General features: G+C 40.4%; 4 protein-coding genes across 8 annotated transcripts; 2 read left to right on the forward strand and 2 right to left on the reverse strand.

Annotated features, from left to right (window-relative positions):
* Positions 1-12,376: 12,376 nt before the first annotated feature.
* On the reverse strand, positions 12,377-23,210 carry PDCD10 (programmed cell death 10). Of its 2 annotated transcripts, XM_027464161.3 has the most exons (9): positions 23,052-23,190; positions 21,501-21,575; positions 17,087-17,299; positions 16,243-16,296; positions 15,150-15,267; positions 14,476-14,602; positions 14,042-14,120; positions 13,624-13,706; positions 12,377-12,861 (listed from the first exon to the last, which is right to left on the reverse strand). In XM_027464161.3, exons 3-9 carry the CDS (start codon positions 17,180-17,182, stop codon positions 12,780-12,782), a joined length of 639 nt encoding a protein of 212 aa, XP_027319962.1. In that variant the 5' UTR covers positions 17,183-17,299; positions 21,501-21,575; positions 23,052-23,190; the 3' UTR covers positions 12,377-12,779. The 2 variants fall into 2 exon arrangements, with proteins under 2 accessions (XP_027319962.1, XP_027319961.1); XM_027464160.3 differs by lacking the exon at positions 21,501-21,575 and having other exon boundaries at positions 23,052-23,210.
* Positions 23,211-23,321: 111 nt separating this feature from the next.
* On the forward strand, positions 23,322-69,887 carry SERPINI1 (serpin family I member 1). Of its 2 annotated transcripts, none has more exons than XM_027464266.3 (9): positions 23,322-23,452; positions 46,990-47,257; positions 49,031-49,261; positions 51,831-52,025; positions 53,109-53,313; positions 58,930-59,027; positions 64,979-65,065; positions 66,310-66,399; positions 67,176-69,887. In XM_027464266.3, exons 2-9 carry the CDS (start codon positions 47,008-47,010, stop codon positions 67,250-67,252), a joined length of 1,233 nt encoding a protein of 410 aa, XP_027320067.2. In that variant the 5' UTR covers positions 23,322-23,452; positions 46,990-47,007; the 3' UTR covers positions 67,253-69,887. The 2 variants fall into 2 exon arrangements, with proteins under 2 accessions (XP_027320067.2, XP_027320068.2); XM_027464267.3 differs by having other exon boundaries at positions 23,334-23,387.
* Positions 69,888-82,180: 12,293 nt separating this feature from the next.
* On the forward strand, positions 82,181-112,319 carry LOC113844528 (uncharacterized). Its single transcript, XM_072042269.1, has 9 exons — positions 82,181-82,484; positions 87,154-87,304; positions 87,927-88,020; positions 89,045-89,163; positions 90,160-90,302; positions 90,973-91,170; positions 93,216-100,163; positions 100,316-100,412; positions 112,199-112,319. Exons 1-7 carry the CDS (start codon positions 82,459-82,461, stop codon positions 93,325-93,327), a joined length of 843 nt encoding a protein of 280 aa, XP_071898370.1. The 5' UTR covers positions 82,181-82,458; the 3' UTR covers positions 93,328-100,163; positions 100,316-100,412; positions 112,199-112,319.
* Positions 109,652-142,195, reverse strand: GOLIM4 (golgi integral membrane protein 4). 3 transcript variants are annotated; one of them, XM_072042268.1, is made up of 16 exons: positions 142,108-142,195; positions 127,759-127,833; positions 126,483-126,532; positions 125,682-125,735; positions 125,021-125,171; positions 123,605-123,687; positions 122,960-123,043; positions 119,925-120,092; positions 118,811-119,143; positions 117,340-117,578; positions 116,682-116,761; positions 116,104-116,213; positions 114,686-114,856; positions 113,882-113,950; positions 111,885-111,965; positions 109,652-111,536 (listed from the first exon to the last, which is right to left on the reverse strand). In XM_072042268.1, the coding sequence occupies exons 1-16, from the start codon at positions 142,178-142,180 to the stop codon at positions 111,384-111,386; spliced, it is 1,974 nt and encodes a 657-aa protein (XP_071898369.1). In that variant the 5' UTR covers positions 142,181-142,195; the 3' UTR covers positions 109,652-111,383. The 3 variants fall into 3 exon arrangements, with proteins under 3 accessions (XP_071898369.1, XP_005020836.2, XP_038039515.2); XM_005020779.5 differs by lacking the exon at positions 142,108-142,195 and adding an exon at positions 141,486-142,101; XM_038183587.2 differs by lacking the exons at positions 122,960-123,043; positions 142,108-142,195 and adding an exon at positions 141,486-141,727.
* Between the last annotated feature and the right edge of the window lie 1,984 nt (positions 142,196-144,179).

Consider the following 144,179-nt stretch of genomic DNA (forward strand, 5'->3'; position numbering starts at 1 on the left):
ACGTAAATAGAAAAAACTGTTTAGTGTGGTACAATGATTATAAATGTGAGTAATGGCTTGCAGCTAGGATGAGGGTAATTTATCCTGAATGTTAGAAAAAAGCTCTAACAGTGAGGCTGAATTCATGTTCTGTGCTGTCAAGGAAATGGACTAAATGACATGAGAGATCTTTTCTCCTGTAATTTCCATCATCTTATGATTCAGGGAGATATTTCCTGCCTACCTTTGCATTTCATTCAGGTCATGCATAGGTACAGTAATAGAACAAACCTCCTAGGCCAGTGGGTCCAAAGCTCTGAAGCTGCAAGCAACGTATTATTAAATCTTTTCAGAAATTTAATAATCTGACTAATGTAGTTTGGATAGTTTCTTGCTGCTTGATAGTTTATATTTTCTTTTTAGAGTTCCCACTGGACAGCTGAACTGAAACTAGCTCCCCTAATGATAATTGCCTACCTAAATCATTCAAGACCGATTTATAAATGTTCTTGTGCCAGTACTGTCCTTTCACCCAACTGTTGTGTTTTGGTTTTTGTTTGTTTGTTTGTTTTTTTACTCTTTTTATTACCTTAAAATGTACATGAATGCAATCATAGCTTCCCTCAGCCTTCAAAGACTTATCAGATAACCTCAGGCTTATTAAAATAAATAAATAAATAAATAAATGCCCATAAATGTGCCAGATTATGACAGCAACAAGGAGCAATGAGGAATGACTTTTAATATAATGAGAGATTTTTTGTTTTATTTTAAGCTGAAAAATTAAAAGCTATTACAGAATTTGTGCCGAAATGTTTTTTTATAGCTTGAGACAGAATTGATTCTTCTGGAAACATTCCTGACATTCAGGGAGGAGTTTAATTCCACAGTAAAAAGATGAAACAGACCCAACAACTTGCTAAAATCTACAACTGTGAGGGCAAGACTGAAATTCTTGCATTTTACTCAGCTCAAAAAAAAAAAGTAATTCCAACACTTTTCAGTTCCCTGGGGAATGCAGTGGTATTGCCTTCTTTGTGGGCCAGACACTCTGCTGAAACTATGAAAGGTGCAAATTAATTCCAATTCTAATGAGTTTTTTTGAGCTTTGGACACCTGAGACCACAAGCTTATTTCAGATGATCTATTGAATAGCTGTCAGATGGCAGTGATTTGTGGTTGCTGGGCTCAGCCTGATCTGGTGAACTTGGCTGGAAGCTGCTGTATCTTATCAGTAATCTCCTAGGCAATTATCCAAAGCACACATTTTACCTCAATTTCTTCAATTGTCCTTTATCAACAAAAAGTATGTACTTACTCCAGGCCGGGCGGCCTGGGGGAGAGCAGTGGAGAATGAAGTTAGGAATACAATCCCATGTCTATACGACAGATCCCTGTCTAGACTAGCAAGTACTCTTTCCTATTTGTTATCAAATAAAAATAGGAGAGAAAGAAGTGAAATTCAGCTTCATAATATTTATGTAGAAATATCAGAACTAAAGCTAAGGTCAATTTTATTAATATTTGTTATTACTATTTCTAGAAGTCCATATTTTACATTGATAGTCTAGACTACAAATTATATATTTAATGAATAGCATTTCACTCATAAGAATAAGGACCTCTGCTTCATGACAAGTAAACAGCCTATTTTCTAAGGTGCTCAGCAGTGCACACTAAATGCTTTGCAGGACAATAAGAGCAGAGACAGAATAACTGATGTTGTGGCTTGGTGACTTGAACCTGAAATCAAAAGGAAACAAAATCATTTTTCTCATTACGATGTATAAAAAATCCTCCGAACTGAATCATGGGTTTTCTCCTAATAGGAATGTTTTAATACATTTTTTTTTAAAGAAACCTAAAAAATAATTTTCTAAATGTCATTTTTTTAAAAGGATTAAAACTTTATTTTATTTCTCCTTCAGGTCCCTTTCCAGTTCAAACCACTCTATGGCTCTATGCTTTTTAATAATAATGTTCCTCCCCTTCTCCCCCCCCCCCTCCTTTTTTTTAATTTTGCTGAATGACAAAAAAAAAAAAAAAGTTTCAAACAATCCAAAGTGGCACGTTTTATTCAAAAAAATTTTGTGCTCTGAAGCTCACTGACCTATACAAGAGAACGGAGCTTCAGTACATCTATTCAGTAGATCACCACACACTCCAAGTCACAGCATCCTTCCTAGAAAGTCACAATTTATAAGACCTTTATAGAAAGATTAAATGGAATTGACATCATCTTATATCCCCAAAGTACATCATATACACATACAAAGTAAGTTGACATTGTCCAGGTGCTTCAACATTTATGCCAATAGGAGCACCAGCACTACCTGGCTGCCTGCAGGCAAATTAGATAGAAAGTGAGAAAAGCCCAAATATCCCCCGTCACACACACACACCAAAAATAAATAAAAAGAAATGACAGCATTTGAGTAGAAAAGTGAATTCCCAGCCCCAGCCAGTGACCAGCAAAAGCCTGTGATGAGTGCAGTGCAGATACCGCGTGGAAAGCACTCACCCAACAACCTTTAACCCTCTTGCCTGACGTGTAGATAAGCCTCAGATATTTATAGGCTTTATCTAATTTCCTGTCCCCAGAAGCTCTCGTGCTTGGTTACACAATGTCTTCCAGGAACTCGCTAAATTCCACCTTGATTCTTTTTCCTCCTAAGATGTTTGGAGGAACACAAATTCTTCCTCAAGTAAGGAGGAAGTGTTTTTTACACGCTTTTAGTAGCTAATAAAACTGCTGTCATCATGTAGCTGTAATTTGATCATACAATCATACCAGTTCTTAGCTTAGACTTTTTTTTTTATATATATATCTATTGCAAATATTTAAGTAGGAATTCATAATCTCTCTTCTGACCTTGCTAACATTTTGAACAAGCCCAGCCCTTAATCTCTGTTCACAAAAAGATTAATCAACTCCCTCGATCTTCCTAAATACACTTTTCTGGTTCCACTTCCACTGAAGGCAATCTCTTTGAGACATGTATGGTCGCCAGAGCCATACATGTACTTTTCCATCGTGCATCTAACCACAGTCCCTTACAGTTATAACACATTTCTCTGAGAAAAAATATCGGAGGTGCTTCCCCCACTGTTTCACAACAATAATCATGGGACCCTTTCTCAGGTCTTCCTCACGCTGGTGCCCGCAGTCCCTCCTCAAGCAAGATATCTGCCTAAGATGTTTTGTACTCAAGTAACTCGACCTAGATGTATTAGGATATGAACAAAATCTGCTTCTCTTTCAGCGCAGGACCCTCAAAATGTCACCTTCTAGTCTACAGATGGTCGGGCTGCTTAGAAATGACACACTGCAGTATGGAGTAAAAGAGCGTTTGGTAGTTACCACATGCATACTACATGAAGAAAGTATTAGAGCAACAATTTCCCAAGATGTTCACCGTTTCATTTTTTATTTTCAAAAGAGACAGTATACAAGCCTTTTTAAGCAAAAACATGGATAAGCAACTTGGCATATTCTAAGCGCATATTTAGCCACAACGGCTGTATGTGCCAAAATGTCCTCAGAATTGGGGTTATCTGTGTAACCTACAAGGACTCTTAATGTAAAAACATTTCCTTCTGTCCCTTCTGACACTGCCAGCTTCCTCTCACTTTCCACATTTTTCATCCCGTACTTCTTTACTTAACTTGACTCAATTTCAAAATGTAATTTTTTTTAATGAATACATACAGCAAGATCCGTGCCAGCTCCGGTGAATAGGTTCTGAGGCAGATGATCAGAAACATTGTTCTAACACAGCCAATTTGCCCTACTCTCTGCTATTTTCACCTTGTAATCAGCATGTAATGCTAAGCAAGGATTAAGAGGAGGTAGAGTGTATGACCAGACTACAACTTGAAGTCAAAGGTGAGCCTGTTCTCAACCACCGCCACCTTACATCAAGGGATTTTTATTATTTTTTAAATTTTATGTTATACTGCAAATGATATTACTTTTGCATGATTTTCTGTGACTTTCTGTCCTAACAGCCTTTGTTGCTTAAATCAAGCTGTAGGACTTTTTCCCCTTAGAGAGGCAGGTTGGGCTGTAAAGAAGTGACATAATTCAATAGGACAAAAAGCTGGGGCAAAGGAAACCTGGCTTCTGCGTACATTATACCAGGGATCTTTGGCAAAACTCCTTTCTTCCCGATTCTGTGAGTCACACTGTTTTAAACTCCAAGCTCTTTCACCCTTAATTCATCTTGCGTCTCTGCACAAAATGAACCATAACAGGACCCCATTCTGAGCTGACAACTTTTGGTATTACAATACAATAAATTATGCTATATTTCTAGAATAAGTTTGAAATAGAGACCACCTAGGAGTAATTTTTCATAAAGATTAAGAGCTCCTACTGTATTCTTAAAATAGAAAAGATACAAAAGAAATAGGGAAATAAGAGGTGACATTTTAGCTCAAGACATTTTTCAAACAACCTTTGGAAAAAAAGCGAAGCTTGGAAATTCTCGCTGCCACATAAATGAAACCCATTTAAGCACAGAGGGAACGTGGGTAAGACCATCTCTCCCATTCTCATTCCTCTCTCCCTGCCCAAAGGGTGCTGGCACCCTATAAAGCAGCCCCCCAGTGCTGTCTCAGAGACTGGTGTGTACCAGTGCTGCCTCCTGAAGCCAGGAAGGTGCACGGGCAGCAGTGAGGTGGCTGCAAGATGCCCAAAAAATGGCACATAGCAGCCCAAAGAACCATGGATCAGTTCCTCCTGGCACCTCTGCAGGTCCTGGTGAACACTCAGCTGGAGAAGGAGCAATGTAAGCTGCTGAAGTATCTTCAGTATTCCCTGGAGGAAACCAGGCAGCAGACTTTAATGAAAAAGGAAAGATTTTCATATTTCACACAACCATATTCTGCAAGCTGTGACCATTCTCCCCTAGTATTTGCTTCTCTGATATTCTCTGGCGCGCAGAAAATTATCCGAGCCCTTTAGCTGAAGGACACTAACTTCTCTATTTTACCTCAATTCTAAAATATTTAAAAGATACCATCTACGTTTTGAATTCTCCCATACTCTAAGTGATTTGCCCTTGCTCACATTAAAATGTTTCTCATTCCAAAGACTATACAGCACTCTAAAATTGTGACAGACTCATTGGCTTGCAAAGCTTTCCTTTATGCTTGGGAAATTTTATTATTATTACAGTAATGTAGCAAAGATCAGGGCCCAATTGTGCGTGCTCCTTAAATAATGTCCAGGGAACTGAGGCACAGAGAAATGAGGCACACTGGGCGAGGTCACACAAAGGGTAGGATCGCTGCAAGCGCGACCACCATTTGGAAGAAGCCCGTCCTTGTTCTGACAGTCTTTCCTGAGATGTCAACATCACAGCAGAAGTAGCGACAAAACAACTGGTCCACCACCTCTATGAAAAGACCTGATGTCAACCATACAGCACAAATAGGAAAAGGGATGAGGTGGGTGCATGCAAGAGCCCGGTACAGAAAGGAAATTTATCTTGAGTGGCCACAGGCTTGCTGGCAGGGCCAAGAACTTCGTTCCCTCTCCTCCCCAAGGCATTCAACACACTGGTTGCTTTTCAGAGGCCAAGAAGACAAACGCAACAACCAAGCTGTTCATTCAGTTCTACTACACATTCTCTGTATATTTTTCTGCAAATGTAGAAGTGACAAAAAGTTTGGCATGCAACGTGTACAAGTGGCTGAGGGAAGAGGTTTAAAATTTAGCCTTTATGAAATCGGAAACCCCACAAAGCTGCCAGCTCCAGCACTTTAATTGCAGGCACTTGATTCAGAGTGACAGACTCCAGAGATGAGCAGACATGACTGGTTTGCAGCTGGGCCATTCCCCTAGCGAAATCCATTTATTTTAGGCATTTTTGATGATGAACTTCTCCGGTTGTTCCTAAAGTTAGGCTCGAAGGACAGTGACGAATAGCCTGGAGAAAAAACGAAATTGGAGCTTGCAGGCTGAACACACAAAAGGAAACCCAAAGACTGCTGCTATGAAAATAAATGGCAGTATGTAGGTGTACCTTGAACAAATGAACCCCATCCGTTTCAAGCAGCCTCAAAGGCCACAGAAGAGACTGGAAAGAAGTAACAAGTGTGTGCAGAAAGGTATGACACTGAATATACCTGAGGGAGAACCTTGCACAGCACAGCCACAGAGCAGGGATGCCAGTGCCCTCCCCAGCCCTCCTGCCCTCAGCTCTACACCCAGATAAAGTTCAGTGTTTGCTCTAAACCCAACAGCTATGAGGCTGATTTGTGCCCTGTAGAAGTAAATAATGATTTTTGTGCTAAAATCAGTAAATATGTGCTCTCTGGGAGTCTGAAAGGTTTGCACCCTATTCTTAGATTCCAGAATTGAGATGATACATATACATGCACGTATGTACATGATGCAGAGGAAGAAGCAGTGGCTGCTCACCAAGCATTTCAGGAGTTGGGTGAACAAAAGCAACCTCAGCATGAGGGGGCCGCTGGTTTCCTCCCCCAGTGCAGACAGCAGAAGAGGGAGCATGTCCCGCGGGCCCGGCGTCCTTGCAGATGAAGCGCTGGCACAAGGTTACCCATCACACTTGACACCTCAGTAAATGAGAATTGGCCAAATGGCAGTTTTGATCTCTAATTATTCCAGTACGTCAGCCTCGCAGTTTAATTTGTGTCTAGCAAAGACATGATTACAACAGGGTTTTTTGCACCTCAGCTGTAATTGCCATATGCATTACTCCACTAATGCAACTTGTTTCCATATATTGGCAGAGAATTACAGCGGCATTATTGCATGTTCATGAGAAACAGCTCCAGCTAGTAAGAGGTCAACAGGCTGAACTTCACTTACTTTGGCATCATCAGCAGTTGTTATTGCTTTTATTTCACAATATACAAGCAATATTTTGCTTTCCTTCTGCTTGAAGGAAAAAAAAAACACTTAGCTTTTATGCCTCAATAATGCCAACGTTTTCTCTTTGGAAAGAACAGCTCAGTTCTCATTTGAGATGTTTCTGTGATAGAAAATATCTTCTTGCACAAGGCTTCACAGTTTGATCTTTAAATTTTTCATATTTAAAGTTTTGCAATGTGAAAAATGTAAGTAAAACTCAGCCCCAGTTTAATTTTCCTTTGACCCTTAGATCTTGATAGTTCATATCAAATAGGATTTTCTTCCCTACTTGCAGCAACCAAAGCTCCAGAAGAACTTTCCTTCGGGACTTTTCTTAAACTTGATTTTGACAAAGCTTCCTATAAACAAAAGCCTGCTCAGTAGCTCAGAGTGGAAACTTCAGCTTGTACTCTCTACTGCATTTTTACACCTTTATTTTTGCCTCCTGATAGCATTTGGGTGACTTGAGTGATGGCATCTCCAGAGAAAACAGGACCGTTATGCTAGAAGCACATAACAATTTCGAAAAGTTCCTCAAGCATCTGCCTTTCCAGTTGTGGCCCATCATCGCCTTTGCAGAAGATAATAAATACCTTTATTGCATGACATCCTTGACAGGAATTTCTGATGTTCCATAACGAACCACTTCAGAAAATTCTGTTTGTCACTCTCATTAAGCAGATGCAGAAAAGCACACAAAATTATTAATACCACATGGCTATGCAAACAGCAATGAAAAATGGTTACCACACTTTCTCGATAAGCAATGCAAAATCCTTCCAATTAACATTTTAATTAGAAAATTCACTTACCATGAAACGGTCCTGCATTTTCTTAAAGGTTATACTCAGTCTGCTTTCAAATTCATCCACAGCATTTTTCACTGTGGCTCTGTCTGAGATTAGATACCCAGCAGCTGAAAGGGAGTTTAAGTGAATTATACTTGTAGCTCATACTTGATTCTCTTTATTTTAAAACTTCAGGCACTCAGGCTTCTATTTCACCCATCACTTGTCCTTGAAGACTAATACAGCTTCAGGAAAAAAGCAATTACCCACTCTGAAAAGCCTGGTAGTTACAATTATGAAATAATAAAATGTCAAAGACAAATGCCTAATTTAGATATAGTGTTTTAAACTTCTTAGTTTAGTGAAATACTACAAAATATTCTCTCCAGTCATTACATCCATCTGGTACAATGATGTCTTTGACTGGCACAGAAAGCAAATTCACAAACATTTGGTGCGGCGCATCTGAGCACGCATTAGAAATCAGCAATTGCAAACCTATTTTGCTCACCTTGTCACCAATAATGCGTTGCTTAGTGCTTTAATTCCAGTTCGTTCTTGAAGACACTCAGTAAGCAGGAACACTCATGTCTCTAGGGAAAAAAGTTTAACATTTGCAGCAGCAGTTGCTGTGCATCCCTTGCTCTTGGTGCTCACAGGCGTCACAATCCCCGACAATCCCTAAATAAGCAAAGTTTCCTCCATGGCTACCTTTGGTTACTGGTTGAATAAGGAAGCACCCATGAATCTTTAATGGTGAGAAGAATTCTGGAAGAATAACAGTAGCAAAGTCTAAACAAAGATTTTAAACTGGTACTTTCCAACCAAAGCAATCTTTACACGATGCACATTTTCACAAACAGCAGACTCCAAAAACTGCAGATTCTCACTGCTCGTGCTTGCAGGTCAGGTCTTACTGATCTTAGCACAACTTGAGCTGCGATAAAAGCACTGCAAGGTGGCAGAAGGGAAGAGATTAAACCCTTTGTCCTGTTATCGTGTACTCTGATAGTGTCCAGGTATCGTTATCACAGTCCAAGATTTTTATGATGAGGGCAATGCAGGCACAAACAATCCTTGCACCTCAGGTTGGCAAGCTGCATTCCTCATCCTTGCAATGGGTATTAAGAAGAATCGTGTGCTTACAGGTTTTGAAAAAAAATGTGGAGACGAACAGTATGTGCAAAATTAGAGAAGAAAATCACACCTGAGCATCTAGGAGTCAGCCCCAGAGTAAATGAAGAGCTCTTCTCCCAGCACTGCCTGAGTCCTCGATGTGACTGTGCTGCCTACAGCCCCGGCAGCACACGTGCTCTGCCTCCTGCCCTGTTTGTAGCAGCTGTATCTGGGGGAAGGCGAAGGAGAAAAAGGCACAAAATGAGAATCTATGAAGAAGAGGCTTATGCCACCCAACCGTGTTGTACCTAGCGAGAACTGCTTTGCATTGTCTTAGAAATCAAGCACCATGCCTGCAGGTTCACAAACAAGCTGTGGAGCAGGAGACACAGAGCCACAAAGGGATGTCTCAAAATAAGCCAAGCCCTCCTTCTCCACCTCGTGAGGACAAGGTGTTTAATATCAGCCTGGAAGGGGCAAATTTAGCAGTGCTGACGCCTCCACTCTTTTTAGAGAAGGCTGAAAACTTGGAATGGTGTATTTTTAATGTGAAGCCCAAGATGGGATACAATCAGACCCTCGTAACACATTAAAAGGCTCAGTGAAGAAGGGGGAAAAGAACAATTGGTTGTGAACAAGGTTAGCGAATTCTTTATCATAAATTAAATTTATGATAGACATTAAGCTTCCATATTTGAAGGCTTCTTTCCCCCCCTTCCATACCATTCTGAAATGATACCTAACAAGAGGAATGAGGACAAGGAAGGTGGTTTAAAATAGAACTTGATAGATTTATGACCAACATTATACGGTAGGTACTTCTTAACTTCGGTAAGAAGCGAAGCTTGATGACCCAGGACCATCTTTTGAGCGCTATTTTTTAGCACTAAGTTTGCAACTCAGACGTGGTTCTGTTCCTGAAGTGCAGTCCCTACTAGTCTCCTCTGAAAGGAAAGCCTGCCCAGAACACAACAAGGGAAAACCAAAACCGTGGAGTGAAAAATGACAAAGTTAGCAAAGGCACTGAACCACTACATGAATTGGAAGAGCTTACGCAGCTCACAAGCAGAAACTGCCTGCAGAACTTGTTTCAGAAGGCGCTGGTTAGCGGTGCTGCAGGGAGACACAGCCAGGCAGTGCCTGGCACAGCAATATTCTCAGGGGGAACAGCCAGCACCTTCTCCTTCTCCACAGGTAAGTGATCATCAGCGCTGTGCCAAATGTGGTGGTTACTATCTCACACCTTAACTGATGTTTATTTTAGCTCCCCTTTAGCTCCTTCCTTTCAGAATGAAGTTACCTAAACCTGAGATTTGTGGCAGGCTTGTCTAGACAACCTTTCCCTTCCCCACCCATTTCTGAAAGCAGCACACATGGTCTTGGTGTAAAGTAAACAGACCAGATAACACTTGCAGAATAAACAAGGTGTGTTTTCCCTTGACATACAGTCAAAGACCTGAAAAGAACACTAGGAGGGAACACTTCAGCAGTAACCGAGTTAAGACTGCATGAAAAGATGACGGTTAATCAAGGCTGATATTACCTGACCAACTTACTGCCTGCACAAACTGGTGTTCTGGCCTCAACCACTTCTTCCATGACAGTTCACACCCACTACCTCATGTCAGCTCCAGACAAAGCTCTGATTGAAGCTGGGCACCTGACATATCTCACACTTTTAAGGAAAGAAAATTCAGCATTACAACAGCAAGCTGCTAACCAGAAATAAGTCCATGTTTTTCTTCATTTCTTTTTAGATAAAGGACTACCAAAACAAGTGATTAAGACAATGTTTCTTTGCATTATTAACAAATACACAAAGTTTTATTCTGTACGTTAACATTATCATATCAAGTATAACCCACATTCACAGCAGAAGTTTTCTGATACCAATTTGCAACACCAGCTACTGTATTATAAATGCATTAAGAGAAACTTATCTTTAGCTATTTGGGTAACTTGAAGATAAAGTGCAAAACCATAATAAAATTCAGATAAATATATGCCCCAGCTTGTATTCAGTGGAAGATAAAGCAAAGTTTTAAGACTACTAGATATGTATTCATTGCATACAGTAGAAGAGCGCGACCTGGTATCAATTTTCAAGTTTTCCTATCACCAGGCATGGATTACAATAATTTTCCACTACTGAAAAGGTAAAAAAAAAAAAAAAAAAAAAAAGTCATGATAAGTTTACAAACAAGACATGTTGGCCAGACTACCTGGAGCTTAGCCCTATACTAGGTAGCTTTATGCAATAAAGGATGAAGGTATAGGAAGAACTGATGGACAGAAACAGTTCATTTCCTGACAGCCTCTTTGATTTTACCATCAAGGAATCAAATAGCAGGACATAGCAAAATCCTTTTTTGAGTCCCAAGTCATAACATATATATTTTTAAACGATACCTGCAGAACAAGTACATACACTATCACCATTCAACTGGCAAAAGGACTGCGAATTGGTCCTCTCAATCTAAGACAAGAAAAAAACTTCAGGTCCAACTCAGAGTATAACCCAAGCTGATGTATTTCTCCTTACAGTCACTGGTACAGCTTCCCCAGTTCCAAACACTCTTTTCAAGTGAAATAAAGTTCCAAAAACTCTGCGTGACTTTCTTTTACCTAGCTATCCATCTAGTGCTACTTTGGAGGCAGCAGGTATGTATAGTTTTTCTTTTCTAGAGCATTTAAGCAGATAAATGAATTTGAAGACCCAGCTGGTGTACTCTGGATAAGGCACTCACCCCAGATGAGCAGTACAGCACCAGGCCAGTGCGTAAGAGAAGTCTGGCCATGTTTATTCATCATTTACACACAAAGAATAGTCCTATAGCATTGTGCTCTTTCAGTTTGAAGTGATCTTCCTGCAACAGCTTCTGCAGCTTTATAAGCTGCTCCATTCTTTCCTAAATTTACTAGTTTTGCCCATGTAAGTACTTATAGAATGAAATCCTAAAATTCTTCTAGATTCCTAGTATTTCAAAGTAAAATTGAGGTGCACCTCAAAGGGCATGCACGATATTTAGTAGAACTTGCAAAAAGCTACCATGAACTCACAGTGACAAATGTTCAATCTGTCCATCAGCAGTTGTCAACCATCTATAGAACATTTGTCAAGCTGGGTCTCGCATGATTTAAATCCCTGGAAAAAGTTGCTTTATGGCATGCATAGTAGAGGTATCACTAGTGCTTCTTGGAAGACTTCTATTTTCTCTCCTCCTCCCTCCCAAAAGGGTACCAGTTTAAATAAAAAGTTGTTCGTAGTTCACCCTTTACTGCACAAAACCCTGGAATAGCAGGAGTAAAAACCTGTTAGCCTACCACCAAAAGATTAAGTTGGATTTAGTCTCTACGAAAAAGCAAAACACACACCTCACTTCTTGGGTTCTTTATTACTTTGTCAGACATTTTGATAGGATTTTTCTGGTATTCTGGTCTAGTATTGGATCACAACCAAAATCTCAGTTTTAAGGAAAAACCCTCATTTCATACTGATTTGAACTGCCAGTGACTTTAAGCACCCGGTTTTATTTTTTCCATTTAATGTATGCTCTGCAGTTCTAAAAAGATCAGTTACGCTTTTTTGTTCACATACAAAAAGACAGTCTAACAGATGTAAACTATTTATTGAATATTTGCCACCAATATTGTTAAATACATAATCTTGCAGTTTTCCGCTTTCAAGTTAAAATGTCAGAAACAGAACACCAAATATTTACAATTCTTATAAGGAATGTTACATAATGACACATTAAGGCGTAAATTCTTTTGGCTTATAATTCTGAAAAGAATGATAATAGCAAAAAGTGATGCAAAAAATCTTCGTTGTGAGATTATGATTAAGCTACAATGTTTTACAAAAATATGGTGTAAGATGGCAATAATCCCATTCAAAATCCTGCATTAGGCCCCTAAAGAGGGGCTGATAATTTATACAGTCAACTTTAAAATTTACATATAAAGGTACCCTATTCACCATTGAAAAGTACAACTCTCAACATATACAGTTTTCAGGCCACAGTTTTGAAGGTCTGGAGTATCAAGTTGGTTTGATGAATTAGTCGGTTGGCACTTATGAACACATTTATTGCCCTGGTAGAAAAAACAAAGATATTAGTTGATACACTTTTCAACACTTTGTTCAATAAATACAGCATTAAATCAGGGTAACTAAACATATTGGCATCTAGGCAAATTGGAAACATACTGATGTCTTACCATATTGTGATGTACCTGAAGCTTACAGCTGGCAAACAGACTTAGTTGCACAGCTAATTCTAGAAAGACTATGTTTATTGGCAGGAACTTAAAAGACTTTGGCTCTCTATTTAGTTTTGTGGTTTTAACTACAAGAAGAGTGGAGCAACAATCAGTAAACGCCTGTTCTTTTCACTCCATCCCCTGATAATTTCAGAATTTGCAACTCTTTCCTCAAATACCTATTATTTCAACAATCTTTGTTACAAAAAAGTGTGGGGTCACTGAGGTTTTTAATCTCAGACGTGACACCTGTAAGCAAGACTATTTTGGTTAGTGCTGCTCCTTTCTGGTGGGAGCCGTGTAAACAAACATGTAGTTCAGACAGATGTAAGTTGCAAGGAACATGAGTCTTACCTGGGATTTCTTGCAATATTGATAATACCTAAGGCACTGTAAAGCTTATGCCCACAACACATGGCAAAGCATTTGCTTCACACAGGACTGAACAGAGCTGGTATCTTTCAGTATGTTTAGGGTAAGTGAACAACACATCAGCCCTTCTAACAAAAATCTTGTCTTATTTTCCCTAATTGTACCAGTTAGGCAAACAAAACCTTTCCATTACGTATAAATTTAGTACAAAGGTATACTTACTTTCCATCTTTAAAATAGGTTTTCAGAGTATCACTGAAACTTTTGGAGTATTTTACAAACTCTTTCTTTTGGTGCTCAAGTGCCTAAGAAAACAAAAACACCAAAAAGGTTATAAGATCACAGACTGCTGGATACAATGAGGGTCTTGACATTAAAGACGGAAGAAAACAAGCAAACAGTATGCAGATATAGGAATTTTAGGTTAAGGGTGGTGGTATATTTTTTTTTAAATTGCATTTACTTATTTTTAAGAAAGACATGCAGAGAAGTCACCCTCTTCTTAAAAAAATGCTAAGAATTAGCAAACAATCATGTTAAAACATTATGTCATTGACCAGTTATGCTCTCCTATTCATCCTTTGATCAAATGGTTTCCTCTTCAACTATTAAAAACGGTGTATAAAAAGTCTTCACATACCCTCCGGTTCTGGTATTGGTATTTCTTGAAGACATTATTTACTGTGTCAAGAAGTTCCTTTATTGCACTCGCAATGTCCCTGTTTGACAATGAAAAGAGTTGCAATATCAATAAGCTATGCTATTTAAATATTGGAATTTAAACCCCTCTCAACAGCCCTACATCCTATCTGATATTCCTTCCATTGAGATGAAAGAGCTAGACAAGTAACATGGCAACTCAACTTAACTTGTTGATTATTTTTAATTTCTGTGTATTAACATGAGGCTCTCATTAAGAATATTCAACTCTATTCACTCATTTATAACCACAGGTCAAGCTCTTTTCCAACAGCAACATTATGGCTAGCATCTCCCACAGCATTTCAGCATCCAGATATAAATGCAAAGTTTGATCCCCTCAAACTGCAGAAAAATACATAATACAGCACTTACTTGATTGTCTGAAGAAACCTCACTCTGTCATTGATCTCATCTGGAATCTTACTAAGAATTTGTTTAAGTGCTCGCGCCTTTTCATTCAGATCTTGGAATTCTGGTTCTGGTCTTTCAATCATATATTCTAACAAGAAGGACATATTGAAGAAAAAATAATGGCATTTTTCAATAAGTTCCTCGTGGCAGCTAAAAAAACTGCTTCACAAAATGCAGCAGTCTTGCCATGAAGGATTTGAAGGCTGACTGCACAAAAGATAGCCATGACCACAAACCCACAGTAAATACTCTGCATTAACAGAAACACAGCGCAGCAATAACCTTTCTAATTGCAAGTTGGAGATGTTATTTAAAAGAAATGCTGAACACGTTACACTAATTAAACGCAGTACTAAAAGAACTTTAAGCCTACTATACACTGCCCTTCTCTGACAGTGCAACACCTGCTTTTAATTTGAGGCAAACTGCAGAAGGTGAGCTACTTCTAAGAATTATTTTTCTCTTATTAGTCATGTATGTACCTCCAACAGATGTACTCAGAAAGACAACTGTTCCTACTATTCAGCATGGTAGAAGAAATCTATTAACAGAAAACTTCCTCTGAAAATGGGCGTAGAGAAATTTGGCACTGTAATTAAGAAAATGCTTATTCAACGTAAGAGACTTGGTATTACCTTCTACATCATCAGCAGCCATACGCAGGAGAGACTCTGTAAAGTTCACATCCACACTTTTTTTCTCCAGAATTTTCATAATAATGTCCTGCGTGAGACCTGGATTTTCTTTTTCAGCCTGCATTGAGAGAGGATTTATTCTTAAAGATGCAATCATAATACTGCAAGGACAAAAGCAGACTTCCAAGTAATTTGCTTCACATACCACAGCAATTTGCTAGAAAATTCTAAGAAGTACAATGGTTTTAAATTAGCATATTACATTGAAAACTGCTCTTCCATTTTTCTTTTCATACGTAGTTTTGTATAAGCAACTTTTCCAATAAACCCTTCCACTCCCTTCAATTTGAGTAAGAGATATTTTGTAAAGAAATTCTTTGTATTGTTGTATTCTTGTAAACACTTTGCTTTGAAACAAAGATATTGCACATAACAGAATTTAATTCACTTATTCACAGGTGCAACTCCCCCATCTTCCACATGGTATTTTTTTTAAGTGTGCCTCTTACAAAACACATATGCTCAAACATCTTTGAACTGCCTTTTCACAGAAAACTCCTTTTGACTGATGACATATCTAAATTAAGATATGCTAGATTCTAACACTGGACATATTCATAGTACCTGTGCTGCTATCAAAAAAATATTCTGTGTTGAGTATGAATGAGCATGTGTTTTTAGGTAGCACTCCCATTTCCTCCAATATCTCAGTTTGTTATTTGCATTCAGCACAGCCCCTTACCACCGGTTGTAAATAACATTTAACTTGGAAGAATTCTGACCGTGAGCTGTAGCTGTCTAGGTACACTTAAATTTAAAGTGGAGAAACAGCAAAGCATTGCTTAGTTACCTTTTATGCTACATACACAAGGTGAGATTCTGTTTAAAATTGCTCAATATACTTATTCAGATTCCAACTCATGTGTGTATTCAAACTCAGTCCATGGGATCATCCACCCGTATTTTCATTTAAGGCTACTGATTAAGAAAGATCCAATCTTCAAACATGACGACACAAGGAAGCAGTTATTTTGAACTTCACCATATCGTTTACCTTTTAAATGACCATTCCTCAACACAAGTAACTTCTCACCTTAATAAAGGCCGCTCTCAGTGTCTGAGCTGCTGATAGATTTACTCTTTCTAGCTGCAATAAAAGTTTAGACTGATTAGCAATTTGAACATTATCAGAACAAAACAAGTAAAGTATTCATGCCTTGCCTTACATAGCATGATAAAGGTGCTTAGCAGAAGAACTGAAACTGAGATACAAAGTATGAAGTTTGATCCAAACAAAGGACTTCCTCCCTAAATAACCAAACATGTCACTGGACATACTTTGCTTTTATTCAGCCTTCATCAGAAGTCTGACAGAAGACTTTAAGAACATCTTGACAGCCTCTGATACTTACAGAAAGATAAGTATCCAATTAAATTATAGCCATTAGCAGTTAAAATACAAATGCATCAAGCTGCTCACAGGTACATGTTAACATGCACCTTATTTCCTGTCACAGATTGCACTAGTTCCTAATGCTGTGCTAGGATCTGTGACCATTAGAGCTGAAACAGCTTCGCAAAAAGCCTCGCAAAAAGTTATGTGCACATTTACAGTGATGAAAGGAAAATAAGAACACTGAAATAATCATCTGAAAAGGAACTACAGTGTCAAGGAAAAAAAATCACATTACGTGGCATTTTTGCTAAAACCCTCTGTAAAAGCTAAGAAAAAAGACTAGGGCCAAGACAACTAGCAACCACTGACGAGCTTCGAATTGTGTTCATGGAAAGTGGAGTGAAAGAGTAAGAAAAGCATAGAAAGAAGGCTGTGTTAAACACTAGAATTTCTCCCCATCAAGCTAAGCTGGCTGTTACTGCCATCGGCTTTCCTGATATAAAAGGATTACTATGTTCTACAGCAAAAGCAGAGAGCTTACCTCGTTAAAGACAGGGTACATAACAGCATAGAGTGGCATGGAAACCATAGAAGTGGTCTCTGCTTCATTCTTCATCTCTTCCATTGTCATCCTCATTCAAAGAACCACTTCTCAAGAAAAATGCTATAGAAGCAAAAAACTCCTCATTCACTGAAACGTTTCTTCTTTTTCCTCGTTGTGCAGGAATATTTGAAGAACTTGAAATATATTGTCCTTATGTCATAGGGGGGAAAAAAAACAAAAGAACAATTATAGTTAGAATGACTAACAATTTCTAAAAAAATGAAAAGCACAGAACGTTATTTCCTGCCCAGAAAGCACGAATTATTTTATGACATCAGCTTAAGTAAATATAGAATTACTACTTCATGCAATTTTAAAGCCTTAATTCTAATTTATTAAGTGAGCAAATATCTTATAGTAACATACTACCAGAAAATCTTTACTGCAAGTTCTTACATAATTAATTTTCCTGAAAGTAATTTTATTTGATACATGATTAAAAAAAAATGGTGAATACTACGCCTTTGTTTTTATACAAGCAAGAGTCTTCAGTCATCTTTCCACTCAGGGTGTGTCCAGGACTATGTTAACTCAATGGAAAATTATTGTTCCAGTAACTGAACCTAGCTTTTGGAAGCTCTCCACCCAGTCTAGCTCATCATACACCCAACACAGAGTGATCATTGCTCAGACCCAGGAATTAAGTGGAAAAAAGGAAGGTAGCCCTGCACTTCATAAGCAATCTCTCCAACAGTCTGTGTTTTCTGTTCAACAAGTCAAGATTTTGAGAATATTTTATATAACACAATGGAGTTTAAAGACTTAACATCCAAAATAGAAATAAAGATGCACAAAAAAGATTATTATTATTTTTTAGATTTGCTCAGTATTTAATGTGCTAGAGGAGTTTTTCCATCCCCAAGAACCTTTAGACATCGGGCATTTGTATGTTCAAGTACTGGATTTTATTGATATTTTAGTGAGAAATGAATAAAGTAAAATCTTTAAAAAGAGCAGGAGCTACGAGAGTAATCGATATCACTTCCCAATAGCATCAACAGGTCAAAACATGCTAAGATGCCTCTTCGAGCTATGTTCCCCCTTTTGTTCTGCACTTGCTAGAAATCTTCTGCATTGAACTATTTAAGTAGAAAAACAGATGAACCTTTTGCCCAGGGCAAGCGTATAGTAGTATAGCTGTAATTATACCTAAGTGAAATTTGTTATTGACTACAGTAAGCAGAAGGAGGAACTTAGATGACTGCAAATATCACACCTGCCTCGCCCAAGCGTGGGATTGGGCAGTATGAACATACCCCAAAGTGATAAACCAAGGGAGGAACCGGTCACGTTACAGAAATAGCCGACAGTTAAGAAAATATTATTAGAAGTTAAACATAAATATAGCAACAAGCGACAGCTATTTATACAGGCCTGCTGACATGGATTGCAGATTGCAAAATCTCATCGCTATTTCTCTTGGTGTTTGAAACTTTCAGCGTGACGTACACGAGCAGAGTCCCTTAAGCCACAAAAAGGGCTTACCCTGACTTTAAATAAAAGGGGTCTGTGTAGAAACCTCAGCATGAGTAGAGCTGCAGAAGGTCAGGGCTCACCATTTTAACACCTACTGGTAGCTGTTCTATTCAAGAACTTGGAAGAATACAATCAAATATTTGCTATTTCTTAAAAAGTTGATTATCTTGAAAGAACTCGATCCAGAGTTACCCAAATTCATGCAAAATCTACTCACAGGGGGGACTCATCTGAACAAGTTTGCCTCCCCAGCAGAAGCCCAAGCTGCCCCATCTATTTATTACACTTATACTGCCTGCACCAAGGACTGTGGCATGTAAGGGGCAGGGTGGAGGGCGAGCTGCCTGTTTTGCAGTTTCCTTCTGTGTTTCTGGAAGTTCAGTAAAAATAAACACTCCAGGAAGATCCTACACAAAAGAGTGTCACTGAAGACAGCGTTCATAGGTTAATTGGCTGCAAGTTGTTTTTTTTTTTTATCTAAAGCACTGTGCTGTCAACATAAAAGTTTTTAAAAACAGGTAAGTGAACGTTGCTTTAGTCTACCCAAAAGATTTTTCATCATCAGGAGAAGGGCAAAGAAGGACAAAATAACCATTAGATATAATTACTTCGGTTTTATGGGTTATCAGTATCCACAAAGAAAATAAAATACCAACTGAAATGATAGATTTTTATGATGATGAAAGCCTCACCGCTGACTATTGTGAAGAACTCATTTTCTCCTGAAGAGCCATAAGCCACTGTTACTCATCCATGGTGCGGTTAAACACCCCATATAAAAACAATCAGGCACCATCTCCTACCTCCTTACCAGGCACCGACACTCTTCAAACAAAGTAAATAAATCCTGGCTGTGTACTAACACAACGGGTACAAGTGCTGTGACTGAAGACAAGGGCTGGCTTTAAATATGTTGTACACACCAAAAAAGTTAAGACTTGAAATCCTTCTGTTGCCACCATATGAAAATATACGTGGGATCTCAATCACACCGGCTGCTCCTCACTCCAGGATCTTTCCTCTGACTCATGCTAACCCCACATTCCAGCCGGTGCATCCGTTTGCTATCACTGCCCCACTCTCTCTTTGCAGCTAGGAATGACTCCACACCTTTTGGGGTAACTTGGATGTGCTGCAGTCTTGGTCAGCCCTGAATAGCAGGGTAAAGGCTTCCCCCAAAACGCATTTGCAGTACAGAGGCTGTATGGGCTCTAGTGCACCCATGACAAATACTTCCTAAGAGGTCCTGATTATGACCAAATCCCCGTGAAGACAGAAGTCAACTCTATCATTTAGGTGAATTATTAGATATTCTGGTAGCCTTCAAGATAGCTTGGCTAAAGCCACGGTTTAATACACATTATCATGAAGCAAACTCTGAGCTTTCAGCATTTCTTTGGTGTCTGACCAAAAGCAGCCATCTGCTTGGCTGCCAGGCTTTATGGCAACACCATCTCCTAAAAGCATTAAGTTCAGCTCACCAGAATCTCAGGTGGCTTTACTTGAGAGGAATTTACACTGGCTTCACCTGCCAACAGTTTTTTCTCCTTAGACACTCAAAAAAGCTGGAATATGATCCCATAAAGAGATGATCCACTAGAACAGCACAGCATAGCCATGTGGCTCAGAAAATCCTGGCAAATTCATATTAGGTGCAAGGAAAGTGCTATTCAGCTGGCAAATTTAACTGCTCTGATGGGGGAGACGAGAAGATAGAAGGAGATACAGCATGGGAAGAGACAGACTGCCAAATATAATTTGCATGTTAGCCTGATTTTTCTTTTTAAACAGTGATCCCACAGATTCAAATGTAGCCTGTTCCCCAGCATATGGAATTAGAAGTCATGCTTCACACTGCATCAGAAGAAATCAACCATCAGGGAGAATAAACAGAATAGATATAGTGAATTTAAAGGTGATTTCAACTTGAAAACAATGCTAAGATGCCACCTAGTACAGCCCTGTCTGCTTAGTGTTAAAACCAAACACATCAAGCTCTGTTCCCTGAGAAGAACTAGCACAGAGTTTGCTACTAGTTTTTCTGTGACACTTTCATTGTCAGTACAAATCTGACATTATAACCTTCACCATTTCGGCACTAAAATACTACCCCAGGTGTTCAGCAGTCACAGAGGGGACTGGAACTTTCTGACAAGGATCAAGTTTTTGAAGAGTTCTGTTATAGATCTATTTCTCCATTCCCATTCAGTGATGTTTTAAATCATTCAGCTGAACTATGTCGAGGGAAAAAAAGCTACATTAAGATAAACTTCCTGGAAACAAAAATGAATAAAAAAAGCAAAAAACACCAAATTTCCCCCAAATGTACAGCTACCGTGCTAAGTACCCCAGGTGAAAGCTTGCTTCTCTAACCTGTCACTTACTGACAGCCTTTTTGGTCAAGCACTAAAGATTAAGTAGGAGAAGAACAGATATACCTAGTAAGAAAACAACCAGTGAGCACAGCAATCTTCCCCAAACCCACCTCTGCTCACTGGCCAGCGTGAAGACAAGCAAGGGATCTATGAAAGAAAGGCATTTGTTTAGTATTAGCTTCTGGAAGAGTATTTCAAGAGAAGACAGCAGTGTCATGACTGCAACCTTTAAAGACTTTCAAAACAATGGAAACTCTGGCAGGATGTCAGTGGTCACTTATGTCATCAGGAGATCCACCTGCACCACCAGTGCTGTCTCTGCTCTGTTCTCCAGGCTCCATCTACATCAGATATAGAAAGTTTTAAGCACCTTTAAATGCTCTTTCTTTAAGAAAAGCACTAAAGAGGCAGCAATCTACCAGAACGATTAATTCAATGGCTGGCTTATAGGGCAGAACCAAGTCACAGCTCTGCCCCTGCTACAGAAAGGTTATCCTTACCGCCAAGAAGTTCTGTTCCACTCCTTGTGGTGAGGATTCAAGAAGACTGGATTAAAGGAAAAGCCTCCAGGACCCCTGAGTTACCAGAACAACATATTTAAGGTCAGGAAGAAAGGTTGAAGAAGAAAAAGAGCACTTAAAATGATGCCTATCTTGATTTTAAGGGCAAAGGTCTTCTTGGCCCTTACGTGTAAAACCAATGGGCACAGCAGAATGGAGCTTAGATATTTGCCTAACTACAGATGCAAATTTTACACAAGAGAAAAAATTACAGAGCGTGCTATTTTAACTATACACCTACCCCTTGCACAGCTTGGTGCCTTTAAGTTTCCCTTATTAATCAGTGAAGATGGCGAGAAACTTAGAAAAAGGCACTGGTATTGGTTCCCTGTTCTACTAAAACTTGGCAGTTTGAAGAGGTGGCCAAAGGAATATTATCAGAAGATAAGATTGGAGTTTTAAAAGCATCTTTAAATGCCTCTTGCTAGAAGAGACATGCACTCCTCTAACATCTCCATGCGCGTGTATCACAGCCACTAACGGCTGGGTTCACTCAGACAACGCATAACTGCTTATGCATTTTATTATTGTGAGGGCAATTTGTGTGACTAATTCACGTCACACGAACCGCAGCAAACACAAGATGCCTATTTTTAGGCTCACATCAACTCCAAAATAATTCAAGCCCACACTGAGATCAGGCTGACAATTAATTCACATTGTGAACTTCAGGATGGGAGTTGTTTAGTGCGCTCTAATACATAAGTGCTGGTTTTGTGTGCCTACAAGAGAAGCTACAGCACCTGGATCAGGCCCCAATCTCAGTAGTCACCCACTGAGAGCTGTAACACAGCACAAATGGAAGGGGACAGCGCTCTGCATGTGTATAACCACAACAGTGTTTTCTTGTTTCGTTTTCAAGTTGTTTTCCTCTTCCTTAGGAATCCAAAGGCAAAACCAACACAGTGGCTGCGTTACTCCACCAGGCACTACGAGATAAGACACCAACCCCCACACACACCACCACCTCCCAACGAGCACACAAAGCCCAGGGAGCAGCCCACCCCCCCATAGGGGTCCCCACGTCCCTGCCTGGCCCAGCCTCAGGTCAGGGCCCCCCCCCCAGGCCCCCACTAACGGGCGGTCCCCACAGAGCGCCGCCGCCCGTCCCTGAAGGGCCGCCCGCTGCTTCCACCCCGGGGAGGGCCCGGGACGGCCCTGCCAGCGCCCCTCGCCTCCTGGGGGGCAGGAGGCCGGGCTAGGAGCCCGAAGGGCCGGGCAGGACCCCCCAAATCCCCCCCGAGCCGCCGCGGGTCCCCCCCGGCCTCTCCCCGCCCGGCCAGGCCCGAGCCGCGCCCGCCGCCTTCCCTCAGCCCTCCGCCACCCCCCGATTCTGGAAGCAGCCTTACGCTCCTTGCGCGGCGCAGCCCCAGGGGCATAGCCAGGCCCTACGCAAACGCCCCAGTGACCCCCACCCGCCCGTTCTCCTTCTCTCCCTCCCTCCCCAGGCTCGGCCCGCCGCAGGGAGCAACCCCAGCCCCGGCCCCATACCTCGGGCGCCCCCCGCCCCGCCGGGCCCACGGAGCTCCCCGGGGGGGCTTCACCGCTGCCGCCGGAAGCGCCCGCAAGGAGGAAGCGCCCGCCGCGGTGAGCGCCCAGCAGGCGTTGTCCGGAACTACCGGGGCGGCCGCGGGGCCCCCTGGGAGTTGTAGTCCTCCGGCCCCAACCACCCGCCCCACAATGCCGCGCGGGCGGGGGGAGGGCGCGAGGAGGAGGCGGCGGCGAATGGGAGCGAGGGGCGGGGCGGGGAGGGGGGGGGGCGCTGGGCATAACCCGGCGCGGGAGGCGGCGGCAGCGGCAGTGCCCGCGGCAGGGCGCGGGCGGCGGGTGAGGGGCGGTGCTGCTGGGCGGGCTCGCGCCGGTACCCAGCGGGCGGGCAGGGCGGCGGGCTGGTGAGTGCCCCCCGAAGTGGGGTTGGGCTGAGGGGGCTCCTGTAGGGCTGGGGGAGGTGGGGGGAGCCGCCCGGGAGCGGCCGCTGTGGGGTTAGCGTGGGGTGGGGGCGCTGAGGGGAGCCCCTGCTGCTGCCCTCACGGTGCCCCCTGAGGGGCTCTGCCCGGCCCGGGGGCGCTGAGGGGCTCGGAAGGTGTCAGAGTTAACAACGAGCTCTGGGCTGGGCAGTGCGGCTCCGTTTTGGGTTGGTATCCGCGGTTTTGGTGCGTTGCCTTGTAACTTTTTAACAATTCTGTGTAGGGCGAGTACCTGTGAGCAGGGCTCCGGGTCCTGGAGCCAGCCCGCGGGTGTGGGGGGGGGAGCTCGGTGCACACCGAGCCGGGCTCCGACCTCTTGTAACGCTGGGATGCGAAGGGGAGAGATTTTGGCACCGTGCTCACCCCACGCGTGTTCCTGCTCCCTGTGGGGAGCCAGCACCGGGCTGCCGGTGCTCCGCTGCCCTCGCCGCCAGCCTGCCTGGTTTTGCTGGGGTCCGTGTGTGTCAGCTCCTGTGTCAGCCGCTCTGCCTGTCGTGCTGGTGGAGGATTGTTCAGAACTTCCATGGTTTGTGTGTGCTGTTCGTCGCCTGCTGCCTCCGGTTCCTGATGCCTCGCCTCACCGTTTCTGATGCGGTCAGTGCCTCAGCCCAGGAGGAGGTGATGCTGCCCTGCTCAGGGGAGGGAGACTTGCCAAAATGTCACAGCATCTGCCTGCCTGGGGTGCTTTCACTTCTCAGTGAAACTAGTATGCTTTAAAGCTACAAAGTTGCAGTCCTTCTGCTAACACCTGAAATATCCTATCTAACGTGTATTATTTATAGGATATAGTATATCCTATCTGATGGTACTTTATGATGTTCTTTTTCAGCACTGAGGTTTTAGACCAGTTTTATTCTTGGCTATTTTTGTCTTTTGTATTTTTCAGTACAGTTATAACTCTAACCTCAGTGAGGAGTGACTGTCAGGAAGGTGAGGGAAAAGGGGGAGAGAAAAGATTGTTGGCTTTGTACTTCAAGCTATGGATGCTCTACAGGACTGTACAGGGCAACTATGAGGCAGTACAGGGTGCAGGTTTGCATTGAAGCTAAGTTTGCTGTTTGCTTTATACACAAGCTGCAGAGTTTGTACTGATGCTGCAAGACTGCCCATCCTAGGTGTTAATGCTCTCATGCTGATTTTGGGCTTCTAAATTTGTTTTGACTCTGTTACACTGTTAGCCACTTCCCGTGAATGGTTTGGTCATGTGTGTGAAGGTATTCCTAAAGTTCTCTCATCTTCTTACCTCTTTTTGACGCTGTGCAGTACCCTGTGTGTCTGAACCCTCTAGCTACAGCAGTGCATCTCAATCAAGCTGCTTCCAAAACTGCCCCGGGATTAATGTACCTGTTACGTGACTTGGTTCCTACTGCAGTGTGGGGCTGTGGGGAGCTTCTGGTGCTTAATTTTAAGATCTGTCTCTTGTAACCTCTCTTCTTCTATAAGAAGGCATGCACACAGTCTGACAGGGTTCTAGGAGTGTGTCTGACCTCCTACACTGCTACACTTACTACGCTGCTGTAATTGCTCAGATGACACCTGCATCTACAGGATAAATGTTATATGCTTATCTGGAGCTTAATAAGGTTAGGATTCCTCACATCAAGTTCTAGCTACTTCTAGGTCTTTAGATTATTTTTCAACTACTGTACCTAACTTTTTTTTTCTCAAACTCAAATTTATTTTGTTGCTCATCTTCTATGAAGACACATCTGATGTGGTTGAGTACCTCTTAAAATAATTTCTGGCAAACCATGTTCTGAGCAGGCAAGACTTATTGTGTCTTTGTAAAACAGAGGCTGAATATGAATTGATACAAGATGCATTTGTTCTATGCTCTGTATTTAGGTTGTTGTCATCTCCATCATTCTGTTATTAAAATAATCTTACAAATCAAAAATGTAAACATATTTTTAAAAATGAATGCCTAGTTCTCTCTATTTGTATATATAGCTGTGTATCGTTGATACTGTGGGTATTAATGGTTACATGTCAGTGTAATGGACAGATGGTAGGGAAAGACATCTACATAGTCAACTGTGATTAGCGATAACTATTTTTGCTCATATACACTTAAGAACAGAGTAGTTAATTTAAATTTGGAAACATCTTTTAAAATTCTTGGGTTTAATTTGTATCTTGAATACTGTTAGTCTTCTGAACTGGATGTCAGAAGGTTAGTGGAATTTTGGTAATCAGACTACACTAAATATAAACTTAGAGATAATCTATGCATTCTGTTAATAAATGGAGCTATGCTACGTTGCCTCAGTAAGCTTTCATTTCTCCTATTAGTCTCATACGTGTGCTGTTGCTTGTTATTTCTTCAACTAAGCCCGAATTGTGAGCTGTCTAGTGACTTGTCCCTAAAAAACAGCCCTTCCTGGTAGGGAGGTTGCTGCCTGGCTTCCCTGGCAGGGCAGTAGTGGTGTTCTCTACTGCCTCTTCACGTCTTGAGTAATTCTGGACAGCATCTCATTTGGTGGCCTGAAATGTTTGATAAGGAGTTGTTTTTATGGGGTGTGATTAAAATATCAACTCTAAGGTCACATTCTGCTTTGTTTAATATACTTCAAAGCTAATGATTATGAAAACTGCAGAGTGTGGCTAATGTGATAAAAGCTGCGCGAGTTATCCACATCCCTTTTGGTCTTTCAGAGTCATTGCAAAGCAGCTTGTAGCTATGAGATGTAAAAAGAGGAAAATTTTATGTTGATACAAGCTAATGAGTTAAATATGTGCCTTGCTTTTAGGTTAATAAGATTTGACCTTCTGTGTTGTAGAGGATTTCTGGTTTAGCTTAGTGTTTAAATATTATGATGATTTTTTAGGAACATTTTCTTAAATCTTGAGACTATTCTTCCTGGAAGAATTAATAGTAAGTAATATTCCTGCCAGGAGGAGAAAGTTGAGCAATGTGGCTGTGCTCAGATGTAACCAAATCACTAGCCTCTTAATCAGAGGGCATCTTTCTGTTTATCTGGTTGTGCTTCAACCCTGCAGCTCTTCAGCATTACCATTGCATCTGCACTAATAATCACTTAATAATGTAAAGTGTATCTAATGTGCTGTGTATGTCTGAGAAATTTAAACTCACGATGACTTGATGGGTCTAATGGACATCTGGCTCCTGGGAAGATCTCCTGTCAAAATTGAAACCGCACTGTGTGTAGTGGGATTTCTGAACTAAGCAAACAGGAGTGCTGCTTAGCTCACAGTGATCCCTCTAAGCCTTGGAAGGACTTCAGTTCTTGTGCTTGTCTGCTTTCATATACTCTATGTAATAGGCTTATTTTTTCTTGTGTGGGAAGGGAGAGCTATCAATTGCTTTCTAACTTCTTCTAACAACGTATTTAAGACTGTCTTACTTCAGGAATTCTCACTGAATTCTGTGAATTTTGCTCAGACACCGCAGCAAGCACTTTAATTGCCTTTGCAGTAAAATATGCCCAGACTCTTGCTCACCAGTTGCATTTTGCATCCAGGACTTCTAAAGCACAGATGCCAGTCCAGCCCTTGGCTCTCCTGCAGAAGTTTGGAGTAAGCTAAAGACTTACAGACTTTTAAATGCTATTTTTAACTGACCTTGGCATGCCAGGGTAGTGTTAGGAGCATGGGTACTCTCATAAAGACAGCCTGTCTGAATTCCTCATGATCACTGAGCCACTGGAGACTGCGTCCCACCTTGACAATAGAGCAAAATGCCATTTTTCAGCAACTGCAATTTCTGTCTGAGGTAGCGTTTACTGCCCCAGTTTTTCCTGTGTACATATCAGTTATATAAGTTATAGCTAGAAAGAAAATAGGTTTAAAGATTTAAGATATCTCCTTAATTGGCACACTAAAATTGCCCTTTTGGAATGCTTTTCTTTGTACATTTAAATTAAAGCAGTTCTTGGAGCATTTAATGATTGGGTACTTCACATAGCAATTTAAGTTCACTGAAGCAACTCATGTTTTCTTTCTCAGATATCTATTTCAAAAAAAAAAAAAGGTATTTGCTCTAGTTTCTAAACAACTTAAAGATATTTAAACCTCTGACAACACAAACAGCTACTGTAATGCCAAGTCTTCAACCTGAGATCCTCTTGATGTAAAGGAAAGATGCCTGGGTCTCTACCCACAGAGTTGAGTACGTGTAAGCCTGCAGGTGAACGGTATCCTTTTCATCTGCAAAAAGAAATATGAGAAGTGGGAGGAAGATAAGAAAGCAGAGTTATTTTTACTGTAAATATATCAGTTTATTGACTTGTTAATTTCAGATTTATTCAGAAAGCAGGAGGAGGAAATAGTAATGTCTGCCAAAACCAAAGTCATTAGTGGGAGTCAAAAGATGTCTAATGATTCTTACAAGTATTAAAAAGGAATAAACTAGTATTTTATTAGACTGGATATGGACTTTTAAAACACTGTAGTAATTCTGTTTTGCCTCTAAAAGCATGTGCATTTACATATGGTGACTATAAGCCTCTACTGAAGTATTCCCAATAACTTTGCTGCAATAAAAACAGCTGCTGCCTGTAAAGTTTTTTTTTTTTTTAAAAAAAGCTGATTTTGTGCTTCTAAAATAAAGATTCAGATAATATTTGTCAAAGCTGACATTTGAGTCAAAGATCACAGAATAGCCTTTTAGTTTAATGCTTAATATGCCTCTCATTCCACGGTTTGATGTGAAAAATGAGATCTTGTTTCAGCAAGTTGTCCCGTGGCTCCCTGGCAGTGATTAGCCATTGCAGAATTCGTTCTGTTCCCCCATTTCTCTCTATCCAGAGAACTTATTACTGGAGGTATCCCAGTTGAGTTAAGAATAACAGGATGGTTGTGCATGAGAATCTGTGAAGGCAGTTGTAAAAGAACAACCAACCCATCTTGCACTTACGATATAAACAGGAGATGCAGAGCTTTGCTCAGCACTGCTTTGGTCTTTCACTGCTGTGATCTTGCTTGCATCCTGCAGTAATGTTGACTGGTTTTCTTTCAGAGTAAACAGGAGGAATTTGTTTGCTACCAGTCCAAACAGCAAATAATAGTCTTTGAAATATAACCCCCGATGAACTTTGTATGGGAGAAGTGTTTTAAAATGTGTTTTAGTCAGAAACAGGAGAGTGACTGATGAATAACTTCTCTACATACTCCCCCTGCCCCTCAACTGACAGGTGTGTAAAGAGCATCCCTAAATACCTATTGGAAATTCAGTGAGGCATGAGGTAACACTCCTAACAGAAGAATGATGTCTGAAGGAATAAGCAGCCTGAAACAACGCTCGTGGTGCTTTGCAGCTGTGGCTTTGCTTGTTCTTCCTCCTGGGGACAGGCTCTGAAGTCAGGTGCCATTCATGTCTGCATGCAGCTCCTCATTTCTGTCACCGGTGTGGCCACTGCATGCTGTAACCGTGCTTGTGCTCAGTCTCCTGTAGGAGAGCCTTTGATTAGTCCTCCACAACGTCTCCGAGGCACAGAAAATGTCATGGTAGCACAAATAACATGTGGATTTGGAAACGTTTGGAGTCTCCACTTGCACAGAAGCTACTCAGCATCATCTGTAGCTGGCAATTTCCATCTGCTCTCCCTGTAGTACATGTGTTGAAATACTGAAGGAAGCAGAATACTAGCTTTATGAGGAGATGCTGAGAAGAAAAACAAGCATCAGAAAAACAAGCAAGCAGAAATGTATTATGGAGGATACCGAGCAGCAGGGCAGACACAGAGGTTATCCAGGAGATTGAGTCAAACAAATTGACTCTAAGTAGATTATTTTGAGGGGATGAAATGCATGAATCAAAATGCCATTGGTAACTTTTCATGTGTGAAGGGAGGAAAATGTACATACAATATCATGATATCATTTACAGGTTTGATGGGGACTAATACCACATCTTCATATATGAAGTGACAGCAAAATACCAATTTTGAGAGGACAAGCCCACTCACAGAGAAAATAAATTCTTGATGTGATAAGAACGTATTTCCCAACAAGAACTCTATCATATTTTCCTATTTAAAAGGAAAAGCAATCAATATAAGTTCAAATCTGCACACAAGAATGTTGCAAGGAGCTAAGTCTATCTAAGATGGTATCATCTTTACCTGCAGTGAAAGCCCTGAAGAGGAAGATATATGTGTTATTTGTGTTCCCACTGTATGTCATGTCAGCGTTGGTAGAAATGAATTGAATTGATATTTACCATCCCTTCCTAAATGAGTTTCTTATTAATTGAAATAATCTTGTAACTATCCTACCCATGAGTTATTATTTAATTACTTATTACAATTGATAGCCTAGTTCTAAAGAAGAAGAAACTCCTTTGTCTGCTACTAAGATCTGAAAACAAGTAACTTAATCTATACTTAACCTGTATTTCTCCAGCGTAAAATGAAACCAGGCTTTTCTCAAAGTAAAATCCAATAATGATTGTCAGGCATCTGGGTATTAGCTTTAAAAAGGTATAGGTCAATTAGGATGGGTTTAATACCTTGAACAACCTTAATGTGTTATACATAAGCTGGGTAAGCAACTAGGTGGCCATGACTCATCAGGCATGGTTGTCTTTGCCTTCCTAGATCATCTTGCAATAGATCTTGAGATACTAGATCATTCATGTTACTTTATGACAAATGATACCATTTGTTCTTAGACTTTCCATTTTTAATTTGTGAGTCTTTCAGTACAGCAGTTGAATAATGCTGTCTGAAAGCTGAGTTGTAAGACCTAGGTATTGTTTGAATTGCAGGTGCTTTGCACTGTCCTGACCTGTTACATAAGCCTATTCATGACACTGGATAATGTTATGTATGTTCAAGGAAGTCATTAGAATACAGCATTCATTTAGAAAATGTTAAAGGTGATGATGCATCATTCACTTGTAGAAAAACTCAGTGTTGAGTGGAATCTTGTTCAATGGTGCGAAAATACTTGATACCATTCTGAAACAAATTGTTCCATCCTTGAAGTTCTGCAAGGCTGTGTGTACAGCAGCCACCATTAACATGAAATTCCCATCTTTCATGCTTAAATGGAGTAAATCTGAAGTCTGTTTGTTCAACTAAACAGCACTTTGGAACTACTTTACAGAGCTTAGTTGAAGCAATGTGCTCTATCCAGTTCACTTCAGTTGTGAATTATGGGGACTACTGGAGACTTTTTGTTCAACTGCCACTCGTTTTATTTTCTTACATTTTACCTGGTTGACTACATTAATGAAAAATGTTTCTGACTGTCTTCTAGCTTATACAAAACATAGTTAATTAAGACATGTTATACTTTGACTCTGGGGAGAAAGTATAATGTTCAGCTGGCCGACTTGCATGAATAATCCATCACTGTGAATCATTAATTTAGAAGACAAGCTATGGTAATTGACGTCTTTATGCAAGCCATGGAAATGCTTAGGGAAATCGCTTATTTTTCTTGTTGGTATATTTTTTTAATTTGGTTTAGAATGTTTCCTGGCCTGAGTAGTACTGGGCTGTAGCCTCTAAAGCAGAATCTAACCTTGGGCTAAGCTTGTGTGTGAATATTGGATGAACCACTGTTCTTGGAGGTTTCTAACAAAAGGGCCTGACATGGTGATGATACCAGGCAGCAGTAGCCTTATGTGATAAAAATACTTCTCAGAAATCATGTTAGATCTGGTCATGCGAACGGGGATTACAAGAACTAACATATACTGTGCTAGCTGGTATTTAGACCTTCCTATATCCTGGCATGGTGGAAGTGATTACCTGATGAGGTGACAACATGCTTCTGTGTGGAGGTAAGCACGTCGAAGACAGACATGTATATTTGGTTGGAAGACTTGAACCTGAGGATAATTATCACACAAATCAAAATTCTCATAAAAGTTAAATTCTGCTATAACCATTTTTGTGTGTCAAGAAAAGCTACAAATTGTTGGCTTCAAAGGAATCCCTTCCATTCCCTGATGGAAATGTTAGGGTTTTACTAGCCTACAGCTGTATGTACCAATTTGTGATCAGTTTCTGCCTTCAAAACAAGGAAGACGTGGCTAGGTCAGTATCACAGTGGGAGCCAGCAGCTTGATGGTATTTCAGTAATGGTTCAGAAGCACAATATTAGTAACCTATAACAAAAGTATTGGGCTATCTTGGTGAAAGCACCAAGCCGTAGAAGTTTTTGTATTACTGATTAAGGAGGCTTCAGTGTTTTTCTTTTATTGGCTGGTCTCTTACATAAAATGTCAATTTTAGATCTATGTGACTCCTGTATCATCAAATTCTATTTTTCATTACATAAACAGAATGCTGTGAACTGATAGGAGGCTTGAATGCATGCATACTTCCCAAATAGACCCTTTATTTTTCAGGGAGGTGGGCACAATAACATTTGTTTCTCTTCTAGAGCCTGTTTCTGTACTGTTTAGTAACAGCTATCTGATCCCTAAATGTGATGTTAGATTAGGTCTGAATATAGTCTATAATTCAGTACCATAACTGACCCATACTATTGTTGGTTTTTCCACCTATTTTGCTTTTAATCTTAATTCTAGGATTCTAACTTCAATTCCTTTTCTTATTCCCTCCTGCCTACATTTTAACTCTAACACCATGTATTCTCCCTTCACTGCCTTTTTTTAACTTAATACTTGTTTTCCAGAATGCTGTATTTTTATTGTAGCTTGTCTGCTAAGGTTGAAACTTTCAAAATCCAGAAGTGACTTGTTAGCTAAAGCCTTCTGCTTTTTAGTGGTTCATAGGCATGCTAGAAAATTCCATGTTGAATCTTTTTCTAAGCTCAATTATGCAAGTTTGAACAGTACAATTCTGGTTGTTCTTCAGTTAGCTACTCAAAATATAAAGGGTGGATGGGGAAGTAGGAGGGGGAGAAAAGGACCTGGTGTGTGGGAGTGGCTTGGGTGAAATAATTTTACTGCACCCTTCTGAGAGATTGTTACTGTTCTCTCAATAATTTGACTTTCCATTAAAAAAAAAAATACTTGTAATTAAGTGACTGGTAGTTCTGCTTTCATTTCCTTCAGAACAGTTTCCTTACTCCTGTTGTAAGGGAATGGTTGAAAATAAAAATCATGGTAAGTAGAGAAATTTTTTCACATACATCCTTGTATTCTTGCTGTGTGGGTTTTGGGGTCCAGATGAATAATCTAAGGACTTGAACTAGGAAATTTTGGAGAACTCTGAATACGAATTGAATTATGTAATTATATTAATGAATTACAAATAGATTCTTGCTATGATACTTCGCAAGTCACCCTCCAGCTAATAAAGTCCAATCTATTCAGACCTTCTAAAACTTTCCCTGGATATTATAGGGGAAAAAATTGTTGTCTTAGCTGCTTGTCTATGTGCAAATAGTTAATTGTTAGTAATTGTATTCTAAATATAGCTAACCAATAAGTTCACTATGTTATATTTAATAGAATAAATAAAAAAATTAAGTATCTTGTTAGTTAATTCTGGTATTCCAGAGTTCAGCTGTAACTGCAGACTGTTCCCACTCATGCGTGGCAGATTTGTCTGGACACTAGTTCTGCATAGATCAGCTGATAGGATCTTGAAATATGCAAAGTACTTTTTCTGTCTGGGCAAAACTACCTTTCAGTTGGCACAGTTCTGCCTGTGGGCTCAGTTCATCACTGATAACATCTCTTGGATATTGACAGTTGAATTGAGTCCATATTTATTAAATCTGTTGAAGAATGTACCAGATTATTTAGCTGAAATTAATTGCTGTTGCTCACTTAAAGTCCAGTGAAGCTCTGGTAGCTGGTCAGAATTTGTCCTTCTTTATGTTACTGGAAACAGGTGTGTCAAAGGCTGATTTTCTCAGAATTGCTTATCTGCTGATTAGGAATAGTCCTTTTTCCTGGAATATTTCTCTTATTTAGACAATTAGAGGCTTGCTTTCTCTTGTGCTTGGCTGCTCCTGTTCTCAGCTGCACTCTGGTGTGCTGCTCTCTGATCTCCAGCCCTGAGTGCTGACATTGTATGTAGGAACAAAAAGAGGCCATGTTCACAATAAGCTGGCATTTGAGCTAAATTCAACCATTTTGCCACTTTGGTTCAATTTCATAACATGTGAAGCAGCATATTGTTAATTGCTCAGTTATTTAGAAGTGATAACTGCATCTTCTGTAAAGCGAGATGAGCTCTGTCAATGTTTCTTCTGGACATACAGTGAGTGACTTGGTGCTGGGACAATAAATGCACAATTGGGCTCTGTCATTAACTTCTTCCCCTATGGATTGAGAAACCCAACACATTCAAATCGAGTAGCTCAATATTTTGTAATAGTTCAAAGAATTATTTTTTTTCATGCCTTTTAAATAGCAGTGAAGATGCGTAGTGAACAAAACTTGGTTCTTAATGGGTTTTATAAGCCAGCCATATAACTTGCAACATGGCCATAGTCCCTGTTTTCATATGAAACTCCGACCTGAGGTTGGAACCTTTCATGCTTGCCTTGCCAAAGAGTTGCATAAGCATTGAACCAAGAGTTTGCAATAGACCCTTCTTGGCTTTCACCTTCCATGGAATCATTTAGGCTGTAAAAGGCCCTGAAGTCAATGCGTATGAGGAGACGTATGTCAGTGTGAGAATGGTGGAAATGTATGCTTGTATATGAAGAACTTCAAAACTCACTCATCCAGTTCATCTGTCTTTCCAGTCAACCATTCCTTGACTCCTGACGTGCTTGCCTCACTTTCTTAAATTACTCTATGGGATGTTGGATAGATCTAGAGCCTCCCCCATATGGTCTGTTCCAGAGCTTCATTGTCTTTTGTGAACTATTCACTCAAACCTGGCATTTGGTTACTGCAATTTGGGGTTGTTCTTATCCCATTTACTGTGTGCATGGAGTCGGAATAGTGTTTTGATTGCTCTTTTCCACCTTCTTCCCTTTTTGATATCAAACAAGAAGATGTAATAAAACAACCCCAAACTGGCAGACTTTGAGCTTTTAAATCCACATTACTTTGATATTTGGCTACCTCAACTGGCATCATTGTTATTCCAATTACAGAAATAAGCACCTGCCTTATAGAATTCATAGCTGGGCTGGAGTCACAGCCAAGCTCAGGAGTAAATTACTTAGGCATAAAAAATTCTCCTGGTTTTTGAAAAGTACTATTTCAGAATACAAGGTAATATTTCACAGTAACCATCTAGCCCTCTGATTCATTAGCAACACCAGAAGGCATACACTGAGACATCTACGGTTTGATCAGGACAGCGTTAAAAGAAGTTAATAGTAAGCTTGCTTCGCCCAGGAGTGCAGAGCAATTGTTAGAGGGGTTGGTGAGCTGACAAATAGCAGGTTAATGTGGGTCCTGTCCTGTTCCCTTCCTGAAACAGTTCAGCAAAAAGGCAGTGATGAGACTTCAGCAAAACTGTGCAACCTGAGGACTTTGAGGTAGTTAATGGTCTAACTTTGTAATGTTGTGGCCTGAATCATAGAACCATTTAAGCTGGAAAAGACACAAGATCAAGTAAAAGCTTTATATAAGCATGTTAAATGAAAAGAACCATAAAGATGTTTAATAAGGCCACACTAAAGATATTTTTTTCTAATGCAGCCTCAGAGTGGGAGTTCAGATGGTGTTTGAGGTTAGGGATCAACTGTGACCATTCAGGCTTGCAATTAGAGCTCTGATAAACCTGTTTTCAAGTCTTGCTATACTTAGTTTTCTTAATCCATTATTTTACTAGGCCTTTCTTTGCCCCTCCTATTACATGGCAACAATTCCTGAAACCCAGTGAATCACGGGAGACAAATGTAAGGCTATTAATTTCTGGATAGAGACATAAGTCTTACCTAGCCAAGTGCGTGTTTGCCTGACATCATTAACGTATTTGGTAGCTACAGTAAACATGGAAATACTGCAACTCCGTGCGTAACAAAGATTGGCTTGTTTAAAGGCTAGCTTTTTAAATTTAGTGTTAGAAGAAAGCATGGGGTGAGTTTTTATTCTATTGTTAATATGGTAGGTCAGTGCAGACTGGGAGCTGGAAAAGGTGTCCTGTTCAAGGTTTGATGTTTGCACTTGGCTTCTCTATATTTTTATGGAAACAAGCACCAAGCTGATGTCTCAGCTGATTACCATTTACTTTTTAAGCCATGCAGAAGTGCCTGCCATTGAATGTCAAACAGGATTGGACTCTTGATGCTGATAAATTGCTTCCACCTGTATGCAGGCAGCTTACTGCTTAAAGCAAGTCTTTGAGCATGGTTCTTCATTTGGAGCTTTTATAGTCCTGTTTCCTTACTGAACAAAGGAGAAATAAGCTTGAAATTAACATCAGGTGGATAACTTCATATTGTAAGTAATGCTTCTGCTTTTAATTCCACTACCATGCCTGATTTTCTCCCTCCAATAGCCATAATTTAAAACATGTAGTGCATCAAGGTGATGAACTTCATATGATGGAGATGGCTGGAGTATAGAACCTACAAGGTGTGCTTCTTCAAGGGTTCAAGATGTGTTTCTTCAAGAGTTAACAGCTTCTTTGTATGATTGGAGGTGAGCTTTTGCCCATTTACACTTTAGGGTATACTTGGAACCACCAGAATAACTGTTCTGCAGTGAGTAACTAAAAAGTCTGCGTGCTCTGGGCAGTGCTTTGCAACAGCTGCACTAACTGCAGGAGGTCTGTATGAGGCAAGGTGTTCTTGCTGATTGTTGGCTAATGAGTCTGCTGCTGAGATGTATTGATTTGAAAATTAAAATATCTCTTGTGTGCTAATGGACCTGGGTGGCACAGAGTGGGGTCAAAATCCCTTGCTCTGAGGTACAGCTGTCCACCTCACCTATTTAATGTCTTCATTTAGACTTGACCAAATAACCTGTGGTGCGCTTGAAAATTGGAATCGTATATACAGTCACAAGAATTTGGGTTAGCCTGTTTATTTTTCAAAGCCAAGCTAATTAAGATGATTAACCTAATTTTTCGGAAGGGTGTGTGTCTTACCCACCAATGTAAAATACCAGACGCGCATGAATCATAGTCTCTAATACAAAATACGGGGCTAGCATTATATTCTATCAAAGGGCAGAATTAATATTAACTTGCCATAGGAAAGCTTAAAGGAAACACCTACGACTTACTGGAAAACAAGTAGTCATATTTTTGGTGAGGGGGACTGAGGTTCAACCCTGACTCTTCACTGAATGTAGGTGTTGGAAATGTGTCGGTTGCTTCTTGTAATGGATTGGAGCTCTCCAGTTATGAACTTTTACGATCTTAAATACGTAGATCTGGGTGAAACCTGCCCCGCATATGTTCATATTGCCCCAGGGAGACTGTATAGGTGTGAGCCAGTGAACAACACAAGTGTTCCACATTTGCTTTTGGTCATACGAGTTACTTCAGCATTTACTTTCAGATCTAACATGATACAGGCTTCTGTGTGGGAGAGTAAGCAAGATTAAAACAAATTCAGCTCCCTACATGTGGTCTTTAAGTGGCTTATCATGGAGAGGATACTTGGAGCAGCATCAGTTCTCATAAACACAAGCCAATGAGGCTTGCACAGTGATCTTCAAGGCCAAATTCCACCTTCCAGACACAGCTTGAATACTGGACTCTAAACTGAGCTGTTTTGCCCATGGTGAGCCAAAAGGGATTTATTGACAGCTGTAGGTCTCCAAGGCCAGGATAAACAAAACTGTTGGAACAAAAGTGTGAGTAGTTTCTTTGTATCTTTAAGTAAAATGAGACTTATTTTTTCCTATAACTGAAGAATTTGTATTTCTTTGGTACACATCATCTATTGGGGACAAGATGCCTACACAGGTATTTTTCCTCTATAGAAATCTTCCACAGAAAGCAGGGATTTTTTCTTCCATGGCTTTCATTCCACTTCCCACTTTGCAGTTTATCCTTTGGAAGTGCTGCTGTTCCAAATACCTTCTGAACAATTCAAATAACACATTGCTGAATTTGTTTCTTGACTTCATACCTTGCCTTTTCACCCAGTTTGAATAGTATGAGGTTACTATTTCATTTTTCTAAGGTGGCAACTTTGTGGATGCAGAGAAATGAGAGGGAGAAAGGAACTGAATGATGTGGAAGAAAATGTGAGGATTTTAGTCATAGTTCTGTCCACTCCTTGTCCAGGTACTGTAAGTTGAACAGTTGTCTGCATTGGTTTCTATAACCATGGTCCAGAGAGCTTCAAAGCTCCAGATGCTTTCCTTCTTTCCATGTTTGCAGATCAATACCTTGATGTATTTATCCCTCAAATAGAAGGGGATAAACTTGGAGGTTTGACGCTGAAGAAATCACAGAGATAAAACAGGAAAGTGAAACTTTTGAAAATATGTGGGAACAACTAGCACAGCAATGATGCTGAAGCTTGAGAGATACAAAATGGTATTGGCCTTAGGGTAGGAGGAAAGTTTTGTTTCTTGTTTTTGTTTTTAATTTTTCTGCAGGTCTTTATGTTTCTCTTTTCTTTGGGAAGTTCAGTGATCAGCACCCTTCACATCAAAAAGCCTAGTTTGGAGTTTCCTGTTGTACAAAGTCTGGGGTGGAACATCTTCTTGCTGCCTGAAGTTTGCATCGAGATGATTCTGGTTTTAGAAGTCTTTATTTTGTAACAGATGTTCTGATGTTAAATACTCCAAGTGGGGAATCTTGAATAGCATTAGTGTTAAATGTTGTTCATTGATTCAATTCTGCTGGTTCAGAAGTAAACACTAATACATTTTTTTCTTGTCATTGTCTCAGTTTTGGTGTGAGACCAGCTTTACAACTGTGTTCACTTTGGTTTTGTATCAATGGTGGCTCTGTGGTCAGGCCTGGCATGCTTGCCAAAACAGCTCTTTCAGCTGGTTTCCAAGCAGTCCTTTGCTTGGAAACCTTTTGGAGGTCTTGTGCAGCCTCTACCAGCAGGCTGCTGCTGGCCTGGCCTTGGTGGCATGCTCCTGAGCTGTTGTGGGCTGGCATTTAATGCCCTGCTGCTGCTGGCTGTCAGGGCCAGGGCTGTCCCGAGGGCCTGTCTGGTGTGTGCAGCTGCTTCCAGGAGGAATTGCAGCTGGCTGAAAGCTCACCCATGGCTGTGGCTGCTGTTGGCTTGTGCCTGGGAATGGACCACGAGGTGAAGCGATACCTGTGCACTGTAAATTATCGTTACAAAGATGATTTGCCACTTAATTAATTGGGTGTTAGCATCTACTTTAAGGCTAGGGTTAGCTGTTATATTTTTCTAAAGCAATCTGTGTGTCTTATTTGTGTGCCATGAGAAATTTAATTCTGATCTAAGTAGTGTAACAAGTGAATAATAACTCTCTTTGCAATAGTGACATTACCTAAATGTAAATGGAGCTCAATGTTGATTGCAAGTCTGAAGCCAATATTGTTTTGTAGATTAGAAAGCTGTTTTGTGTGTCTGACTTGCATTCAGTTCATGAAGTGATAGACTACTCCTTCTGAAATCCTGATACATTTTAATTAACCTTCTTCATTTTCTTGATTTAGTTGTATCCATAACCTGATCTTTTTTGTCTGAATTCCAGTTGAAGGAAGCCGAATCAAGCAGAAGTTAATGCTTCAATACATTGAACTTCTGAAATGGTCTCACAATGAGTATATGCCTTGTCTATTTAGCTATTTTGAGGTGATTTAAAGGCAATAGCTCTTTATTAAAATGCATTTAAGAATTTCATGAACTTTTCCTCGGTTGGTAAGCTTCTGAAATGGATTCAGAAAGTTTCCTCCAAAGAGAAACAATTTTAAGGTACTTTTGGTGTGATACTCACCGTTCCAATGACTTTATGGATATTGAAGGGCCCCTGTTCTGTTTATCCCTAATTAGCTGTGTCCTTCTGTCCTCCAACTCCTGAAGGTCTGATACTGGCTCTGAGAGCTTGTGTAATGCCAGATGCAGTGTGCAGTTTAATGCAGTATCTCAACTCCCATTCTGCATACAATGTTCCAAGTGCCATGCACTTTCTTGCAACTCCATATGTGTTTTCAAACTTGCAGCCTGTAGATGCTTTCACAAAATGTATTATTAATATTTTTTGGTTCTGCTGAAACTGTAATATCATAATGCATTACAGCAGTGTCTGTGACATAAGTGACAGCTTTCATCACTTATAAAACCACGCTCCAGTACATGCAGTAACATTGCCTTTAGACTTGAACTGCAGTGATTGCATCTGGCAGTTGCATATGGTGAAACTTAGCTACTGCCCTTTTAATTAAATTATAGTTGGGAGCTTGCTTCTGGGAGCTTGCTGATCAACTGAATTTCACAGTAAAATAACAGAAATGTGACTTATTGTAAGTAAGGGAATTTGCAGTACATGCAAGAGCAGGCAAGAAGCTGTTTTTGTATCTAAAATAATTCAGTGTGCCATCTCTACTGCCGACAGAAAATGACTACTACAGAATTCAGACCCTTCCTCTTCCTTCCTTTCCTAAACCACACAGTGGAAATCTGAGGGAGGAAAAACAACATTACTGTTTCATTTGGGATCCTTCCTAGATGGTTGCGTTATGAGTGGAGTAGTACATTGGTCTTGTCAAAAAAACTCCAGTAGAGCTTGTCAAAATCAGTACCTGGGTTTAAGACCCAGCTTCCCCTCCCAGGTCAGGCACTGATCACAGCAAAATGAGTCCTAAGGGGAGGCTCCAGCTGCTAGCTTCTCAGGATCCAAGGTAAAGCAGCCTGGCACTTACACAGACCCTTCTGTTTGTCTTAACTCCTGTTCATATGAGAAACCCATCCATATCACTTCCAAATGCTGGAAAATGCCCAAAACCTTAAACTCACTACATCAAGACTAACATGCGTGGGAGTGGTCTCATTCAGTGGTGTACAGGACTGACAGCCCTCCCTGAACATAAATAGAACATCTATTAAAAATCTATGCCTGATTAAGCTGTTTCTGTGGGACTTGACAGGTAGACCCTTTTGGACTGTCAAAAGCAGATCGATGCAGTATTTGTCTCCAGCTTTGAAGCTCTCCACACTCTGGCTTTGACTTTCTCAGAAGGGCTGCTTGCAGACACCCCCCCACCCCCGAACCTTTGGGATCCCCCACTTCTGTAGTAGCACATCAGCTCTCCTACTTGAGATTTTTTTTGTATTTTTTCTTATTTATAGTTTATTCCTTGTGGGACACGTTGAAGCTGTCACAGAAAAATGCTCTGCCAAAGAACTTGAATGTTTTTCTCCTAGACAGGAAAAACAAATATAGAGACTGTATATAGGTCCTTAAAATTGCAGGCCTCATAGCAGCAGTTCCTTGGAAGAAAAAAAAGACCACCCTAATTGTCTAGACTTGGATTTAGATGTTTGCTTTAGGCTATTCAAATTTAAGTATTTTGGACATAGCTTCTCAGCATCTTCTGCTATTTTTTAATTGGAGCTGAGGGATTATGCCTGAGGAAGCTCAATTAAGACAACTTTGGCTCGCATAATTGCCTCAGCAGGTTAGTGACTCAGTGCCAAGCTCCATGAAAGTTTAAAAACATTTGGGATTTAATGGTAGAAATTGTCAATATGAAAGTTTTCAGTATGTTTTCTTTTCAGATTTCCTAGAAGCTGCTGATATCATGGGGCCTTAAAACCAAGTCCTGAGGGGCTTGCCTAGCTGTGGGTTGGAAAGCAAGATTTTGGTATGGCCCAAACATTTCCTAGTTTTAGCTCCTGTATGCTAGTGGTTTAAATACCACAGTATTTGATACATTGTTATTGTGCTGCTTTCTAATGAAATTGACCTCCAGGTTTCCTGTTCCAGAAGGCAGCGATTCCATAATTGACAGATGGTGATAAAATCCCATAACTTTATTACTAATGTCTGTGCAGATTGAAATATGAATGTAATTGCACATCTCTGAAACAAACGGAATCAAACGAGCTTAATGATTCTACATCTGCCTGTAGAATCTCCATTTGACAAGGTCATATGCTCACATGAGCGAAGGATAAATGTTTGAGGTAAACATGTTCTGCGAGACAGGAATATAAAAACGTGTGCCCTGATGGGAAGTTGACTTGCCGGCTAAAGGTAATCCCTGTCGTAGCAAGTAGTTTGGCAGGTACTGTGTAAACATGATCATGTACTGCTTGCACTGTACATGATAGCTGTATCTTAATCTCTTATGGACTCCTAGTTACTCCCTGTTTCCTCGGGTACATCATCCTGCCTGGCTGTAAGCAATAATACCTCATGAATTTCATGTCTTATGTTCTGAAAATCAATACTACTTTTCCTCTCTTCAAGAAGGCTCGCGCCTGGTTCCATGTACAAGTATGCCCAAGTGGATTGTGCACACAGACTGTAAAGCAGTTGGTAGGATGTACACTTTGTATTTAGATGCTTGATTACAATCACATGCCCAAGCTCCTGAGTGGCTCTGTGCCTCCTGCTTGTCCTTCAGGGTAGCTGTGTGTGGCCCTCCGAAATGTGAGCTGCTCCAGGCATCTCCTCTGATCCACTGGTGTCCTCTGGTCTCTTTGGAGGGAGAGTTGTGGTGAGTTCCTAAATGACAATTGTAGTTATGCAGCCCTCTCTCCATGGTACTGTTTGTTGTGATTGCTAGCAAGAGATCAGCAGGAATAAAGAAGGGTTTCTCTGATTGTCCTGTTCACTAACTGGCAAAGCAGTAGGCTGAATTCACTCTGCACATCTTCTTCCATAATTTGTCACAGCCATTATACAATTTTGTTGGCCTTGGGGGGCAGAAGAAGGCACCCAGCTCCAACCTGAATGCAACTCTGGTGTTTTCTGCCCTCCAACCAGCGGGGCTTGCTCCTTAAGTAAATGCATCCATGCTTTACAAAACCCTTCTGCCAGACATGTCTGTTCCTACAGATGCCCTTCTTTACAGGAAAGAATGCAGCCAGTCCTGTCACCATACTTGCTTTTCTTTTACGCACTGCTCAGAAGGAATCAGCAGTTTTTCCCATTTCTGCTTCCCACACTTTCGGTGTTTAGCTTACATGTAGCCAAGAGTAATCTTTAAGGCAACTAATCTTAGTTTAGTCTGTGCTGAGGAACTGAGGCAATATATCACAGTTCTATTTTGTAAAGTCTCTAGGCTTCTAAAGCGGTAAAGGAGTTTCTTTATAAAACCCACAGTCTGAAGGTGTAAAAGACAAGCAAATGAGAACTTTTTTTTTCCAACCTGTCTGGCATGCACAAAGTACTAGAATTCGACCCTTAATTGAATTTTTGGCACCTTCCTACTGTGAGTTCAATTCTTCTCGCCGTTTCAAAATTCACGGTGCTTCGTTTCTGTGAACTCGGTTTGAGTTTGTCGGTATGATGTCTCAAAATATCCTGGCTTACAGAGGATGCTTGCCCCTTTTTGCATTTTTCTGAAAGCATATGTAATGATCTGAATAGTTCACAGCTTGTGGGTGTGAGGGGGCGATGTTGTTCTACTTCCTCTTAGTCATTCCAGCCTTATGCTTGGAGGAAGGCGAGAGCTATAGTTAATCAGCACTGTATTCTAGCCTATGCATGTTTTTCTTCAAATGTTATAAAATTGGTTTCCCTTCTGCCCATGTACAGGAGTACATCTGTGCTGGCTAAAGGACAAAGAACAGAAGTGCTGCCCTTCCACTGAGCTGGCAGTGATCTGTTGTGGGAATGTGGCAAGCTGAATTCCAGGAGCGATGAAACCTTTACACAAGCTTTTGGGGAATGAAACTAGCTTTCAATGCAAACACCTACTGAATAGTATGTGGCTGGAAGCTTTCTGATTATTTTAGGTAGCGTGAGAATTAATAAACAAAAAATCAGAAAGAGGAGTGTCTTTCATTAAGATGGGTCCAAGGAACTCTTAAAAACCTCCAAAGAGCAAAACCTAAAGAAGCCCCTAGGTGAAACAGACATGTCTCTGTACTCAGAGCAAACACCAGGAGGTACAAGTCATCAAATAACATCTCTACAACTGTGCAATAATGTTTTGTATGGAGCTGCAGGCATTTCTCAGTTTTTTGAGGCAATACTGTATCATTTAATGTTTTGTTACTGCCTTTTTACTGGGAACTGTTACAACCAAGAACAAAACGAATGCTCTGACAAACCTGTAGGAACAGATGATTTGATACACAATTGTTTCAAGAAGAGGCTACTGCAAGAAGGGTGTGGGCTGGTTCTTTGATCACCTTGTAGTAGGACAGTGGTATTCATGTATCAGTTGATTTAAGTTCTGCTTTATTTTAGCATCTGTCACTGGACCTCAGATGAGAAATTTGCATCTTTGGTCTCAGTATTTGTGTGCTTAAGGGATGAAAGCAACTCTATCAACTTTAATCATATAGGTAGCTAATAAATTCAAAATGTATGCAGTAACTTTTTAACCAGATGGCTTTGAATTTTTTAAACTGTTCAGTGTAGACTTCATCTCTTCAGCTGATGCAGTATTTAACTGATTTCATTGTTACGGACAGACTATGGCAGACTGCACTGCTGATAAACAGTCTGAAAAGGCTGCCTGAGAAGTCTGATACTCAAGAACTGTTTAACTTCCCAGCCATACGTTGCACAATGTTCAGCTTCGTTTCCTTTGCTTAAAGTATACTTGTGAGCAGGGTACAGGCATTTTTAAAATGCTCTGTAATTCCATACTGCTGTGGGAACAAGAGTGCCCTCATCCTACTGAAGAAAGATACTAAGAACATGCTGCACTGTAAGTGCTCAGCTGTTTGTTGGATCAAGACCTGCATAAAGAGGCATGCAAAAGCATAAAACCAAGTGTAATATAGCCGAAAGTAAGGTGGAATCAGAGAAGCAGTAACTTATGACTAGAATAATAATTAAGAGAGATTCCCAGGTGTCAGGAAAACAGTGTGCATGTGTACCAGCACAACAGCTGAACTAAAGAATTTACCCTGAATGTCTTGGATTAGACTGAGAACAAAACTTAAAGAAAATTTACAGATAATCATTTTCACTTTGGCTAGCACAAGGGTTATTCTACAGCCTTTTCCCCACTGATATCTCTCACAGATCTTTAGTTTGCTTTAAAACACCTTCCCTCATTTTGTACTTGTGCACTGAGAAAGCCCTTGCCTCGCAAATAGCCTGAGAGCGCTGCCACCAAAGGACCTGAGCACATCCTCTGGCTGTGCTTGCCTGCTGCAGTCCTCTAAGCCTGCCTAGCAATAGCATGTGTGGCAAGGAGCAGTGGTGGAGTGCTGGATAGCAGCCTCTGCAACTAAAAGGCTGGGGAAACCTACATTTTTAAAACTGAAAATGATCTTAGGTCTTCTTTAACCTTGTCAGCTTGGGCAGTTCAGTGCTATGGCCTTCATATAGGGTGGGAGGGGGAACCCATAGGTGTCTGTGTAATTACAACATCATTGAGCAACACGAGTTAGGTTAAATTAGGATGTGAGATTCCCCGATTTTACAGGCTAATTTAAAAGCCACAACGATGCTCTGTGTTCATCCTCAACGTAAAAGAGAAGCTGCTGCTTCACTGTTCTTGGAGTGTTTTTTTTGGCACACAAATTCATGTGCATGTCACACCTGGCAGGGCTTTTAGGATGAGACAAATACCCCCCGCAAAAAAAGAAAAAAAAAACATAAATCAAGTTGTCTACTTTAAAAAATCTTAATATCTTTGTCAGTAACTAATAAATAGATAGCTTTAAAAAAAACACTTCTATTAAAGTGTTATTAAAAAACTATTAAGGAAGTTGATATTCATACTATTTTGGACCACAGTTTTTCAAAGTGTTTGAGGTAAATGGTGGTTGTGCCTCAGACTGAAGCCTTTCCATTGGGAGGCAGGGGAACGTTAGTTTTATAGCGTGCTGAAATACAGCCACCAAGCACAGTATGGAGCGGGAGCTGTGGGCCTGTGACTTGCTCAGTGCCGTTCCTGAGAAGATTACGAGCCTTTGGTGGAGGTTTTTGATATCTTCTGAAGACTCAGAAAGATCCATCCGATAGCCAAGAGATGAAGTGAAGCCAGCAGAGGGGCAGGTTCATTAGGAATTGAGAAATGGAGCGTGTTTCACAGAAATATGTATGCAATCATCAGAAGAGAGAGGTGGGGAGAGGGAGGAACAGGCCTCTAGCTCGTGTCTCGCTGAGATCCTGCCCTTTTCCCCTGCAGCATGTCTGCTGCACTAGTTCATCTGTTTCATTTTCTCACTGAAAAAAAAAATAAAAGGCTGAGCCCCAGCAAGGGACAGGAAGAATCTTAAACAGCGGCCGCATGGGTTGCTGCCAAGGCGCGTACGTGCACCCTGTTGCTTCTTGTATTTTTTCAGCTATAAAATGTGAAGAATAGTGCTTAAATTATGTATCGTTTGGTGTTATGGAAGTTAATTATCTCATGCTACACAGTCCTCTGAAGATGAGATGAGCTATATAAATGTTGTACAAGGCTTACCAAGGGTCTCCATGTGAGGTGCACAGAAACTCTGGTAACTGGAGCCGGGAGAGCTGGGAAGCACGAGGCAGAGGCCCTGGGGCTGGCTGTGTGTGGACTTCACTCAGCAGAACAGCAACATCCAGCTGAATTTGTACCATGCTGACACAGAAACATGCAAACACTTCTTCTGGACCAGAGCTGTCTGCTCCATTGTGGTAGAAATGTCCTAAGTGTCTGAGGTTTGTAACTGAAATGCAGGCGGTGTCGGCTGGTGTGGCTGCCCCAGGCAGCGGTGGGTTCAGTGCTACGGCAGTGGGGAGCTAAAAGGGAAAAAGGAAGATGTGCAGTCTCCCATAAGGTGGAGTTTTGGCGGTGTCACTGGCTGCGTGACAAGTCAAACTGGGCTGGAATGAGAGCTGTTGTTTACTGAAGCTTTTTAGGAAAGCCTGGGTGGGGGTAGATCAGTCAAATGCTTTAGTACCAACCTGTTTTCCCGTTCACTTTCTTCTTACACACAGTAACTTTAGCTCTCCTCTACAGGTCTCTGAGCAGGGCTTCTCTCTTAGCTAGCTTACCTAGCCAACTCTTCATTATTTACCAGCAGGCTTTTTGGCTGCTTGCCGTGGGTTTTGCAACCAAGCAACATCAGGGTACACTGCCTTTGTCACCGGTGTCAGCGAGCTCTCCTGCGGTGCTTGAAGCAGTTCTACCAGTTCCAGGCTTAGAGCGGCTTAGATGAATAAGTTGCATCTTACCAGAAGGTCAAATGAAAGAATTGTGTTTCTAAGTCTCCTTGGTGGATGAAGTGCAGAAATATACACCGATGCCAAATCAGGATTGCTTAACAATACCCTGCTTTAAAGGGAAAAGTAGGAAAGGCATTGCTGTGCTTTGATGTCTTTTTCTGTAGAAGTTGCATGAGGTCACATAATGAAATAGGCTATTTGGGGGAAAAATAAATGATTCCTTCAGTTCAAAGGGTATATCTATCAGTATCTCCTCCAAATAACTACTGTCTACGTTTAACTAACATCAATAGATTTTTTCCAGATACCATTAAAACTGAAATACTGTTATATTTTCTGAGTGTTATGTATTGTTATTTATAAGATTAACTTATTTCCTCTATATTTCATCTTGCAGATCTTAAAATCTTACAACATGTATTTCCTTGGACTGTTGTCTTTGCTTGTTTTGCAAAGTAAAGCCTTCAAGACAAATTTTCCTGATGAAACTATTGCTGAGCTTTCTGTGAATGTTTACAATCAGCTGCGAGCTGCAAGAGAAGATGAGAATATTCTTTTCTCTCCTCTGAGCATTGCAATAGCCATGGGAATGGTAGAGCTTGGAGCCCATGGAACCACTTTGAAAGAAATTCGTCATTCATTGGGTTTTGACAGCTTAAAAAATGGTAAGGCCTTTTAATCATGTTTTCCAAGGGGCTTTTTGTCTTAAAGAAACAGATAATAATGCTTGAAAATGCTTGAACCACCATGAAAATGACCCAGTGTTGTTCATAGATTTTTAATAAGTAGCCTTCTTGACATCTTGTTTGGCCTGAATCTGCTGAGGTGTGCTTGAGTGGATTCCAAGTCAAGAGATGCCAATTTGCAATCGTGACTTGGGCACCTGGATTTTAGGTGACTGCAGTTAGCTATTACCTTTGTTACTTTCTTCAAAATAGGGATGTTTTTGTCTCTACAGTTGTGAAAAAACTTTATGGAAGTATCTTTTCTTTAGGGTTTGTAATGAAACCTGAAAAGGAAAGCAGTTGTTTTAAGTCACGTTGTTTAGAAGAAAGTATGAAAATGTTGGTAGTTTAACTGATGTCATTATGTCTTACTTTTACAAAACTGGCTTGGTTCTTATAGGTAGAAATGTAGATTTTACCATAAATTCTAGGTCTTTAATGCTCAGTTTGCACTGCATAATACATCATACAGGCTTGCAGGCTAAATTAGGAAATAGAAGCATTTTGCTTGTTTCAGCATGATACTCCACATGTTCCCCTCAGCCTTGATGATACACAAGATGCACTTCTAGCAGAGAACAATACTTCTGTGCCATCCTGTTTGTACTATGGGATAAGCAGTCATGCATCTGGATGTAGTGCTGTGAAATGCAAGCATGTTCAATGCAAACCACTGTATTATGACTGCAAATGGAGAAGATCATTGTTCTGAGAAGTGGTTTCTATGAATTTTGATGTTGGAATGACTGGTTTAAAACTGGAATTGAATGTCTCGTTCCTTGAACTTGTTGGACTTTAAGTCCTTAGCAAATGGATATTGGTGAAGGAATTCTGAATACAGTTTAGAAATGAATTATTTGGCAAGCTTTCTTGCACCATACCTCTCTGCAGATTGTCTTTCTGTGGAAGTAACGGTGAATATTCAGTTCTGCAGTTTCTCTAAATGTTGATTAAACTGTCCCCTAGCTGTAACTGAGGGAGTTATGCAACAGATTTGAGCCAGATCGTTCACCATTCTTGCATCAGTGCTATTCAGGGAAAGTACTCCAACAATTTGAGATTGGAACATATAATTGAATTCAAATTTTAAGCTAGAATTTTCAGCTTCAAGTAGGCAACACAACAGTAAAAGCCTTATGTTTTGAAGCAGACCACATTTTTTGAGTCCCATTGGCTTTTGGCTGCAGGAACAGGTAAATATCCTATGTTTTTTTTAAATCCATGTAGTACCCTGGGAAATTCTAAACCCAATCTTTGTTCAAGGAACCTTGTGGGGGTCCCTTAGCATCAGAACTTAATTTTCCTTACCAAGCTCCTAAACAGTTTTTAGGAAATAATGAAAATTCTGTTGGCTTTGGTGGTAAAGCACAAAAGTATGACTCATAAGAATAATTTTAAGTTACTCCTGTTGTTGAAAGGATTGCTTTTGGTAGCTTTGTCTGTAATGGAGTTCAAATGGATTGTTAATATTGCTAATTATAGGAAGTAGAAAGAATAAGCTCTAAACGTGTTCTGCCTTGCAGATTGTTTTTTCAGATCTGAAGGTGTGTTCAGGTTTCAGTCAATGAGGCTACGTGTGCTGATCACTACTGGATTTAGAAACAATTTTTTAAAAAAGGAATCTTTTCATAAAATGACTTTGAATTTGCAGCAGAAAAACATGCAATGACTTTTTCTAAAACCTTCTCACCGAACTTGTTTTTCTTTCCTCAGGTGATGAGTTTACCTTTTTGAAGGACCTTTCTGATATGGCAACTAGTGAAGAAAGTCATTATGTTCTGAATATTGCTAACTCTCTTTATGTGCAGAATGGATTTCACGTCAGTGACAAATTTTTGCAGTTGGTGAAAAAATACTTTAAAGCTGAAGTAGAGAATATAGATTTCAGCCAGAGTGCAGCTGTAGCTACCCACATCAATAAGTGGGTGGAGAATCACACAAATAGTAAGTCCACGTGATTTTTATATACTTCCTGCAGTAAGCATTTGTTGTGTTTCCAGAGTTACACAACATTGTTGAATTGTTACTTGGGTCTTAAACAAAACAGATAAAAGTCAAGATACCTCCTCCCATAAAATAAAATAAAATAAAAAAATACACTGGTACTAGTTCTTCATGCATTTATTTATTTTTTTTTCCTGTGCAGGGATCATCTGTAATATTTACTGAAGGAGAATGTTTCAATGGTAGTCATTTTAATACTGATTTTGGTATTAAGCTATAAAAAGTAGATAGGTGCTATCGCTAAATGCTTAAAACACCTCTACAGAGGGGTAATTGACCTATGCTTTGGATGTGTGGGAGGATCACACATGCTGAGAAACTCATACAGGTACAAGGTACAGAGAAATTGAATACTAATGAATGCTAAAGATAATTGTAATAAGTGCAAAATCAGACCCTGTAATTTAATCTTTTCCATGTGAGGGAACTAGATCGCATGTCGAAAGGGTATTTGATTGTAAGAATATTGTCACCAGAGTTTTACAACAAAACCGTGTAGCAGGGGAAAGGAGTAAGCATAAAATTACTGATGTAAATGTACCTATTAGATCTGTTTGGCGTGGTGCTTGTTCACATGTGGCATCCCAGAAATGTGACACTTTCTGAATGCATGTGCAGTCAAGGCACGAGGGTGAATTTAGTGCCCCCTTCTAGGGATCAAAGCATAATCTCTTTGCAGTTCATCTGGTGCCCTCTGAGGGATGGATGATATTTTGAGCAATTCAACAGAAATCCAGTTCTAACATCAGTTGTACCATTGTGAAACTGAAGGTACTGGAGCCTCCTTTAGGAACTAACACGCCATTGTATTGTAGGAGCATTTAAGAATCCATAATGCTGTATGGAAATTTACAGTACCAAAGTGGGAAAACACCTCGTATAATGCTTCTAAACCATTTTTGAAATGATCTAGTTTTTCCAAGTGAAAACAGAGCCTATTATATTTATAATAAATTCTGCCCTTTATCTTAAGCTGCAGAAATAGAGGGAATGTAAGTAATGCAGAAGCTTGCGCAGTGTTTTCAGAGAAGCATGGTGTCTGAGGGAAAAGTAAGACTCCTTTTATAAGAGCACCCAGATCTCATGCTTAATAGCTGCCACATCTGCTGACCAAGCTCATAACCATCATCCTGCAAGGAACTGTCGAGCTAACAAAGGCAGCTATAGGTTTCTCAGCATTAGGTTGCGATAGTAACAGTCCCTCAGCCTAATCTCTGAGCACTACATTTTATTTCTCTCCTGTCTGCCAGCTCTGACAGAAGGCTCATTTTCTCATTAGGTAAGGAGTATAAGACAGTCAGGTTTCCAGTTCCAGTATGTTTAGCATGATGGGAGGCTCAGAGCAGAAAACATAAATGAAGGTTTCTCTGGCCTGAAAAATTAACATATGTTTGTGTACTAACAAGATGTGGCTGAAAAGCACAAGAGGAAATGATGTACCAAATAAAACAGGAAAAACATGATGTATATTCCTTATTTTTTCCTTTTTTCCAACCATAAAGTATGGGTCATATCTCATTTTTAAGAATGTTCTAGGTAAAATGCAGTATTAACACCGAACCAAAACAAATACTGCCCTGTGGTACACAAATTTCACTCCAGTTGATAGGTGTCATATGCTCCAGAAAGCAGAATGCAATTTGTTTTAAACCATGGGTTAAGAAGTAATAATCAGACTGAGGAATGTGTTTATTTTAACACCTTACACTGCAATGTCAGTTAAAAATAGGAACAAGCAAGAAAGCCATCTGAAGTAGGCTGTAATTCTTCAAGAATAGTGACAAATGTGGTTGGTCAGTGCACCAAATTTAACAAACTCAAAATTGTTTTGCTGGAAAGCAAGCTGTTTAAGGTGAGTTAAGGCAGGTGAGACTATTCTCATGTAAATTGCTTATTTAGGAGTAGGAGCAAAGCAGCTGCCTTGCTCAGCTGACACACTCCCTTGCACAGAGCAGATGCCGGATGTCTTTCTCTTGTGTTTTTCAACAGTAAGTGTCAGTGGAACAAATGCTGAGAACTTTTTTGATGTTTAGTCCTTACTAATCAGTGGGATGTTACTTGATTAGAAACTGAGCACTTCAGAATTGGCCTAGGTGAAGTTCCAATAGGTATGTTTATGCACTTGAGGCACCCATTTTAAGTGCTTCTTTGGATTGGAACCCAAGTTTGTAGATGAGCAGACCTTAAGAGCATAATGTTGAACTATATTATAGCACCTGTGTAAATATTTTTGATCCCTTTTCTGCTTGATTTCATTGTGGGCTTATATTTAAGTACTGGTAAAGGAACAGTTGACTAACATGTACTAGATGGAAAGATTTATGCACCTACACTGTGATTTTAGGTTTACAAAACACTGACAGTTTAATTTGAGATTTAATGGAACATCTGAATTGGAAATTACATGTTAGCAAAGCTTTTTATTTTCTTTCTTTTTTTTCAAGCTGTCTTAAGTTTTGATTTAATGCTCAATTTGACATGCAGAGTGACAGTTGTTTTTTCTTCTTAGATATGATCAAAGATTTTGTGTCATCAAGAGATTTTGGTGCTCTAACTCATTTGGCTCTCATCAACGCAATCTACTTTAAAGGCAACTGGAAATCACAATTCAGACCTGAAAATACAAGAACTTTTTCTTTTACTAAAGATGATGAAAGCGAAGTGCAGATTCCAATGATGTACCAGCAGGGAGAGTTTTACTATGGTGAGTTGGAGATTTAGCAATTTAAATCCAGTAAGTCTTCCCTTAATAGCTTTGTTGCAGTAATACCTATTTGTACTGTTGACTGTTCATCCACCTAGAATTTTAAATGTGGTGTTTGCCCAGTGAAGGGATGCTTATTTGATGCTTTCATAATGTGTGTGCTTCTGTATTATACTGGATAGCAACATATATAATGACATCTTTTATTACTTTTTAGATATGTTTGGTGCCACGTGGGGAATTTCAGAATGTTTATCCATTATCTCTAAACTCTTTACAACTATGGAGCTATTCCTGCTTCTTGCTAAAGTATTCTTGTGCTGTGTTAAAAAACGAATGGACTGGACATTAGGAAAAATTCCTTGCCTATGAGGGTGGTCAAACACTGGAACAGGCTTCCTAGAGCGGAGGTTGATGCCTGAAGCCTGTCAGTGTTAATGAGTCATTTGTATAATGTCCTCATTAAAATGCTTTAACTTCTGGTTAGCCCTGAAGTGGTGATCAGGTAGTTGGACTCTGATGATCTTTGTAGGTATCTTCTAGCTGAACTATTCTGAATAAATATAAAGTCTTAGTTTAAGAATAACGCTTGTTCGTTAATGCTCTAACATGCTTAGGTAAAATAAGAGTTCTTTGAACAGCAGAGCTAATGATTGTTTTTAGCTTAAGCTTGAGCTCCAGATGGGTTCTAAAGCGTCTAGCATGGGCAGTATTTCACTCATTAATAAATTCTCTTCTGAATTTAAAAAAAAAAAAAAACAACTCTACCTGTTTCCATGGAACTCTTGGCAGCTTTAACAACTGTTAGAGCTCTCTGTTCAAATAATGGAAGATAAATAAGTTCAGAGGTATGATTACCTACAAACTGTGATTGCCTAAGTTTACCTTCTTTAAGGAAGTGGAAATAGGGCTCAAATCATATGATGGAGAAACCATTATAAATTTTATGTAGAATCGTGGGTCATCTTTAGCTCCAGTACTTAGTAAACATTGCCTAGTATTAACCTTCCATTTTTTCATTATCTCTGGTGAAGACAGAAGGAAATACTACTGATAGCATTTTTTTTGTGTGTTCTCTTGTAGGAGAGTTCAGTGATGGCTCCAATGAAGCAGGTGGTATCTATCAAGTTCTGGAAATACCGTACGAGGGAGATGAAATTAGTATGATGATCGTTCTTTCCAGACAAGAAGTTCCGCTGGTCACACTGGAACCCCTCGTCAAAGCCTCGTTGATTAACGAATGGGCTAACTCAGTGAAAAAGCAGAAAGTGGAAGTATATTTACCAAGGTGAGAATATGCTCTCATGTCAATAAAGGGGAAAGACTGCATTCATTTTGATTGGAGCAGTGGAAGAGGTAAAACCTGAACATCTTGAGCAAATCTGTAGTTATGTAGCAGCCGAATGAAGGCTGCTGTGACAAGAGAGCCTGAGGGCATTCAGGGTAGAGTGGTGGTAGTTTGAGCAACAAGTGAATGCTGCATTTGTGTCCCTTCCAGGTGTGTAAGCTCCTGAAAGGATTACTTCATCAGAAATGTATTCGTCCTGAATGATGGCTCCCTTTTTATTGCAGAGCTCATTATGTTAACCACTCCATTTAGACGGGAGCCATAGAAATATCGCTAGCCTCTATTAACAAAAGCTAAAATGTTTAATTTGGGTACTAATTAGATTACTGTTTGCTGCTAATTTAAAAAGTTCTAATGGTGTGTCTATGTAGACACAAACCCTGAATGTTGAGAGGTAATTCCAGTCAGTCAATTTTTGTCTTTTTTTATTTATAAGGGCTGATTTCTTTTTTCTTTAGAGCAGTAAAACTTGTTTATTTGTAGACATAAGTTATGTGTTCAGTGGTGTATTTACTCAAATATACCACTTCAGTTCTCTTTCCTAGAATTGTTTCATCTGCCTCTAATTGTTTTTTCCATGCTTACCTTATACTTGTTACTACTGTGTTGTTGGTTCATAATACTCCTTAAGTGATTCATAATGATTTAATTGAAGCGTTGATATAACAATATGGCACAAGCTTGGTGTGGATTACTCCTACATATTCAGCTTTCTGTGGTGCTGTGCAAAACAATACATGGAAGAAGAAAAATATAGTGAATTCTTTTAATCACTAAAATAGTTACTGTTTTCCTGTGATTTGGAGATTTGGCTTGGTCATATTTGACAAGTAAAGAGCAGGCCAAGAATTCCTGCTTTTTATCAACTTAGTAAAAACCATTCTCAAGGAGCTATCTGCAGCTGAGCACCATAAACCAAGTGCAGCCAGGATAAATTAGGTTGAGATGGACTGGTGCTGTTGGCATGCCCTGATTCCAGCTCAAGATAGAATTCTGCTTCTCTTTAAAGCCATTACGCTTGGAGTCACAGTGAGGGATCGGCAGCATTTTGGGGCTCTGTATCTTTGTCCTGCAGTAAGTGCTCCTTTTTTTTAGTAGTATTTCATTTGAAGAAGGCACAGCAGCAGAGATGCACCGCAGATTTTGTACAGGCTGAGCCTAATGCACAGTCTGGGTGTCTTGTGGTTGTTTTTCACCTGGAGTTTCATTTCCCAGGAGCTGTGAGCAGAGTCTCCAGGTTTCTCTGCAGCCAGGATCTCAGACATGAGTTGGAGGTTGAGGTTTTGTGTGGTCATATAACTTCCTTATTTATTCTGTGCCCAACAATTCTTTCCTCAGGCTAGTTTTCATGCCTGTCACTCATTTAAGAACCTCAAAGAACTTGGTAAATGTTTTCAAACTGAGGCTATACAGAGGTAAAACAGGTACAACCAGGTGCTGATTACCTTCAGTATTTTCTGATTATAAGATAGCTCTCATGAGCTTGAAACACCATGCGGTAGTACTGCAATTTCCTTATAAAAATTAAAGATTGATTGCATGTTCCCAAGGTGTTGGATTTCCATTAGGGGTTTGGAGGGTATCTGCAGGATTTTTATCAATGCTCTAAATAAAAACTTCATAAATATTTTATGCTCTGACTCAGGAAGGCATGTTATGAAATGTGGCCTGCAGGCTCTGTCCACTGAGAAACTGAAAGCAGCAGTGGAATAAAATTAAATTTTTATATCCTGGAAGATGCTATCCAATTATAAAGTGAACATTTTTTAAACTTATACACTTGTAATAGGGCCTGAACAACTAGCCAAAGCAGAGTTAATCACAACTTCCCAGTTTCTGTCTGCATTATCTGTGTGCAAATGAAATTGCATATTACGCCTCTTAATAGCAAACGAGAGATTTGTACAGAATTGTTAAATTATACTTTCTCATTTTCATTTTCAAATCATTGTTTCCAGCTTAACTCAGACTAAAGTGATCAACAATTTAATCCGTTTTTTTCCATAGAAGTGAAACAGACCATGAATCTAATTTACAAAACTAACAATTTATTTGAAGAACACAGGAGGAACTGCTACCTCGTGACAGTACCACAGTCTGCAGATCGCCTCCTAAAGACTGTCCTAGCACGCTTGGCTTTCCACAATGACCTTCCTGCTTTTGTGTTCATTGAAAGCATCTTAAAAATGCCTGAGATGGTGTTGAAATAAGTTTCTTTGTGTGATTTTTTTCTATTTCTATCAAAAAATCCAGCCATTATCCCTTTTTAACATGCTGTCTTGAGTTCCTTTCTTATGAGGCCATTCTTACCGTTCTTGGGATGCGATCACAGGAGGTGTAGAACTGCACTGCTGAAATAAATACACACTTAGCCAACGTCTGCAGCTTATCTTTAGCCCTGGACAGAAGGAATTTTCTTGAGAAAGAGCCATAACCTGCCTTGCTCTGCTTGGTTAGAACAGCAGCGTGGTAGGATTATTGTTGTTTGATGTCAGTCTATTAAATTATGCAAGCTCATTCTAGCACCTCAGGACAGCCTTGCTGAAATTCCAGCTGAAAAGTTGGAATTGATGTCAGCTAGCAGCTTGGTATTATAGGCCGCTTACTAAGCTGAAATAGTGGTTCAGATCCTGAGGGCCTCTTTTCCAAGCAAGAAATTGTTGATTTCTTGAAATGAAGCTATTCCTCTGCTTCTTGTTCTGCAGAATGCAAGGTATTAGAACAAAACTGAGAACCTGGAATTTCTTGCGCTTTCTCACTCAGAATTTATAGTAATTTTTGAAATTCTAGCCTCTGGGATGAATTGCATTAGACTGTAGTTCACTTCTGCTGTGTAACTAGAAAGTGTGCTCAGTCCCACATGATCCTGAACACCTAAGGACTTCAGTAAAAATTCAGCATTTCAGAAGGGCTGCACAGCCTCGTACAAGATGAAGCTGTCTTTTCTGCCTTGAAAGTCTATAAACTAGAAGAAAGCCTGAAACAGTAGTGCTTTATATAAACCTAAAGCTTCAGGTACACAACAAAGGAGACTGTCAATGACATAAATGTGTAATTGGAATCTAATGCTGATGTAAGTTTTAAATTTGAAAAACATGAAAATATTATCTTTCTCTGCTCAACTCTCCAGAGAGCTGCTTTAGTTTCTCAATCTAATACTGCTTCCAAAGCATCTTTCTGTCCTTCATTTCGTGTGGGAGTGACCCAAAGATAATGGAAATGAAGGAAAACATTTTTTTGATCAGCTTTTTGGACTGCATTTTACATATAGGAAAGGCTTCACAAAGGAACATTGGGGTGGGGAACTGAATTCCCATCTTCACTTCTCGTTATCTTGACTAATAGTGAATGGGCAGTCACTATCCCTTACCACTATTCCTGCTGAGTGCTTCCTAAGGAGGCCTGTGGGAGCTTGTAGCAATGTACGTGTGTGTTGGTGAGCCTTCTGGAACTGCTTAGCTCTGAAAGCTCTCCTTTTGACTCAATAGACCAGTCTGTCCATTTCTTTTCTAGCCCTATGGTGAAAATGTTTCTCGCTTTCCCTTCAGTGGCTGTGCTTTCTTACTTCCATTCAGTCTTTAATGCTCCCCGTTGCAACTTGACTTCTGATACCGAAGTACTGGAATTCACTTCTCATGCTATTTTCAGCATCAGAAACACCTGAAAGATTGTAGGAAAAAGGCCATCTGTTTTGTTACAGGGAACAGATACTGCAGATAACCGTGGACTGGTTCTCGTATCGTGTAGTTCAGCATTGCCGAAGTCTGGCCATACAGCAAATACCTGGCTTGGGAAATGAGGCTGGGTTGTAGATATTTGAAACGAAAACTGACATCACCGGCTATAAGAAATACGTGGAAATCTAAATATTATTAGAGCTTGTCTATAACTCATTTTAGTATCTGTGAGAAAATAGGGGAGATACTGTTTTTGAGTGGTGGCTCACTTAGATTGCTTTTTTGACCACATGAAACTTCTTAATTGTCACAATTCTGGGCAATCATTCATTAAAAAAAGCTTTCTATTTTTATTTACCTGTAAAAATGCTGCTGTGCTGATGCATTCCATGCCAGAACACCTGAGAAGCTTCCTCTTAGACATAAATCTTTTGGTCTCTTCTGATTCTTTTGAGAACTGCCAAAACAATAAAACCACAAGTATCAGTTCTATTTTATTCCAGGCACAGACTGGAATTCATCTGGACAGGTTACATGACCACATGCAGTGCAATCAGTGATTTGTCAGACCTGAACTCCCTCCGGATCTTACTTTAGCTTGCATAAAATCCTTCTCTGAGTAATGATTAACATTTATTCTATCGCGGATCATTATGAATGCACTTGGTGTAAGGAAGGAAGATCCACTTGACTCTTACTGAGTCATCTTTTGATGTCCAGGTTATTCTTTTTCAAGCTGCCAAGGCTTGTACATGCAGAGGTATCACTCATCCAGCTTTTCATCTGCTGTTCTCTGCTCAGATTTCTGGGTTATACTTTCTCCTGGAAAGAACATGTTTGCTGGAGAAACTAACAATACTGTATGTACCATATATTTTGCTGTACACTTGCTGTAACCAGTCATTGTCAACATAATTTAAATCTTTAATGCTGTCATTCTACAAAGAACTCACAACTCTGCTCAATTTGTCTCATGTGTCTGTAGACTTCTGGCACCTTCAGGGCAGGGCTGCCATTGTATTTTGACACATTTCATTGTTTCTGTAGCTGCCCAGTCTGTTTCTGCCCATATACAAACCTTGAGTCCGTTCATTTCATGAATACCAGGCATAAGTTTTTAGAATGTTTGAAAAATCTTTGCAAATGGAACAAGCTCTTGGTTGAAATCTTGCCCTCAGGATAAATCTCAATTTGTGCTGCCTGCCAGAATAGCAATGTAACCTAGAGCACAGGTTTGCAAGCTAACCCCCAAAGTCCCCAAAGTCTTGGCAGGTGATCATCACAAGTGCATTTGCACTAGCAATTATTTTTGTTTTGCATTCATATTCAAAACCCAATTAGAACTTTGCTACAGCAGTAGTTAGACGCAAAGTCAGCAATGCTTTTGTGTTCATGGTGTTCTATTAGTGTTCATAATTGTTGGTCTTTGCTTAATCTGACTAAATAAAAATGGAGCATCCTTTCCTATTCTGTCTTTGCCAACAGCTGCCTGTGAAATTTTTACAGTCCTTTGTCTTATTTATTCCATTCTACTGTGTCTACAATTAAATTCAGCTCTTACAGTAAACCTGTTGTGTAAGACGCGAGCGTTTTGCATTTAGCTGCTGCGTAATTTTGTTCTGAGGTTTTATGGTCAGGGACTGTATGTACCATCAGCATGTTTTTAACTGCTCCTGCATTAGAAAATATATTTGCTGTGAAAGTAAACTAACTTATTTGTAAGCATTTTTATACAAAGTGTCACTGCTACACAACTAATGCTGAATCTCCTGCTTTACATTATTTACCTCAGTACTTTAATCGTCGTTAGCTAGAAATTATCTCTAATTTAGGTACTGTTTCCATTCTGATTTTTGCAATTTTCTGTTATGTTCTCCAGGTTCACAGTAGAACAGGAAATTGATCTGAAAGATGTCTTGAAAGGTCTTGGAATTACAGAACTGTTCAGCCATAGCGCTGACCTCACTGCGATGTCGGGTAAGAGGTTCTTGTTTTGTCTTCCAAGATATATGAGGAAGTACTAAAATCATCCGCCTAAAGATAACATTCTATAGAGTTTATCGGTTGTTTTCTTTCTTAAATAAAAACTACAAAAAACCTGTTAGCAAGTTCTTGATCTCTTGGGATTTGGGGATGATGTATGAGTACTTTCACTGTAGGAGCCGCTGGGGCAGGGAAGCAATCCATCAAGGTGGGAAGGAGTATTTTGACCTGGGAAAGTTAATTCGGGGTGTTTTACAATTGAGTCTTACTAGAAATTTAGAGAGTTCAGTACTATGCAAGAAGCAGATCCATGTTAAAGCAATGTGTGGCTTCATGGCAGATGGGGTTCATGCACCACAGGGGTTGTCATCTTTCATCTCCAGAGGCTATTTGTTCATGGCAATAAGAGCTTTTAGTTCTTGTACAATTAGTCATCTCCCCAGACACCTTCTGTATAGGAGCAGCACAGGAAAGAAAATTCTGAGATAAACAAATGTTTGCTGCTTGTCTTCTTCATTATGTTGTCAAGACTATTTTCAGAAGTTGAAATATCCAATACATGTAAAAAAAAATAGTTGGACAGGATATTTTTATTCATTTAATACCTTCTAAAAGGTATGGAAGTGTTTAAAAAAAGGTAATTGAGTGATCTTCATATAAAGTTTCTTCCTTTGTTTGTAAGACAAGTAGCCACACGAGCGGTACATTTAGCATGGTCTGTCCAGACCTGAGGTGTGGCAGACCAGGTCGTTCTCTGTCTAGAAACATGCTACCAGTGTGGGATGATGATGATGGTTCTTGTAATTGATGCTTATAGACACCTCCCTGTATGTGTTCCTGCCCTATGGGTTGCTTTCTAATCAGCCAGACATTTGCTTAGCTGATGGGAAATAACTGCTGCTAATGGGCTGATCCTGGAAGCAAACACACTGGTGTGGCTCGTTCAAGGTGGTGCTAATGAAGGGGAACCTTCCTATAAAACTGGCAGAAAAATGCTTAACACTTTCATCTCCTTTTCACTTTTAAGTTTGAAATGCTGTTTATAGGCTGTCGTGTAGCCTATCCTGCTGTTTTGCTGCTTTGACTTTTCCTGCAAAATGATGGGAAAAGCTAGAGTTAGCTCTTGCGAAAGCAATTTGCATAAATGAATAATGCTTCTCTAAAATCAGTTTTCTGAAGAGAAATACTTCTGATTTCTCTGTTGCCCCAAAGAAAAGTAAGCTTTGCGATAACTTCTGGTCTGTGTATGGAAAAAAAATTTATTTGAGGAAAAGTACCAAGGAGAATAGAAAATGCACAGTGCAGGTTTAACTGCAAAGGCAGCTCGTGGCTCTTATTTCATTTAAAATATGCCTAAATATCAGTGAAATATCAACTGTAGCTGAGGTAAGCAGAAAGATTGGAACTTGCTCATGCTTTAATCCATGTGACTAATGGCTTGTTTAAAGTTTTATATTTTTTACAATTGTGCCATATAAAATCAAAATACCATGTTTTGCATAAGCGAATTAACTCCTCTACCATTTAAAGAGTAACTTCTTTATTAAATGTAGAGCAGTGTATGGAGAGAAATCATGAGTTTTACTGTAACATTCTTACCTGTCACTTAATAGAGCACATGCCACCAGGTAACAAAAAAGGTCTTTGATAAATTAAGAATAAGAATGTTTTTGAAATAATCCTTAATGAAAACTCTACTGTTCATGCTATAGAGATGAATTTTCAAGTAATTAAAATATGGACGATGCTCCCCACTTCTAATTTCCCCAATGTAAAATGGGGATGGGAAAGAAGGAAAGAAAATGATGAAGGGAAATGTTATAAGCTTGCTTTTGCAACTACCTGATTAATGTGTCAGCTAATAAGGAGGTTGAAGCCAGAAATTTACATGCAGTTCAGTGTCAGCCCTCTGGAAAACTTGCCACTTCATGAAACCTTAAACGAAAATATTTGAACAAAATGTTTGTCTCAACACTTTTTTAATTTGGGAAGAAAATGAGACTTTTTGAGAAATAGTTGCATTTAAAAATACTCTCCTCCCCCTCTCTTGTTGCTGTTGCCTTTGGATTGTTGTCAAGGAAAGCCTTCTGCAGTTTCAGCAGCCCTAATCCTGTAATCAGATCCAGGCACAGATTGTTGACTTCAGTGAAACTCTATGTGGGTTTAGTGGATATAAATCAAATTGCAGGATTAGACTGATTTTTCAATATTTATTTTACTTTTTACACTCAATCTGAAAAATGGAAATAGCTGAGTCAGTTTTACCTTACAGGATGTCTGGATTGTGAGCAACCAAGTAAAGTATTAATCTAGATGCACGCTGTAGATACAGCTCTTGCAGAAATTATTTGTCAATATACACAGGTGAGTAGGAGGACATTCAAATATCTAGTCTCATGTATTCTGACTCACTTTCAGTAAAAAAAATTCTTTAACAGATTTGATTTCAATCTCTGATTTTATCAGGCGTTCAAAATAACCAAACCTGGAATTCAGGAATAAACAAATCTGGAAACAGCTTCTTGTATTTGGGGCTTTATAACTTACACAGCATGTGATCTTGCAGCTTGAGTATCTTGGCACCTCTTGGGGCTTACACTTGAACTTGCAAAGTTCCCCTTCTCTTCCAAATGATTAAAATATTTTTCTGTTGTATAATGCCTTAAATTGCAAATGCTTTTAAACCTCAAGGTGTCGTGCACTGTGGGGACCAGTGAAGTGATTTTAATGACTTGCTCTCCCAATACAATGTAGTTGGAAGGGCACCATCCCAGTAAATGGTTCTTCAAAGTCTTGGCTGAGGAAGGTATCATTTTTCTGGGGCAACCTAAGCTGAAAAAGCCAATAAATATGCATGCTTAAAAATGAGACTTGCAGAGCAACCAGTTGGCAACTCTGAGTAGGAGTTTGCAAGCATATGGAGTGTAGTGACAAATGAAATGTGATGCTAACAGAGTCATGTACATTAGAAGTAAGCCTCCTACACATTAATGGGTATCTAGGCTAGGGTCCTGCAGAAGGCTTACCCTGATACCAAATCTGCACGGGTCTTTTCTGAGGTGATAGAGGTCAAATCACCTCTGTGAAAATCTGTATTCAAAGAAAGTGCTGGAGAAAAATGGCATGATAGTAGATACTCAGGTAAGCCCCACCTCTTCCACAGCTGAAATCATAAGGGAAAGATATAATGTTGTATATGATGAAGTACTGCAGGCAGTGACTTGACAATCGCAGAGTACAGCAAGGAAGGATGTCTGAATACCAGGTGACAACATTAGCCTCCCATATGGAAACAGATTCGCTTCAGGGAGAGATAAATGAGAGGGATGAGATGGTGGCAATATAAAGAAAATAGTCTAGAGAAGGTAAACTGGATGTGGAATTGCTATTTTCACCATCCAAGGACAAAGATATCTATTGGAGTGAAAGACAAGAAATTGAAACCAAATAAAGTACCTCTCTTGTGGAAAACTTAACCACGGAGATCTTTGGATATAGTTGAGGTCGTGAGGTTCATAGGATTAAAAAAAAAATAATCCTATTTTCAGGGCAATCAAAACTATTCATACTATGTTGATTAGACACCCTATACATCCTGTGGATTAGGAACTTGGTTTAGGTTATAAGGCATGTGCTGAGTAAGAGGATGTTTTTCTCTAAGGGGTAAATTACGCAGTAGCTTTTGTCTGAGACTTTTATCAGGTACTGAAGCAACAAAAAGACTATAGCTGGAGTAGTGCGCTAGATCAGGTGGAGATATCAGTCTCATCTTCCATGGAACTTGTATTCCTGTTAGCAATATATTACATTTCTATCCGCAGATTCAGAATACCCTTATAACTAGGCTTGTTTTTATAGCTGGTGGTAAATATTAGCGATGTTTGTGTTGGCTGAGTTAAGACCCTATTTTGTAACACTCAATAAGCTCATTAGATGGAGACCAATCTCGTAAGGTGCTAAGTGTTCTGCCTAGAAATATAGCTCAGAGTAACAGAAGTGCCATGCTATGTGGAGTCAAACCTACAGGACGAAAATGGGGAGTGTTGCTGTGAATATTACAGGCCACAGGAACAGGCTAAGTACTGTAATAAAAACCATGATTGAAATGGGTGATTAGGGTAAGTGTCAAAGTCTTTGTCTAATAAACGTAAATATTTATTTGGGTTGAAGATAAGCTCTGAAACAGCATTTTTCTCCGAAGGTTGCAGAGTTTGTTTTCTTCTGGTATGTGCTGTATATAAGCTTAAGTGCTGAATAGAGCACCAGAGTGGGCTCGAGCAAGGATAGCAAAATGCAGCTGCCTGGAATGAAGAAATGGGCAGAACTGACCAACACGCTTACCAGGAATCCTGTTAACTGACGTGTTCACAAAGTCAGTGCACACAATGCAAGATGTGCAATAGAAATCAGATTTACAGGGGTCTGTCACCCTCTTTTGCCTGGTCTATCTGGAAATGTTCTTGCACATCCAGGGCTTGTTCTAAAACGGTTTGGGGAAACTTTGGTCTCAATGCATTTGTAAGAATGGAAGCTTTAGAGGATGGCAATTAAGCACCTGATCCGAGTGCTCAGCTATTTTTACAGATAGCACTCAGGGCTTGGAAATGCTGTTGGTGTTGGGATGTAAGCACAGCTTTCAGGTGGTGTTTCCCTTAACAGAAATGAGTTAAGGAGAGTTACAGACACAAACGCTGGGGGGATTGTGCTTAGTTTTCAAGATAATTGGACACTGCATGTCCCACGTTTTACAGCAGCAATGGAAATTTTATCCTAGCTCTCAACATCTGAAGGCTTGGATCTGATGCCTAGAATTGCTAAATATTAGCAATCTAGTGTGTTTTACTAGATACAGTCTCAAAGGGGATCATCTGGGGCTTTTGGTGGTGAGTTTTAAGTTAAGCAGCTGAACTATGAGGTGTAGTTCACTCTTATGTATGTAGCAGAAGTGAGACTTGCCCAGGAGAGACATTTTAAACTATTGTCTCTTGTGGTTTTGGTTCGTGTTAGTATTACATCTGCCGGCTGTAGCTGTGCAAGCCAAAAAAAATGAATAACAATTAGAAGAAAATAGTCCCAGCCTTTCCCCTCTTACTCAGTCTTCAGCTCGAATTCTGGCATTGAAGGATCAGAAATGCAAAATGGCATCGCTGTCTCGCTGGGGTGGTTAGATTAGATTTTCATGGCTGTGTAACTCCCTGTTGAGAAAGCTTTTATTCCTTTCCTAACTGCCAGTTGTGCTCTGTCATTACTGTGCGTTTTATGCAGGTACAATAAATGTATATCTAATCCTCATTATGTCGTACTGATGAAACTTAGTCAAACTGATTAAATGGTGTAATGTATTGCTTCCTGCAAGGTGCTGACTATTTCAATAGGTCTGATCACTTAGACACCGAAGAAAAGTAATGAAACATCCACTGACTTAAGCAGGAGTAGACTTGGACCTGAATTAAAACACTGGGAAAGAAGGATGGAAAACAAGACTGAAAAAGTCAGTTTTCTGGTGATTTTTATTGCAGTAGATAAATTTAAAAGAAACTGAAGACTTGTAATGGCAAGAAAGAAAATACCTGTTTTTTTCCCCCAGACAAAGTCTTTCTCTATAATTATTTGTATTATAGCGTCATAAGCCCTTTCCCCAGTAATTACATTCAAAATCTTGAATGCAAGGATTGTCTTTTACTCTGATTTGTTGGTGCTCTAGGTAGTGCCATGCTATTCTAATACATATAGGGTAGAAGAGCACTAGAGTCTTGAACAAGGTAAAGGAGCCTGTTAAAGGTGATGGCAGAAGGTATTGTAATGCAAGTCCTACGTACAACGTTCTTATCGTTCCCTACTTGGTATAGAGGGTGGATAACAGTGCTAGGGTTTGGGGCTGTGTTTTTTCCTAAATGCTTCATTTTTATTGAGCTGCTTGAAATATATTTCTTTTTCCTCTCCAGATAACAAAGAACTTTACCTGGCAAAGGCATTTCACAAGGCTTTCCTAGAAGTTAATGAGGAAGGATCAGAAGCTGCTGCTGCCTCAGGTACCTGACTGAAAAGCAGAACGAATTCAAATGCTGAGTTATTCTGTGTTAATTAATATTTTAAAACTGACTTGCTGGAAAGCGAGGAAAGCTAAATAGCATGTAGCATGGAGGCAGAGCACAGCAACTATATTTCTCATCAGAAGAGAAATTTGGAAACAAGTGTTAGCGTTTTCTTATCATGGTGTGTTTCACAAAGTTTGGAGCATCCTGTGAAAAACCTTCAGTATTTTGCTTATGAGTGTTGGGGGTAGGGGAGACAGACTGCAGCTTGTATCTTCATGGAACTTGAGCATTCATAAACATTCATAAATTTTGATCTGCTAATTGAGAATGGTTGAAAGCATTTGATCTAGAGTAGTTAAGAGCTGAGAGTTGTTGCAATTGCATTTTAAGCTCATTTACAGAGAAGCAAGATGGGAAGTGATGAATGAAAAAAAAAAAAAAAGCTCTCCAGTATTACTCCTAGGAGGCCAGGTTGTTAGTTTACGTGAAAATAAGTTTCATTTCGTATCATTACCTGGTTTCTAATTGCCTCAACTCATACCTTTCTTTGAGGAAGAGAAAAATGACTGACTTGCTGATGAATATTAGAAACTGTTCTGGATTGTAACATTAATATGGATAGGGATTACTGTCATGCATGAGTCTTCATTGTCAGTGCAATGAAACTGTAAAAATAAATGAAACATTGGGAGATAATGCCCTGGAGAAATCCATGCATCACCAAATAAAAATAACGAAGAGCAAAATTCTGCACAACTCCCACTTAATTTTACCTTCAACCTTTGCATTGTTTAAAGGTTCAAGTGAAGCTAGAAGCTGCAAGATCAGCCCGTTTAGTTTTATTCTCTGTAGCTGTTAAGGGTTACCTTTTCCTATCAAAGGCAGGCTAGAAGCTGTTTAAAAGAGGTCAGGAGTGCTGTCTAACATAATGCATTTTCTTTCTACAAGTAAGCAGGTTTCATAATTTCTCTTAAGGTTCTGCATTTTAAATCATAAACTGTTCCCTCAGCCTGGGAAATTGTACCACTTCATTCCTAACATTTCTTAAAGCACAACTAGGCAAGCAATTATTCTGGAGGTCATTTTAATTTTTGGTTAGATTGCACAATTTCTTGGTGACATTCAGTGCTGGGGTTTGGTACTTCAGTGTCTGCTCATCAGCCTTACAAGTATCTTTCATGAAGAGCAGGAGAGAATGTGCAGTGATGCTTCAGTTGACTATGTCCTTTCTCCTTTAGGAATGATTGCAATTAGCAGAATGGCAGTGCTGTATCCCCAAGTCATAGTTGATCATCCCTTTTTCTTTTTGGTCAGGAACAGAAGAACAGGTGAGATTTTTTTCACTCTTCTACATCTTTCACCAGTGTATCACCAGGGTTACAAAAGCAAATAACATATTTTGATCAACAAATTGTCCTTGTATTACAAATTTTCCTCAATTTGTATTGGAATTCCTAACATTAAAAGATCGAGTCTATGTCCACTTCATGTCTCTCCAAATACAAAACTGAAATTTGAATCATGAAAAATACTCAGCTCAGTGATTAAAAGCCCCGGGGAATAAAAATTCACCATTTTTATCAGAATGCAGTGTTACTGCCCTGAATAACCATAATCACTGTATTCCGTAAGAGCTTCGCTGTGGGAAGAGCTGTGCTCCTAGTACTGAGTGTTTTACATAATGGACATATATTACAGCTATGAATAATTCTGTTGTGCTCTTGAAATATTCTGTGGCAGGCAAGAGATGAGAACAGCATTCACTAGCAAAATGGGCAACGATTAAGTTAATTCCTTAGTTTCATATTTGTAAGTTGTCTTAATGCTGTGGTTGTGGCTGGGTGTCAAAATGTTACTGTGCAGCAGCTGACTGTCAGATGGATCTGCGTTCAGTGCCTTACCTGCTCTGCAAGCAAGCCAGGGAACTCTGTAATGGTTACCCTGATTCTCAAGAACATCCAAAGTGTTTGTGATTGATTCCTGTTTTTAAAAATTGTGGACCAGACAGTCTAGAAGTCAGTATCAGTAAATCACCATCGTGTAACGTCAACATTTCCTTTTAGTTTTAACATCTTTCCTTCCCCTCTCTTTTTCCCTTTTCCAGGTACTGTGTTATTCATGGGGAGGGTAATGCACCCTGAAGCAATGAATACGAGTGGCCATGACTTTGAAGAGCTTTAACTACTGCCAGCTACCAAAATGAGGAAAAAAGCACATGAAGTTTGAAGCTAATGTATTTAAGGTTTGCTGTGTTTTCCCCCAAGATACTGTTTAAAATGCTTTCAGATCTGTGTGCAAGTCAAGTTTCCAGAGGAAAGTTCACAGTATTAAAATAATGGTTCTGTTTGTCATTGTGATTGCTGTGTCCTTAAAATAAAACTGTGTACATGTCAACAACTGTTTCTTGTTCTAGTGAATTGTAAAGCAACAAACTTGCAAATCCATAATTCCTAAATTTTTCACAGTCCAAAGACTGACTGGATCAATGATAAAGGAGCAGAATGTGTGTAGCTCTGAATAATCAAATGGCAAACCTTGATGATAACTTACAGTTGAAGAACTACATCTGGAAAATGTAATCTCTTCTTGTAATAGTAAACAGACTGCGGTGTGCTGTCTCATCAAAGTTAATGGGAAAAAATTAAGCCTAATGGATTCTCAGATAACTGTGGTTGACTTTTTGTGTGAACTCCCACATGTGATTCTAAAATGTTGCTTTTATGAATGCTCCTGCATGCGATTCTGCGATTCACCTTCCATAAATGTTGATGCCAATAAAATTTGATCGCATGATTATTTGAACCTAGTCAGTATAGAATAGCTATGTATGTGACTGAAGTAAAAATAGGTGAAGTCATGTTATTTGTGTGAACATATTTTTTTTTTTCCACAAAAGTAGATGCTCTACTTTTAACCTGAGCTTTACAGTATCTCACTTCAGTGATCTAGAACAATCTTTCTCAATACTTATTTTCTTAATTTTAAGTGTATAAAGATGTCTAAAGATGTTCAGTTCATGAATGTCTAAAGGAACAGCATAGTCCTTATCGTTCCCTAACTTTTGAGTGAGGACAAACAGAGGAAAATGACACATACCACAAGTAAATGTTAGCCTGGAATTAGCTGCTCTTTCCATTTGCAAGAAGTACCAGCGATCACTAGGCAGGCATGTAATTATTTCTTCCCTTATTGCACAAATTATGAGACGAACAGAAGTTATTAAAAAGGTGAGAGAATAGGAGAAAAGGGAGGAGCTCTTGAAACAGATCATAAATACAGCCTTGTAGATAAATGGGGTTTTCAGACAACAGACATTTTATTTTGAATTCTATGGGAACAAATGCACACTGGCTGATTTTAACAGACAGGCCTCTTAGGCATGCATTCAGTTTAAAAAAGCATAGACACTGCTCACAAAGTTACTCATGCAAGGAGAACTTCCCAAGTTTGGTACATGGTTCACTTTTTTTACCCTGCTGGTGCAAATCCCACAGGTCAGGCTGCGAAGTGATGTGTGCAATCCACGGAGGCTGGGTGTGCTGCCTTAGAGGGCGTTTGAGCACACCAAGTCCTGCCTTCTTGGACTGTTTTGTTCTATTGCAAAGAGGAAAAATGAAAAATAAAATGAAGCTCCTGCTTCTTCTGCACTGTTCTCCCGTTTGGTATAGCCCTTAGTGTCTTATAGTCTAGACTTGATAAGAATTTTTTTGTATTGAAATTTAAACGAATTATAATCTTAGTTCTGTATAGTTAAAAATGTACCTAGAAGCATTCCCTCTTCCTCCGAAGAAAGAGAAGGCTAATTTTACCAAGGTGTAGAACTAGCCTCAATGCACTTAAATCCAGCTCCTTTGACACTGTTAGAGAAGGGCTGGATCTTCATGTTTAGATGATTTCATGGAAACCACCTAACGTCTGTAAAAGTGACTCCACGTGGTAAAGATCCGTGTTTTTAACCTCAGTGGGAGCCTGAGTTTTATGCTGTTACGTTTTTTCAGGCTAATTTTTGAGGTGCTCACTGAAGTGGAAAAACATGAGAAAGATAACTCAGTGAAGTTTATTCCCAGTGCAGTGAAAGATCTTTCTGACCAATTCTGTGTTGTTTTTTTTTTTCTGCATTAGTTCCTTGCAGTGTAGATGCTCCTTACCAAGGGAAAGACTTTGAAGATAGACTTGAACTAAAGCTATGGAATTATGGAAGGACAACTGCCAGTCAGAAGTATTTATAGAGGATATCAGGCAAGTGCACAGACTTCCCTAGCAGTTAGAAGACCATAGGTACTGAGAGGAATTATGTTTCTCATGTGCTAAGTCTTATTCTGAGAATTGTCTCTGTGGGCATATTGGAAAGCAAGCAGAAACAGAGGTGCAAGCACTAGTTATTTCACTTGATACTCACCTAGTCCATACAGGTGCAAAACAACCATTTATTGTTTCTTGAAAATCAAGAATTATCTGGTTTTCAGTAATAAGAGTGGGTTTTTCACTAAGTTATGCACAATTGTTAGTCGTACACCACAAGAGCAGCTCTCAAACAATACTGTTTTTCAGTAGTAATATCTTAAGTATTGTTACCAGTTTACTGAGGTGTATGAATACTATTACATTGTGATTTTAATCTAGATTTTGTATGTTCTTTTCAAAGATGCTATTGCTTCTGAGACGAAATTAGCAAAATACTTTGTCTTTCTGTTTTTATGGTAAGGGGAATTCCACAATAGTATTTCATATGTTGAGTTTAGGTGTGTGGTCTTCTTAAAAAATAAATTTGTATTTTGTGTTGGGGGCTATATCAGAAAATAAATTACTGAAACTTGTATAGTTGTGCTGTGTAAGTGACCCATGATGTGAGTGTCTACTGAGATCCTTCTGTGAAACACATCGAGTTTAAACACAAGATGCTGTTCCCTAATGTCGTTGTCATCTGTCTTTCTTGCATACATTTACTGGAGTCCAGCTGGAAATGTTTTTCAGAACTTCAGTTCAAGAGACTATTTTTCCTGCAAGTCCTTTTAGTAGCGGTGCTGTGACCTGAGAATGACTGAATGACTGAAAAAAACACCAAGCACAACCACCACTTCCCAGGTGCACAGAAGAGACTGAAAGGTTATTGAAAATGGCAGGGCAAGTTGTTGCTTAGTACAATCACACATGTGCTTAATGGGGGGCTAGACTGACATTTTTTGAAAGCCAGTCAGTTTCTGGCTGTGGTTTTCTATTAGATGCTAAGCGCTTTTCATTTGCTATAGTCTCAAAGTCTGTAGTTAAATTACAGTAAGGATCATGGCTTGCATTTTTTGCTTGATTCACCCCACTGCGGTCTCACAGCAAATGCACAAGTATAAAACTGGACTTACGTGGTACTGAGAGAAGTACGTGACACTACTCAAATGAGATCTTTGTGTTGTACAGGTAACAGCAAAAGATTTGGTCAAAGCTTTTGTGGGTAATTTTTCAATGATGGACAGGAGAAACCACAAGATGTCACTCTATCCTAAGAAGCCAAGAAGTACTTTCTCGTAGGGCAGTAATCCTAGGGGAATGTTGGAAAGCTGAATACATCCTGAATGAGGTTCGAGTATATGTAGGTCTTGGTAAAATCAATGGGTTGTGTTTGAGAGTGTAATTAACCACTGCCTGAGATTAATGATTGGAAGAAAAAACAACTTAGAAGCTCTTCTCTGATTCTTGATAAAAGATTGCTAGATAAAATCCATTCTTCATAGGGGTGTCTTTGTCCTGTTCATAGTCTGGATGCTAAATGTTTTTCAACCCAGTTTGATGAACCACAGTAGAGCTGTACTGTGCTTACTTCCGAACTGTAAGTGCTACAATAGGAGACGTTTCCTTAACTATGGAATTTTCTTAACTAGAGGAATGGCAGGGTTGAAGTCGTTGATGCACTGATCCTACTATTCTGTTGTTTTCATTTGCTTACCTCTGTTATTTCCCCTTTCCTTTGCTGCCTTGTGTACCATCAGTAGAATTTCCATGTGAGCAGATTCCCGGTGTATTCTCCCGTTGTACAGTGAAATTGCACCAGTGTAAGGTGTTGTCCTCTCTTCCCGGGGAGGAAGCAATATTTTCCCTACAAGGATTTTCTAAAAAAGAATACTAGGCAAACTCCAAAAGCTGTGTTTACAAGCTAATTCTCAAGTTGTTTCTGTCCATTTTAATGAACAATCTTTGCATTTGTCCCCACTGCGGGAAATGGAAATAGATTTTATTAAAAGCACAGTGCCAAGGAGGAAGAAAACCATACCTTAGTAATTCAGCTAGTACCAGCAAGAAGTGAATTCGCTTCTCCCGTGAACTCTGCATCCACCGATGTGGTTGATGAGGAATTGTAGATTATTTTAGCTTGTGAAACTGTCTGCAGTCTCCGAGCATTTTGGATCAAGCTGCAGTAGTTACAGGGGTCCAGACAAAATGAAAACTGTTTGCTTACTGGGGACCTTTAGTAATTGGTTCAATAGTTTGTCTTCAGCTTCCAGCTGGCATTGGTTAAGGAATATAAAACAAAGTTAGACATGGAAAACCATTTGCAATACACAAACACAGCAGTACTATGTAACTTGTGAACAACACTATATATGTTACCCCCAGCTACTGGGGCTTCTCAAGTGACATTCTCTATATAGGGCTGCTCTTACAACCACAGCGATGTGAACATTTTTCATTTCACAGCAGTAATTAGAAGTCGTGGACCAATTGTTTGAGGCATTAGTCAAACAAAACAAAATATAGACACAAGTTCTGTAACAAAATGCATTTTAAATTGCAGTTCGTAGACACCAGGACATTATAGCAGTCAAGGCTTTAAGGCTAACGAGGGATAGCAAACTTAACTCACAACCACCCTGGTAGGTAGGTAAAGGGAGAAAGACAGTGAAGATAAATGTTATCCAAGCAATAGGTGACACACTCACTGTTTTAAAAATTGTTTAGACTTTTTCAAAGTACTTTACAAATGCAGCCTCAAGATTCTGTTAATGACTGCATCTGGAAGTCAGGCAGCTAATCATTCAAAAAAAAAGCAGAGCAAAGCTCAAGATGTTGGCAGCTGTTGCTAAAAAGTGTGGTATGCAAACGTCTTCACAGCAGTGTCCACTCTCCACTATGATAAAATAGTCTGAAAGATTTTTTCTTAATGATGTGTTTGCAGTGCTGTGTTCTGGAAACTAATCTGGCAAATAGTAGTGAAATTCTAGGTCTACGAGGACCTGGCTGAGGAAAAAGATTGAAATCATTCCTACAGCTGGGGAATTTAGCCTGAGTTGCCTGAGTTTTTATCTTTGCAGCCACACTGAATCTTGACATAAATGACTTTTCAGATCTGACCAGTGCTTTGCTGCTGAGAAGTTGTTTTACCATCTAGCTCCCATAAACACGCATCTTCTGTTCCTTATGGAAGAGACATCTTTTGGACAAACTGAAGCAAAAATGGTTTTGAATTTGTGTAGAAGTGCTTCTAAGTAAAGAAGAAAAAATATACAAATAAAATCTGGTTTGTATCTAAATCACATTTTTCATGCTTTCATTAGGTGATTGGAATTGGCCATGGAAAAATCCTGTTTTTTCTTTCAAAAGTATTTGTTTAGATGGGCTTCAACCATTCATTCAACTACTCAAATGCTACCAAATGCACTTCCATCCAATCATAGTTCAACATTTTTATTTTATTTGCATGTATTTGTTAAGATCGATGTTTTAGAACCAAGAAACTTGTAACAACACAATGCTTACGAGTGGTACCTGTATGATATCATTGCCCGAATAGAATAAAAGAAGTATACCAAAACATGCCAAGAAATACAAGATATCAAAGTCCATCTTTCCCTGAGTCATGTAAGGATCATGGGCTAGACAATGCCAGGTATTACCAGTCACCAACAATCCTATACAAGAAGTCTCTTTGAGGCTTTTTATGTATGCTTTGTAAATAGCATATTTCTAAAAGTAACATTGAGAAAGCTGCTCTAGTTCGACAAAAATTAACAGAATTTCTCTGTTTCATTACAAGAGAAATATTGGTCTGAAAAATTCATTAGGTCTTCTGGGAAATGTTCTCTTTGGGCCAAGCTGCAGCTTGGAATTAGCAGAGTGTGGAGGCGGTTCCATCCTCCAGGAGCAGGACTGCTTAAAACTCTTCTGCCACCTCTGAACCAAGGATATGTCTTCATCATCTGAGCTGCTGTTAAAAACCTCAGTGAAATTCACAGGTTGAAGCGGCCACTTCTAATGTTGCTCCCACCAGCCTTGCATATGCCTCTCCATTGATTTTTTCCTCTACAGAATTTTCACCTTGGTCTAATCAGTGTAGAGTTTATAGGCTCGATTCAGAGTTTTTGAACAGGAATTATTTGTCAATCATCGCGATATTTTAGTGCTATAGTGCTACAGTTATGCAAGCAGAACAGGCCAATCTTGAATACTTTTAATTCATTTATTTTCCAGTTTTTCCGACTGTAATGTATATATATCTATGGAACAAAGTGTTCTGCAGAAGTGGTGTGTTGATTTGTGACCTTCTGAATCGTGATACATGTTGGACAGAGAGCTTGGAACCATGAGTAAACTAGCCTTGTATCAAGCACTTTAAAAGCTGAGGACATTACCAGCTTTCCCCTTCACTGTGATCATTACAACAAGGTAGGTAAAACAATCCCAAGAGACAATGTACAGTTAGCTCTGAGCAGAAATTAAGGAACGTCTAGTTCCATGATGTTAATTAATTTAAATCAAGTTAACAGTCGCGTAGTGTCCAAAACAAGAACAACAAAAAACATCAGAGAAAGCTAACTTTAAACAAAGCCATCTGGAGATCCAAATCCTTCTGTAGTCCATTTTAAAAAAAATGCCATTAGTTTCAGTAAGTTTGGGATCACGTGCAGGTTTCTGTCAGGCCCTGATGTATGAGTACAGAGAACCAGGTGGGAAGTGATAGAGCTCAAATTTTGAATAATTAGTAAGAACGTGATTTTTGTCCAATTATTGCAAAGATGACTTCAGGCCACATACCTGAAAATGCAAAATGGACTTGTCATCAGTGTTACTACCAAAATAAATAAATAAAAAAATAAAAAGACTATAAGCATGAAAGTTTTAGAATTTATAGAAGTATATTTTGGGTGCAAATACTGTTGTTATTATTATACTATTATGTTATAATAAGTAATCAAAACCTAAACTAAGTATATTTATATGAAACCATAAGATAATACAGCACAAAATAGTCAAGCTATTCTGTGCTTCTTGGAGGACTTCTTTTTGGTTCAGGGTGCATGTAATAGAATAAAAATAGGTTGTTTGCCTCTCCTCCTTTCTCGTTAACTGTTCAGGGAGCCTAACTTAGCTAGATGCCTTTCCTTGGGTCCCTGAAATTAAATGAGATAAATTCAGGCCTCTTGGGACTCCTGGCAGTGCATTCTTGTTGCTACAGCCGTTGCACAGAGAATTCGCAAGTGATAATAAATAGACAAATGAAGGCAAAGGGTGCTGGGGAAATAAAGGGATATCAGTGCTTATGTTGGGCAGTGGCAAAGCTCAGCAGCCACCCAGCCACTCTCAGTGCAGAGAGCCCTGGAGAGGAGTCGTGACCCTCATTTGAGGAGCTGGCAGCAATCACTCCTTCATATGCTGCCTGTGTATTATTTTGCATGTATTTTCTGGATACAGCAACTTGTAAGTAGATTTATTTGCAGTGCACTGAGAAGTAGCTTTAGGACAAGTTAATTTGGGCTCTCTTGGCCTTGATAACACCTGCTTAAAATATGATTCCTTCTATGAATGACAAGAATACAGAGATTGTATTATGATAGCTCCCTGACAAGTGACTTCAAAAAACAACATAGAAGGCTATTTTTCAGGAGGGCCATTAACCATCTGTCAGCCCATTTTCCACCCTCCTTCATTGTAAGCATAATAATCTGAGCAGCATTCAAGAACAAGACAGATCAAAGTCTGCTGTTTCCACGGAAGATGCATCCTGGCAACTCTGTAAACAAAGTTTTTCAAGGGGGAAACATGCTTTACCTTTATTTTTCCTTCAGTGCTGTAAGGCCAGCTTATTCTTTAGGTTTTCTGTATGAAACATTTTTTTAAATGAAAGATGGGGTGACTTTGGTATATTGCCCTGGGGGCTGGAAAGGAAGAACCCTACTGGTTTGGCACATGGGTTAAGATCCCTGCCCTTTTTAACTCCCGTGGTGTCTTCCTAAGACTGCAAATGGGAACAATAACGATGCTGTAAATTGCAGGTCCTAAAACAAGAGGCAGACTGATGTGCAGGTACCCCCTGTGTCCTGAGCTACCGTCTCCATCCCTGAATCACCGTGCTGGCCCAAAGTGTTGATGGATTTATGTGGTAGGGAAATTCAGTGCAGAATCAAAGCATTTGAAAACAAGTCAACAAATACGAAGTGTTTGCGAGCAGCAGCTGATGTTCCCTCAGAGATCTAGCGTGTGATTTCTATAATCATAAAGAAATATTTAATTTTGTTTGCTTAAACCAAGCAGTGTTTTGCTGTGAGCATTAATCATCTGGTGTCACACAATGGCACACTGACTGTCACACATTGAATCACATCTCCTGCAGCACTGTTATGAATATTCTGGATGTACTCCACAGCTGTAGAAAGAAGTGCTTCATGCCTTGCTAGCTATAGAGCAAACACACTCTTGCTGCTTCATTTTGTATTCAGAAGCTCTACAAAACAGGAAAGGCAGCATGCAAAATGAGGAGGAATGCTATTGAAGCTCAGCTGCTGATCTTTCACAATTTGACTGCAAAAACTCAGGGGTCTGAATGGATAAAAAATTACAAGTACCAGTAGAAACGTTAAGCTACCCTAATCAACAGAATTGCACCTAGTCACATTTTTTAATAGGATTTGTTTGCCTTACCATGCAACAACTCCACATAAGGTTTCCTGCTGAAGGCAGGGCATCTTCCCCCAGTGCAAGTCAAGGAGAAAAGGAATTTCATGTTCTCCAACTGCTGAAATACCACACACAACTGGCAGAGCAAGGCAAAGGGGAGATTGGTGTCCTATAACACCAATGCTTGGGCAGAAAGGCAGTGTTAGGTGCAGTAAGCGGAAGGTACCCTATTCAACTGGAGGTACTTTAAGGTCTTCTTGTCTTTTGAACGAACATACGAGTCAAGAATGCCTTCTCTACAAAGTCAGTAGACCTGTTTTAAATTTGATAATTATATTTGTGTTTTGTGAATGCGAAATGCTTGTTGCTCAGAGTCCCCCATTTGGTGAGGCCAGCACTCACACCTGCATAGCAGCAGGTACAAACACACAGCTGAGGGACAAAGCCATGGAAAATCAGTCCAGGGAACTCTTAACTACCCCCAGTACTGCCGAAACAGTGGAGTAGAGCAGTGTCTCCTCAGTGCCAGAGAACAGAGATGTAGCCCTCAGGACGTGAATATTCTCCTTTCTTCCCAAGTTTCTTGTGCCTTTGTGAAGTTTTTACGATCATGTGATACGGCAAATGCATTCTCTGACTTCAACCAGAAACACATTTTCATTACATTTCATCTCTTTTGGCAGGACGTGCCAGTTTCTAGCTACAGTGTGTCTGTGTCCTTCCTATAAAATAAGCACTGAAGGGAAATAATGCTCTTTCTGCTTGCTTGTAACACGAGGCTGCCATTTTTTTCAAACTGAAAGCAATTGGGAGCAAATTATTTGGATTTCCTGAGAAAAGTTGCATGAACAATACATCTTCAATAAAAATAGATGGCACTTCACTGTTCTTTTCCCCATGATTGTAGGAGGCCCTGCTTTCTGTTTTCAGCTAGAAAACATCTTTATTATGCTTGCAGACAGTGAATAATAACAAGACTTTCATTTGAACTACTTTTTTTTTTTTTTTGGCAATAAGACTTGTGGAAAGAACAGGGATAAAAAAAAACAGAGATGTCAGGAAACAAGTTCCGCCTGTAAATACACATTCATAGGTCTCAGTTCCATCATTGGTTGCAGTGGAGGCAGCTGTCTGTGAATTTTAAACAACCAAATTATATTCGTCATTCAGCTGCATTGCTTTGCGTGCTTTCCTGTTTTTCTCAGCCCTTTCTTCGCATATGTAGAGCTTGGTGGATTTAATGTCTTGTCCCAGCAACAGGGTAACGTTAATCAGAACTGTAGCTCAGGAGAACATCCTGTATCACCGAAACTACAGCAAGAAGGGATTGCTCCTTGAAAGAGAGTAGGTATTAAGCACATTTGTACTAAAATTCAGTGATCTTCTATGAAATTGTTATCTGTATAAGAGTGGTTATACACTGTTCCCCTGCCAGTCCCTGCACATTAATTAAATATGTGTATTTAATACTCAAATGTATATACACCTATGGTTACACATACCTATAAGTACACATATAAAATGGGCTGGCTGTGCAGGTGGCGTCCTGTGTGTTGTGTGTGCATGCACCCACCTACACGTGTGCAGTATGTGAATGAAACAGATGTACACGTGAGGGAGACAAGTACTGGGGAGAAAGGAAGGGAAAGGTGCAAAGTATTTCAGACAAAAGGAAAGGCTGCGCAATATAAAGAATTTGAGAACTGCTGGCATTGATAATGCCAGACTGAATGAGTCAAATGTATTATGAGTAGTTTTCCTGTTCCATATTTAAAAAGATTATGCCCATTTATCCTAAATATCTAACATATGACAACTTCGTAAAGCCAGCTTATTAAAAGCATGCTGTGGTGACTCCTAAGTATTCCCATATTTGCAAGATGTGAGTTTCAGGAAGGCAGGGTTTTGATATATGACGTGAAACAATTTTTTCACTATAGTTCAGGTAATCAATTCTCTCACCCCCCCCCAAAATAAATAAATAAATAAATAAATAAATAAATAAATAAAGCATAACTCTTTAGCAATTGGCAGCAGTTACATAAATAAATGCAACAATTTATGGAAATTCGGTGGCATCTGCAATGATGGACGCTAGATGGGAGAATAACCAGAGATGCTGCTTCAAATGGCAGAGTGCAAAAGGAAGCTTACAAGACTGCAACAGGAAATTATTTATCAAAATTAATTTAGAATGATTTTTGTATGATTAAAATTACCTCGTGAAACTTATGTTCAATAAATTAGGAAGCGCTTAATGAGCATTGTATTCCACTGGGAATTATTAACAATTAAAATATGAAAAGGTGAAACAGGAGATTCATAACAGAGATGTGGATGGAGGCAGTGAGACTGTCCTGCTCTTACCAGAGTTTTCATCTCTTGGTGGCTTCGTTAACTGTCTGACTTTATTCATTTTGGCAGCTTTGGATAAGATGTTTCAATTTTTGAGAATTAGACAGAAATAGCATTTGGACAAGTCAGGACTGACAGAAAGCTCATTAAAATGGATGGCAGTTTGCCTATCAGTTTCAATGAGCTCTAAACCATGACCTCCCTAAAAGAATGCTCGGTTCATTCTCGTGAAAAATCTGTCAGATATCTGGCAGATACCATCTATTTATTTATTTATTTATTCTCTTCTGTAGGCACATGAAAGTTTGACTCTGCTCCAGTTGAATTCAATGGCCTTACTCTTAAGGACTACAAGGTTAAGCATAAGCTTAAGTGCATCTGTGGATGAGGGATGCAATAACTCTGTGCAATATGAAAAGCTGTGTTTTAAGGTGAAAGGGGAAATAAACCTTATCTCAGTGAGACTTATAATGGGAGAAATCATTATTGCACTTCAATGAACAGGAGTGCTGCATGCCACTGACTTCAGATATAATTTGTTTTCTCTTTCACATACCCACAGATAAGTTGCCAACTACAAGAGAAGGCAAGTTATGCCCATTCTGTTTTTTAGGAAAGGTATATTGTCTGTAAAGAAAAGAAACCTTTGAGAAAAAAAATAAATCTCAAAACATTACTTATACATGTTCTTTCTTAGTGTCAGAAAAAGTCTACTTCATCCAGAATTTTTGACTGACGTTTTATTAGTAAAGGCAAGTCTGATAGTGTCTCCTAAACCAAATAAAAATGCCATTCTTCATTCCATAATATCTCTTTCTGTGACTTGAGCCAAAGACCATAAAATCAATGGAAAGACTCAATCCTCAGTGCCAGATATTGTCGTTAGGCCTTGCGAGCCCTTTGTTTTTCCAGAAGGGAGGACCAAGTTTCAGTAGCAATGCTTGGTTACAGCCCCAGCAACCCCCTTGAAACTCTTGGCTTTATAAAACCTTGGAAAACTAGATATACGTAGTCTTCCCTTCACTTATTTATGTAGTTAGTTGTTGATTCCTTTTTGTCTGGTAACCCTGATGAACTGCTGCACTGCCTCTGCTCTTCTGCTGTCCAAAGCTTTATTCTGCTGTACTTGGCTTTTCCCTATAAACTCTCTCCAAGTCCTACCACTGGGAGTGAAACATTTTACTGGAATCCTGAATGGGCAGGACAAAAAGAAATTTGTTGCCTAGGAAACCCGACAAAATAACTGGATAGTTTATGCAAGAATGCCTGCTTATGTGCCAGAGCACAGATGAGCATATATGCGTTTAATATTGAGTTCCTTTTCTAGTGCTTCCTCTGAGTATCCATTCAGATTATGCCAATTATTTGAAGAAATTCCCCCTAACCAAGTCATCCTGCATGAATGTCATAGATTCCCGGGTATAGTCAAAAATTAACTTTCTACTGTAGATAAATGTCATCAGATTTTTAGATCTGATTGTAGTGGTGTCATCAACCTAACAGTCTGAAAACACCAACAGGTATCAAGCTAGCAGTAAGTAAGAAACTTACGTAAAGAACATGAAATAACATCAACAAACTGATTTTTACAAGCTGCTGTATTCCCACATCACAAAAACGTTGTAATGCAGAACTGTCATTTAAGTATTCTTTAAAGATTATTAACATAATGTCAGAGCAGAAAATCTCAGCAATTTAAGTGCATAGGCTTTAAGGGCATATTGCTTGTCTGCTCTGATTTTAATGAAGCCAGTCTCCATGAATCATGTTTGAATGCTGACCCTATTCACATTAACAGATTTTTTGCTGTTGACTACCACAGCGCCAGGATTTCATGGTCTGAGTATTTCAGTTATTATGAAAGGGGGAAGGATAATATTATTGCCTTTCTCCTACTCTTTGTCTGCCTGCTCTGTTCAATTAGACTAAACTCTCTGGAGCAAACTCTCTTTAGTGCCTTCCTGCGGTGCCCAGAACATCAGGGCATCTTGTGGCCTACAGCAGCCGTGATCATTTGAGTTGTTGCTGTCATTAGTCAGGCCTCACGATGAGGCGGATTCTGCACAGTTCATACATATTTCAGGAGAGCACCAGCTGGATCTGTAGGACATGCAGGGAAGCATCTGATCAATCACACGTAGATGGGAGGGACACGTGGCTCAGAAGGCTGCACACTGTGTATTTGCCCCACTCAGCCACTTCGAAAACAAAATTATTATCCCAATTGGACAAAGAGGGAGAAGCTATTTCTTTCTTGCAGGCTTGTGGTTATGCTGCTGAATTTCTAGGCAGAAGCACATTTTTATGGGCAGGTTGTAAGGATCTGAAAAATAGTGTTTACAATGGAAATGCTGCCACCACCTTAAATATGTCATTTCACTGAAGTAGCACATAGGGAATTTTTCATATGCTTTATGAGGAAAGTATTTGCCATAGAAGATCTGAAGCCCATTAGGCTGTGATGTGGACTAATATGATGTGGACTTTCATTTAACACAGACAGGAAAAATGTTAAATAAGAAGCCCCCAGATTACCGTCTTGTTTAATTTAAAAATGAAATATTAATTTTTATTCTGAGCAGGTAGAGAAAAGATGTGCTTAACTGACCTGATGAGGTTCTTCATACCCCATTCTCTGCCCACCCTGTAGTTAATTCATTTTGTACAACCTAAAGTTTTAGTGAAACCTGACTGGAAAACTTATTTTGTTAAATTTCAGATAATGAACTGATGAGTCAACATTTGGGGCCACAAATACCTTTGTATATTATATATCTTGCACTTTACTGGCAAAATAAAATTTGCAAGTAAAATTTCTAATAGAATGTTTTGGAGACTTCAAGCACTCTTCATTAAAGTACAAGCCTTTATATGTAAAAATCTATTTTAATGACCAGCCTTTATAATGACCAAGAAGAAGAGAAAAGGGGAATTCTGAAGGAAAGGGAGGATAGGGAATAGCTTTTCTGTGAAGAAAATGAAAGGTCAGAAGGCAGAACCATAGAAGTTCACGACTATGTTATTTCCAGTTGAGTATCCGTGGGCAGAGGAGTTTACTATGTAATTTTTTTCACATTGATCCTAATCCATTTATCCCCTCTTCTTTCTGTATGAAGGCTAGGAGCTTCAGTGAGGAAGGAGCTATGCCTGCAATGTGGGAGCTGACTTGCAGATCAATAGGGCATGATTGACTGCTCTATTATAACCTTATACAGCACAACATCAAAACTTGGTTCCCGTAACTACTGCTGGAGTTTAAAAGGCACCTGTAAACTTCAGCAGAGACTAGTCAATGTCCATAACAATATTGAGCTGCTGCAATTCCATCAGTGGCATGCTGCCAGCAGCTCCACTCTGTCTGAGTGAACCAAATGAACATTTCACCAAACCCATTTTAAAGTGGATAGCTTCACTACACATTCACAAGACCTATAGCTTTAAACTTTAAAGAAAAATATAATATAAAAATAGACACAAAACTGACCTGTCTGTTTCCACCAAGGAGAAATGTTCCTTGTTTTCATTCTCAGATGCAAACTCAAAGAAGGTAGCCTGGAAGGTTGGGAATGAAATGGCTGAGCATGCTCAATGGTGCAAGGACATTCAACAGAGCAAAGAGATGCTCATAAAGGCCCTTGATGTATGTTACTTAAAATATCAGACTCTACAAGCATCTATTTTGTTTTCATCCAAAGTTCTTGGATTACTTAATAAGCTTTTTAACAGATATTAATGAAGGAAGGGATGTTTTAAGCAAAGGCAAGCTAAAGTTCAAATGGGCAAAACCGTGAAAGTAAGTCAGAAATGAGCAGTCACGGCGATTGAGCAGGGTGACCACGTGTCTGGCAGCAGGTATCACCCACCTACCTGCAGCCACCTCAGGGAAGGACGGGCAGCTCACTGATACCAGCTACACCAGCAGAGGGATTTGCTTGATGTGCTTACGGGATCGGTGACAATCGCTCCTAACGCCGCTGCGTTGTGAGCTGACAGGGTTGTCCTGGAGACTCTGAATCCCTACGGCCCTGGCCAGGATCCTGACGAGTCACCTCTCTTCCAAGGATGTCGAACCACCTCTCTGTACAGGGGAAGAGATGGGAAGATAAGCGTGGGCTGTAGACAAATGGCCTTCTGCACGATGTGAGGATTTCATGCAGCAGCAAGACATGTCTGAAAGGTAGGAGGGTGAAAGGAGAGAAGTACCTGCAGTCATTGCACTGCCGGCTCAACATGCTTTGACAACAAAGATAGTGTTACAGGATCGAGTGTCTTTTTTAAGTGTGCCAACCTGCGTTGCTGATGGAGATTGTTGTGCAGTGAAAACAGGAAAAAATGGTTTTGTTTTGTTTTTTCTTGGTGTCATGGGCTGATTACTGAAAGACAGAAGGTGTCTCAACAAAGGTGTACGATTTATTATTAAAATGTGCAACAGGCACATTGAGGTGTGGGATTTGTATTTTGGCAAGTTAGATCCATGAAGAGCTGCACGGAATACTAGTTAATATACTAGGAATGTATAATTGTGTCGATAAGAACTAATTATGTTAATTATGTCTTTTGGGGGGGCAACTTCATGATGCGTAAAGCAAGATAATTGATGATTGAGTTAGCAGCAAGGATGCATTGGATCCGTAACTTACACGTGTGTTTGTCACTAAATTATGCTCAGATGAACTGCTTCAGAATGCGAGATAATGTCTCATAAAACCCCTATAAAAGTAATTGAAGGGCAATAGAGCATGAAAACACTATGTCCAAGTCCTCTTCTCTTCTAAGTTCAGAGGGTTCTCATAATAAACCTTTGCAAACAAGCAACACCTGCTACATCGCAGTAAATTGTGTGCATTTTGAACAAAGCACAGCCTGAAGTCTGAGTTTCCTGGCTTTTAAATACCTTTACAAATTGCATTTGTAAGTTAACCCTGCAGTTCATTTCTGTTGATCAGCTTTGGCATGTGCAATTGGCTGAGACAACACAAATAACTGGGTGTCTGCATCATGCAGGCACACAGCTAGCTATTTGCGCGAGTGGTTTGCACAGATCCATAACCAGCTCTGTCAGAGCTTATGCGAAGTCGGTGGCTCTTACCTGGGTATAAGAACTGTTCACTTTGGGAGAGTTTATCACCCTTTTTAATTTTATTTTTCTTAAAGATGATCTTAAAATTCGGCAGATTTTAATCCTTTAGAGGGATCCGTGTTTTTCACTTGTATAGTTGTAGGACTAAAAGGTCTCGAAGCACTTTGCTGTTAAGTAGCAGCCTGAGAAGGCTTCACTGGGGTCAGCTGCACAGGAGCCCAACGCCTTCCATCCTGCTGCTCTCTGGAGGTTAAGCCATAGCAGTCACCGGAACAATTCCCACTCTGGATGTCCCTACAAGATAGAATAAGCAGCCCTGGTTCTTGGAGCAAGGGCATTTCAGGTTTAAATGGCAAGTAGGCAGGGTTCAGTGAAAGCTAGGCCTACTCGGAGCCGCTGAGTCCTGGGAAGCAACTGGGATTAACGCTCCTGGAGGCTAGGCCAGACCCCACAACTGCTCAAAACACCGGGACAAAAGCCTTCCAAATCCCAATTGCAAGTGTTCGCTTATAGCCTGCCTTGTCTCGACTGCTCATCTGCCGAGCTTGCCATTTGCTGTTTTTCACGAGGCAAAGCTGAACATGTGCTCCAGCGTCTAAAATGTTTCCGTATCAAGGCTGCCAGTTGTGTCAGGAGAAAAGTCTTTTGACTGACAGCCTTTTCTTAAAGGCCAAAAGCCTAAAATAATACACAGGAGGGATATTTTTCACTCAGAATATCTTTCACTGGCATAGCTTCAGAAGCAGCACATCTATAGCTCATCAAAGCGTTTCATGGGCTTTTAATGTATTCTACCCTTAAAGTCAGCTGGACTCAAATGTACTTCCATCGCAGTGAGAACATTCCCAATATTTTATTGCCTATGAAAATTTTGCTAAGATTTCAGTGGGAGGAGAGGCAGACCCAGTTCACTGGCAGGACTGACACTGACATCTTGATATCTGTGACTTTTATTAGTTAAGCCTATAGGAGTGCACGATGTTTGAAAGTATAGTGTGATATCTCATAAATCATGTTTTGAAAAAAGCAGTAGCCGTTCTCTACTCATTCTGCACAGTTCACAAAGTATTTCAGTCACTGCATTTTCCACTCTGACTTCCACCAATGAAGTATAAAGAACACAGAGATAGTCATGACTTATGTCATGATAGTCCTCCTTATGATAGTCCTTGTGTAGGCAGAGCAGACTCCAGCTGAAAATATCTGGACATACCCACTTGCCTCCACTAACTGTAGACAGAGTCGAGACAATTTGCAGGCTGGCAACTCCAGCTAGGTGAGAATAATCATATTTCATCCAGGTCAAGGTTTTAGATGTTTAATGTTTACTTGATTATTCTGAAATTTTGTGTGCAGATTGGATATCAGTGGCCAAACCATACTGATGACACCAGCAGCCTCAGGAATTAGAAGTTGGTCACATACAAGGTTTTTCCCCCCTTACTAATTTATTTTTCATTTCCAATCCCATTTTATAGGATTCTTAAAATATAGCTAAGTATCTCTGCTTAAAAGACATCATAGATGCTGACCCCCCTACCCCAAACCCCAAGAAGAGAGAGGAATGGAGAAAGGTTATTGCCACAGAGGGTTTCCATTACTGAAATTAATTCCTCTCTCATAAGAATTTAGATCTATGATTTATGATAGCCACCAATTTCTCACTGCAGGCAAAGTGAGAGGAAATGAGTCAGCCTGGACAGACATCATGAATCTAATTTTTTTCCCTAATGCTTGACATAATCTAGTGTGCTGCTCCCAGAGGTGTCATTGGAGATTCATATCCAGCCGAAGGGCCTCACAATCAAGGCAGAAAATTTTGTTACTTTCATGTATTGTGTGATCTGTAATTGTTTGGAATTGCATCCTGCCTCATTCATTGCAATTTCTTTTATGTCAATTTTACAGCAAAATGATCGGGAAAACAAAGCAAGAGAGAGAAAAGCGGTGTTGCACTCGCTCCTTCTGCAAAATCCTGTGACACATTGTTAGGGTCCAGCTGGTGCTTATTAAACTCAGGCAGTTTGGAGATGAAAAACGCTTCCTTCTGTCACTCTTTCCAATAGAAATCTCACTACCCACCTGACTTGAGAAGTGTTATCTATCACATATTGATTCTGGAATTTTATGTTTTATTTTCTATCACTGGTACAGAATTTAGCGAGTGGGTTTCTGCCAAAATATCAGAATAGAAATCATCCAGCTAAAATGTTTTAGCCCACATTTCAAGGGACTGGCAGCGTATATTCATGTCTCAGCAGAGGAGGCATTTTCTAGGTGAGAGGAAGGTTTTGAAAAGTCTCACAATTATAAACAGTTATTTGAATACGTCTTAATAATTTTTTCCATAACTTAGAAGAATAACAGATCTTTTCCTTGAATATAAAAGCATTTTTATATCTTTTTTTCCGATATGACCTCATTTAATGCATAAGGAAGCAAAGTAAATACCAGGACAATTCTAGGCAAGAGTTCCCGGCACTTTTTGTCTCTTTTCTTTTATTTTTTCACATTGACCAAAGCTAAATCTTCTTTTCACAGAGTTGCTGTGTGTGAATGCCTGCTGACTTGTAGCAGCACACACATCTGAAAATGGTCTGTTTGCCTCAAGACAGCCTCTAAAAATGCCTAAGTAAATAACCGTTATTTTCAGAAATGCTGAGCATACTCAGCTTTTAAGTCACCTATGGTTTATTGTGACAGCTTTGATTGCATTAAAAAAAAATAAAAATCGTAAAACAGGAAGGGAGGAGTAATTCCATATGTCAGTACTTTCCTCTACAGCCGGTAGGCACTTCCAGGCTAGAAGTAATATTTGGTTTTGATAATGTTTGAAGAGGCATAACAATCTTAGAAGGTCAACAGAGTACGTCTCTTCATGATTATTTTCCAATAAGTCTGTAATCCTAAATTTTAACCGATATGCGATCTAGCTTGTCTTTAACACTAAATATGAAACTTTCATTACCATCCTCACTAGACCATTTTAAAACAGCATTTTTATTCTCCATTTCTGCTCCTGACTATAATTGTTTTAATGATGCTTTCTGACAGCTGATACTTTCTGGCAAGCTCTCACTGAGCTGGTACAGTGAAAGTCAAATTATAGTGCTGTATGCACACACTTACTAAGTTAAAATTATTTTTCTGAAGTATTCCATGGTAAATTTCTAAATTGTATCTGCCAGTCCGCAAATTATTCAATATCTGTGAAGCACAATTGGAGAAATTACACCATTTGGGGTATATAAAATGTACTTTGGAAGTGTTCTTGGGCAATGAGCTGGCAAAGCTCACAAGCACATGACTTCAAGACTCTATTAAACAAAGTTCAGCTCCTCTTAGGAACTTTGATACTCCACTGAAACATACTTAAGGGATTAAAATAACTGTGCAGCTGAGTTATCTTTTCATACAACCTGGATATATGACAGGGCTATTCAGGAGAGAAGGGGACGTACCATGTTACTGAACAGGTTCAGTTCTTCATTATCTCCCAGGCTGTTTTTCTGACAAACCTCCAGTAAGTTCCTCTGCCTAATGTTTGGACATATCCATGAAAGCCTCCTGTATGTATGAAATGGTATTTACATGAGAGGTCCCACTAAGGGACTGCAGGTGAGTGCTGTAACTATGGTTTGACAGGATCGTGAGGCTCTCATCTGGTGATGTGTCCTACCCTTGCTAATCTGTATTTTCTAGTATTATAAAATATTTTGCATTTCTTTGAACAGAATCAATTACTGGTTTAACAACTCCTCTCTAGTTCCTCAGGTCTGACTACAAGCAATCAGAAATTCTGTAAATCCTATTCAGCCTGCTGCTCCATCCTGAGTGATACAGATATTATTCCACCGGTTTTATCACCAAGCACAGGATTCATCAGGCAGAACTGGGACTCCGGGCTGCCTTCCCCAGTAAGTGTTTGGTGTACCGGTCTGATGACAAGTTTATAGATGAGAGACTGACAAAGGGTAATTAAGGCTGAAATCTCTTCCTCAGCTTTGAAGTTTATTATGTTAATGCAAGGAGACCTTTTATCTTCCAAAACTAGATCAGATTACAAATAAGATTAGATGCTATGGTGTCAGCTTTGGCTGAATCTCTACAGCATCTACCAGCTTCTGGATATGTACATTGCTCAGCTGTAACTTGAGGGGAAAATGCCCTGGAAATTACAGAACATGTTTTAGTGGAAAGGCAAAATGGGCAGAAACCTCATGTTCTTGACTGGCACGTTTTCTCTGTATAGATTTAATGTCTCATTTGCATGCAGGATATTTTGTATGTAAGATGATCCATAGATGTGTTTACATGCATATGCATGTACAAATGCATGCTGTTGTAGTCACTTCCATACATCATTTTGCTGTTCACCATTAAGGTAGAAGACAGTGTAAACATGTATGAATATTGTTGATACTGTAACAAGGCCACAAATATAAGAAAATATAATGCGAAAAACCTAAAAAAAACCCCTTAACTGACTCTTTTATTTCTTTGTATTTATTTTGTGTGTGTGTGTGTGCTTTTTTTAAGCTTCCTTCTGATTCCTTCAAGTATCTGAGCTGGCATGACATAGAGGAACATGATGTTCAAGGAAATCAGCTTCACTGTCCCCGAGTGAGAAAAGGTAAGGAACAAAAAGACATATTTATGTTTATGCCTCATCTCTATTTATTCTGGAAGTGTGCTGGTAAATGTTATAGATGAAACCATGGAGCTCAGCACTGTTTTAAAAAGGGACAGGATTTCACTCTATATTGTACATCCTTACTTTTTTAAAATTACTATGAAAATACTCTTTGTAACTCTGAAAACAGGAAACAAAAGCCAGAATTTAAAAAATTTAAGTATTCTGGTGTTTACCACCTCTCCCAAAAGTTCATTAACATTTAAATACTGTTCAAAATGCTAAAGGCATATACCAAACAAGAAACCAAGAGTGAAGTCCAGTCCTGCTAACAGTGACATATACTTTACTCTAAGGCCTAATTGGCCCAATTACAATCTGAAGGTGTGCTCAAGAAAGAGGAATGAAAGATGGATTTTAAAACCTGGTGTATGCACATTAGCCAGAGCCATGCTGTCCTTTCTTTTGTTAGAAATGTAAAGATGTTCATAGCTGTAAGCATTTCAGTAGACCCACTGACTTGAAGTCTTCAGCACGTGTTGTTCTTAATACAAATGAGTTTTAGATGAGGATATTAGGCCAAGTTGCAGCTGTTGTCAGTGACTGGCAAGTTAGAAACGTATCTCTTGCTCAGGACAGTTGAAGGATAAGTGCATCTCTGTTATATAATCTTACTTAAAAATATGATAGAATATATAGAAACAGTATTTTAGAACTCAGATGCTTGTGCGCAACCATTTAGGAAAAAAACCTTTTTTTCTGAGCTGTAGAAGAAATGTCACTTACTAACCATGTACCAAATCATCATGACCTTAAATTGCTTGCTGAATAATGGGCCCAGAAATGGTAGAACATCTTCACAATAATTTACTTCATTGAAGCCTGGAAACCTACGCACCTTTAATACTATATATATTCCCTCATTTCAGATATCATCCCAGCCATATATATAATCTTTCAGCAAGTAGCTAAATGCCAGTTCTATATCACATCCATTATTGTAAATCTTTTTTTTTCTGAGCAGGGCCTTCAGAAGAAGAGCTGTTTTTCAGAGGAGAAGAACATACGTTGAAAAAAAGGAAACTAGTAACTGACACAGAGAAGTGGCAAAAGAAACTTCAAGAGAACTGGGAAAACTGTGCTGTAAAACTTTCTCATTAATTCTTTGTAGTGTGATTGTAAATAAGCCAAATAAATAATGCACTGGCTGCTCCTTCCAGTTAGTAGTTTTAAAGCTCAGGTTGGTACCATGACACTTTAAACCAGAAGGTTTTTACAAGCTGGAAGGAACACTGGAATATGTTGTAATTTGAGTTCTGACCCAGTGAGAAGAGTTAGCTCCTATCTTTTGATGAAGCCTCATTTGTGCTTGGGCGTATAAAACTAGTGAAATTCTTTGCCTTCTCTTAGTACCTTCCTCAAAAAATGATGATAAGCAAATGTTAGAGAATGGTGTAGTTCAATTTCAGTTCTCCTCCTCTGTCCTCATACCAGCTTATGCAATTCTTTTGGCTGGAGGTACCACATCATTGCAGGTTCTCACCAGGAATAAGTGATGACCTCCAAGATCAAGGAGGAAGCCATGTAGGAACTTACCTTTAAGCCATGATCACTTAGTCCTGCTTTGTCCACCCAGCACACACAGGCATCCCCAATCAAAGAGGAAGGAGGAGGCTGGAAGAAAAGTTCACATGCTTGAGAGATGTTTTCTGGCATCAAAGAACACGTGGGAGAAAATACAAAAATAATGAAGCAAAGAAAATGGGAAGTTATGGAAAAGACTGTTGGAGAGTGGGTGGAGGAAGGAGACCAGTGGATCAGATGACGATAGAGAGAGCTGGAGTTCAGGAAACACTCCCATCTGCGGCCCCACACAGATAACTGCTATCTGATTGGCAAAACTCCAGCTTTTTGTACCATTACCACTTTAGGTGACCCTTACTTTCATTGCACTGTGCAGTGCATCACTATGATTCAAAGGCAAATTTGGCACCACCATTTGTTTTTAATCGGTGGAAGAGTAGCATAATAAAATCGATTCACCTTTTAACTAATTCTGACATTGAAAAGATTTAATAATGTAGTTACTAGAAAGCAAGAAAAAAATGTAAGTAATTTCTATTACTTTTCTCTCCCCAGGAGCTGAACCTCTCATTTCAGGACCTGGGTGATCTTTACCAGGTAGAAAACTTCAGGAGGATTCTCCAAAGATTAATTCGTGTGGAAAAACTGTGGTTGGTGGACAATTCCTTGACAGACCTAAGTGCCATACGGTTGCCAAGGTAGACAAAATGTTCTGCTTATATATATATTTTTGATATCATAGAAATAAAAACTGTTATTTACGTAAGTAATGGCTGAAGCAGACTCTTGCAAACTGCCAAAATATGATATTTTGGGAGTTGTTATATTGAGAATCCATCAGTATATTTCTATTCTGAGTTCATGTTATACCCGAGTTGAAAATATTCAGTAAGGAGGTAAGATGACGTCCCCTTTATTCCTGGTGGATAATTCATGAGTCTTCTCAAGTTCAGTGATATATTTCCTAAAAGGGACTTGTTAAACACTGAAAGAATGTGTACAAAGAGATGGTTGAACATGACCCGAGCAGAGAGGCCAGGTGCAACCATTACAACTATATTTTTACAGTGGGTCTATTGCTATTCTGATGTCTTGTGGCTAGGTAAATCCAAAGCTCTAATACAGGGAACAGGAGTAATGATGTATCTATTGTACAATATAAAGAAAGCTGAGAGAACAGAGTATAAGGATATTATCTTGCAGACCTTGGTTAGCAAAAATAGCACATAAATAAAAAAGTGTGAAAACAGGTCCCTACGAATCAAATTGTTGTACCTCTCATTGGAAACTCTAAGATGCCATGCTTGGCTTACAGGTATGTACTACTATGAACGTGGTCAGTGATGTTACATGCTTTGTACTTTACAGATGCAGAGAACTAAATGTCAATAAAAACTACTTTACATCCTTCAAACAGCTGCCAAAAATACCTCAGATTCAGCACTTGTCACTGGCTGAAAATAACATTATGACACTAAGTGGAATATCAGACTTGAGACACACTCCACTCGAATCCCTTATACTCAAGAGGAATCCCTGTGAGTTTCAAGAAAGCTACAGGCAACAGTAAGTCTTACCATCCCATGGCCAAAAAAGTGGGTTAACACAAAGAAATATTTGTGAGAGTGCACAAAAGGAATAGGATCTCAACCAGGATCCCAAATGTGGTGCCCAATGACAGGAGAAGAGTTCGGACCAGATGACCTCCAGAGGTCCCTTCCATCCTAAGCCATTCTGTGATTCTGTGAAATACAAGCTCTCCCAAGTAATCTCTTTATTTTCCCATATTCCCAGTCATCACAGGTGCTTCAGGAAGGTGGGCTTGCAAGCCATTATCTGAGAATACCCACAAAGGATTCAGAAACTTCCTGGGAGGCTTTCTAATCATGTGAATGGCAGTTCATGAACTGAACTAAGTCCATGGATCACGTTTAGAGACAGCGAGTAGGGCAGATAAATTAGATTCTCTTTTATTAATAGAAACTACCTATTACTCAAACTCTCTTCTGTCTCATTGCATCACTCATGTATTCCGAAAGGAGTCTAAATTGCATTAGATGTCAGAGGTGGAATGAGAAGGATGTGTTGAAAGATGGGAGCTAAAGCAAGAGACATTTCAGTTACCTTCAGTTGATTTTTCTGGATTTGGTGCTTTCTCTCTGTGACAGCACTGGGTTGAGTCCTCCACCTGGCGTATGTACAGGTTGCCTGCAATGCCATGTAGCTCAGATACTAGAAATGAAAGCTCAAATCCATGACAGAGTAGAGAATTCAGGGCAAGATAATTTATTCTAAATCTTGTGCACATTTTGACACTCACATCCCTATTCCATTTTACCCAATTAATGTTGACTCCAAAACCCTGTTGCCAGGAAAAAAATTGGACATAGGTCAAAATGGGGAATGAAGAGTGTTCCTTCCGAACTCCTGAAATCTACATGGTTGGGTGTTTTTCCCAATAACAAACACAGAATCTAGTCAGTCACCTACAGCAGGTTATTTCTGAGCTAAACCTTACTGCATGTGTCTGAGAAGTCCTTTCTTCCCAGGAGTGAAAGAAAGAGAAGGAACTTGTTAAATGAAAACCTTTCTGACTTTCCAGTTGGCTTTTACTTCAGTCTAGTAGGCAGCCCTTTACCAGTGTGATGGTAATGCTTGTGCTTTTTAAAGATGGATAGGCAGATATCAAAGGGAAAGTTACACAGTAAATCTAATATAATGGATTTCACATCTTATTTACATATCAAAAGGTCCAGGAGAAGAAAAGCTGAAAAGCGCTTTTTAACAACTATTAATTATCTTTATGCCCTTAATCCTACCAACTTTTAAAGCAATTAAATATATCTCTCTGGTATTGCTTTTACTGCCAGTGTTGGAAGACAAAGTGAATCATTTTCAAGCCTAGATAAAGCCCTGACATGCCGAGGCTGAGCCCTGAAGTCCTTGCTCACCTCAGAAGGTGCAGAAGCAAACGCCACAGCATGTGGGTTAGGACCCTGTGTAATGCTTGTAGGGGGCTACGATTCCATCAAACACCTCTTCTGAAGCAAACAGCAGTCGTAATGACCAAGGTTAGAGATACTGATAAGCTGTTTGAAAGGAGCAGTATGACAGGAGGTAGAGCCATTCATTTCAGTTTGGCATAATGCCTACAAAAGAGGGAGGACTTATTTTCTTTGTGAGAAATGGAGGTGCTTTGCAGAGAGCCCTGTTTCTCTCTCACAGAAGGATAAAAGTTGAGCGGAGCTTCTTGCAGTCTGAATCTTTGATTTTCAGCAGCCCAGGAATTTCAGTCTAGGCTAACCCTGTGCCCTCTCTTTTGCATTAGACAACTGGTTTGGTTGTACTCTGTTCAAAATGTAGGCACCTGGAGTGCTTTCACGAGTTTGAGGATATAAAAACCGGGCAACAGAATGAAAACTGAGAAAATTTAATTAATTCTTTACCGCATCAATTCTGCAACAAATACCAAATCAAGATTTCCAACAACACAAATATATTTTGGTTATCTTTGTATCCTCTTTTTGGTTTTTTGTCAGTGTCTGTTTTGTTCTCAACATCTCCAAAGAATACTTCTCTCAATTTCTATTTTTCTTTTGTCTCTTTTTAAGTGTATTCTTCAGTTTGCCAAATCTGAAAATACTGGATGGTGTCCCAAAACTACCAGAGGACTTTTCACCCCCAGCTACCAGTTTTTTTCCCAAAATGTGTACTGTGCTCTAGCACTGTGTTCTTGTGGCATCACAACTGTGCTCGAATCATTTTATTTAAAGAATCAATAAATGCTGCACGTGGAAGTTAGTATTTTTTTCTGATCAAAGAGGCATTGAATCAGAACTAAAATTCTTCTGAATGTGTTCATGATACCACAGATATCAAGTAAGTATGGATAAATGACATATAAATAAGGCATAACGTGTATGCTGAGTGTCACGAATTTAATGTATTAAAAATATGGGGTGACTTGCTGGTCTAGGGACTCTGTGTCAAAAATAACCCACAATTATTGACTCCCATTATGTTCACCTAAAACGTGTCCAACTCCAGACCATGTGTCCATTGTGGAAAATGATACAGGGATTAACAGCCAGGCTACAAAGGGAAAAAATAATAGAACAGGCTGTGCAGTTTCTTTTTTTATGTCTCACTGATGTCCTAGTGGGCTCTTTAGTGGGCTTTATAGGTGGGAAAGCCAGAGCCACCACAATCATTTCGGTACTTAGAAAATATTTGCACTAGTACATTTGGTATGTCTAGAAACCAGTGACAAAGTAAATCACAAAAGAGGAAAGAAGTCTTTCATCTGGTCACTGGTGTTGTTTAGGAATGTCTTGCTGCTTAGTAAAGGTTCCTCAGACCAAAGCTACAATGAGGGAAGAGCTGTGGAAGCAGGAAAGGGATTTATCAGGGCTCCCCAGGATAGCTGAGTGCAATTGTCTTTGAGAGGTGTCTGTCCTTGGCTTTGATTCACTTTCTGTTCAATTTTAGATTTTCTTCCAGGCAGCTCATGCTGGTGCCACTAATGGTTTGGGAAGACAATGATAGAGTCCTGGAAAAAGAAGACAATTAACAGAATTGCCTAATTCCAGAGACAGGCAATAAATTCTCTACTGTGTATTGGCTACAGGCGCAGTTTGGTTCAGTTGTTCAGTTATGGAGAGAGGCATAATGGGTGCCCAGCCCTGTGTGCTCTGCAGTGCAATGTCCTGGCCACAGAAAGGCTGCAGCAGCTCAGGCTGTGTTGGATCAGAGCAAGGGAAATGACCAGCTCGAGAAGTTAAGGCTCTCCCTTACGAGTATCCTTACCTCTTCCACAGCTTAGCAGTCAAAACAGTTGGTCAAGATACTGATCAAAATATGAGCTAGATCCCATGGTTTTGTGTGTAACAGCACCTAGCTCAAAATATTTTGTAATGCTGTGACAAGAAAAGTCTCAGGCCGAGGGCTCGTACACAGGAAATATGAAGATGATACAGTCCAACAAGCTCTTACAGATTCAGGGAAGAGATGTAGTTTACACAGGGGCAAGAACTCTGAGATAGGCAAAGCGAAACAGCGTGTGCTGTGCAGCATGGCAAACTGATCCAGATTTATCCAGAACTAGTATAATTCAGTAATCAACATAAACCCCAACTGTTGTGATTGGGAATGGAAAGAGTGAAAACAAAGGGTGAAATATTTTCTTCTCAACCAAGGATGTATGTGAGAAAACACCATCTCCTCCAAAGCAAGGCCAGGAGCAAAAGCTGAGAGGACATGGGGTGGGAAGAAAAACCCCGGCTGGCCTGTTTGGAGACTGGGGAAGGGGAACAAGCTTTTCCAAAAAAAAATGGTCGATTGTCTGCTGGGAACACCCCTGGAGGCTTTCCTCTCTTGACCTGAGACCTGGGTCAGTCACAAGACAGAGGAATGGATGCAGGTTTATTCTTTCCTGAGGGGGAGCTGGTTCCACTCTGTTTTCCTTTCAGTATTTTAATGCTCTGGCTTGGAATCCCAGATGAATCCTAGGTACTATCTGGGGAGCCACGCTGATCTTATTTAAAGTGCATCCAGGAGCAAGAATGCACCGGTAATGTTTGAGTCACTTTGCTGCAATGAGATTTAAATGAGACATTCACTGTCAGCACTGTCACAAGGGAAACCGGGAAGAAAGAGCAATCAGGTTCCAGCTGTTTGGCTGGACAACAGCCACGAGACAGAGGAAGCACCCTGGACACGTTTCAACATCACCAGGCAGCTGGAAACCCCAGCAGCAGGAACCTTTAGGAACAAGCCAAACCAGGGATAAATTAACACACATTTTAGGCTCTAAATTTGATTATTACTATCTTTCCTTTCCTTCTAAACTTACACTCAGCTTGACTGTGACATTTGTTAGGGGGGGAAAGTCCAAGCTTGCCCCATTTCAGTGTTCCAGGCCTGGCACCAGTGAGAGCAGATCGCTTGCACTTGGTCAGGGCTCAAATAAGATTAAGGGGTCACTACAGCCGCTACAAGGTTAAGAAGTTGTTTTGTTCTCATCTCAAAAGATGGGCTTTCGGCCCAAGACTGTGTTGCAGTCATGAGAAACACTTGTCCAAGCCCAAGAAAAGATGTGCCCAAAGCAAATTACTCTTGAGCTTTATTCCTTTGTTTTCTGCAGTTACGTTATGGAGCGGTCTAATCGAAACCTAATCTAAGATTTCAAGAAAACCTGGAAGGAGTGGAATGAAAGTAGAGCCTTTATTTGGCTGGAGGTTTTGAGATTTTATTTACAGTGATTGCACTCTGAAATCTAGAATAATAACAACCACCTGTGAGCTTGGTATCAAAGCATCCCAAAATGAACTGTGTATTTCTGATTACTTACAAAGATACCTTGAGACCTGATATTTCATGAAACTTTGCCAGAACATTCCCAAAATCTTGCCTAACATCATGAGACAGGTCTGGGTTTGACAGAGATCAGAAGTGAGTTCCCAAGTCTCATTATAATCGTCTATCCGTCATTATGTCTCAGTCTTTCAGTATGAAATAAGGAGTAAGCAATACCAAATCAAAGACAGATTCCTGAAAGAAAATGAGAAAAAACAACACTTGTCATTTAGTCTATTTACTATCAGCCTGGGAATTCCAGAGCAGGATTTAAAACATCTGAAAGTATTAAGTACATGGATCTTGGAAGCAGTCAAAGCCCTAACAGAAAAGAAATCACCAGCTACTAATGAGCATTTCTGAGAAGACCCTTGGCTCGTGTATGCATTAACCCTGTACAACATGAAGCACAAGCACACTGTGTTCTTATCTGCCCAAATGATTTAAATCACCCAGGAAATGAAGACCGTGGGTTATCCTTCTCCAGGATTGTGCATTGCAGCCACCAGCACCAGACACGAGCACAGGGAACGGGAGAGCAGTGGTTCCCTGGTTTTCTTTACAAACATTCTCTTTTAGCTCCCTTACACTGAGCTTCAGAGGCTTAAAGCACATCAGAGGCAAACTAGAGATGATCAATAAAGCCTGCAGATTCAGCATCACAAATGTTAATGCACATGGCTCGAGCCATGTATAGACCCATATGGAGTGTGTAACTTGTCAATGACTTAGAAGAAATATTCTGGTTGCCTAGAATTTAACCTGGAAGTGCTGGAGCACAGAGCGGGTATAGGGACATCACGAGTGTCACTGTTTCTGCACTTCTTCCCTGGAGCAGCTGGCACATTCCTGTGGCACAGACGGGGTTGTTTTTCTCTCTTTGGTCTGCTCTGGCCTCTGTTTGTGTTATTTGTGTATCAGTGAAGCCAGACAGTGGTGCCTTTGGTACTTGCTTATTCCCTCACTTAACACAAGTGACTACCCAAGTCCTTCCCATATTTAATTTAACAGCAAAACTTCCACTGGCTTCAAAGCTGCAGAAGCCCTGTTTTCTTCTTCTGCGTGGACGAGAGGAAGGCAGGAAGCAACCAGCTCGCAAATCAGGCACCGGGTTCCCAGAAAGGGCACTGTGAGGCTGTTAACCTTTGAGAAGCAGAGCGCTCTCCCCTTTCCCATGAGGCCCTTTCTGAAGATCAGACTATGTTCATTTGTTTTACCATTTCCTTCCTAACTGATTAAAATCAAATACTTTCTAGTCTATGTAAGGTGGTTTTCAATTACTGCCATTTAAGTTTTGCTGTTCAATGAAGAACTTCAGCATTTTTGATGATTTCCTGGCTATCAGCACTGAAACTAAAAAGGAATGCAGTGAATATACAGACTGGTGAATATACTGAATATAGCGATGTTTTGATCTATCTGGATACATATGTGAGACACAGAGGCACATTGGCAGGAAGCATGGGTGGAAATAAGCTATTAAGATGTCTCAGAGCGTTCATTTTTCATTTGTAATCTATCATCCAAGATACATTTGCTTTGGAATTGCCAGGTACCGTGCTGCATTATGTAATTGAAAGCACTGAAGATAAGGAATGAAGGCCATTGAAAACATATGCTTTGGATAAAAGCAGCTATAAAAATAAATGTAATGACCATACCAGGGACGAGACAAGCATGGATAGTAACAAATTGGGAATGACCAGAAAGTTCTTGAATAGTCAAACTATAGGAACTGTGCAGTCAGCCCTGAGGATTGAAATCCAAGTCTTTTTTTCTTTTTTCTTCTTCTTTTTTTTTTTTTTTTCTTTTTCACACTGATCATTTTATTTTTATTGTGTGTTAACATAATAAATTTCCCACTTCTACTCTATGCACTGTCTGTTTTCTTTCTATTAGATTGCTGGAATTACTGCTTTCAATCTGAGCACTGAGCCGGTTTAAGGATGCTCCTATTAAAAGGAACTGATGATGAAGTCAGATGTTTCCCTGACACAACTTCAATTTCCTGCATAAAATGTACAAAGCTCCATTTTTCTGAATGCAAGGGAAGTCAAACAGGAGACTGCATCTATGCTGGGGGCTCCAAGCCCTTTTATAGTCAGTACTTTTCTCTCACCTTTTCTCAGCATTGCACATCTTTGAGTTTTACCCTTTGGGGTCTTATCCTGCATCTTCTTCTGTGTTAGCTCAGTGCCATTCTTGTAGCTCCAGAGACCTTCCTTGTCTTGGGCCCATGCTTCTCTTGAGCATAAAACTCCAGCCCAGGCTGGGTCTGGTCACTCAGGCTGCTGCAAGCCTTTTGTTGCCTGCCAGGCCCAGCTATTCTCCCAGTTTCTCCCAGTTTCTCCCAGTTCTACCTTCAGGTCCACCACTGCATGTGGTATGCTTGGTATCATGGAGGCAAAGCAAGACCATTGGTGCAGCAACAAGTTCTGTGGATTTAAATAAATCAGTAAAATAATTTAAATTAAACAGACATCCATTCTGTATGAGCTGTCCCTCTTTAATCTTTCAAAGGCAGAGTTCTTCGTGAGGACAGATGTCTAATTCAGGGCACAAGATTATAGAAGAATGAGTTCAACTTGGAGGACATTTAAAATCAACAGTGTCTACAAGATAAAGGATAAGGAGCTTAGACCTGCTGCAGTTCTTCACTCAGCTTAATGTTTTACCACTGATTCTAACTTGGCAGTATTGGCATGCTGTTTTCCTCTGCTCTTTTGCTTTGTTTATTGTCTTTGTCTAAACATTGCAATGCATACAAGCCTAAAACCACAGCTTAAGTTCAAAAGTATAGATCTATGCCCAGAGAGAAATTGGAATATAATGTTAATTTAACTACAAAGGGAAGTGTTCAAAGTACTTATCATGTCCTGTGCCACAAAAATTAGATAAAAGTGTCCTAAGGTTTTTCCTGCGACAGTATCACACTTGGGCACTGTGAACCAAAAAGAGACTCACAATAGCAGAGTGCCTAATTATTATATGTGTCAGCTTGAATGTACCGGAATAATTCCAGGACAAATTTGTCTCCAGTTATAATTCCATTTATTCTAGTCGGGTCTATTTACTGCCCAGATGTCTGCCAGTTACTGAAAAGGCTATAATTATGTCCACACTAAACCTGCCTTTAAATTTTGGATTGTCACATCCCAATGCCTGAATGGGTGAAGGAGCTGCAGTGTCGGAAGCAGGATAACGTTAGCACGACGTGTGTGCCACAACGAGGAGCCAGACCAGGCCAAGGGGATTCACCGGAGGGTCGGACGGCTGGGGACCACCTAGGGCTGGGCCAGAGCCTGGGCAAGGGCTAGAAGGGTGGTGTTGGAGAGACTTTTCAGCTCTACAGCACTGCGTAATGCCTCAGTGGCCCAGAATCTGGATTGCCGTGCCTTGCTTGTGACTGTGATGCAGTGCTCAGTTACCTTCAGGTGTGCAACCACAAACATGGCTGAAAAGGTAACGTCTTCTGTGGTAATTAGTAGTGAAAGTCATTATAAGTAATTAAAGCCCCAGATATCCCAAATATCTACACTTATGGCAAAATATACTGGGACATAGTAACTCTGTGTGTGTGTTTAACATCAAGCAACTTTGCAGTACGGGCAGCTAGAAAGTGCTGCTTGTAATGTGAGAGAAGCATCAGGGCTTTGGGAACATGGCGTGGTTTGGTCGGTAAATGTAAATGGTCATTTCTGAAATACGCTAGGCCTTTTTTAAACAACTGCAGTGGAACATATCTCGTGACAATATTGGGAGAAAAAAATATCTCTGTTTCTGTTTCTAATTATAAACATCTGTGTGCAAGCGAAAGCCGTTTCTGCCTCTATAAGTGTATTTCCTCTATGGGCCTGATTCCTCTGAAGGGCCGGAGTCCAGTATGGCTGCTGCAAGGCCTATCGCTAAGTGAGCTGGACTCCTGACATGCTCATATTCCAGTTGCTACTGATTGCTCCCTCTCCTCCTTCTCCTGCCTCTAAATTAATAAATAGGCTTTCCTCCAGGCCTGGAGCCTGCGCAGCCATCTCCAGATACAAGGCAGCCCTTCCAGTACGGGCAGGGCTTTTGTGAGGCTCTCAGGGAAGCTGAAGACAGGAGCCATGAGGCCCCCACCAAACACAAATGGTGAAGGACATGTTTATAAGGCCCAGAGCCGAAGCATGGCCAGCAGACCAAGGCATCTGTGGGCTTTGCCTAACAAGGTAAAACTTCGTGACCTGAACTTTGGAGCCTGCAAAGAAAGAGTAGATGAAGGCTTGGGGTGTGGAGTGGCAGGGAAGGGGGATCACAGAGGTCGAATTTGTCTTGTGCAAGCACTTTGCCCCTCAGGACTTACTGTGGGTTGCTCCCCCAGCCTCAGCCGACTTGCTGAAGCCCCTTCCCAGCAGTCTGAGGACAGCTACCAACACGCGAATGGAAGCAGATAAGGAGGCAACATGGTGCTAAACAAGGTAAGCTAATTATAACACATCTTTTCATAGACCATAAAGCTTGGGTTATTAATTACTGAATGTGACTTTGTTGGGGGAAAGCAGCTGGTAAACAAGTTTCTTTACAGGATATATATTGCTGAAGGTTAGCGCTCTCTGTGCATTTATCACCCTTCCAATAGTACTGTCTGCTCTCCAACATGGGGCAGCATGCTGAAACACCCTCTTTGGCGATTTTGCTGTAAATTAAGGGTGCATTTTATGCTATGCAAGTATCGCATCTTCTATGCTGTCTGCTGCAACTCTAAATCTTTCCAAAGTAGCCTGCTGCTGTGTTCCCATTCAATCTCTGCTTCTTTTTGTTTCTAAATACAAGCTGACTTTGGAGTGAGTGATTTCTGTGCTCGGGAAGCACGCTGTGGTAAAGAGGTACATTTGTGAAGCCATCTACCTGGGAAAAGTCGTGCCCCCTGGGAATAACTGATGGCAATTCCTGTGCTGGTGATGGATGGTAACCAAATGTCTTTTTTCAAAGTGCTGCTAGGGCTGGAGTTCCCTTAGGACCGGCCTGAATTAATCTTTCTTTCCCCATCCTTCTTGTATAGTTTTAATTAAGTTATAATTCATCTCTTTCTTTAGAATAAATTGTTTTTCTAATTTACTTGGAGACGCATCCTTTAGTCTGAGATAGGGCTATACGGATGGTGTGCTATTTGCAGTAGAGCCTAGGTGCAATCTTTCAAAGAAAACAAATAGGGTTTCTCAGATATGCTTAGCTCTTGTTCTCTTCTGGAGACTGGTGAAGGGCAAATCTGCATATCACCAGCCCATACACAGATCCTTCCCAAAGCAGGGGCTTTGTAACTCTCACTACTAACTGTAGTTACTCGCTATAGAATCTCCTTTTATTCATTTCAGTGTCTAGCTCTGTTTCAACAAAGCACACTGATTGGAAGAGAAGATAGATCTACACAGAATTGGTGGTGGTGGTTTAGCAGTTAGACGGATACCTGTATGAGCTCTGAAAACTTCCACAGCAATTAATATTATCTTGGGCAAAATAATAGGACCTGAATTATCTAATGAGAACAACAGCAGAGAGCAGAGAATCCACCAAACCCAGACCAATGAGCTTCAGTACAACTGTCAAAAGTTAAAATGAATGAGTAAAATAAAAAGTTTTTTTTATTATTTTTTTTTCCCCTGTGGAATGAACTACAGCCAAAAGAAAGACTGATTTCACAGAGAAACACTGATTTTTTTGACAATAACAATCAGCTGCAATTTGCTGCTCTTTCTTTCTTCCTTAAGCCATTCTGGATCCCTCAGTTGTTGACTTTGTGCTGAAAATGTAGCCTGTTGTGGCCAGCATGCCTGAAAGACCCTACCTGAGGCAGCTGCCAGCAGGCCTTAGGCTTAAAGTGCTTTTTCCCATCTTTGTGATAATTTTGGGGGTTCTGCAAATTATTCTTGAGGGCCTCCTGGTGGCTTCAAAGAAGTCCATGTCATGGAGTTCTCAAAGGAATGAAATCCCTTTATCACAGCACTTCTTAGAATGGACTAGATGTTCATTTTAAGGGTGTCTAGACTCACAAGGTGCCTTTTCTGTCCCAAGATACTCAGCTCTAACAAGCACTGTACAACAGAGTACATTCAGCTCCGCAAAGCACCCCAAGTATCTATCATGACCTGTTTCTGTTTAACCACTTTTTCCTACAAAAGTATGAAGTTTCATCTTTCCCTGTTCACTTACATGTTAAATGAAGTCATACCACTATTGCCATTCCTCAGTCTGGGCATGGGGGGGAGCAGCCCCTATTGCTGCGTGGAGGTTTTGCACTCTTGTGTAGCAATCCCTTCTCGCCAAACACTGCTGCTTTCGATGCAGGTCTCACAAGTGTGTCTTGCTGGGACACTTTGTGGTGCTTGGTGCACTCTGTGCAGTGCTTTCGATGGAAAGGTTGTGTTGTAGGAGAGTTCGGGTTAAACGAACATCTCTGGAGGGCCTCTGGCCCAACCTTCCCCAGAGAAGGGAAGCTCCTGTGTTGGAAAGCTGGGCAGCAAACTGATGTGTCTTACAACTGTTCCAGGTTCCCTATTGGTTATACCCAGAATCTCTGTTTTCATATAATCTCTGTATTAATGAGTATGTGAAACATAAACCACACAGAGTGCAGCACTAAGCTGTGATTTGAGAGCAGTATTTAAGCAGTAATGTCAAAGAAATGGTGTCCGCTATTTTGCTTGGATATCAGCTGACAAGCTGAAAGGAATTTTAGTCAATAGGTATTTATCCAACGTTTTTTCTAGCTGTAATAATACCCAGTATAGGGTTTTCACGCACTCAGCTTGATTCAGTAGGAATCAAGGTGTTATATACAGGGAAAAGAAGTTGTCATAGTTTGTTTTCGAGGGCTTTTTTAGTTGACCTTGTGCAGTATAATGGGAAGTTCAGGTTGCTTTGATATTGTACAATGTCTGAGCTAATTCAGCCATCCGTATTTCCTAATCCTTTCACAATAAAGCAAATATTTTTCCTTTATTGAGAGATAACAGAAATCCCTCTTAAAACACAAAGCAGAGCTAAACAAACAAACAAAAAATTCTTGTAAAATTAAATTGCATGCGGTAATACTGAGAAGACATTTCAAAGATGGTGAAGCCCATACAGAAAAGTAACTCCAGCCAGCAGCTGCTGTCTGCAAGAATACTTTTAAAGTATTTCCACGTTTTTCATGCTCTTTTATTTGACCTTTAGTTCAAGGCCATCTGTGCTGAGCTACTGACTTTTCTTGGTCCCTTGAGTGACTGCTGAAGATAGGCTTCAGTATACATAATGAGGAACAAAACCTGTTTTTAAACCTCCCCCCTTCCAGATAACGTATGATAAAACTAATTTAGCCCTTGAAGGAACAAGTCTATTAGCCCTTTGATAGCTAATTTGATTCCTGATAATTTATTGTTCTGTATGAGCTGGGAAAACAGATTCAAATGTCTTTTGGAGGGCAATAAGAAATCATTATCAGGAAAAATCACTATGGAAGAGGAAAACAGTAGAAAGAACAGGCAGAGATAGATGGAAGTGCCTGCCTGACATGGGCTCTGCGAGGATTTGGCAGCTTGAAGGAGGAAGCCGAAGGCAAGCACAGTATCTAGGGAGAGGATAAGGCTAGGAGCTTGGCTGGAAGGCAAATGCATGCTGGTTTTAGGCTGGTTTGTTGTCTTGAGGCTTCAGGAACTCGTGCTTTGTCAGATAAAAAGGTCTCTTCTAATTTCTGTGTGAGAAGAAGTAGGTAATGTTAAAATATGATAAAGATTCGGATTTTTTATTTTTTATTTTTTTCCCTGAACCTCAGGGATGTATATAATTTTTTCAAATTTATCTATTGTTCCCATAGACCTTTATTTCTACTTATGGCCACAAAGTCCTAATTTGTAGAGATCCCCTGTTGGCTTTTCTTGTTGTTGAGTCAGGAGGATGGCACCACGGTCCCTAACTGAACAGCCAGTGTCAAAACAAGTTATTTGTATGGTAATCCAAAAAGAGATAATTTATTGGCACATGCTAGGCGTCTGGCATACAAGGGTAGATAAATGTTCTGCCAGCAAGCTAAGGGAGCAGCAAAGCTACTCGTGTTCGCAGGACATCTTGCATATTAACGTGCGTTTTCCCTCAAACTCAGCCATCCTGCCGGTTCGGTGAGCACAGCACAGTAACCAAAGTCCAAGTCTCTCATATATGCCTCTCCTCCTCTTGTAATGTATTTTGTAGCGCGGCAGTTGCTGCCAGTCTCATTTGATGACTGCCATGTGTTAACAATTTTCCTACCATAAAACCAGCTAGCTAATGCCCAATCTTTCTGTTTTGGTTAGGCTCTGGACTGGGACACAAATTTCAAGGCATGCAGGAGCTCTGGTCTCATTTCAATTTGTGGCCTTGTCATAAATTTCCCGTTTGTTTTCAGGCACGCTGCCTTCCCTCTCCGCGTCTCCTTCTTTAAAGCACAGTGACAAGATTATTAATGGAAAATTTGGTTGGTTGAAGCGTAAGGTTGTCAGGTGGCCATCAGGTAAACCCACTTTGAAACCCCATTGAAGCCTTCACAGTTGGGCTGAACTATGCCCTGTTCCCTCCTGCATCATCCTCATGTGCCACGGGTTTTGGTGGGGTTGGCCCTCCAAGCACTGAGGTGGCCTCTCTGCCATCCCACAGTGTTTTGGGGACCAGACATTGGCCCACCGAAGGGAAGGGATGAAGTGGGACAGGCACAGAGGCTGCGGCCGCGGCGACCGAGAGGCCGGTTGTCTCCAGAGGCAAAGCTGTCAGGGCTGGCAGGTTGTTAGAGACGCATCTTCATTTATGAGCCATGAAATAAAGCTCATCTCCCCGGCAATTTACTGCCATGCAGTCCCATCGATTTTATGGGAATTGCCCGGTGTGTCATGGCAGAATGTAATTCTGTTTTTTTTTCCTGAACGTTTCAGATTTGACAGTCTTTCATTTAATGGTTCAGTCAAAAGCCCACTGAGCATTTTATGGTATTTAGATGGCAGGCATTAGCTTAACGTGGATATTTTAATGTACTTATATATGAATCTTTAATATATTCTTATTGATCTAATCCTCGTGTGATAGCAAAGTGCTTTTATCCCCGTTTATAGACAGAAAATTGAAACACAGATGTGAAAATAACTTCAAATGTCATGCAGGATTTAGCAGCAAAGACTCAAAACCGCTTACTCCAAACCAAGTGTCCTAGCTTCTGTATCACCCATTTCCTTGGAGAAGGTTTATTTGCTAAGGTTTGTGGGTGTCAGGTTGATGGCACACACAAGGGGATTCTTTGTCTCTGTCCCTGTGGTGTTCCCTTGGTCGGGGGGGCTTAGGCCTGGCCCACACTGAGTCTTGATTTACAGTTAGAAGAGATGCAAAGGAGCCAAATGAGGTCCTTGGGTTAAAAAGCCCTGAAGTTAGTTATTAATTAATGAGGGTAAATTGTTGGTAAGATTATGTGAGCCTGTGGAAACAACTCTTGGGGTCATTAAAAAACACACGCAGATTTATTGACTGCTCAGATGTCAGCAAGCTTCCCTTACAAGTGTGGACATCGTATCCTGTGAGGGAGTTAGAACAGGCAGGGAAGGTATCTGCGATTGCTAATGCAATATTAAAGAGAAATCCTCTCTACTTAATCCTCTTATTAGGTATTGCGTTACGTCGGCTGTTAGCGTGCTTGCTACCTGTTGGTAAAAGCAAGTAATGAAGCGACCTGTCAGTGCTGAGGAGGCTGTAAGTGGTTTGTATGGAAAGGGAAAGTTGGCACTGATACGGCACAAGAGATGATGCCCATATGGGCACAAATCTTTTGAGGGATGGGGCATATTTACCAAAAGTGAGACGGATGGCCTCTCTTGCAGAGGATGAGCACACCCTGTGGTTCTGCTCCCTGAGTTGTTGAACGTGGGCCCAGTAATGCACAGTGTGGAAGGGCTTCACCTCCCCATGAAATCAGGGGGAACCAAGCAAACCAAGGCCCTCCTGGGAGGGCTGAAGCCTCTCTTTTTGTTGCTCTGTGCTGTAAGGAAGTTTGTGGGTTTCAGAGGCAGGGAGGTGTTCAGAGGGGCTGAACTCTGTCACGCTACAAATTCAGCAGCTGATGCCAGGCTTGTAATGGCAGCGCACCGCGGTGCTGAGTGCCTGTACAGATGGGGTGTTAATCGGTGGCTGAGTGATCAGTAAACAGAACCGGAGAGGGAGCTCAGCAGAGTCCCCCAGAAAGCCAAGCTGGCAGCTGGCTGGCTTCTGGACAGAACTAGCCCAAGAAAACAGCTTCAGAAGGAAAAATATCATCCCATGCAGGCAAGTGAACAGAAAGGTTTGAAAACTAAGGCCCAACTCTGTGCTGATACTTAAAATACATCCATCCCGTGCTAGATCTTAGACCATACATCTGTGATGCCTTATGTTGTATCAAAAATCCCAGACTTCTAAAACACCAAAAAGGACAAGAAAACTGCTTTCAGAGTCACATTTAAGAGTGGCAGACCAATAGTTCTTTGTGTTAGCTGGAACAAAATGACAGGAAGGTTTGTCTCGATGGGGAGCATAGCGGGCACTGAGGTCAGGCATGAATTTAATGGCCTTTGCTTGAGGACAAGCCCCAAGGAGAGCACTGGACAGAGTGGCATCACCTGCAAAACGACCTGGGGAACAACTAATTACATCACAGTAAGAATCGATACAGCAGGTCGAAGCAGGCTAGCAGCTCTGACATATTCCTTCCTCGAGCTTGCACTGAATCACCTTGGTTTTTAACAGACACCAGGTAATCTGCACAACCTCTTGGAGTTCTCAGTTTTCAGGATAGCAGAGCTAGATCTGCCTCCTGGAAGAGCTTATGAAGCTCTACAAAAAAAACACCAATGAATTCCTTTCTAAGAGACTCTTCTATTATTCTGAAACTGGTCCAATATTCTGGTACAAAGAAACTTTCTCTAGAACAAATCTCAATGCCTTTTCAGGAATAACATGATTTGTGACCTCTCACGTTTATCGCTGCAAACTGTAGTGCTTCTACAAAGGCTTGTTCAATTTCAGCATTATTTTCAATGTTTCGTTTAAAAACATCAAAATATTGATCCTGAGATGGGAAACATCTCAGCCTACTTAGTCATTGCACCACGTCCCCTAATTTCACAAGCAAATCGATTGGATAACATGGCCATCTGACATACTGGCAAGACAACTGGAACCATTTCTACATCTTCTGGAGCATTTGGAAGCCCAAAGTGTGTACAGCAGTCAGTTGTTTCTGCTCTGCCATGTAACATGTATTGCTCCTCAGTGAAAGATTTGCACATTCAGAGAGGTGTAGCGCAGATCTCAGGAGATCCTTCCCAAGTGCCTCGCATCCCAGCGGTACCCTGGTGTTACTCTGGTGCAGGGCTGAGCTTGTAAAAGCTGATAAAGCTGATAAAGCAGCCCTGGTGTCCAGGACTTGCCATAAGGTTGCTCATAAGCTTTCCATGGTGTCACTGCTGCAGCAGGCATTTGCATATGTCCATTGCTCATACATCTTGGTCGGTCCCACGGCGAAATAGAAAACTCCTTTAATCTTTCTTTAATGTCAGATTTCTGGCACGGGCCCTGTTAGCTGTGACTTGAATAGAGCAGTTTTCGTTGGCACCACTGCTGCTTTTAGGAGCTGATGCTGGAGGTGCACCGAGGTGTCTCTGGCAGTCGTCCACCTCGATTTGTGCTCTGCACCAACTTTTCAGCAAACACTGCAAGCATTTGTGTTTCTCCCCAGAAACTGAGTTTACTCTTTGACACTGCAGCATAAAACTGTTAATAAAGCTAAATCTGTGTAGGATTTGTTTGGGGGTGAGGAGCCTTAGGCAGTATAAACAGTCTCTGGGGCCTTTGTGTTTCTGGCCTGTCACAAGAAAGACTGGAACATGCGAGCAGGGCTGCTCCATCTCCCCTGCAGATGAGCAGCTCGGGGTGTGTGCCCTGCAGAGGGCCGCCCTGGGCTGTTCACCACAGTTACTGGGGTAGGACGGTGCCTTGCAGCTCCTGCCAGGAACGATCGAGCTCGTCTGTCCCACAGGTCAGAGAGAAACTGCAGGTCTTGCCACCCGCTTTGACACCGGTGGAATAAGGCACCTCAGACAGATTGTGCATTAATTTCATAATCCCATTTTTACATGACTGTGGCTATTTGATTTTGATAACGGCTAACAGTATCATTTGTTCATTAATTAAGGATGCTGCCTTTTCCCAAATGCCATCTATGACATTTTGTTCCCTTGGCGTAAGGCAGTGTATAAAATTCCCCGTGAAGTTTAACCTTTCATTAAAGCTAACCTTCTTTATCTACTTCAGTACATGGCTACATTCTTAATTGCATCTTGCAGACAAATGTGAAATGGTCAGCACTGACATGAATACGAGCTCCTTCAGGAGTGTAACTCTGCTAACATTCGCATTTGTAAGCCAAAATCCCTGATAAGAGGGATGTTTCCATCAGACATTTCACAAATTCATGGTAAAAACCAGCAGCCTTTGGAGGGACACCGATACAAACACAGACCCTCTGCGTTTGTCCTCTGATGCAGGAGCTCCCCTAATCCTGCCCCTGTGCCAGCGTTCATTTTGACCTGTATTGTTGAATGATGTTTTGAGTCGTGCCAGCCTCCAAGGCAGTCGGCAGCAGAGGTTGGCTGGGAAGCCCTGGGGAAGCCCCAGCAGTCATTGCTGGAGCTGGAGCTGGGGCGTGTTATGGAGCCTGCACGCTGCTATTGTCAGCCAAGACTTAAATCTCATGCAGAGTTGATCTTCAGTCAAGTAACTCTTCTCTGAAGTGAACAGGCCCTTGATAAAGAACAGAAGAGGCTTTCATTAAGACTTCCTTGGCTGAACTTGTTATGCTTGCTGAAGTAAACATTGCATCTGCTGCGAACACTGGCTCACACAAGACATAATAGGATCCTTTGTTCTGTTGCTTCTGATTCTGGGCAGTTTTGTTGTCACTCCGGACTTTTGCTGGAGTCACAGGTTATGCAAGTGAAGCTGCACTGCCTGACAGCACACCGAAGGGTATCATCATAGCTGCACAATAAACATGCTCTGTGCCCAGGGGCCTTGGCAGCACTACGGCCCGTAATCCAGCAAAACGTGCAAGCACCCGTGTAACTTCATCTGAGAATTCCTCAAGCAATTGCTTTCTTGACTTGGGAGGAACAAGCAGCAGCTTATTTTGGCATGGTGATGCTATAGCGGTAGAGACTGCAGATCATTTGCATCTGCAGATGATTTTGGCTTTTTCCACTTCTGCAGAAAAGACAGAAGACAGAGAGCCTCCATCCTCAGCATCTTCACCAGCACTGAAGCTGCCATATGCGTTCTGTAAGAGGTGATGCTGTGTCATTAAAGTAACTGAAGTACACCTCTAGGTGTGAGAGGTACTGCGAAAACAGAGCCCTTTGTATTCTGAGGTGCAGCTGAGTTCAGTTTGTGTCCCTGTACCTTCAGAGCTCCAGTCCCGTCCCCCTACCATGGGGCACCAGAAGAGCTGCAAGAGAAGGGGAGACTCAGCTAAAGCTGCCACTATTGTTAGCATTGGCTTTAGCACAGCTCCACTTCACTGCAAATGCCACCACGGCTGCTCCTTCACCTCTCTGCCAGTCTCTGCTGTACTCCATCTTAAAATATAGCATGAACATAGCATTTGGAAAAATAAAACAAACTGCCATGCTAGTGAAAGTTCAGTGACTATATTCTAGTTTATTGACTGCAGTCAAGTTTTATTATGCCTCAAATAATTAAATACTGTAACAGTGACATTAAAAATACAGGCCAATTTACCAAAATAATTGTATTCTGCAGATTATGTACATATTATACATTTTACAGTATCATGTAAACTTTTTTTTTATACATAAGGTAACTCTGATTTATGGTAACTAAAACCCAAAATACTTGCTGACGAAAATATTCCTATGAAACATAAGCGTTGTGTCTAGGATACTCAGGAAAATTGCAAAAAATGGAAACCAGCTATAAAACATAATTGAGTTAGTAGAAAAATGAATTAAATTACATTCATATAAAAAGTTAAACTAAAAACATTGCTATGCGTCATTATTTAAAAAGGGAAAAATCCCAAACCTTCTCCTTTTATATATTAACACACACTTTCATGGGAAGCTACTGTGCGCCCCATTTCCAGCAACGGGGCATAGCCTAGGAAATCCAGATTCCCATTCTCCTTATAACATATATTAAATAACTAGGGTCTGTACCAATACAAATATTGTATATATTCATGCACTGTGATTATGTTCCTAGTAGCCTACCAAGGCACAATTTTGTGTCATTCCCCACCCCCCTCTCCCTTACATTTAGGCATGCAGCGCTAGAGATGCTCGCTGTTCAAAAAGCTCCTGTAGGATGTCTCTAGTCTGATTTTCACACTAGAGGACACAGAAATCTTTCCAGATTAGACTTAAAAATAAATAAGGAAAAGAAGGTAAAGGCCTTCGTTCAACACCTTGCACCGATCATGTCAACTCATTTAAAATGCCTTAACCACCTCCACAGTCTCCAGAAAGCAGGTCACTAAGGTGAAGGAATTCCATTTGTCCAGTCAAATTTATAATATATTAACTAGGATGACAAAATTGTCCCTTCTGGAGATTTTCTTCGTGTGGCAGCTGTAGTGTTTTGATTTGGCATAACGGATCGTCAAGTCTAAATAGATTTCTAGCTCACATCTCAGCAGAGCACCATTTACGTTATCTGCTATGTAGTGCATGTAATTGAAGTACCTAGGTATGCTCATTAAAATAAATGCATAATTTAACTGTATATAAACAGCTGCCAAAATGAGCAGCTGTTAACCTGGCTGTATTTTGAAGGCTTGTAAAACTTGCATATTTTATAACCGCCCAGCATCTATAAGAGGCTTGGTCCTGCAGATAGCTGGGCATGTGCTTATCTTTAAGGATTTGAAGACTCTCATGAGATTACAATGAATGAAACTGCCTGCAGGCCTCCAGGAGCACTGCAGGTTGTGCCTTGGACAAGTAGTGTGGCCAGCCATTAGTCCCCTAAGTAGTGTCAAGGAAGATGGAACTTGACTAATACAGACTGGGTTTAGGCACTAGATAGATTCCCTCAGACGTTGAACATATCTGAAATTAGACCAAACATCTGTCAGACTTGGATAAGGTGAAAATGTGTTACAAAATGGCCTCTTAAAACATGCCCAGAATTATAGAAAATGAAACCTATATGATGTCTGTTTATGTACATCTTTAATAGAAAAGAAATCCTAATCTAGAGTATCAAAATACTGTATTCATATAAACATATGAGAGCATCTAAATAGAAAAGTAAAAAGTGTAAAACACAAACTTCTTTGGGGAATTAAATATCCTAAAAAAGTTTTTCTTAAAATCAGGAATGTATGTGCTGCAAAAGATTGAGGACTACATCTCCCCTCGTCTACGTGTTTTTGCTGCAGCAGCTCCACGTTCTTCCTCCTCCTCCTCTTCATAATTTTCTTCATGGACTTCTTTCTGGTTGTTCTCTTCTGGCATTTCTTGCTCTTGATCTGCTCCCCCATTATTCTTTTCATCTGCCTGATTAAAAAAAAAAAAAAAAAAGTAAGATTCCATGGAAGTGACAGTTTTATTATAGTTTAATCTTGGGCCATGAGATGAAGTTAAAGAACACAAAAAATGACTCAGAGTTGTTAGAGACAATGACCAAACACAGGAAAAAACTTTTCAGAGGTCTTCAAGCAGCAAAAATGTATGTGGGGGTGGAAGGATGAGCAAAAGGAAGTTCAGACAGTGTGAAATATTAAGGTTTATAATCTGAAGAACGCTACTACAAGTATTGTGCAGTGTCGCTGTGACATGATCACAGCTGTGTTAAGTGTTTAATCCTGTCATGTCACCGAGTTTATGGGTTTACGCAGTACTCACATTTTCATCATTTTCACCATATGGCTCTTCAGCATTGTGTTCCAGTTCTCGTTTCTTCTCTTCAGTCAAATCTTCCTGAATCTGCAAAGCACAGAGATGTTCTGTACATTTTAATTTCCTTTAAAAAAGCAACCTGTGGCATATGGGTGCACATTTTCACGGCTAAACTTTTGCAGAATTAAGACAAGGGCATGGAGAGTTTAAGGGAAAAAAGGGGAAAAAAGGGGAAAAAAATTATCATCAGCTAATTTATTTTAAATTGCTTTTCCACATTTAACTCGATGCATACGGTATTTTCTGCTTGTCTTTTACAGTGAGAGTATCATGACAACGAAGAGTCACTGCTAACATTCCATCCCACCGTGGGCTCCTATAAATATATCAGCTCTGACAGGTGATGTGCGTATTTAATGCTAATGCTGTCCATGTTTTCCTAGTGGTTGAGTGATCCCTCTGCTAACTGCTCTTGGAAAATCAGAGAAGAGCAAGTGGGGACTGGTAGGAAAGGATGATCTCTTCCATCCTTTCTGTCAGCACTTTCCCTCACGTCCATGCCCCTTTATGTTTCTTTATGTTTAGGTGCAAGTTAGAAAGAAGTAAATTTGATTTTCTGTTGGAAAAATGTGATTTTTTGTGCACAGCTGCTCCAAACAGTGTCCTACAAGTTGGGGAAGATGCTTCCCTAAAGCCTTTCAGCTTCCCTCATGGAAAACAGCCATTTCACCTGGCTGGGAAATATTCACCACTCACTGCTGCCACCTACCCTGCCAGAACAGCAAGAATACAGCTGCTGCTTCTGACTGGGCTCCCTTCCTGTAGCAGATAGCAGCAACAGCCAAATACTTTTTCTCTCCCTCCTTGTATCAACCTTCACCAGTAGCAGGGCAGTTTATTTATCAGTTTCTTCCATCAGGAGGGGAAAGCTGCTTGAGAACATGTTGTTTGAGGTTAGGTATTACTGCTACCAGATAAGCAACTATCAAACCTGGATCACTGAAGAATTTATTGGAAAGATCGGAATAATCTTTCCAGTGTGCAGTATTTTAGTCACCACACTAAAGAAACTGTTCCTAATTATAGCATCTTACCTCACTCTTGATTACCCATTCAATCGCTGCTCACTCTTAATACTTCCAGTAAGCACGCTGGTTCTAGTCCTTCATGAAACATGCATCAAATTATTTCCTGTAAGCCAAGGTAATTGCCAAAGGCCAACTATTCCCAGTTCCTGATGACCTAATTTGATTTAAGTAACCATATTTTGGAGTGGTGAATTCTAATTGCATTCCAGCTAATCTAGACAAAGTACTCCCCACAACTGAATAATGAATAGCCTTTTCTATTGCTTTTTGTAAATCATTATGTATGAAGTAGAAAACAGCAATTGATTAGGTACGTATTGTATAGAAGAAATGCAGAGCAGAATATATGCTGCTGCATGCATTATGAGCATGCCATTCAACATACGAAGGAAAAGTCCCTTCTTCCTCCAGTTCAAAGCAATGTGCTCCACGAATAGTAGGAGCTTACGTAACTTGGACTGCTCAGGAAGAGCACAGATAAAGTGAAGTCAGTCCTAAAGAGTAAATAACTGACCAAGAAAGCAGTTGGCCCAGAACAGTGGTGTGTGATTAAGGGTGCAAAGTTCATGAGGTTTTCAGTGACCTCCAAAGGGCTTGAGGTTTGCAGGAATTTTTCCTTGCATTGTGAATGGCTTAATCTTTTCAATTATTGCACAATTAATGCCGTGTTGTACAGAAGGCTAATAGATTACAACACTAATAGATTACAACAGGTAAGCATGAATAACACTAAATGTGTTCATTAGTGGAGAGCAGAGTAATGGCAAAGACTCCTTAGGTTTCACAAAGTCAGAAACTACCATTGGCAAAGTGATTTGGGTTCATTTTGCAGTTAGAAACGGTACCAGCATTGAAAGTTAACGAGCATTTGCTATACTACCTGAGTCCACATACGCCTTACATCCGCTTTCTTACCTCTTCTTCTCCTTCTTCCTGATACTGTTCATCCACATTATCTTCCTGCTGGTCAGGATTTCCTGCCATCTGCAGAAAGATCATGTGAAAATTTAGCTCTGTGTACATACCTATTAATTTTAGAAGACCAAGGGTTAAAGCTTCTTGTTCTGGGACTAAAGACTTCATGTCAAGACAAAGGAACAATAACAGCGTACGAAGTTATAGTGCTTTCATTAGCATTAATGATAGCCTGGCTACATGATTTAGAATTGCCCTAAATTAAAAAATAGACAGCAGAATGATTACAATAAAATTCATTTCACAGAATAAAGCCAGACTTTCCATACTAATCAGGAAGACAATGACACAGTCTTACCAATAAAGACCGATGTCATAAAAATACGAATTATCTCTGCCTAGAGAAGTTTACAGTGAAGACAACTCAAGTGTGCAGCATTCACTGGAATGGCCATAGAAGGAAATGGACACCACTGCTTACAGTTGATTGAGTGCTGATGGCATGGAACCAGCACAGCAGGAATTTGTGCAAAAACAGTAAGATCATATGAACAGGAGTCCCTGCAGGCAATTATGTGAAGGGAAATAGGGAACCCTTAAGCATGACATTACAGAACCTTGATGAGTGAATCTCGTGGTGAAAGCAATCCTGGTATATGACCAGGAATAGTTTCAAACTTCTACCTGCACGTCCTATGTGGTTTAATACATATCTTTAAAACTGGAGTTCAGTGTTCTATCATCAGGCAGTGCTACACAGTGTTCCTAAAAGGGACCTGCAGATCTTTCCTTCCCTTTACTGACCACTAGGTGCTCTTCAACTCCCGGATGTCCTTGTTTCTCACTGTTCTGCTTGTGCTTTTCATTTTCATCTGGTAGATTTTCTTCTCTCTCTTGCTCAGCCTCCTCAAATTCATCTTCTCCCTGGTTGTTGGGGTCATCAGCAGGGTTCAAATCTTCCATGGCTGCTGCCTTCTGTAATTTTCAGAAATGAATATTAAATACTTATTTTTAATCTCACAGCTGAATTCCACTTCACTTCAAAGCTACCCTAGAGCATCAGCTATAGTAGAGCCAACTCCATACCCACTGAAACCAGCTGGAATCTCTGCAGACATCAGGGGTCACTACATCAAAACCTAGTCACCAGAGAAATGTCAGTTCTGAAAGAAAGAGTACTGAACACACGCTAAGAGTACAGAACTGCATGCTAAATCCTGGAATGAAGCTGGTGACTTATTTCACATCAGCTGCTGAACTCTGTTTACTGACTATCTGACAACTGGCAATGCCTAATAAGACCAGCTTAAAAAAATACCTAAGAGTTTAATTAGTGTACACAGCTCAAGAGCTGATGACATCTTTCACGATCAGTCTGTCCTATAATATTGACCTCATCTATGTTAACAGGAGCATGAAGGAAAATACCCAAACACACACCAACACATGCAGTCTTCGTTATAGTTTACCATTCAAAAAATGAGCATTTTATTACTGCTTTTTTTTTTTTTCAAGAAAAGCGTTTCCAATATCTTTATAAATGACAATATAAAGTTCCTTTGAAATATCTGCTATACAAGTAATTTTGCTGAAGAGAAGGGGAGGAAAAATGATGCACTTTATGTTCTACTACACCAAATAAGATGAAACTTGGGGAAAGCACAGTACTGAATCTCCTGAATCTGTGTAATCCATATTATAGCTGCATTCAGCGCTGCAGTTATGTTCTCTTTCAAGAGCTCACACTTCTTCAATACTGAAAAGGTTTTGATTTAGTGATCACAGATTCCTGTGGGAAGACTCCAGCTGGTTTCAGTGATTATTAAGTTGGCTCTCACCCTCTTATCTAATGATAAGAAAAAAAAAATATACTGTCACCACTCTTTGACTGACCACCAATGAATTACTTCTGTTATTTTTTTGAATCCAATTTTCCCTGTTCAGTCCCAGCTAAGTCCAAATCCTTTGTTCAACATAAAACACAGATCAAAGGAATGTAGAAAAGCAACTTGCTTCCAACAAGAAAGCTCTTTTTTATTTCTTCCCAAATCAGTAACAGCAACTTTAAATAGATCGCGGATGTAGCTTTAAACTGTCAAACTTGTCTTCCTAGCAGACCTCTGTTTCACCTTACTTCTGCAATGTATAATTATGTTAGATGAGACTTCTGGGTTTTCATTTCAGTAGCAATTGCAATCCATAGCATCTTAATTCATACTCACTGATTCATCAACCTGCTGATTTTCTACTTGATGTTCTGGTTCTTGCTGTTCATTTGCATTATTTTGATCATCTTCACCTTCATCCTGGTGCTGGTTGTCACGTTCATAAGCTGACAAATTTTTGATATTATTATTGTATTACAGAAGTTTCTACTTAGCCCTTTTAAGAAACAGTCTCCTATATAATAGCTTCCATACGTGCTTTTAGCAGTAGGCAGCTTCTCCCTGAAGTGTTTACTAAACAGATAATACCAACAAAATTGTTTTACTGCTAGTAGGAGACCAACACTGGAAGATTATACAATTTGAAGACATCAGACAAAATCATAGGCAGAGCCAGGAATGTAACAGAGACACAATCCTAGTGGCTTAATCAAAAGGGCACTCTTCTTTTCAGCAATATGGATAGGATCTTTATTAACACCTGTATTTCAGTCAGTTCAGCCAGTGTTATCTGAGCTTGGGGTTTTAAACTGAGTTTGTATTTCATTTAAATCCAAACTGGATATTAAAATCCCACATGAAAGGAGGTTCAGAGGAAACCTTTGAACATGGTAGGGGCATAAATGTTATCTTACCTGCTTCTTCTTCCTGAATACCTTGCTCTTCTTCCCCTTGTACAATGTCATGGTCCATGTTATCATAACGAGCCTGTTGACTGAGAAGAGTATATGCAAATTCATCATTTCAGCTTCAAAAAGAATGTTTTTGCTTCAAGAAACAAACCACCCTACCTCATCTCTGCCTCTTCCAGCTCCTGCCAGAATGGGTTCCAGTTTAGCTCTCTATAAGCTGGTATATTTTTGCATCATCTTTCCTGAAAGAATGTGCTCTGTGTAGAACAAAGTCACTTGTTCCACTGCACTTACTTCTGTACTTACATTTCGCTATATACCAATGGGATCTGCCTTGCATTTTTAAAACTCCTAAGCTAGGGAAGTCCTTAATCAAAACAAAATGCTATGAACTGTAACATGCACTCATTACTCCAGACATCAGAAGCTTCTATAGTAAAAGGGGAAAAAGAAAAAAAAACAACACCAACATCCACCAAAAAACACCCTTAAAATAGCAACCAGATTTATCCTTGGAAAGAAGATGAGGCTCACTGTATTTATTTAGTTTCTGGGCAGTCCAGGTTTATAGCTTTCAGCCAGCCTCTTGTCAGTGATTGTGCGGTGGAAGCCATGAAGCCCAGAGCCCCGACCATAACAAGCTTACATAAAAGATTTTAACCTTAGCCGGTTTTTATAGAGTTTTTCCCCTTGTTCTGCCTCCTTCTGTAGCTGAAGCTCTTTTTCTTGAAGCTGCTGCTGCCGCAATAGTTGTGTTCGCAGTCTTTGCTGGTGCAGCGATTCCTGATGTTCTCTCAGCTGGTCAGCCTCCTCTGCTCTTTGGGCTGCAAGGTGCTGCTGCTCTAGCTGTTGCTCATAGGCTGCCTTATATCTTTTTGTTACAGCTTTTGTTGGTGTTATCTGTCAGAGAAATGGTTTAGTCATAGTTTAATCTTAGATTCAATGATCAAAAGCAAGCATGCAGAAACCTATAGCACCAAAAAGAAGAAGGAAAGTTATGCTGATGCTACATGCAATTGAGAAAATTACAGAAAAGATTTTTTGTTTAATTTTGTCTTTGTTTAAATTTATATTAATTTTTCACTACACAGACCTTGGAGGTTTTGGTGTGTTTGTGGAGAACACAGCTAAGGGGGTAACAGACCTGGGGAAGCCATGCATTTCTTACAGGTCAATAAAGAACCCAACATACTACCAGATTAAAAAAAGCTTTGAAGGCTGGCAATAAAGTAAATAGGCTTCCGTTGACTATGGGTAGATTCAGTAGGGGCTGCTGTGAGGTAGTTAAGTGAGACGCTGCACATTCTTTACAGCCAAATTGTAAGTCCTCTTTCACAGCTTAACCTATCGCTGTTGTTCTAATCCGCTGCACCTGTTTAGCAATGACTTCTCATCCCTTTGGAGTTGCACAGTTAATCTGCTAGGAGAGTAAGTGTTTACAAGGCCTAAAGTGAGATCAGTAAAACATATTTTCCATTGGAGATCCGATCCGGAACGTAAATCCACATTTCAATGGTTTTATTTAGAGCTGCACAGAGCAAGACTTGCCACTGCTCTGCACTGGTTTTCCCTGACTATTTTAGTCACATTCATCTTGTTGTTAAAAAACCCTGTAAAATGACAGTGAATCCTCAGATGGAAGCGTTTATAGAAAGCTGAAATACCTGAAAAGGAAACTACAATTTGCTGAGATGCCTCAAGTTAGTAAGGTGGGACACCTCCTCACCAAAGTGCTGAACAGAAGTCCTTTCCAGCTCAGGATATTCTATGATTTGTGCTCATCACCTGTCTTCCTTCCATCAGCTACCACAGGCCTCAAATCTAAAGTGGGAGATAGGATTCAACCTGACAGCTCTTTTCTTCCATCTGTTGCTTTTTATCAGCAGAATTAATGTTCATTAAGCTGCACTTGGCAAACAGAGCAGTGAGCATGTGCTAAAGTTGAGCCTGAATCCTACGCATCTAAGTGCTTTGAATCCCAAATTTTCTATAAATATGACATTAGTTTTACCTAAAAACAGGTGAGTGCTCTGAATCCCAACAGCTGAGTGCGATATAGGGCCAGCAATGATAAGAGATGCCTCCATTTCAACAGCAAATCTAATCAATTAGTAGGAAAAAGTTCTCCATACCTCTGACTGCGAACGTTCACCCAACATGTTGGTTTCTTCTTCCTTCTGTTCCTGTTTCTTCCACTCATGTTCTTCTGGTACTTGATCCTGTTCCTCTTCTAAGTGCTCAGGCTGACCTGCCTGCTCCATTTCTTCCTCCTCAAGTTCTTTTTTGCGTTCCTCTTCAACTTGATCAACACGTTGCTCATCATCCTCTCCAGCTTCTTGTTGCTCCTGAATGTTGAGTTCTTTGGCATGATGGCCCTCATTAGGCCTTCTTTGTAGATGAAAAGGCTCAGCTCTGTCTTCTCTTTCCTGGGTATTTATTTCTTCTCTCTCTTTTGGTTTCTCATCCTGAAAAACATTAGGACATTAAGGATTTCATATTTTCAAGAGAGCTATAGACCAGATATGGATACCTTTAATCCAGCCTGCAGTAGCGAATCTGTAGTCAGGAGAGCCAAGTGCCTGCCTCAGAACAAACTACCCTTCCTGCCAAGAGGGATGAGTACCCGGCTCCTGGCTCTACATAGCTAAACAACTTGTTGCACAATAGCATCGTAAAAGCAGTTTAAGCCTCACTTTATTCTGAGGTGGAACAAACTATTACCATTTTGCATCTAAAAAGAATGCTGTGTTGTTATTTCCTGTAGGTTCTGCCAGTCAATAACTCTAGTAAAACAAAAACACAACTGGTATTTTAACCTGTAGACTTTACCCACATCTTTGCCTTTTTTATCTTTGAGCATCAGGTAGTATGTCAATTTTAACTATACTGACTTCAAGTGTGCCACTGAAACCTTATGAAATGCATGAAAAGACAATTTCTTCAGAACTAAGCTAAAGCTTTTTATAACACATGAAATATCTAAAATGTTACGGACAACATATTATTAAACTTCGTATTTTTAGCAACTTCTGAAAACAGCTTACATAAAACAGTTTTAAAGGCCTTTGTACGTCATCTTGACCGTAGTTTTCTACTACTCAATCAAATTAAACTGTTCCTAACTACCTTATTCAAGAAGTGACAAACACGTATAATTATCCACACGCTTCTAAGGGAAGCTGAGCGCACAGCTAGTGTTTTGCTGAACGAGAACTATTTCCCACAGCTCCAGTCAGTGCTGCGTACCTCCTTAGGCTCTTCAGCCACAGCTTCGTGGTGTACTGGGAGGCTGCTGTGGGGAGACGGTGCCCGCACCTCTGGTTGCTCATTTGGTTGTTCCAACTTCTCAGGCTGCCGGAAACTTGGCATTTTGTTTAGCGTGTCCTTCAGCTGTTTGTATTCCTCCACCTGGGACTAAAGTCAACACATTAATTACACCGTGTCCCAATCAACAAAAACCAATAAAAGTGTTTTAATAAAACAGTCACCCCTGAGTGAACTTGCTGCCAAGACGTATGCTAGAACAACTTGATATTCACATCAGAGCAAAGACTGGGGAGGAACAGGGATGAGAGTTTTTGAGATCGGTTGTTTCCATGCGCTAAACAGCATTGATTCACCACGATCTTTTCAGCCAAAGTGCACATGCATACAAAGATGCTGGAATAATCCCCACGGGACAAAGACAAAGATTGTTTTTTTCATGCCAAGCAGGAGAATTTTCAGAAAAGGATGATTCAGTTTTCTTGGAAGACTAAAGCGAGGGAAATTGAGAGCACCACAACTTCTTTACTGGTAGAAAGCAGTGCCGTTTTTTGGAACCAGGAGTTTATATACACATCGTGAAAACGCCAACTCCACAACATTTAGGCAGGTGTTATAAAAGACAACAGTCAAGGTACGGAACTGAGGCAAAGAAAGTCACAGAACACCTTTGGTGAAGAGCAAGAAACAAAGGAAAAGAAAAAAAAAACGATGACGACATGTAAATTTGTCTTCCTAAAATGCAACAGTAGGATGTTGTATTTTGGTTTGCAGCTTAACTCTGTACAAGATCAGAGTATTTTCAACAAGCTTTAAAGTCCAGCGTGAGAAGCAAGACCAGCTGGCACACCAGTCACTGTCTATACAGCAGAGAATAGAGTAAAAATGTTGAGGCATAAGACTTATAAAAGCTGACCAACAAGAGGTGGTGCCCCATGACAGTGCTTCTCTGTTGCTCCAGGGGAGGTGGTGGGAGTGTTTACTGTTCTGAAGTCAGAGGTGCTTTTCCTAAGTCATTTAAGGGTTTGGGTTAGAACCATTACACTTTATACTCAGCACTGTGTGTGCCACTTCATGTGTGTTACGTGGTATCATAGCAATCAATAGTACAGCAGACAGGCACGATGCATTGATGTACAATGCATGATACTCATACGAAACAATATCCACAGTGCTACGGATTGACATGATGCAATGCATAACAGCTCTCAAGCTAGACGCACCTCGAGGCATCTTCAAAAGACTATGGCATCCATTAAAACGGATGGGCCTAAAAGCAAAGCAAAGCAGAGTTCAAAGTAATTACACTCATCATTCCAGAAGGGCACTGCTGTTCCCTGATTAGCTGCTGGAGAGTCCAGTAAGAAACTTTTGAGTAAAAAACAGTATTTATTCAGCCATAGGCTAATACAGAGATCTTTGTTTTTTCTCCCCACTCACTGACCATGCAGAGAGACTTAATACACATGGATATTTAAACTGTGCACGTCTAGAATCGAAGTACTCCACCCCACCATACAAATCATTCTAAGCTGAACATTGTGATCCAAGGCCACAGCCTAAAAGGTATTAATGCTGGCAGACAGACGGGGTTTGTAAAAATATATGAAGGATCTGTCTGGCTGTTTGAGCTATGGGAAAGGACAAAGATCACAAAGTCTTAAAGATTCAGGTCACAAATACATTAGTGCTGGGTTGACTACTGATATTTTATGTCTAGAATATACCTAGAAACAGCGGGGTAATTTACAGAGCTGTGTTTCTAAGCAATAATCCCCCGTGAACTTTCTGTAGCTAGTTTGCAGGAGAAACTGCGTGACTGTGCTGAACACCTTCTGTTCTGAAAGGCTCCACAAGATCCTCCAATTGAACAAAGGCTCTCCATGAGAAATGCCACATTCTGATTGCAGACAGGAAGGCTGTGTGAGACACAGGTGTTCAAAATAAAGAACTGAATAAAAGCCAGAAGTAAGAGACACCTCCCTTTGGCATTGGTGGACCTTAAGTCAGACCTTCAATCTGCTCTGGGTGAGTTTCTGATATAAGCAAATATGTACCACATAACTAATAGGGCCAGGGCGTGAAGAGGTTACAATTAGCTTCCAGTATGTCTTAGCACTGGAAATTAAGAATCTTTGCATGTTTATTCTCTGAGTGACTTTCCTGGTCTTTCCCTATTGCTTGAATATCTACATGTGACACATAAAACAAGCAGAACTCAAATAAATTCAGTCCTTTTAGTGCTACTCATGGTTTTTTGGACCTTGAAAAACACTCAAATGAAGAAAATTAGTCAGGAATAAGAGTATCTTCATTCTACCTCATTACCTTCCCTCTGATCTTTCACTGAAGTCTTCCTTGCTCAAAATTACCTTCTTTACTCCTAATTTCCAATTCCCTGTGACCTACACAGGTGGTACAGCTGACTGAATTTGCCACAGCCTAGCAAAGTTTGTGCTACATGGATAGGTCATTTGAAATTGGTACTTAAGACACTGCTGCTGATTTATTTTTTAAACAAAAACCTAATTTGGGTTTCATATGGAGCTTGCATACTTTGGTATATACCCGACCCCTGTAGCACTGATGTATATAGCTTTCTAAACATTCTAGTTGTACACACAATGAAACTTTGAAATATCAATAGATCTGCATTTTAAAAGTGATACAAGTGAATGTCAGAAAGTGAGACATTAAACTAACAGAAGCTCTATCAGAGAAGACAGAGAGAGGTATTCTACAGCTCTCATGAATGCAGAGGTACTTTTCTTACCAGTAATACATGCACTCTTGGGCCTACAAACAGAGCTTTGTGTTTTCTGACAGCCATATAAGCTGTTGCAGCTTCTTCTTAAAAGCAACCTCTTAACTCATGCAGTTCTCTGCAGTGTGCAGCATGGTGCTACCTGCAAATTCCCCATGCGAAAGGCTACATGCAGAACATTACAGTCAGCTGAACTAGGAGAAAGGAGTTTTAAGGAAGGTTAGAGCTACTACAAGCTGCTTTCCTTTCTGACCTGTGCAGCAGCTAGTGCACTCTTGTGGTCTTCCAATGTCACTACAAGCTGGTTGTGCTGGGAGAGTAAATTCTTATGCTGTTGCTACACAAAAAAAAAGAACATAACATGTTTCACAAAGTTCATTCTAAAGGTAAATTAGGTAGCCTGGGGGGTTCTGAGCTAAGAAGATAATTCAGTGTATTCTAAAATGAAAACACTGAGTTGGCATAACAGCATTTATTTATTTAACCTGGAATGCATATTAAGCACAGAGAAAGTGAGCGGTGCCAGGAAAGAAAATCTGAAGGCCAGAATTTATGCAACTAAAAATTGGAGTCGATTTCAATAAATGCTTGATAAAATAGAGCTGGGAAACGTTCTTTTTGGCAAACACACAGTTCATTACTTACAAAGTCACATTTCCAATTCCAATTTCTATACTAAATACTTCTCTTCCAATTTAGTCTTTTTTAGTTCATTATTTTAAATGAGCATGTTCCTTAAATGCTGGTGGCAGAAGACAAATCCAGTTCAGCTATATTCTTTTGCCACAGTAGAGAAACTACAACTCTTTGTTATTGCCCATTTCTGGCTTGTTAGAACTTGGAAAATCTGTTCTTATTGCCAATTGTTTTGACAGTTCTCCTTCAAAACAAAGCCTACCTTTACATCTTGTAACTGGGTATGAATGTCTTGGTGAGCTTTTCTCAACTGTCTGTTCTCCTCCCGTAAATTATACAGGGATTCTGTTTAAAAGAAACAAAATACAGAGGTTAAGCCCAGATTTATAATACTAAAGCACTGTAACATTAACTACAATTAATTCTAAACAATTCCTGTAGTAACTCTGGATTAGAGTAATTGTAGGATTTGCTTACCTTACATCTCCCCCCCACCCTGTAAAGAACTTTACATTTTTAAGCAGAAAACTTAATAGTTGGTTAAATTTCATTTTGGTGCACCCACTGTGCAACTGGAACTATGCATTACTGTTCATTCTAGGGTCTGCAGATGGCAAAATTCATTATGGTAATCTGAATCTTTAAAATGCAGAGAGGAAGACACCCTCTGCTCTTCCCTCTTCCCCCACATTGCATCTGGTGAGTGAGAGTTTTGTTCTGTAGGACTACGCTATTATTTTGGAAAAGGTGCCCAGATGGCCAGCATCCTTAAGCAGCACTACATTCTGGGACCAGGGAGAGGGGCTTTTCTTCCCACTTGTTACATTATGGTGATGTGGAATACTGCAAGCAGACACAAGCAAGCTCTACCGACACGCCAAGCTGCTAGGCTGCAATCCAGCTCAGTCCAAGAGCTCGCTGTATGACTTCGCTGGTGTGGTGCCAAGGCAGAACTAATGAACACAGCCTCTGCCTGCAAAATACTGTGCAGACAGAACTGCAGACAGCTCCAAAACCAACTCGTGTTAGTGACACATGGCAGAAAGCAGCCAAAGGCCCTTGATGGGGAATGCCTCATCCTTTTGTTCTATGCTATTGTAATATGAGGATTGAAAAGTTCTGCAAACTGCAATAAATCTCTGTAATAGGAAGCTGGATGCTAAGAGTAAAAAAAAAAAAAAAATAAATTACTAATTCATCCCCTAAGTATACAGGTGCAACACGTTTCAGAGGAGCTGAGAAAGAGAAAATTAGGTCTATGAGAAACAAATTCTGTAAATTATCTTCATAAAAAGGCACATTTAGGTCTCTGATAGAAATGACAAAAACTCTTTACCTTTTTTGGTAGACAAAAGGCAAAGAGGGAAACCTATTTCTCCAGCTTTTATATGAATTTTAGAACTAAAAATGAATGGTAGGATAAACCAGCCTCTGACACTTGATGGGCTTTTAAATGATCTATTTCTTACTACTTCCCTAATCTAGACAGAAACAGAAAACACAAATATGAAAAGCTTTCAGAAAGAGGCCATGGAAAATCATCAAGGAAGTGTAACTTATCATAGGCACAGGCTGTGCATGAATGACCTGTTAGTGAGAACAGAGACACCGCCTTTGTGTCACATCACACAAAACACGATGACAGACACACGCTTTAATATGGACAGCCAGAACATACCCTTCAGCTTAGAGATCTCCTGCTCCTTTTCCTGCTGCAGTTGTAAATATCTCTCCTTGTGATCACTGAATGTTCTGCTAAACTCTTCTCCTTGTTTTCGGTGATCTTCCTCAAGGTCAGCATGCTGTTTCTTTAGTTCTTCATGTTGACTCTGCAAATACCAAGTTGGACACCGGAACAGTTCTGTATTAGCATATCCGCCTAATATTGTCTTTGGCAATTTATTTAATAAGTCCAGATGAATACGAAGCTTTCATAAAAGGAAGCTTATTATTCAAAGCATGCACACTGCAGATCCTTTCAAACACAAAATGATCTCTGTGATGAGTAGTCTCCTTTTCTAGGGCTACGTCACCTCACTCAGCAGTTGCACTGTCCCACGGGGAGCTGCTTAATGTGTCTAAGAAATTCCTTAGATGCCAAAATATGTGAAGTTTGATTAGTCACTGCTCCATGCAAGTAATTGCATTTGAGAAGATTAAATTATCCACTGGAAAGCCTGACTAGTGAAAACCGTAATAAATCATCTTTCAACAGTACTATTGCATGAGGAAGGCACTGTCAATGTATTGATGTTCTGGAATGAATTTCCAGAAGCCACTGAGGCCGTACACCCTTCGAACTGCAGTGTCCCGTGACACCGGTTACCTCAGTCACCTACCTTCAACATCTGGTGTTGTACACTCAGTGCACTGTATCGGCTGTTTGAGTCTTGCTGTAAAAAGAAAACAAAACGGTGTTCATCAGAACAATATTGTCATTCTTCTACCCTCTGTACATGCTCATTTAGAAGTCACAAGCCAATGGACGTAACTTCACAGGAAACAAATTAGCTCTCCACTTGTTTTGACCATAGCAAGTACACATATTTTGCACTTGCTGCAGCAACTGTGTAGTTGTAACGTACCTAACTCAGCTCACAAAGTCTTCCCACTTTCAACCTGAAGTGTCCATAAAATACTAGCTTATTCTCTTCTTTATAAAGAGCTCTCTACAGGTCTCTGGGTCCTTTACCAGACACATCCTTCTTTCTAGTACTTGGTATCTAAAACAGGATCATGATTTACTTATTTTTATACTTTTGAGTTCAAAGACCACTTGTTAGAAAGTTGTCATTGTCCTTTTCCCTGCAGACTAAGCAATGAAAAGAATTCCAATGCCTTCTCATTGGCCTGTGCACTTAAAAATAAAAATGTTTGAACGCCAATAATATACACAGGAGGATATGATATTTCCTAAATTAATTTTCTGGAAAGATATTATCTATCTCTTATAAAGTAAGAGGTAAAAATAATTAAGAACAGCAGAGCAGAAATGGAGTGAGAGCTCCTTCAATTAGCACTTGTGAGACCTCTTTCTTTGAACAGCTATAATTGCAAAGCACTTCCTTGTTCTTGCAGTTCAAATAGCATCAAATATTAGCAAAATATTAAAAGCTGGTACTAGGAATGATGAGACTTACCCTTCCTTTATTTAGTGTTTCCTGTGCTTCTAGTTTATAAACAAGAAAATCTAAAACATAAAAGGAAAAATACTGATGAAAAAAAAAACAACATCCGTACTTAAATAGCATAACCGTCTGTACATAATTTCTCTTAAGAGCTGAATACTTATGCAGTTACAATTTTCCAAGAGATCTTCAAGAACAGAGGAACTTTAAAAAACGTTCAAGTTTTGCCCAAATATTTTCATTCAGAAAAAAGGTCATAAATAACAATGTATTATAAATCTTTGTGTGAGATATAGGGGATATAGACTACAAGGCTCACATATAGGCTCAAGACTATGGACTTGACTAAGCAATTATCACATACCACATGAGCTTTCTCAGTAGAGGCACAGTAGCATCATTCAAAAGGAACAGGACATTTATAAATCGTGCATATTTGTATTACAACAAAGATCCGTACTTTAAAAAGTTAGGAAGTCAAGACTAAATTGAAGTACAACAAAAATCTCCTCTTTTCGCTTCTTTTCAGGATTTAAAAATGACGACTCACCTTTGCATACCTATGAGGCAGCTGTCCACCAGATGGCACCAGACAGCTATCAGGAGCTGCACACTAAGAGGTTTGTGTTTTTTTTTTTTTTTTTTAAATGCTCTTAACCTTCGCTAAAGTAGTTATTTGAATGCAGTGGCTGAGTCATCGGTTTTAGGAATAATGCAGACTTCACTCTGAGAATTACAGTGAATTTACAACTACAAAAGACTCGGAGAAAACTCAAACTTCTGCATTCTGCTGAAGTTTTGTTGAGGGCAGATGTTAAGAAAAAAAAGTAAGAAATAAAATGTGTGAACATTTCTCCATCACACACATCAAGAACTTAATTTTAAATCAGAAAAAGGTATGCAAGCATGTGTTTACCTTTAAGTAAATCAGAGTGAATCAATTTAACTGAATCAGTCTAATTTCACATTGGAATGCAGGAAAAGATCCTATGTTTTTGTTGCAAGGTTTAAAACTTTGTTATGCTGTAACAGGATTTACACATGCCCATACTCCACATACATTTTTGTTGTAGGTATATCCATATACATGTTTCCTGCGCATACTGTGCCACGTTGTAGTGATCTAAAGCACTAAAAATGTATTCCACAGATCTGCCAAGGTGGTCCTCCTGATGTGTTGTTTTTTAAATATATTGACAACTCATTTAAAACTGAACAATAAACATCTAAAGTTACTATTATTAATAGTCAATTTATCATAGATATCAAGGTGAAACTCATATTTTACCTTCTTTTGCTTTCTTATGTTCAAGCCTTTCTTTTTGCAATGATTTTTCTAATCTTGATCTGTGTTCATATACAACTGAAAAGACAGATTTTATACACAGTTAATTTTAAAAGCATGATATTAAAAAATATATAAAAGTCCCCATCTCACAGAACACCCAAAGAAAAAAAAAAACATACCCAGAAAATACAAGTGGAATGAGGTCATAAGGTTAAGGACTGCTTATATCTTTTTTTATTTTTATTTTTGCATGTGATATTGGTCCTGAATTTTTTGTTATTTCTATTGCATTACAGATTACAGTTACTGCATTCCATCCTTGGTGGAGTCAGCTATGGTTGTTCTACATGAAACCTACCAAATCATCGTTCCTTCTAGGGTATGTACATACACATTTTTCCATGCTTTCCTCATCTTCTGCCTTTTTTGTAGAGACAGAAGATAAAGCAGGAAGAACAAAATAAGCCATCTGAGGGGCTAGCATAGCTAAAATAATAATAATAATAAAAACAAAAACACATCCCATGACACTTCTCTGTAAGGCTTGGGTATCAGAGACTGCTAGTCATGGATCATTTCAGTTTGAGAACAAAATCTAATCTTCACTGATTCTTAACTCCATTTGTGCATTTCCTTTGAGTCAAACTACCCATACGATATTCTGGAGATGAAGAAGTGGTCTGCGTGCAGTGCTTCAGGCAAAGAGCAACAAGCCGAGCTTAAAGGCAAAGCTTTCAGAGCACATCCCACAAAACCCTTGACAGGCCAGGCAAGGCAGGCATGCACGGTGCCCACATCTCCTCCACAGGGGGCATCTGCTAAGAAAAATTGCATGTGTTCTCTGGGAAAGGTGTCCCGATGTCTTTGATAAGCTCTTTTAAAGCCAAGATTGTGTGAACACCTGCATGTAATCCGGATAAAAATGAATTGACATCTAGTTTTACCTGCCAAAAGGATTTTGCTTTTAAGAATTTGTTTGTTGTACCCACACGTACTTTGGACGTGCTGTATCCCCTGGCAGAGGGTTCCACCACTTTGGTACACGTTGAGCAGCTTTTCAGGCAGCACATGCTTTGGACAGTGAGTTTTGGATGTGTCTCAACAGACAGTGAACATCAGACCCTATTTACCCTTTCCTCACCACTCACTAGACAGAGAAGGATCATTATCTGAAATAGCTGACTTTGCAGCAACAATATTAATTAGATCTCATAAATTCACAATTGGATTTGCTAAAGCTCGGTTTGACACCAGCACCTTTCACTGTTTGAATTTTAATTTGCACTCTTGCACCAAAGAGTAGTTACACAAATTAAAGGAACTTGATTTTTTCCTTCAAAACTAGGAAATGTGTTCTCTGAAAATCAAACCATTGGTGTGCATACGCCTTCAACAGGAAGTCTCAAAGATTAGTATCTTGGCAGCCACAGAAAACTCCTCTTGCACCTTAAAAAGCATTCTTAATTCCCCCAAGCTTCGTTCTGCAGGCTCTTTAGCTACTGGCTTATCTCGAAATGTTTACAGTTTGGCTTAGGTGACAAGGATTGATTAGCAATCCCGCCTCTATCCCTGCTTTGCCATTTATCATCTGAAGTCAAGGGCATCAGTCAAGATGAACTAATGTATCAACATCCTCTGCAACAAAACAGGCATTTAATGAACACTCACAAAGTCGCCAGCAAGTAAGTTTCCAGAGAAGAAGAAAAGATGGCAGCACTACAGTAATGGTTTTATCTAGGCACCGAAGATGGTGAATACTGAATCACATTGCAAGAGGAGCAGCGGTTGTAGCATAGCAACTCAGGAGAGAAATGAAAATCCATAATGGTTTTCCCCTCCCACGCCATTAGGAGTGGAAATAGGCTTTTTGGCAAGCAGACTGAGCCACAAACGGATTCTGAGGTAACGTTTCTTGTTGCACTTCTTTGTCCGCAGGCGACCTTCTGCAGCTCCTCCTGGTGTTTTAACGAGTGGGGAACTCACACCAAAGCCATCACAGTAAGGGCCGGAAGAAAGGAGAAGAGGAATGCGATGCTTAACTTTCAGGGACCACAGTGCTCTGTAACTTCCGCACCCAATTTTGGCTCTGCTGAGCTGTGGCTTTGCTGCCTTCACCCAGCACTCAGTGTCACTGGTGCCCCTCCTGGGGGGTGCATCCTCACTGCCACCTTGCGTGTGACAGCCCCTGAAATGCTGGGATACAGCCTGCAGCGTCCTGAGGAGTCTCTCAGACGGCCAAAAAGCAACCAAGGAGGAGGGTAAGAAAAACTTCCTCCCACCTCTCTTCCCACCTAGTTAATGTGCTGGTCGAAACATGTTCTGCAACATTTTTTCTCTAATAAAAACCCATAACATGCAACATGAAGAATGATTTTTAAGAAAGTGTAGTTGCCATATTTTCTCACTAGCTCTTTTCGGGAGTAGGACAGAGGTCAGATTTCATACAGGTTGGAGTTTATCTCCCATTAATGTACCAGTAAGGTGGAAATCGTGATGTAAACTTTCTAGGCAAGAGTCCAAAGGCTTGTTGCCGTAGCAGGGGATTTCTTTCTCCACTACCAGCATGGCTATGCCTGAGCAAGAATTTCAAATATATATATACACATATTGAAAAACATGTTTTCTATTACAGATCTCCCATCCAGGATATGGAAACTATACAAGGAAAGGGATAAATTCCTGGCAGTGTGATGCACAGACACAGCACTTAAACATCTTTGTCCCAGGGTAAGTTCTCCCACCCCTAATCTCCTACTAAGCTTTGCACAAGTAACTGCATTTTGTTGGTATGTTATATTCAATAGAACAGTACAAAACAAAGGGAGAAACATTGTGATTTAACTGTTAATATGCACTATTCCCAAACTGAAATAATGGCAGGTATCGAGCCCAGGTGACCTATATAATGTCACCTATGTGAGTGAACAAGCACAACAGGAATGCACAGAAAGGTGATCCAGCCTCAAAGAGCAGAGCCCAGAAACAGAACCAGTAAAATCACAGCTAGTTCAGACACCCTGTCTTCAGTAAGCAGACATCTAACAGTTCCTGAATTAATGTTTGAGAGTTTTACTATCCAGGAAGGGAAGTGGAAGAACAGGTAGCAGGGGAAGGGGGGAAGCTTCTCAGCAGATTGCATCACCGCGTCCATGGCTGAACGTTAATTGCAACACCAGAGTCAAGTTATCTGATGAAAGCAAGTTTATTTAACAGTCGTAGTTAGCTCACTTGGCTTTGCATCTCTAAGCAGTTAAACTATTAGAAAAAATAAGCCATTATTATACATATAAAAGAATGTATTTCTGATTTTACATTATCAGCAACTCTGCGGCTGTGTTACTTTGGCATTTTGGTCTGTCTGAAGCATGACCCAAAAGAGTCCCAAGCACCCCAACATCCATCTTACACGCTGAAAAATTAAGAATATACTGGAACTTAAATATACACGATGCCAGGAGTTTCACTAACTGCAGTGTTGTTGTTTCTTAACTAATTCTGCAATCTTTCTCTGAGCTCACAGCAATACCATCTTTGGTTTAAAACCAACAGATTTCAGTAGGCTTGGCACCATCCAATGTTATTTTGTCTCAGACTGGGGCAGAGTTGAACTGAAGCAGCAGAGCAGGGCCCACCACACCAACACTTCTCTGGTAAGGCTATGCAGGGCTGTAGAACACAGACTTGTTACAGAAATACAGTTACATCTCAAGTTCTTGTCACTTCAAAGAGAGCCATTTAAGTTGTGAACCCATGCAAATAGCTTTTCTGTTTGGAGAAAAACATTTCTATTAGGCAAGTAATCCCTTCTAGAATAGATTTTATAGTCCAATGATAATAATTAAAATGTTGATCTCAGAAAAGATTTCTTGAGTCATCTGATGCTAATGTTTCATGCTGGGAGAACACGTTATTAGTATAGCACGACTCGCTCTCCCAGCTCCAAGCTCTGCATGTCATTAAGTCAGTGAATCTGCCTTCAGACTGGAAGATCTCCTGTTTCACCTTCACCGCTGACAATCCAACCAGTACAACCCATACAGGTCACAGGATGCACTCCACCTACTTGGAAGACTCATTTGTGAGGTTCACAATAAATCAATATTCCAGTGACGCTGCAAATATCTAAGAAATATAAAGCTAAAGAAACATTCCCACAGTAAAGAGTAGGAAAGCTGTTTTTTAAGTAAAGTGCAAGTAAACAGCATTACAGAAATGGTACAGTTACAATATATTGAACAAAATATTGAAGCTATTTCATATTTTATGCCCTTTAAAATTTGTTTTGAATTCATATAAAAAGAACAGAAATAGAAGCCAAGATAACATAAAGCTGATCGTGCGTGAAAAACAAGCTTTCTTCTGGCTTAATTAAGGAACAGCTTTGTATACAGACAGGAATGGGCTGCTCTGTTTTGTTCACTGAAAACCCCAACTAGCACTGCAGGCAATATCGCATTTGTGTTCACTTTAAAACAAAGCCCTACACTTTTCAGTTTTCACACATAAAAAAAAAAAAAAAAACAGATAACAGCTTTGTCACATTACAACAGTTACAACAAAGGAACAGGATTTTTCCTGACAAACTAAATCCATGTGGTGGTAATTGTACTTAAAAATAACCACTGCTTTGACTTAATTCTCTGGTCATTTACTTTGCCCATAGCATTAATGAATTTAAGAGAGGTTTGTACTTAATACATGGATCTCCATATTCAGGGGTTTTGTAGTGCCCATCATAAACCTAGTGATGATTTCAGCTGCACAAGGGAAGAAACCCCACCAAAAGTAGCCTACCAATTAAAGTAAGTCTGTTCCTTTAGCTCAGTCAGCACTCCAACATTAAACTAGAACTGGAGAATGGGACTTGAGCAAATTATGCAGCTCTATGCTGCCTTAAGAGGCATTTACGTCAAAGTTTAAAAATCAACCAGATAAAACCTACCCAAAGATAATGCAGAACTGAAGACTTACATTTTTATGCAACTTTTTTTTTTAATCTTGCAACATAGGCATCTCTTCCAGCTAAGTCAGATTGTATCTGAAAAACTAGAGGGTAATTGAGGAAGTACCTGTATCCTGCTGGTTCCTACCACAGAGAGCACTGGGAGCCCGTTACAGCTCACAGCTGATTTCTTACTGGAAGCTGTGAGACTCCTGCTTCCAGCATGATGAAATCCAACTCGGTCCCTGGGGTGTTGACAGGGACAAGAACGATCACTGGTGCTCTCTGTGGAACATGCCCTACATCAAAGAGTTTGTACCAAGCTCTGCAACATTGAGTATGGAAACAGATTAAAATAAGATACCAGAACTCATCATGATAGAACTTCAAAACCCACTCTGGAATGCGTGCAGAGGTCAGATAAGCATACAAGAAGTTTCATATGCTTATCAAACCTTCAGCTTTGTATCCTCAAATAGAAAAGGAAAAGCTGAAGCACAGCACATAGAAGTGTTGCAGATCTTAAAAGTTTGCTTGTTTGCAGTTGTGGAATGGGAGAATTCAGCACACTAACGCAGTTCACCCCAGAAACACACTTATGGTTCTAAGAAATAGTCTTCGCCTCTATTCATTTAGCAGGATGATGTGAAAATGGATTTCTAAAGTAGAGTAAACATCTAAGTTTAACAGAATCCTATTTCACCCTACCTCATATATACTCTTCTTTCTTAGAAGTTAAGACCACCTCTAGGAAACAACATGTTTATAAACAAATTGCAAGCAAAACAAAACAATGAGGTGGGATTTGGGGAGGTATTTATCATGTTGAAGCAGTAAACTGGAGTAGGTGCTGCTCAAAACAGAAGTTTGAGAAGGAGCATTAAATGTGATTGAATGTTTAATGCCTGCTAGGCTTCAAACATGACTTTTATTTGGAAATAGATCACATTTTCTGTCGCAGAAGAGATTTCCTGCACACTCCACCAATGATTTCTTCCAAACTCTGGTGCCGCCCATTATCAGATCACCATCTCACCCTGCATGTGGCATTTCCTATCCACCTGCCTATGCTGAAGTGGTTTTTAATCTGTTTGGTTTTGTTTGCTTTTTTTTAGAGTGATAAATGTAAATTGTTCAGACAAAACCTGTTTGGTGATTTTAGACAAATACTTAATTTTATTTTTATGATTGTATTTAAAACACATCCTTCTGTCAGACACGGGTACATGGCTGTTCAACTCTGGCTGGCGAGTGGCCTGAATGCTGCTTACATTGTCCTTTAAACGACACAGGGTGATTAGCAAATTTTCTTCTAATAGGATTCCTCTCCCCTTTTTATTTATTTTCTTCTCTCAGTTCTCCTGCCCTTTGTGTCACAACACACAGGCTCATTTTGTAGAAACACACAAACATGCAGGAGGGCTGCAGCAACAACTTTCCTTCTCATTTCTGAATGTCTGGGGCTGCTCACCTCTTGGCTCCAGGAAACAAGGGCCTGTTCCTTCTCTCAAAAATTGTTTTAGAGCTCTTCCAACTTTCTGAAGAAGTCCAGTGACTCTATCTACATACTGCTAAGATTGTATATCTTTTTCCATATATATATATACATTTTTTTTCAGATAGATACATTCAGCTACTAGTTTAAAATTGGCAGTGAAGAAAAATGGTGTAGATTACTTCACATGTGCATTCTAACGGTCTGTCCCAACAGAAACCTACATTTGCACTTTTATCTTAAAGTTTGGCAGAAATTGATGCAACAGTTACAGTTATCAACTTACAAAACTGCTAAACCGCTTCCTTAAATTTGTTCAAGAGAGCTCTAACATAGGGGACTGGGAGTCAGCTTCAGTTGTACGTTTCAAAAAGCTGCATACAAAAAAAAAAATCAATAGTTTAAGTTAATGTATCATTGTTTTTATTTTTTAAACAGAAAATCACTATCAAACCTTACAATATACATCTGAGCATGACAGATTGACTGGAACACCGAAAACGTCATTATTCAGTGGTGGCATGAATAGGAATAGGCCGCCTACCGTGCCCTCCAGGAGGGCAAACAGGCCATGCTTCTCTCAGCATCTCTGTAATTATCCCTGGAAATGACTGCCAAGTTCGGGATCTGAGTCACCTCTAGGAAATAAGATACTAGGCTAATTTTGGATACCTTGGAGGAAAGAAAAAAAAAACTGCAAAGGAAGAGGCGGAACAGTTGAAGTTTCTTTAATTTTTCAATTAGAGACATAGTGGAAAAATCTCAGGAAGTTTGAGTTATGCTAGATCACCAGAAAAAGAACAGAACTACATCCATCACAGAAGACGTTTTTAAACAAAGAACAGCATCCAAACAGGCTGTATTCCCTACGTGCTTACCTCAGGCTCCAGTATGACAAGAAATTCATACCCCTGACTCATTAAAAAAGTCACCCAACAACAGATTCTGCCTTAATTACTGAAAAAATGGAGTACACAGAGCTATTAATCTGAATTATTTAGCTTTCACTACAATTAAACCTCAAAATAGCACCTGACTTTTTAGCAGGGCAAATGTAATTACTTTTTGCTATGCAAAGATCCTATTCCAAAAATGAGCAAAAGTGAACTATACTAACCACAAATTGCTGATGAGATCCTCACGACTGTGTAAGAGATGCTACAATGCATACCCAAATCAGAGGGCGGGTGGAAACTTTATTCCTACAGAAGCCCCACCTAGAGACACCCGGCATCCTGCCAGCCAAAACACGCAGTCCAGTGACACAATGCGTCTGGAACGTTTTATTTAAGGCGTAAGAATCTTACAGTATTAGCTGAACCCTTCCAGCAGTACCTAATTCTCTGACATTAACTGCAAAAATACTGTCAGTGCAACTGCAGAGTCACAGCTGCCCCCAAACTCTTCCTACACCGCGTGGTTAGCACAGCCAGACACCACTTGACCCGTGCTGGGGACTGCAGGACTCGGGCTCAGTTTGCAGCTGCATCAGGTTGAGGTTGTGGCATCTGTTCCTTCTCTACAGGTCTCCCTCACCAAAGCTGGAGATATTTAGGTGATGCAGAAGCTCCTGTCAAACTTCAACTGCTAGGACCAAACGACAGAAGGTGACTGTTGAAAACGTCAAACGTAAACCCGCCAAAGCATTCACCCATCTTTTCTCCCTCCTCTCTCAGCTCTGAAATGTTCACAGATCCAGACAGATCCATCGCTCACAAGCTTGAAAAGGCTTCAATTGTAATCAGCAACACAGAGTTTCAGGATAGTGGCTCTATCCTGAAACTATCTCATACTGCTCAGCATTCATCTAGACTACATGCTCTGTGATCTGCACACCAGATCCCAAGCAGGTGTGAAGTTGCAGCACTAGTACATATTCATCCAGGAAGTATTATGCCCATAAGGGAAGTGATTTTAGAGTATTCAGGAATGTATTACAGGAGTAAAAAACACCCACCCACCACCACACAGAACTGTAACTATGGGCATTTTCTCAATTTGCTTTTTCCAGTCTTGGAATTCAGCTGCCCAGACCTATCCCTCTGGTCCTAGAAGGAGCAAAGCAGCTCCCTGGGTTACAGAACTCAAAGCTCCAGCACCTTTTCTGTGCTCAGAGTATGAAGAAATACTGGTAACTCCAGGTAACCTTAAATCTACGGGTCTTTTGTCTTCAAAACAGACACATACATATTTAGATCAGTTCTAAACACGCACAAGCACAGCACTTCAGAATAAGGGGGCAGGATACTGCAATGGTAGCAGAACAAGGGATGCCTTCTTTGCTATTTAGCATGATACTGATGCAGAAGACTCACTTTGGCAGGTGCATGTTGCCCTCAACATCAGCAAGTTCAAAATACAGGCACTGGAGTCTTACTTAGCATGTAAGACAAACTTCCTTAAGTTTGTGCACATGTTAAAGGTTGCTCTGCACTTTTTTTCAGTTTGACCCATTTCCTAAAACTGTAGGGGATCGTTTTATAGCGTTAGGTACAATCTGACCCTAACGGGATTCACGGGACTTCAGGATGCTGTTACAAGGAACAGTGAAACCACGCAGGAGCCGCACAGGTGTCATTCTACTTGGATGATGCACATGAAGAACAAACTGTCAGAATTAGGTCTAGCTCAGCCAACTTAAGGAACAAGTTTAAATACAGTGCTACAAAAAGGGGTGCAAGGATAGAGAACATCTCTATGTTTAACTACTTCACTATGAACAGTTTGCAAATCTATGGATCCAGTACGGTGCCACATTGTGCGAGTCTCTACACACAGCTGCTACAGATCTGGTGAAGTTTCATCGGGTCACCTGCAAGGACGGGCCTTGGTTTAGGACACACAGCACAAAAGGCCCAGAGGAATCTCCATTTGCTGTTCAGGTGAAGCTTTCTAGCACTGGATGGAATAGTTTTGTGGAAATCCAGACGTTGTCTACAACAGTGTGTGCTCTCAACTTGCAAGTCCAGAGCCCCTGCTGGGTTGCCTCGCACAGCCTCAGCCTGCAGAGATCATCTGAAGCCATCAAACATTTAAACGCTAAGAGCAGGAAAATAAGGGAGGAAAAGACACTAAATGTATGCTGTTATTAGGATTAGGGATTGAAACAGATTAAACAGATTAAAACAGTATACAAGGAATTACCTAATACCCGGAAGATGAGAAGCCAGAAGTTGCCAAGGCTGATAAATAAATAAATAAATCCTGTAGATACATTAAATCTTGAAGCAAAGATATGATCGGGTTTGTCTACAGCTGTCAGTGCAGATCTGTTCTAGCAACTGAAGTCTGTTCCAGTAAACCAGTAGCTTAAGACTTCGTTTGATGCATCTTTGCAGGAGGTGAACAGTATCAAGTTTTGGTTTTAATCATTTTAAGGAATATTAAGTAAGATTATCTTCATGTTTCAAACACATAATGCTCAGAGAATGAGACTAAAATAATCAGCTTACTGGGGAGATCCGCTCCTCTGTGAAACACCTGCCAGAAAACAAGGACTTTAAGATAACAATGGCTTAGTTTTCTTAGCAGTCACGAGATTCTGTGTCATCTCAAAATCTTGCCTCTGGCATTCCCCTCGTTACTTACAGAAGCAGCCCTGCTTTCTCCTTGCCCATCAGGACATTGTTAAGAGATGATAATACTGAAGTTTGACGTTCTGTTTCATGAAATGCCCTGGCAGTCTAGCTTTCAAACACGAGATCTGCTACAACGTGAGCTGGGCTAAAGATCCAACTTTTCCAGCCAGTTATTCCTAGGCTTCCCAAGTCAATCATTGCTCAAACAGCAACCTGATCTTATTTCAGGAGGCACAAATACTTCTCAGCCCAGTACCTGAAGCTGTGAGCTCCACAGAAAGCAGAGCTCCCTACGACAACCATCATATGCCCCATTCTTCAGATTAGCACATGAGCTAAATGATTTTGACACCTTTCCCATCACCGTTTTTCAGTGATCTGTACCTTCTGCCATGGCAGGTTGTGGTGCTGCTTCTGCCCAAGCGTGCAGCAGATTCAGCCTGCTTCACATGCTGCATTTGAACAAAGCAAGACCGTGAAAAAGATTAAAATCTAAAAAGACTGGCTTTTCAAGCAAAAACAGAAAACACTGCTCATTCAGGCATAAAGAACTGGCAAGTACTGAAAGGGAGGTTCCTATTACATAGCGCAGATGAAAAACCTGAAAAACTACAGAGAGAGAAAACAGCAGATAGCAGGAAGTTAAGGGAGGCTACACTCCAAGCTATATCCGAGGAGCCTTCTCAAGATTTTGGGGAGACCAAAGGCTTCCAAGTCTAAAACTCTGGCACCGAACTCTGACTGGATATACAAACCTAGGAGTCACCTACACTCCCTTAAGCATTTCCCAAACTGACTCATATTTCACCCGCAAGCCCTAACAGCGTTCCTCTGTGCACAATCAGGAAAGCAGCTCCCCTTATAGGCCTGAACAGCCACAAGGAAACCCAACGAGATTCAGAGACCGGGTGGTATTTCGCTGGCATCCACGCATTTCAATCCTGCAGGCTTTCCAGGAGCACAGCCAGCCCAGCACAATACAGCCTCAGGATCCTCAAAAGGCCAACTTTAAGAAGTTGCCTTTTTCTTTTTTCTTCTTTTTTATTTTTTTTTAATTAAATAAAAGCTTACTGATGAAATGTTTGCTCAGGAAGCAGAAGTCCAAGGTTCAATTCTCTCCTCGGCTTGTAATGAGCTTTAAAGTCTTATTCAATCACCCAGAAAAGAGCAGTAAGCACTAAGAAATCAAGCATTGTGAATACACCCACTCTTTTCCTCCTGGCACTACTATGCAAGTGAAGCAGCCCTTTTAACTGCTTCCCTCTTAAAGATTTCAGTGCTCCCAGCACACTGCAAGTCCCAAAGTTATCTCTACACCAGTATCAGCATCTTTGAGAAACCAATTACGTCACGAGGAAGAGAAGTTGTGCTGCATGTGTAGCAATGACACATTTTATTGTTCTCCTAAAAGGATAAATCCAAGGAAATGTATCTTGCAATGTGAAGGACAACAAAGATACGTAGCCTAGATAGTTGCAGAGCTTTTTTGTTTGGCAACAGAGACATTGTTGATTTAAAATCCAGGCTATTTAAAAGTTCAAAGTGCAGTCAGATGCTGCACCTGCAAACACAAGGTTTTCTGTTAGCATTTGCATTGTTTTCAAGTCTTCTCTGTGTAAAACAAATTCCCTTCTGTTGTTCCATGTGAAAGAGTTTAACAAATGGGAAAGGTTCAGAAATAGCTTTGGTTTTGTATTTCACCAGTTAACATAGTGTTTGTGTATCTCAGGATGAACTGGGCACAGATCCTGACTTCTCCATGTTCTCATCCCTAATGAACTCCTTCTGCAGAAATGCTGGTGATGACACAAGGCAGCTCATCCTAGCAAGTGTCATGTGAAATCTACAGGGAAACGCAGGGAAGAGAAGTTTACTTTGTAACTTCCACTTACTGTAGCAGGGGATCAGGAACCTAACGCTTGTTGCTGCATTTAACGTGCCTGGAGCTCCCAGCCTTACCCTCTGTTAGTTCCATTAACTGTTGCCACAACATAGAACAATTTTTAAGAAACAATTTTATTTTTAAATCATATTTTTCATTGTATGCTCTGATTTAATTGTAAGTATTTTTTCCCCAAAGTTTACAGCTACCACATTAGGCATAGCTAAACATCCCTATTTATTAGCTTGATACACTGGCACACATCCCAGAACAATTTAAAGATATTTCATTGATAATCAAATGTATTTGCATTTTCAGACCCTGGTTCATATTTTACATTTCTCATTGCTGCATTTTTACATAATTATTCTCTTACTTTTTTTTCAGTGCATCATTGTTGCTGCGTTCATCAGCTACTGATTGCCTGCTGCTTCCATGAATTCATTTGGGTAGATGCCCACTTAAAATAACGTTTCAGAAGGGGACAGTTAAAACTCACAATCCAGACCCAATGCATCTGATCAAGAGACTATCGCTGTTAGGGCAAAGTTTGCTGCATGACCCTCCTTGGTATAGCCACAGCAACAGAAAAAGCCAACTTGTTGAATTTTAACTTGAGAACAAGATGTTCCTGTTTCCCCTTCAAATACCGCTGGCAAATATACAGACTAGCAAAAGTAGCCTTTTAGCCCACTGCCACATACCCATCTCCCAGCCAAACACTCAGGCCTTTTCAGTGACAAAAATGAAGGATTTTATCTTTTTTTTTCCAAGACATTGCATCATTATTTCCTGAAATTGAAATATGAAGCAACAACGGTCTCAGATCACAGATAAGCATACTCCAAGTTACAAACCGCTATGAGAATCTTACAGCATAAGCCTAATTCTGCTATTTCTGCATAAAAGCAGCATGCTTCTGGATGTGCTCTTATGTACGCTTCCACAGTAAAAAAGCATGGCAGAAGATCGCCCTGAACTGAAGCAGATCACCTGTATTCATGATTTACACAATCTTGAGAAAAAAAATCCTGTTCTGAAGGTTGTCTTTGGCCTCTGTACACGTTGGGCTGATAACTTTGCACCCGACAATTAGCGAGGTGCTGAGGTCTTGCCCTACCTACAGTGCTGATGCTTCACGTAGATGTTTGCCGCTTTGCATCTGATTTCGGGACATGCACGTGTCAGATCGGCATCTTTTTGTCTTCAAGCACTGAAAGCCCACGTTTGGCGCAGCCTCAAACCAAGATACATACGGATCTGTATTTAAGTGGCAGCTTTAAGCCAAGAAATTCAAGGCTGTTTCAACAGTTACAGGATAGCTTTATCCAAATAACTTACCCTTTGAAAAAAAAATGTTTATTACAATATTCCTCACCCTGCTGGAGCTATTTAACTTTCACGCTGTCCTCCTGGACTGCAGCTTTGCCTTTTTACAGCCGAGTAGCCGCTCAGCACCACTAGTACTGCTAAGACAACACAGAAGCACACAGAAGTCCTAGAACTGGATGTGGTCTGTATGACACGAATGGGAGCATCCCTGCCTTTTATACCAGGAACTGCCGAGCGATGTGCAGCCCTTGGGGATCAAGAGGCACTCCAGAAAGCGTGCGGGGGCGAGGGAATTGGGGAGCTTTCTAGGAACCAGCAGCGAAACCTCCCACTGACGTCAGCGGGGCTGGGGGCTCACCACGGCCTGACAGCAAAACCTCACGGGGAGAGAGGAGGGGGAGAAGGAGGCAAGGAGCAAAACTTGGCAAGCATCGGGACGGCTGGAGCTGGGGTTCCCCAGCAGAGTGTACGGGCAGGGGACCTGCCTGGCAGCGGTACCTTGTAGCTGGGCCGAGAGGGACTCCTGATGCTGCTGGTACTTGAGCGCCGTGGCCTCAGCCTTCCGCAGCTGGCTCTGCAGCTCGTAGTACAGCATGGCCCCGTAGATGAAGCCGAACACCACGGTCAAGAGCAGCAGGCTCTGGAAAATCCGCTTCTGTTTTCGGGAGCACATCCCGTTGCCCATGTCCCCCGGCGGGGTCCCGAGGGCCCCCCGCCCCTCACGGCTCAGCGGCGGGCGGCTGCAGGCGGCGGACGACGAGGCGGAGACATGGAGGGAGGGAGGGAGGACCGGGAGGGGGTGGAGGAGGGACAGAGGGGCCGGGAGGGCTCCTCAGCCCCGGGGCACCACCGTGGCGACACCCGGGCCGCTCTCCTCCTGCCGGCGGCCCCGGCGCGGCGAGGCGGAGCGGGGCCGCTGCCCCAGCCGCATGCTGCGGCCGCGGGGCTCGGAGGGGGCTGCCCCCGGCCGCCTCGTCCCAGCCCCCGGCGGTGGGGCCGGGCTGAAGCGGGGCCGGGGATCCCCGGCTCTCCCTTTTTTCCTTCCTTCCTTGAGGCCGGCCCCACCGCCGCCGCCGCCACCCGAGGGGAACAAAGGCAGCTCCCCCGGCCCCTCACTTACGTGTCGCCGCCGCTGCCCCGCCGCAGCCGCCGCCGGTTCCCCGGAGGAAGTCCCGCTCCGGGCGCCGCCTCATTGGGCCCGGCCGCGGCTCTCTCCCCTCCCTTCGGGGAGGCAGCGGCTGAGCGCATTGGGTGCCCGCCGCGTCTGTCCGGCCCGCACGGGGCTTGCGGAGACCGCAGCGACCCCTCTGAGGGGCTCAGTGTGAGGGCTGCGGGTCCGAGAGGTCCCGCTTTAACATCCCAGAATCATTAGGGTTGGAAAAGAGCTCCAAGATCAGTTAGTCCAAGCATCCCCCAAGCACCGTCACACACCGAACCGTGTCCCCAAGCACCTCGCCCAACCTCCCCTTGAACACCCCCAAGGATGGGGACGCCACCACCTCCCTCAGCAACCCGTCCCCACGCCTGGCTGCTCTTCCTGAGGAGAAATGTCTCTGAATTTCCAGCCCAAACCTCCCCTGGCACAACTTGAGGTCATTCCCTCTAGTCCTATCACCACTTACCTGTGAGAAGACACGACCCCCAGTTCCCCACGCCTCCCTTTCAGGTAGTTGCAGAGAGCAATAAGGTCTCCCCCAAACCTCCTCTTCTCCAGACTAAACAACCCCAGTTCCCTTATTCACTCATACTCATTTCTCTTGGTCATCCCGTTCCTTTATTTTTATCCGCAGGCTGCTGTTTGCACCCAGGAGGTGCTGCCCTCGCCCTGCTTGGCCTTTTCCTTCACCTTGCTGAGGCCACTGCTGGATTTTAGGTCAGGTACATGGCATGGCTGTGCTAGGGCCCTGCTCCCAAATGCTGCTGTCATGCATAAAGAGGTGAGGAAAGTTTTATGGGATTTATCCCTCACCAGCATGATGTCAAGAGTTCTCTCTGCTATTGTATCTTATTAGAAAGAAAAAGAAAAACCTGCTCGTCTCAAGCTAAACTAGTGGTATTAACAAAAAATCAAAGACGTACTCCAAAGTTCTTTTTCTAAACATATCCAACTCACTGATCTGTGTTTTTTTCACAGGCATTATTCTGGCCTTAAAAGAAAAAAAACATAAAAGAGGTTTAAAAATTTGTTATTCAAATATTCTACATCTACCAGTACTAAATAGCAGTCGGTACAACAAGCTGGTATGACTTCTGTCTAGATGTATTTCAAATTTTTATTCATTGTCTTTTAATTTAACTGAATGCCTTGCTTTCTTAATGATAAGATAGGGGACTTGTTCAAAGCTGAGAGGTAAGCACCCAGGAAGTGATTGTAATTGCTTTGAAATAGTGATGCTTTTAAAAAATTCATTTTCTTTGCCTTTAGGAAGCTTCCTGAAGCCCTCAAAGTTACATTTTCAAACTTTTGTTCAAAACCACAGGTGTTTCAAATTGCCTTATTTTCATTCAGTATCCATTACTTTCACAATGTAGTCACGGTAGGCTTATTAATATCATCACGCAGAATCCAAATCCAGCTCCCTTTCCTCCCCAAGAGTCCTTCAGAGTTGTCCTGTGCATTGTTGTTTTACCAGGCTCATCAGGATGAGCTCAGTTATGTAGCATGAGACACTTTTTTATCTTGGGACTGAGGCTTTGAAATCACTGAAGGTGATTTATACTTCAGTCTTGCAGTTATTCTAGTTGCTGAACTTCTTGTGTGTCCACCTGTTGCCTGCATTAAAACCAGTCTACGCCTTTAGTTTTGATGACTTTGTGCTGAAGAACAATTAATTGGCTAACCAGCTACTACATCTGAATACATTTGTCACTTTTGGTCATCATTATGGGTTTATACTCATTGAATAGACATCATAAATTTAAGAGGACACTGAATTAACATCATTATTTAAAACCTATTCCAAACACATGTAATTGTTATGGTAAATCTAATTTATCTGCTTGTAGAAATTGGCAATATCATTAACAAATGCTGAGAAGGAAAGGAAATGAGTCTCTGTCTCTTTTGCTTAATCAAATATTACCTACATTCAGTAATAGCTAGTTACATCTCATCTTCAGCTCATGTAAATTGTGATTGTTCATGAGCAAACCAATTAGTTAAAATAAGTAATTTATTGGGAGCAAGGGACA

The sequence above is a fragment of the Anas platyrhynchos genome, chromosome 9 (genome assembly GCF_047663525.1).
Source record: "Anas platyrhynchos isolate ZD024472 breed Pekin duck chromosome 9, IASCAAS_PekinDuck_T2T, whole genome shotgun sequence".
NCBI lineage: Eukaryota > Metazoa > Chordata > Aves > Anseriformes > Anatidae > Anas > Anas platyrhynchos.

Coding starts and splice junctions, on each gene's coding strand:
- GOLIM4 (XM_005020779.5), bottom strand. CDS start 141,672: ATGGGCAACGGGATGTGCTCCCGAAAACAGAAGCGGATTTTCCAGAGC. Junction 127,834..141,485: donor CCTCTCGGCCCAGCTACAAG/GTACCGCTGCCA, acceptor CTGTCTTTTCAG/TTGTATATGAACACAGATCA. Junction 111,537..111,884: donor ATGGTGAAAATGATGAAAAT/GTGAGTACTGCG, acceptor TTTTTTAATCAG/GCAGATGAAAAGAATAATGG.
- LOC113844528 (XM_072042269.1), top strand. CDS start 82,459: ATGCAGCAGCAAGACATGTCTGAAAG. Junction 89,164..90,159: donor AGAACTGGGAAAACTGTGCT/GTAAAACTTTCT, acceptor TTCTCTCCCCAG/GAGCTGAACCTCTCATTTCA. Junction 91,171..93,215: donor CAAGAAAGCTACAGGCAACA/GTAAGTCTTACC, acceptor TCTCTTTTTAAG/TGTATTCTTCAGTTTGCCAA.
- PDCD10 (XM_027464160.3), bottom strand. CDS start 17,182: ATGAGGATGACAATGGAAGAGATGAAGAATGAAGCAGAGACCACTTCT. Junction 14,603..15,149: donor GGCTGCTGATGATGTAGAAG/GTAATACCAAGT, acceptor CCTTCTTGTTAG/AATATATGATTGAAAGACCA. Junction 12,862..13,623: donor ACCTATTTTAAAGATGGAAA/GTAAGTATACCT, acceptor TTTTTCTACCAG/GGCAATAAATGTGTTCATAA.
- SERPINI1 (XM_027464266.3), top strand. CDS start 47,008: ATGTATTTCCTTGGACTGTTGTCTTTGCTTGTTTTGCAAAGTAAAGCC. Junction 52,026..53,108: donor GCAGGGAGAGTTTTACTATG/GTGAGTTGGAGA, acceptor GTTCTCTTGTAG/GAGAGTTCAGTGATGGCTCC. Junction 53,314..58,929: donor GTGGAAGTATATTTACCAAG/GTGAGAATATGC, acceptor TATGTTCTCCAG/GTTCACAGTAGAACAGGAAA.